We start from the raw sequence: 144,179 nt of genomic DNA, 5'->3' as shown, positions 1-144,179 counted from the left end.
ATGAAAGAAAACAAACAATATTAACATATCCCTAGTTACAAACATAGGTTCATAGTTAAGTACTAGGCTAACTGCCCTTACGGGCCATTTTAAGCTTAGCCAGTTTCCCTTTTGCACTCAAAATAACCTAACACATTTGATTGTAGACTGACCTTGCCCATCCCATGGTCAATAATTATATAGTACCCCTAATAAGAATAACTGGGATCATGCCATACATAATTTGAGGGAACCCATTCATAGGACAAAGCATTTAGGATCTGACTCTGTCCATTAGTATGCAGGGAAGAGTCATAGGGTAAATTTTCTGTTTCCCATCAGTAGATCTAAGTTGCATTTGAAAATGGACAGGAATGACCTTTGTTTTATGTGGAAGAGGAGTCTGTTCCACAGCAGCTGTATCCCCTGTGAAAGATACCTGTTCCTCCAAACCACTCTTTTGATGTGGCAGAACTGGGTTAGACCCTAGGCTGTGTATTTCTGATGTCATTTAACTGTCTAATGTGCAATAAATCCATCATCAAAGGCTGGAGGATTCCTTGTATGCCAGGCACAAGTCACCTCTTAGCAGTCTGTAGGATACTGAATATAGTGACAAGGTTCTGAATCGGTCCATGCTGGACATGGCGTTTAGGCCTTGTATCCTTTTAGTAAGGTGTCTCTGTGGGCATTCCAGTTGTTGCATGTGTCTGGGCAAATACATGCCAAAGGGGACATTATATTCAATGATCAGCATAATGAGGTAATGAGGACTGAGTAAAGGGGGACAATGACTTCTTTAGATATAGACACAACCCCTTTGTTTATAAGCTGTGAAATATAGGACTTTTTTACAACAATAGACAATCATTGCTAAAGGTAGATTACTGTCCACTAAGTTTCCAAACATTATATATCACATATTTTTTGTATAACTATCATAAGTCCAATTTTACATAAAGTGTTTAATTCTTACCTTCCCTTAAGCCTCACTCATCCTCCAAAACATTGTTCTGCATGCATTGTTCCCAAAAGTTCCATTTTTTTCTATGTGATTTGCTCCTACCCTTTTGTAAAGATCTTACTTCCAGTTCTTTCATATCTGTTATAATACTCCATACTTCAAATACAGTCAGTTTAGTCTGTGATTTCCATTTTCTACTAGTTGCTTTTTTTGGCAGCCACCAGAATTAAACTTAACAATGCTTTACTATATCTAGGCAATTCAGATCTCGTATCACAGCTCAAAAAAAAAATAATTTCCTTAGACCCATTTGCTCACCCAAGATTTTTGACAGAGTACTCTATAAAGAATTTTTGAAGTCTACCAACTCATTGCAGTCCCAAAACATATGTGTCCAGTTACCTCTTTCTTCACCATCACACCTCCAGCATTTACCATCTACCTGAGGAAGAATTCATTTAAGTCTGCTTGAGTTATAAAAATACCTATACAAACACTTCCAAGCAAAAATTCTAAATTTTCTAGATGTTGTTACATATTTGGGAGCCATACATAGGTACTCCCATTGTTTCCTGGTGAATTGCTTATCTGATCACTCTCTGCAATCTTTTCTAACCTCCCCTGATTGATTCTTATAGTTAATGTGCACTATTTTATATGCCCCACTAATTATCTTGTTTTTGTAATAGCAGCTTCTTGTCTAACTTCAACTAAAAACTTTACCAGAGCAGGTCTTTCACTTAGGACTCCCCTATTCCTTTATCTTTGTCTATACTCTGATATCAATTCCTGTTAGGAAAGGCAGTCTCTAGACTGCAATCCCAATGCATTCTTGGCCTCTTCTCATTCTATTACCTATCCCCCTGTAGTTATTTGCTCTCAATACCATGTTTTTTGCCAGTTTTCTCAATAAATTACACACCCTCTTGCCTATTCTCTGCATTCCTAATTACAGTCTTCCATATTCACAAAATCTCATTTCTCCTTTCTTGTGTTGACTTAATTCTTAAAATGCATTCTGCTACTTTATGAATATAATATTATGGCTGGCTGTTATTATTCCCCTTAAGGATCTGCATCCAAAATCCCCATCTCTCCTTATATTTGTGTATTTCCCCCCCTTTTCATCATCATCACTTTCCACTTTGAATTATAGCTTTCAGTTTGTTTTATGTATATGGGCCTTCACTGTGCAGCTCTAAAGTATTCCTTCAAATTAGGTAATCCTAAACCACCTTCTTCTGTTGGAAGGATCAACTTTTCCCACTTGACCCTTACCATATACCCCATCCCAAATAAGATCCTTCAACTTTTTATTAATTATTGCCCACATCTTCTCCTCTGGTTGATGAAAATATACCTGACATATATATAAAACTTAAAGGACTAAAAACATTTTCACTGCTTGCATCTTACTGTCCATATCCATAAACAAGAGCCTCCAGTTTTCAGTTTCTGTATTATCTTTTATTTAGTCTCTTTCCACACGTCCTTAGCTGCCATAACAGAATCCCTTTTAATCCATACTCCTAAATAACTCATCTTATCGTATCCTAATAAATATGGGTGCTAGTAGTTTACAGCTATAGCCTTTGATTTATCTTCATTAATTTTATATCTCAAAAAGATGTGAAACTGTCTTAATATGTTCCACAACACTGGTTTTACAGGTACAAATAATATCATCTGCAAATAAAGCCAACTTTTCTGGATTTCCATACCAATTATATCCTTGATTTGAGTCCCTTATTTTCTTTGCCCATGGCTCTAAATATAAAGCAAATAACAAAGAGGAAAGAGGACACCCCTGCATGGTTCCTTTGTTCAGACACAATTTGTCAGAGAGGAACACTTCTACTTTAATTTTTGCTTCTGATCCCTCATATATTCTCCTAATTATTGTATCAAGGAATGCAAATGCATTGAGCGCTCTACACATAAAATCATAGCTTACTCTGCCAAATGCTTTCTCTGCATCAAGACCCACCAACAACAGTGGTATTTTCTTACACACTGCTTTCCTCTGGATCATCATTGTTTTGTTAATATTGTCAAATGTTTGCCTCTCCTGTACAAAACAGCACTGATTCATATCTATCAATTTTGGCAACATCTTTGCCATTGCTTTAGCTATTATATACATAAACACTTTATAATCATGGTCTAAAATTGAAATGGGCTTTTATGAAGCTGTGTCTGATGGGTCTTTACCGTCTTTGGTTAGTGCAACCACCACAGCTTTCTTCCAGGATTTTGGTGCTTCCCCTACTTTTTAAATGGTGATAAAACCTTCCAGATATTTATCACTTTCTTTCCTCTTAGCTTCTGAACTTCCACTGGAATACCACCTATTCCTGGAGACTTTCCTGCAGATTGATTACATATCACCATTTTTATTTAATCTCCTCCTATTTTAACTAATTGTTGAGTCTCATCTACCTCTAACCTTGGCATACTTAAATCTTATATAAATATTTCCATTTGTGATCTTTCTTCATTTCTACTTTCCTCTGCTTTACATAAATTTTCATAAAATTTCCAGAATATTTGTAATAGATATGCAGGATCTCTGGTTATTTTTTCTCATTATATATAAGTTTGGCAAAGCTCTTTCTACTTTCTGTTTCCTAAGTCATTCTGCTAAACATTTTTGCACTCTGGAGTTATTATCAAGAAAATGTTTGCTTAAAAGCAATCTTTCTAAACTCATGCATATTATCTAGATACTCCTTAATTTTCTCTTTAGCACTTTGCATTTGTGCCTCTTCTTGTTTTGTGAGAACAGCCTTATTCTGCAATACTTTAATTTTTGTCAGTCTTGTTACTTCTTAAACATATAAATCCAATGAACAACAAACTCCAGAAAACTAAATAACTGAAAAGCATCTGGCAAGTTAAAAGGCAGAAGAAATCAGACACCAAATTAGCGCTTTTGTTCCTTTTTTAATAAAACAGAACTTCATCAGAAATAATCACAACACATTACCATACATTTAAATTAAAAAAATGAAAAAATCATATGACATCAATCATCCAATAAGCTTCACAAACCAATTAAATGTTTAAAAAAAAACTTTTGGTGCTTAAAGCTATCCAAAATATGTCTAAATCAGTATAAATCCTCAGTGTACATATAAATGAATATAAATACAAAATTAAATTAAGCCCATAAATCACTTTATGTAAAATGTTCTATGCAATTGTAATAAGCATTTTATATTAATGGTCTCATTAAGACCAGGTGCTTGATCAGCCACCAACATAATCTGCCACAAACTTTCTTGACAGTCTAATAAAGTTTTATAATCTCCACAGAACATATCAGAATTCACCTTTTATAGGACAAAAAATGAAAATGTTTTAAAATGATTACACTCCATAGCGCATCGAGCTAAAGCATTAAAATAATCCCTTTTCTTAATGGCCAAAGCATGTTTGTAAATCCTTTTACTTAAGGTTCTAATCAACTTCCCTACATAAAAAATTGCCACAGGAGTTGCAAAATGCACATTAAACAACATTAACAGTATTACAAGTACAACGATCTCTAACCCAAACAGTTTTGTTAATGTGTTTGAACTCTACAAAAAAAGAATTAAGTTTTAAACCCTTTTTGAGTTATTCCAGCTACAAGTTAACTGTTTTTCTCTGAAAAAAAAAGAGTTCTAAGTTTGTTCATAGGTTCATAGGTTCATACTAGGCTATCTGCCCTAGGGCATTTATAAGCCTAGCCAGAGTGTGTTTGGCTTTCACCACCCATTTTAAATTAATTTTGCTATGCCTTTTTTTGAGGTTAGTATACTGTGCCTCTGTCTAACAGTGACACAGAAGTGATAGCCGGGGTAAACCTACGATTTCCCATCCACTCATCAAGATTCCTCTTGAAGAGAGTCAGTGTGGGACTCTGCCTAACCTGGACTGGGATTTTATTCCAGAGTGAAGGGAGCCTCTGGGTTATGAATCTGTCCCTCCAGCATGTCCTATTTATTTCAGTGCTGAGGTTCAAGTCTCTCGAGCGCGTAGCTCAATGGGATTTGGATTTTCTGAGGTGCAGCATGTCCATTAATTCCGGGTTGGACATGGCTTTATACGTCAGGCACAGATCGCCTCTGAGCAGGCGGTATGCCACTGAGTAGAGCTGGAGTTTCTTTCACCGGGCAGCATATGGCATCTGTTTGAGCCCTTTGATCCTCTTGGTGAGGTACTTCTGGGGTCTTTCCAGTTGCTGCAGGTGTCTGGCAAGGTACATCCCAAAAGGGGCATTGTACTCAATTATGGGCCTGATGAGGGATGAGTAAAGAGGCATGATGACCTCCCCTGATCTAGATGTGAATCCCTTCATGATTAGGTGGGCTATATAAAATGTTTTTCTAACCACTTTGGCCACGTGGTTGTCAAATGAGAGATTGCTATCAACTTGGGTCCCCAGGTCCCTAATGACTTATTCTGTACTTAATGGATTACCACCTATGTGGTAATTTGTGGGCACTTTGTTTTTGCCAAAGGGGATGACTATACACTTTTTGGCGTTTAGCTTGAGGCCATGGCTCTGGCACCAGTTGTCTGTTTGTATGAGGCCCTTTTGAAGGATGCTTGTGTGGGCTGGAGAGTTGATTATGGCGCCCAGTTTGCAGTCATCTGCGAACTTGGTCAGCCACAGTCCTTCCGTGTTGGCCTGTACCACCGAGAAATATGTACCGAACAAGAGAGGTCCCAGGACTGAGCCTTGTGGGACGCCACTTGTAACTGGTTTGGAGTCTGACATGGCTCCAGCAATTCTAACCATATGGGTTCTGTCCTTGAGCCAGTTTGCAACCCATCTAGTGACATAGGGGTTTATATTTAAGCTGGTGAGCTTATCTATAATGCCCGAGTGGGGTATTGTATCGAAGGCTTTTGCGAGGTTCAGGTAGGCTGTGTGGACCACCTTCCCCTCGTCAATGGCCTTGGTCACTGTTTCAAAGAAATCGACCAGGTTTAAGAGGCAGGATCTGCCCTTAACAAAGCCAAACTGGGTCGGATCCAGTGTCTGTAGGTCCCCAATATCTTTATTTATGAGGTCCATGATGATCCTTTCCATAGCTTTGCAGACCAAGCTAGTCAGGCTTATAGGGTGATAGTTTCCAGGATCCGTTGAGGCACCACCTTTGTGGAGAGGGACCACTGTTGCTGTATGCCACTCTTTGGGTACATATCCTGTAGTAAGGCTAAGATTGAACAGTAGTTTTATGTTTGGGTTTAGCAGTTCTTGGAGTTCATGTAGGACGCAGCCCGGGACACCATCTGGTCCCATTGATGCTGTGTTTTTTGCTTTGGAGAGGGCGGCTCTTACCTGAGCATCTGAGATGTCAGTGGGGCAGCACTCTGTTGGGATAGATATTTGCCCTTTTGGTGGGGAGGGGGGGGAGTTTGCACTGAAACTGTCAGCTAGGATGTTGGCAATGTCTGTGGGCTCACTGTATTTTTTGTCATTTTGGACTAATTCTGAGCATATCTGGGAATTCCCACCCAGGTTCCTAACATAACTAAAGAAAGCCTTGTGATTATCCTTAGTGTCCTGTGCAATTTTTCTCTCGAAGCTGGCCTTAGACGATTTTATGAGTGCCCGTAGTTGTTTGCTAATACTGATCAGAGATGCCTTCCCTTTTTGGGATTTTGCTCTATCATGTAGTAGCTTCCTCCTTCTATGGTATAGTTTGTTTATGGCTGGGGTCCACCAGACAGGACGTCTGCCTTTGGAGGATTGGGTCTTGGTTTTATTTGGGATTGCATGATCCATGCATTCCTGAAGGTGTTCATAGAATGCATTTATAAAGGATTCTGCGGTCTGGGCCGTATTTTTCACAGGCCCGGGGGCTTTGAAGGATTTCGCCTCGGTTTTGAGGCGTGTGAAATTTGCTTTAGAGATGTTTTTCACTGTGGTTTTCTGGGCAGGGGGTGGGGTCAGGATGTGAATATCCAGTGAGATTAGTTTATGGTCTGATCTTACCAGTGAGGGATACACTTCTGGTCTGGAGCATAGTGTCCCCATGTTGGTGATGATCAGGTCCAGTATGTTTTCCCCTCTTTGGGGAGTGGTAACAAGTTGTTCCATAGCATTTGAGTTTATAAATTCTAGGAACCTTTGGGCTAGGGTATTGGAGCTAGAGTAATGCTCCCAGTCTATGTTTGGGTAGTTGAAGTCGCCCAATATAATGGTCTTTGGAGAGACCTTCATATTTTCCAGTATTCTCAGGAAGGCCGAGTGGGGTTCCTGTGTTTGGGAGGGTGGTCTGTAGCAGGCTATAAACTGGAAGGCAGTTTTACCCACAGTTAGTTGCACATGGATAGTCTTTGATGCTTCGTGCTGTGCCACCAACCTGGAGGTGTGGGTATCTTTGACGAATATTGATACTCCCCCTCTTTTTGTGGTTCGGTCCAAGTTTTGGGGCCGAAAAGCATGGTATGAGGTATAACCTGGTAGTGCAGGGGTGCTCTCGGGAGCCTTGAACCAGGTTTCTGTTACTGCACAGATATCGATGTTCTCCATGCTAAGGAGAGTTTCGAGTGCATGCATCTTGAGGTTTAGACTTCTGGCGTTGAGTAGCATTACTCTTAGTTCCTTATCCCTTGTGATACCTATGGAGGTAGGTTTGTCTTTTGAGCCTTGCCTAAAAAAGGCACTATGGGGGTAGCAGGAGCCTTTGCCAATATCCGAAAGCCCAGAGGTGACAGGTGCAAGCCATCCCTAGCGAAGCATCATGGCTTGTCGAGCATGTCATCCCAGGCTAACAGGCATTGGATCCCCTTTGAATGACACCAACACTTAAGCCAATTGTTGAAATTGATCATCTTGTCTTCATATTGTGGCATCATTCTTGGTGAGGGTAAGATGCTACTCAAGGTCAGGGTCATACCGGCCTGGGTTACATGCTCAGAGAGCTCTTCTATGTCTCTTTTCATGTAGTCCAGGGAGGTACGTCTCAGGTTATTCACACCAGCATGGACAATGACTGAGTCATATTTGTACTTGCCTTGGAGTGACCTGAGTGCTTGTGTTATGTGGCGGATCCTAGCGCCCGACAGGCAGCTCACCGTGACCTTCTCCTTGTTCAGCCTGGTGAGCGGGACGTCAGTGTGCCTGACGATAGAGTCACCTATTACAAGTGTATCAGGTGTGTTGTTTAGCCTTAAGGGCTGTGACTGTTCGGCACACTGGCACACTGTTTTCCACCTTTCCTGTTACTAGAGTAGTCCAGATACAGATTTGCTGTATACAGGACTGTTTTGTAAGTTTCTGAGTTCCCCAGACCTTTCTTTGTTAGAAGGAAGACTTCCAGCTTATCAGTGGGAGTGGTAAGCACTAGACAGCCTATCTACCACAAGAGGAGTAGTTTCTGGCTCTGAAATTGTAGTTTATTGGCCGTTTGGGCAGTTTTTCTATCACATTCAACTTTCTGGTTTAAAAGCCCATGTTTGCATGGGTTTGTGCTTGTTTAAGCTCCGTGGATCCTGTGTTGGCATCCTGCAGACTACAAGAGCAGCAGAAAGGAGAAAGAGAGACTATAATTACCTCCATTTTGACTTTTTTCTGTTTATACTGCTTTCTGCACTTGATTTAAGTCATTTTTTTTTATTTAACTGCATTTATTTTAACTGTGTTTGCTTTAATATTGTTACACAGTTGAGTGTGCTAGCTTGCACTGCATTTAAAGTATATTACCGGTGCCAGAAAGTCTGCTCTTCAATTTTTTCCCTTAAGACCTTGCTAGATCTCTTCTCTCTTGCACTCTAATTAGCTTGTTTACCTAGCACTTCATCAGGCTTTTTGTAGCAATTATTGTAGCACCCATAAGGGCTATCAGCACTAGATGTCCTATAAAGAAACAGCTCCAGTACTTAGTAATAATGACCATCCCTCCTGGCATGTCTAAAGGTCAATTTCCTGTGCTTTCTCCTATTCACCTTGTGAACTTGGGCATTCTGAGGCGATGTAACAACTGACTCATGTAAACAGACAACCCTCTCCTATTACCTCCAAACACTCAGACTTGTGAGAGATGCACTTATATATCCAAACTGGAAGCCATGCACTTTCCAGCCAAGACCAGAATAGCTGGTCAAGAGGAGAAAGTCAATACTTGCACCACACCACATGTAACACATAGCCCTCCAGAACACCCACCATCACAGCCCTCACATAAAAAACACAAACTACCTTCACCGAGGCTGTCAATAGAAATCTACCCAAACAGCAGAGACCTCTAAGGCAGAAATGCACTCAACCACCACAACCAAGACACATAGCTCACCTACACAGTGTGCCCCTCAACCTAAGCCCCTAAGGCAAAACAGCCTGCCCAGTACAATAATCATAGATGACTCAATAGTGAGGCACACTGCTGTCCCACAGTCAGCTGTCTATCAAATGCCAGAATCCAACACATAACACATGCACTCAGGTCACTCCACAGCAAGAACAACTATGATTCTATAATTGTCCATGTGGGTGTGAATGACCTCAGATGCACCTCTCTAGACTACATGAAAAGAGACATGGTGGAGCTCTTGGATTATGTGGCCCAGGCAGGTATGGCCCTAGACCTGAGGAGCATCCTACCATTGCCCAGAATGATACCACAGTACAAACAGAAAATGACTGACTTCAACAATTGGCTAAGTTTTCTGTGCCATTCTAAGGAGATCTCTCTGCTTGGGATGACATGATTGACAGGCCTTGATGCTTTGCCAGAGTTGGCCTGCATCTGTCACCCATGGGATTCCAGGTACTGGCTAAGGCTCTTGCAACCCCTATAGTGCCTTTTTTAAGCAGTATTCCAAAGACCAAACTACCACCATAACAGCTATAAATAAATGCAATCTGAGGCTCATTCTGCTCAATACCAGAAGTCTAAATCTCAAGATGCACTTGCTTGAAGCACTCCTCAAAATGGAGAACATCGACATTTCTGCTGTAACTGAGACCTGATTTAAAGCAGCAGAAATCACCCCTGTGCTACCAGGCTATAACTCATTCCACACCTTTCAGGCAAAGAACATGGACCGAAACTCCAAAGTCGGTGGTGTTTCCATATTCATAAAGGATATGCACACCTCCAGAGTAGTAGCATAATGCATCTGAGATATGAAAGGTACAACTAACATTGGGTAAGATGGCGATTCAGGTCGTAGCCTGCTATAGGTCCCCAACCATGTCCCAAACGTCTCACTCCACATTCCTAAGCACCCTGGAGAATATTAAGATCCAACCCAACACTCTCATACTAGGTGACTTCAACTGCCCCTCCATCAACTGGGAAAATTATTTTTATTTATTTATTTATTTATTTATTTATTTATTTTATGTATTATTTATTTATTCATTTATTGACATTTGTTAACGGGGTTGGTCCAGCTGGGCTAGAGGCCTGTTTTCAGTGGAGACCCGAGGAGAAAAGCTCCAGCTACATAAAAAATTAAAGATTACATAGCTAACATAATAGCAAGTAGCAATACCAAGTGACACTCCCAAAACATGTTAGTACAAATTTGAACATAATCAAACATATTTAGATTACCCTAAGAAAAAAATCACAATGAAAATAAATAGATGAACTTTTTGACATATGTACAAGCAAGTTATATACAAGCAGTTTTTTTGACTAGACTTTCTAGGTAAGGTATATTTGCTTACAGGAACTCAGAGTGAAGCAGCATCAGTAGATAAAGGGGAATTAGGTAGGTTCTAAGCAGGGAAAAGATTTAGTATTGAGAAGGCAAAGTTTGAGTTCCTTTTTAAAGTGTGCAGGGTGTATGATGGAGCGTATGTGTAGAGGAAGTTTGTTCCAAGCTTGGGCTACTGAACAATTGTATAGTAGATTGCCTATGTTCTTCTTTGGATGATCTACATTCAGAAGTTCCTGGTTAGAGGTGCGGAGGGTTCTAGAAGGGGAGTAGGTAGATAAAAAAGCAGCAACAGCTGGACAGGAAGAAGGTCTGTATAGAATGGAGTGTATAACTTGAAACTGAGAAAGTAGCAGTAGCTGAGGGAATTCGAGCCATTGTAATGAGTTTCAGGCCAAGGCAGTGATGGGAGTTGTAGAGGGAGTTAGTAATGAATCTTGCAATTTTGTGGTAATAAGTTTGTTGCAGTTTGTTCAGGGTAGTAACTTGTATATTGGTTAGTATTGGGGCTGCACAGAGAAGTGTGGGAAGGAGGAAGGACTGTGCTAGGGAGAATGTAGCATTCAGAGTAAGAAATTGTTTGTTGCGATAAAGCAGGTCAAGTTTCTGGTGTGTTTTTTTATTCCTTGCAGTAAGTGTAAGTTGAATTTGAGTTCATCATCAATAATGATGCCTAACAGTTTTGTGTGGGGTTCAGGTTTTATGATAGTGTTGCTGGAGGATGTTTTAGTAAATGTGGATTTATGGTTTGAAAGTGCGTGGGGGAGAAAGAGGAAGAGTTTTGTTTTCTTGGAGTTAAGAATAAGAAGATTGTCAGATAACCATTTTTCAGTGGATAGAAAGGATTTTTGAGTAAGGGTGTGAAGGTCTGTAATACTACTGGAGATGGAGATTAGTGCAGAGTCATCTGCATATTGTATAAGAGAAGATTGTCTGCAAGAAGTGAAGAGTTCATTTGTAAAGATGTTAAATAGAAGGGGACCCAAGACTGAGCCTTGTGGAACACAAGCTGGAACAGATATATAGGGAGAGCAGGAGGAGAGCTGTTTGACAGATTGCTGCCTACTAAAGAGATAGCTGGAGAACCAGGCAAGGGAGGTAGTAGATATGTTGAGGTTAGATAGCTTAGTTAGGAGGATAGAGTGAGAGACTGTATCAAATGCTTTGGAAAGGTCAAGGAAGAGACAGGATATCAGTTGATTGTTATCTTGGGCTTTGGCTATGGTATTAGTGAAAGATAGGAGGGCAGTGGATGTGCTGAGGTAGGGATGGAACCCATGCTGTGTGTGAGTGAGAAGGTTGTGTTGGAGGAGGTGGTTGAGAAGTTGTGAGTGAATGCATTTCTCAAGTATCTTAGAGTGGGGAAAAATAAAAGCAATGGGACGATAGTTAGATGGATCAGTAGAGTTGCCACCCTTATGCAGTGGGATAGTAAAGAAGGATTTCCAGATAGCAGGAACTGTAGGTTCTTGTCTAGATCAGTTAATGAGAATGGGTATGGGATAGTCTATAGATTCAGCAACAAGTTTGAGAAATATTGGAGGTAGGTTATCGGTAGAGGGAGAACATGGTTTAAGTTTTAGAAGAAGATATTTAATGTAAGAAGGTGACACAGGTGTTAATGAAAAGAGATTCTGGTTGTGGGGGTTGATGAGGGTAGTGGTAGTTGAACTGTTAGTGTTAGAGGGAGTGAGGTTTTGGATAGTATCAATAAAGTGTTTGTTGAGTAGGGTAGCAAGTGTTTGTTGAGTAGGGTAGCAATTTCCAGAGGAGATTTGTTGGGGTAAGGTGAGGGGTCTGAAGGGCTGCTAGGGTAGAGAATTTTGTTAAGAGTAGTCCAAAATTTGTGAGTGTTGGATCTGTTGTCTAGTTTAGAAGAGTTGTAGTAAGATTTGTTGTCTTTAGTGATTAATTTCTTGACTAGGTTATGTAGTTGTCTGTCTTTATGTATAAGGGTTTTTTGCCAGGATAGTCCAATTGGGCCACAAGGAGCCCATTTTCAATGGAGTCCTGGGGAGAAAATCTCCAGAAAAATACAAATCCATAGTTCATATTGCACATTTACATTACAGATTATCTCATAGGAATACAAAGTAAATATAATAAGAAAAGGTTAACAATGATAGAATGCATCAGTATAGTTTGTAAAACAACTATAAAAAATACTTTTTTTACACAAAAGTAGCAGCATAGGGTAACTGTTAAGTAGTTGGTCAAATAGTTCAAGAGAGCTGTGGAATTATACTCATGCACCAATGCACTGGCCCTATCGCTTCCTGGAATTCATAATTTCCAGTGCCCTGGACCAGCTCATTCTTACTCCCACTAGAGGAAGCAACATCCTTGACCTGGTTATTACTAACATGAACAACCATTGGTCTACACCAATAGTCAATTCCTTCTAGGTTAGATCTGACCACAAACTAATCACCATGGAATTCCACATTTCACCCATACCCCCCGCAAAGGTATCCACCATGAAAAACTTTTCCAAAGCTGACTTTGGACTCCTAAAAACAGAGGTGCATAACTTCATGGCACCAATGCAATGGAAAATAGATGCATGACTGCCAAATCATACACCAATGCACTGTACGAACATGTATATAAATGCATGGAACTAGCCATACATAACAGAACCAAGATGCTCTCCTCCAAAGAAAGGAAGCCAATCTGGTGGTTCTCTGCCGTTAATAAACTCTACAACAGAAGCAAGAAACTGTTGCAGAAAAAGGTGAAGTACCAATAATGTAAAAATTCCCTTATTAGCCTCAACAAAAAGTTGAGATCCCTCATCAAAACCTCCAAAGCCAGCTATGAAGGCAGAATTGAGGCAGACACTAAAAACAACAACAAAGTCTTCTATAGTTATATCAAGAATCTCCACTGCAATACCCAGATTTGCTCTAAGTTACTGCACAATGATACCACCTATAATGAGCCAACAGATATTGCCAACATACTGGCTGACAGATTCAGTGACATATTTACCCCTCTCTCTCCCCCCTAAAGGACCAATCTCAATACCGGAAGAATGCCAGGCACCCAGCATTACTACAGCACAGATTAAAGCTGCATTGTCCAAGGCCAATAATGCAGCTTCTGTGGAACCCGACAATATCCTTGGCAGTGTTCTACATGAATTACAAAGTGAATTGGCACCACATCTGTGTGCCTTATTCACTCACAGCCTCACATCAGGCTTTGTCCCTACCAAATGGCACACTGTTACAGTCATCCCTCTCCATAAAGGAGGCGCGACTACAGACCCAAGAAATTATTGCCCCATTAGCCTGATGAGTCTGATATGTAAGGCTATGGAGCACATCATCATGGACCTAATTAACAAGGATATAGGGAATCTCCATACCCTAGATCCCACGCAGTTTGGTTTTGTGAAAGGTAGATCATGCATGCTCAACCTGGTTGACTTCTTTGACTCAGTCACCAGAGCTGTGGATGAAGGTAAGGTAGTTTATACAGCCTACCTCGATCTGGCCAAGGCCTTTGATACCATTCCTCACTCAGGAATTATTGAAAAACTCACCAAACTAGGCATCAACCACTATATCATTAGGTGGATTGCAGATTGGTTCACATATAGAACCCACAGTGTGAAAGTAGCAGACTCCAAGTCAGACTGTCAGCCAGTCATGAGTGGAGCCCCACAGGGATCAGTCCTGGGTCCTCTACTGTTTGGCATCTACTTCTCACAAGTCCAAGCCAACACAGAGGGACTCTGGCTGACCAAGTTTGCAGACGACTGCAAGCTGGGAGCCATTATTAACTCCCCAAGTGATGTTGACATCCTACAGAAAGGCCTCACTGAGACCAATGACTGGTGTTGAAACCATGGCCTTAAGCCTAATGCCAAAAAATGCGTTGTCATCCCCTTTGGGAAAATCTCACTTCCCACTAATTACCACATTGATGGGAGCCCACTGAACACTGAAGGTGTTATAAGAGATCTGGGGTACAAGGTTGACAGCAACCTCTCCTTTGACCACCACATTGCCACTGTGCTCAGAAAGTCCTTCTATGTGGCACATCTCATTACCAAGGGTTTTGCATTCAAGAATAAAGAGGTCATCATTTCTCTCTACTCTTCCCTCATTAGACCAATCATAGAGTTTAATGCCCCATTTGGCATGTACCTCACTAGACACCAGCAACAGCTGGAGAGGCCACAAAAGTACCTCACGAAGAGGATCCTAGGCCTTGAACACATATCTTACATGGACAGACTTAAAAACTCCAGCTATTCTCTGTCTCATATTGTCTACTAAGAGGCGATCTTTGCTTGACTTTACAAAGTCATGTCTGACCCAGCTCTGTTAGAAATGCTTCATCTAAAGAAATCCAAATCCCTCTGCACCATATGCTCCAGAGACCTCAACTTCATTACCACAATCAACAGAACATGCTGGAGGGACAGGATTATAACCCTGAGACTGCCCATGCTGTGGAATAAACTTCCCATACATATCTAGCAGAGCACCTCACTGGCCCTCTTCAAGAGAAATTTTGATGAGTGGATGGGAAATAGAAAGTTCACCCCGAAGATCACTCCAGTGGCTCTACTTGATATAGGAACTGGGAATTAATGTTGGGTGGCACAATGCCAGGGCACTTCTATGTGCTAGGCTTGTAAAGGCTCCAGGGCCATTAGCATAGTACACACCTATGAACCTATGAATTAATAACATATCTATACTGTCTGCAGTGCCCACATAAAAAAAATACCTAAGTGAATAGTCTAGTCTGCAAAACAGCTAATTTTTCACTTTCTAGAATTGTTTTAATATTAACAGTTCTTTTGCCAATTTAGGTATGGCAATGTGGGAGCCTAAACATCTTACTGGACATCCCTTTGCAGTGAATATAATGTTTTACAGGCATTATATAGATGACCTGTTTTTTCTCTGGAAGGGGGATTATGCCACTTTCCTTTCATTTGTGAGTTATTTGAATAATACCTCCAATTTCCTTAGATTTACAATTGGAAATTTTGGGAATTGTATTGATTTTCTTGGATGTACACTTGACTTTTGATTATTCTAAGTCGTATTTTTAGAAAATCTACTTTTTTAAACCAGTATTTACACAAAGACAGTATGCATCCAAGTCATATGAGAAGAGGGGTGCTTAAAGGCCAGTTTATATGCCTTAGCCGTCTGACTAGTAATCAATCAGCTTTTATGACAGAAACTGATAAGCTTAACACTTTTTTGTTCAGAGGGAGTATGATTCTACATGGTTAAAAAGAATTGCTAATGAAGTTATAAGTCTGAGAAATAGTTCAGCAAGCCCCATTTTGTTGATTCAAGGTTCAAATGAAGAGTTTTTCAGGACATTTTCCAGTTAGAAATAACTCTGGATTTAAAAGTTATAGTTTGGCATTTCCCATTCCTATAACTAATGAAATGGGGTTGGTTAGAGCTATAATTTCTGATAACTGGAAAGTTTTGTTGGGGAATCTTGACTTGGTTAAGGTTATAGGTGAAAGACCTTTGTACACATACAAAAAAGAACTGTTAATATTTAAACAATTCTAGATAGCAAAAAACAAACTGTTTTGCAGACTAGACCACAAACTTTAGGTACTTTTTCATGTGGGCATTGTAGACAGTGTAGATATGTTATTAAATCTTCCAATGTAGAGTTCAAGCACATTAACAAAACTGTTTGAGCTAGAGATCATTGTACTTGTAATACTGTTAATGTTATTTGTTGTGAATTTTGCAACTCGTGATAATTTTTATGTAGGGAAGATGATTAGAACCTTAAGTAAAAGGATTTACAAACATGCTTTGGCCATTAAGAAAAGGGATTTTTCTAATGCTTTAGCTCGACACGCTATGGGGGTGTAATAATTAAATTTTTTTTTTTTTGTCCTATAAAAAGTGAATTCTGATATGTTCTATGGAGATTATAAAACTTTATTAGAATGCTGAGAAAGTTTGTGGCAGATTATGTTGGTGGCTGATCAAGCACCTGGTCTTAATTGCATAGATTATAGTTAGTTTTATACTAAGCATTTTGCATTAAGTAATTTATGGGCTTAATTTAATTTTGTATTTATATTCATTTGTATGTACAATGTGGATTTTAAAAATATTTTAGATAACTTTTAGCACCAAATGTTTTTTTTTAAAACATTTAATTGGTTTGTGAAGCTTATTGGATGATTGATGCCATATGCTTTTTTCATTTTTTATTTAAATGTGTGGTAGTTTTATGATTATTTCTGATGAAGTTCTGTTTTATTAAAAAAGGAATGAAAGCACTAATTTGGTGTCAGAATTCTTCTGCCTTTTGCCTTGCCATCCGTTTTTCAGTTATTTAACTTCTTAAACATATCTCTTTTTCTTTTATTGCTACCCTATTTTTAAACTCCACTTTCATTTTATCCCACCGACTAGCTATAACTTATGATGAAATTTCTTTCTTCCCTAATAACTCTTGAATAATTTTCACAACTCATTCCTTAAATTCCTCTCATTTTAACAAGTAGGTGGGGAGATGGGTCTATATTATGTCACCGAAATGGCATAAGAATGAATGCTGTTTCAGCAACACATAAACCACGAAATACAAAAACAGCGAAAGCCCAGGTCACCAATTTTTTTCCTAGGGAAAAATATTGGCAGAGCAACAAGACATGACACACAATTTAAATATTTCAAAGTGGGGGCTTTGCCCCAGCACTCCCCCAATGTGGGGCTTTGCCCCCTACACCCCCTAACTAAATATATCAATTCTGAGATTGCACTACAGTGAGGTAAAGGGCAATGTCACTGCAATGGCCAAGCAATTGTTTTTCCTAGGAAAAAAAATCGCTGACCTGGGCTTTTGCTGTATTTGTATTTCGCAATTTATGTGTTGCTGAAACGGCATTTGTTCTTATTCTATTTCAGCAACATAATATAGTCCCAGAGAGATGCTTGTGTCTCATTTTTACTTCATTACCATGCATTTTTTATCTTAGTTGATATTGGCGCATGATCTGAACTAGTTATTGGATGTGTGTCCAAGTTTTCAATTAAATGCACATGTTCCTGTGAAATAACATGTAAATTCTCTCTCTGAGGTACTATCAGTGAATTCACATCTTCCATACCAAATATTTTCATAAATGTCTTCAGAAATTGATCATCTTTTGTTATATTTTCCCTTCTAAGTTCACAAGATACAACCTCATGGTTGCAAATAAAAATTCTGTCCTCACCTATAAGTGATATCCCCTGCTGAAAGCTGATTAATTTCTCCCAAAAATTTCTTAATCTCCATAATTTTAGTTTTAGGTGGAATATAAATACATGCCAGCCTAATCATCCTCCCTTACCAGTAGTCCCTTTCTACCACAAATCTACAATTATCTTTTCCCCTCTTCTATCACAATTGGAACTCTCCTAGTAATTAGTGTAAATACTCCTGTTTGCCTTTGCCCTGATACTCTGCTCAGTATCCCTCCTGAAATCCTTTCTTTATCAGATTCACATGCTCTTTTCTTTCCAGATATGTCTGCTGTACCATTGTTGTTTGCCTCTACATTTCTTAACATAATTCTATACTCTTTCCATTTTGTCTGTACTTATGAGGCTACTCATATTCCAAAATAATATGGATAGTGTTGCCATTACGATAGGAAGTTATTATTCACTCTTATTATACATGGCAGCTTTTTCAAAAGTCTATTTCCAGTTTTTGTTTTACATACACCCACTAATGTTTGGCAGCTTGATATGATATGAACCTATGTCACATTTCACTGTTTTTTGTTTTAATGAAAATCCTAAAAAAAAAAAAATCATACCCCCAAAACACCATCAGAACCTATTAACTTAAACAAACACACATATCTATACATATTCAAATAATGAAGCTTAACCCTCCTGATAGTACCAATTGTCCGAAATCAACAACTGCTTTCAAAGGCATTGCCTAACCTAAAATTAAAGTTATCCATGCGAAGATGTGCTTGTCTTATCATCCATTCTTCCCTTCCCAGATTTGAAACAACAGCTTGTATGCTTTAAGAAAACATTAACTTTTAGCATTAAAAATTATCTGGCTTTTATGCCTACTCCTATAGTCAGCTTGCCTCCATGGAAACATAAGAACAAAATGTACAGCTGTCTTCAGCTGTAGACCTCACAACTCACATTGAACATTTATTTGCTAAAGGAAAACTTTTCATTATATTCAGCATTTTCTTATTTACTTGCCTATACAAAAAATGTTATTAACTCTACATACATTATAATCTCTGCACTTTTACAGCCCATCACCTTCCTCAACAACCCAAGATTCCAGCATATTAACTTAGACATGTTTTTGTCAAGAATGTATTCTCTTTTTACATTGTAATGTCTGCATTTCCTAAAACTAAAAAAGAAGAAAAAAGACAGCTGTTTAATTTAGTATCTATACAACATATACCAGTAACTGAAAATGCTTTACTGTATAGCATGATATTTATATCAAAAGCTATTTTATACAAATACTGTTAAGAACAACATTTGTTTTACTTGCAGTCACTTTTTTTCTTTCCTTTTAGTGTTCTTGCAATATTAATGATATGACGTAGGGTATATGCTTTTCAGTCCCCCACAAGTTTAACAAAGTCAAGAAAGGTCCAGTCTTTCTACTTTACAATCTCACATTTATTCACTAATTCCAGTATTGCAGGTCTTCTTCCTCTACTTTTCTATCTCCCAACCTCAAACTCTGACTCAAGTCCAATGTAGTCCTGATTCTTCTGGCCAGCTCCTGTGTTTTTTTCTGTGTCACAAGCATTGTCCTTTGAAACATTGGAAAATGTTTCACTGGCAAAGTCTCTCTGTGAGTTTTATTATCAGAAGAATGAGAAGCAGAGTCCCCTTCTGTTTGATGGCTTACTTTGTGTTGGTCAAACTTCTGTATTTCCTCCTTAGCCTGTTCTACATCAAAATGACTTTGATCCTCCTGTTTACTTGGAAAGTCCAACTGGGTTGACAATTTTCTCTTTTTCAGGGGAGACATGGGGAGAATAGCTCCAGTAACAAAAAAGCATTGTAAAAGCAATAGAATACAGTGAAGAGAATGTAACATATTTATATTTATGCACTATGTACATGGTCACAACAGTAGGACAGAACAGTAGGAACAAACAATGCTGACAGCTATATACTATATACTATATACATGAATATAACAAGTGGTATGGAGAGATGATATTTGTCTTGTAAAAAATAAGCTAGCTTCTGTGAAATTAAAAGAAACAAAGATAAGACAGAGAATGGAAAATAAGAATAAGAGAGAGTTGATGTCTACATGGAGTGAATTGCAGTGACAAATCCATGTTTTGGACAGAAAATAAACTTTGGTTTAAAGGCATCCAAATAGTTAATTTGTCTTATGTTGGGGAAGTTTTGTTCTAAGTTCAGTTATGTAGTTGAAATAGAGTATGTCTCCATGCAAACTGATAGATTTGAGAGAGTGGGCTTGATATTTATGATAGGATTATATGGCTCTTGTAGGAGAATATCACTTGAGAAGAGGTTTAAGAGTGGGCACTTATCAGGATGATGTAGGATTTTGTGTGCAGTTTTTAATTGAAAGTTGCTTAGATGATTGGATAACTCTGATTACTATACTCAACTGATACCTGAACAGTGATGTGATCTGTTCGGTATATTGGCATCAGCTTTAGAAATTTTGATGAGATGTTGGTCTATTTTTTTTAATAGACTGGATTGCTGGGTGGTGAAAATAGGGACAGCATAGATAAGGTTACATAGCAGGTGAACAGATGCTGTAATCTCTCAGGCAGCATCAGTTAGCCATGGCCAATTTCTACAAGAGGCATAGCTTTTGGTGTTTTTAATAGCCTGCTAAAAAAAGAGGCTGAATGGTATTCATGTATGCTAACTCTAAGAGCTTAGCTTAAGACACTATTCCAATTAATCTATTTTCTGATGTATTTAGTTTTAAGTTATTTTAAATATTGGATAGTGTTTTCTGCTGTAGTCCATTTATGTAAATAACAGCATAACATTGTCTTCTGAATCTGTCTCTAGTTCTATGATTTTCATTTTAACTTATTGTAAGTTACCGGCAGAAGCATGTATTCAAAGCATGAGGCAGTTCAGCACAGAGGATTAAAGCTAAGAGCCACTAACTAACTATATCTTACAATCTTGCTCGATTCTCTCACTCTACATGTGCTTACTGTGTAGCTGAGAAATCATTTAATCAAGCAGTACACCAAGCCCTTCAATAAAAATGGGCCTCAAACCAATTAATAGAGTTTATAAATTAATTTGTTTTTATAGTTGTGTTTGTTTTTTCATTTACTACATGTTAGCCCTACCTGACCAAAGTCTTGTTAGCAGGCTAAACTGCATTAGAACAATTCAAAGGAGGGAGGCAGAAATGAAATATGTTAATCATTATAGCATATAAGTACAGAGATAGCAAAAATTTTAATGGCACATTATTTAACATGCAATGGTCAAACAGAAGCAAAAATAATATCATCTGATGTAAGCACTCATCTGGAAGCAAACCACATTATATTGTCAGACAGGAAAAAATGCACAAAGGCATGTACCAGATATGCAATCACTGTGTACATTACAACAGAAGTAAAACAATTTTAGTTGGAAAAATAACTCATTGTTTGCATTTGAGGAAGTAACTTTGTTCATAGGTTCATAGGTGTTTACTTGGCTAATGACCACAACAGCCATTTTAAGGTTAGCCATGCATCCCGAATCTCTGACAAGTTCTGGTACCCTTGATAAGTGTAAGTATGAGGTTGGGAGGTGAAACATTTACAAGCATGGACCCAGGAGATGAACCATTTAAAAGCTGCCCATGTCCATTAGAGACATAGGTGCCAAACCAGGGATGAATTTCCTGTTCCCATCCAATTGTCCAAGTTACACTTTAATTGGGTTAGGGAGGAACTCTGCTTCACATAGACGGGGAGCCTGTTCCAGGGAAGGGGTAGTTTCTGGGATATATACTTGTCTCTCCAGGAGGTCCTTTTTATATCACAGGCAAGGCTTAAGTCTTTAGAACGTGTAATTCTGGTGCTGTTTGTTTTGCAGATATGCAGGGAGTCCATCACAGTGTGGTCTGACAATGCATTGTATAGCAGGCATAGATCTCCCCTCAACAGCCTGTAGGAGACAGAATACAGGGACAGGGCCTTGAAGCTGCCTGCATAGGACATGTTCCTTATTCACTGTATTCTTTTAGTGAGAAACCTTTGTGGACATTCCAATTGTTGGATTTGCCTGTTAGCTACATACTAAAGAGGGCAATGTACTCAGTGATAGGTCTGATGAATGCCAAATACAATGACTTTCTTGGACCTACATGCCATACCCTTGTTTAAACATTGCACAACATAGAATGATTTCCTCACTACTGTACACATGTGATGGTCAAAGACTAGATTATTACCTATGTGTGTCCCTGAGTCCCTGGCTTCTGGGTCAGCTCTTAGGGGTGTGTTGGCAATACGATAGTTACCAGAGGTAAATGACTTCCTGAAGGATACTGTTGTGATTTTGTTGGCATTTAGTTTTAGTCCATAGCTCTGGCACCAGTTGTTTGTCTGTGTCAGTCCTTCCTGGATAACATTTGTGTTCAGTGGGTGATTCAGTCACAGATCCTAATTTGTAATCATCTGCAAATTTAGTCAGCCAGAGGCCATTGACATTTGCCTTGACTTTAGAGAAGTAAATGCCAAAAAGGAGTGGTCCAGAACCGATCCTTAAGGGTCTCCACTTGTGACTGCTCTCTTTGTAGAGGTTGACTCCCAAGTTCGAAATTCCTGGGTTCTGTCTGTGAGCCAGCCACCTTTGAAATACTGCTCTAATAATGTTATAAAGTTAATGGAATAATTGTAGTAGCATGGAATGTCTGATGGGTATGAAGTCTGAAACTGCAATGTCAGCTGTCAATAATATCTGACTTCAGCCCTGAGTGACTTGCAAAACACTTTTCTTTGAAAACCACACTTGTTTGGGTAACCAACAAGATATATGAGTCATGGATGTGGACATTCCATGATACTCTGTACAGTCGACAGGCAGGGCTAGGAGTCTAAACATGGGAATGCACTCATTGCAGGCAGTCCTAACCCGGGAAGATGGTGACATGTCTGCACCCACAGAACCCTGGCCCACAGCCATGGGGAATAACACACCCTTCCCTGATCACTCATTCTATGCAACATCCTGACCCCAAAATGTGGCATCCAAGCAAAATGAGGTGGGCCATACATATATGTGAGACAAACACACACCTCCAGGCTGGTCAGAGAGTGTGACACACACAAGACCCTCCAAGTGCAGTCAACAATTATGAAGACACCTATGCAAAGTACTGGTAGCTATAGGTAAACATATCTGACCCAGGACACCCCCCCACAAATCTTATCCCTTACAAATCTATCTGGAGTCTGCCTGCCACCCTGATCCTGTCTAACTTATATTACCCAACTGTGGACTTGAAATCAGACCAGGCCAGAACATAAATCCACAGAGATTCCACCATTGTAATATATCACGAAGGTGCTGGATCATCTCCACAGCACCAGCAGTCAATTGCTTGTAGGCACACCTCTCAACAGGCTGGATTGTGCAAAAATACATACCATTTGGCCCATAATCCTGGTGTGTACATCATCCATCCTGTATTCCACTGGTAAATCACTGTAATGATCTGAGGAGGTATGTGATGAGGTATTGAAATGATACATGACAGTGTCAAAAAGCATTTATGTCAGATGTCTGCTAAAACAAGCCCTGTAACCCTATCAACCCATACATTACTGAGAGAAATAGTCACAATCACCATATGGCCCATTGTCTCCTCATTTTGATAGACTATCTCCAGATATCCTGCACCAAAAGGTTGAGAGGTATGGCTGTAGCACAAAACAAACCAGACTGTAGTACAACAAACCCTGGAATGGAGTCCGACATGTACTATAGAAGGTCACACTGGGCATGGTCATACACTTAGAGAAATGTCAGTAGCATCCAGGAATAAACAGGCCTTCCCCAACCAGTGCACTTCCCATTGCCCTACTTTAGCAGTCCTGAAGATGTCTGTCACCATAGAAGTCACTTTTATCAGCTCTCAGCCCTATAAGCTCTGTGACACATGTGATAATTGTGTAACACTATAGTACAAATAACTAGTTAGGTAGGAATTCTAATCTCAGTCCTGGAAAATGTAAAAGTGTGTGTGTGTGTGTGTGTGTGTGTGTGTGTGTGTGTGTGTGTGTGTGTGTGTGTGTGTGTGTGTGTGTGTGTGTGTGTGTGTATGTGTGTGTGTGTGTGTGTGTGTGTGTGTTTATAATGTGAAGCATTTGGGTCCAGTCAAACCCAGTACACTTCCCCTTCCCCTACTTTAGCAGTCCTGCAGACATCAGTTACTTTAGAAGTGCCTTTCATCAGGCCTTAGCCCCATATGCTCTGTGGCATGTGTGATGTAACACTATAGTACAAATAACTAGTTTGGTAGGAGTTCTAATCTTAGTCCTGGCAAATGTAAAAGTGTGTGTGTGTGTGTGTGTGTGTGTGTGTGTGTGTGTGTGTGTGTGTGTGTGTGTGTGTGTGTGTGTGTTTACAAGTAAAAGCTTTTGGGTCCATTCAAACCCAGTACACTTCACCTTTTTCTACGTTAGCAGTCCTGCAGATATCAGTCACCTTAGAAATGCCTTTTGTCAGGCCTTTTCCCCATAAGCTCTGTGGTGTGTGTGACAAGTGTGTAATACTATAGTACAAATAACTAGTTATGTAGGAGTTCTAATCCCAGTTCTGGCAAATGTGTGTGTGTGCAAGTGTAGTTTAAGTATTTTGTGGCCTCTCTCACCCAGTACATCACCCATTGCCATACTTTACAAGGGCTGATGATGTTCCTCACCTTAGAAGTTTCTTTGGACAACCTTCATCCTATAAGTTCTGTGGTGCATGTGATAAATGCATAACACTGTAGTAGCAATAAATAGATAGGTAGGGGTTCTAATCTCAGTGCAGGCAATCCGTGGCGCATGCGATAAATGTGTAACACTGTAGTAGCAATAAATAGATAGGTAGGGGTTCTAATCTCAGTGTGGGTAAGTCTGTGTGTGTGTATGTTTGTGTGTGTGTGTGTGTGTGTGTGTGTGTGTGTGTGTGTGTGTGTGTGTGTGTGTGTGTGTGTGTGTGTGTGTGTTTGAATAGTATTCTGTCTGTGGGGGGGGTTGTGTTTATGTGAGAACCATACCACTGGGAAATGAATTTTGCTACTTTTTGCTGTTGCCCACCCAGTACATGTCCGGGTGTCTACATTACAAGGCCCACAGTTGTCATCCACTGTAGAGGGACATGTGGACACTCTGCAGCCCTATAAGTATTGTGCCATGTGCAATAACTATGTGACAGTATGGAATAGATAACAAGATAGGCTGCCCATCTAATCCTTGAATATCACTCCCCATTCAGGAATCATATACAAACATAGTGAGGTAGGCAGCCACACCTACATCAGCAGGTGGCCTACAAACTGTCTCACAGATAGAATCCACAGTGTGTAAGCAGTGGACTCCATGTCAGACTGCTGAACAGTCACGCGTGGAGTCCCATAGGTTGTGGACCTGGGTTCCCTCATGTTTGGGATCCACATCTCTGAGGACAAAGACATCCTGTCTGACAATGTTTGCAGATGACAACAAGGTGGGTGATATTATTACCCCCCCATGTGAGGTTGACATCCATCACAAAGGCCTCTCTGAGACCTATTACTGTTGTGAGAACCCTACTCATAAGCTCAATGCCAGATGATGTGCCTCCATCCGCTTTGGGTATGACATTGGTCCCATAAAGTAATACATTGATGATAGTCCACTGAACACTGATGTCAGTATAATGGAACTGGGAACACAGGTTGACAGTGAGCTGTATGGTGACCACCACAGTGCCACTGTCTTCTGAATGACCTTCCATGTGTCACTTCTCCTGACTCAGGGTGTTGAATCCGGGAAGTAAAAGGACAGTGTTTCCCTGTACACACCCCTCAGTAGGCCAATCAATGTGTACTATGGCCCATTTGCCATGTACCACACTGGACACCAGCAACAACAGAAGAGGTTGCAAATGTACCTCACAACACACTTGCCCCATATGGATAGACTCCAACAACTACAAGGAATCTCTGTCTCATATTAGCTACTTAGGTGTGTTCTCTGCCTGACATACACAGCCATGTCTGACCCAACCGTGTCAGGAATGCTACATCCAAGGACACCAAGCTGTCCACAGAACATGCCCTAGATACCTCGACCCCATCCTCACAACCAACAGGACATTTTGGAGGGACAGGTTCACAACCCAGAGACTGACAATGCCATGGAATAGATGCCACATACATGTCAAGCTAAGCACATCACTGACCCTCTTCAAGAGAAGTCAGGAGGAGTGGATGGAGAATAGAATATCCATCCTGGGGATCACTCCAGTGGCTATACTCAGTAGACACACTGGGCAGTATTGTCAGGTGGCATGATGCCAGTGTTTGTGAGTGTGTAAACATGTGGGTGAAAGTAGTTGGTGGCCTGTCTCACCCGGTACAACTACCATTGCCATGCCATACAAGTGCCGTAGATGTTATTCACTGTATAGGTACCTTGGGACACTCCACAACCTATAAGCTCTGTGGTGTGTGTGGCAACTGCATAACACTATAATACCAATAACCACATAACTAGGGGTTCTAATATGAGTCCTGGCAAGTGTGTGTGTGTGTGTGTGTGTGTGTGTGTGTGTGTGTGTGTGTGTGTGTGTGTGTGTGTGTGTGTGTGTGTGTGTGTGTGTATTATTGTGTGTAAGTGTGTGTATGTCTAGGTTACAGTATTTTGTGGCCTCTCTCAACCAGTACATTCCCCATTGTCATAATTTGCAAGGCCTGGTGATGTCCTTTGCCTTAGAAGTACCTTTGGAGAAGCAGCACCCATAACCTTTGTGGTGCATGCGATAAATGTGTAACAATGTAGTAATAAAAAATAGATAGGTAGGGGTTCTACTCCCAGTCCTGGTAAATGTGTGTGAGAGAAGAGTATTTTGTGTGTTTGTGTGCAAATGATGAGCATGGATTCATATTTTATGCCATGGTACACGCAGTACACATTCCTAAGTCTACTGTATGAGGTCCCCTGTTCACATCAACTGTAGTGGTATCTGTAGACACTCTTCAGTCCTATAAGCCCTGTGCAACAGTATGGAATAGTATGGTAGGAATAACAAGATAGGTTAGCCTGCTAATGTCAGTACTGGCAAGTGTGTGTATGTGTGTGTGTGTGTGTGTGTGTGTGTGTGTGTGTGTGTGTGTGTGTGTGTGTGTGTGTGTGTGTGTGTGCATGTGTGTGTGTGCATTGGTGTGTATAGCAGTGGCTGTAAGTGTGTAAACTTGTATGCGACACTATTATGAGTACTCCCAGTACAGCCACTATTGCCATACCCCACAAGGCCACGTGATGTTATTCACCTTACAGGTACCTTGTAACACTCATCACACTAGTAGTCCTGTGCCATCTGCAATAACCACATAATAGTATGGTACCACAACTTGATGGGTAGGGGTTCCAAACCCAACACTGGCAACTGTGATCCTGTGCATGCATATGTGTGTGTGTGTGTGTGTGTGTGTGTGTGTGTGTGTGTGTGTGTGTGTGTGTGTGTGTGTGTGTGTGTGTGTTTGTGTGTGTGTGTGAACAGTAGTCACTGTGTGTTTGGTTGACACAATATCCTCCGGGGTTGAGGGAGTTAGCAATCTGAGGTGTGTTCCACCCACAAAACTTACCCTTGTCCACTATACTAGAGCTGATGTTAGCCACCATAGACTGAGATACAACCCCTCAGCCCTATAATCTGTGAGGCACATGCAAGAACTGTTACACAGACTTGGGAAATGTGTGCAGATACAGCTGTACCCAGACAATGACATGTTCAATGTGTTACTACACTGCCATACCTCTTGGTGATGTCTGCAGGGCCACATCCTGCTGACACAGAGACACCACCTGGAATACAAACAGAACAGAGCATGTGAGAACACATTTGCTTAGTGTTACTAACACCAATTATGCATCATGGCTAAAAAGGTACACACGCACTCTGATGTGTAACCATTACAAATGCCAGATGACAATACCTTACACAGCATTAAATAGCTACACTGTACTAAAGTTACCCTGTGCATCAGATCCATATAAGCATGTCCCTGCATTGATGGTATGGATGGCATGGATGTGGCAGAGGTATCATCATATGCACAGGGTGTTGTGTGGATTTGCCAGAAGCCTAGGCTGGGTCACATGGTTGACATCATGTATGTGTGTTTGGGGAATGTTCATTAAATGGGCAGTGCAGGGGTGGTGTGTCTGTCTGTGTGTGTGTGTGTGTGTGTGTGTGTGTGTGTGTGTGTGTGTGTGTGTGTGTGTGTGTGTGCGTGTGCGTGTGTGTGTGCGTGTGTGTGTGTGTGTGTGTGTGTGTGTGTTTGTATGCATACAGTCATGCCATGTGGGTGCCCTACACAGGGGTATTTTGGACAGCTGTGGGCCGTACATGGCAGGGTGTACAGTTCACCATCTCTGACCATGGACTCAGGAACTGGGTCTGCCGAGGGTATCACTAGCATGACCAGGGCCGAGTCTAGATGCAGTGCTACTCCCTGCTGGTGATTGCTGCCTGCTGGATCCGCATCCCTTTTGAGACTGGGCAGGATCACGTGCCCATGGCCTGCTGCTTCATGGCATGGACAGCACACCACCTTCAGTAGTGCTGGTTGTACTGCCAGTATGTGAATGTGATGGTGCATGGCCACATAGATTCTCAGCTGATTGTGGTACTTCCCTACAGCCAAATGGCTGCTGGCCAGTGTCTGACAAATGCTCAGGCACAGATATTCCATGGTCAAGGAGTGCCAAGGTCTTCCCCACCATCTATCCATGACCCCAGTCCATAGCGCATCCAGCTAAAGCATTAAAATAATCCCTTTTCTTAATGGCCAAAGCATGTTTGTAAATCCTTTTACTTAAGGTTCTAATCAACTTCCCTACATAAAAAATTGCCACAGGAGTTGCAAAATGCACATTAAACAACATTAACAGTATTACAAGTACAACGATCTCTAACCCAAACAGTTTTGTTAATGTGTTTGAACTCTACAAAAAAATAATTATGTTTTAAACCCTTTTTGAGTTATTCCAGCTACAAGTTAACTGTTTTTCTCTGAAAAAAAAGAGTTCTAAGTTTGTTCATAGGTTCATAGGTTCATACTAGGCTATCTGCCCTAGGGCATTTATAAGCCTAGCCAGAGTGTGTTTGGCTTTCGCCACCCATTTTAAATTAATTTTGCTATGCCTTTTTTTGAGGTTAGTATACTGTGCCTCTGTCTAACAGTGACACAGAAGTGATAGCCGGGGTAAACCTACGATTTCCCATCCACTCATCAAGATTCCTCTTGAAGAGAGTCAATGTGGGACTCTGCCTAACCTGGACTGGGATTTTATTCCAGAGTGAAGGGAGCCTCTGGGTTATGAATCTGTCCCTCCAGCATGTCCTATTTATTTCAGTGCTGAGGTTCAAGTCTCTCGAGCGCGTAGCTTGATGGGATTTGGATTTTCTGAGGTGCAGCATGTCCATTAATTCCGGGTTGGACATGGCTTTATACGTCAGGCACAGATCGCCTCTGAGCAGGCGGTATGCCACTGAGTAGAGCTGGAGTTTCTTTAACCGGGCAGCATATGGCATCTGTTTGAGCCCTTTGATCTTCTTGGTGAGGTACTTCTGGGGTCTTTCCAGTTGCTGCAGGTGTCTGGCAAGGTACATCCCAAAAGGGGCATTGTACTCAATTATGGGCCTGATGAGGGATGAGTAAAGAGGCATGATGACCTCCCCTGATCTAGATGTGAATCCCTTCATGATTAGGTGGGCTATATAAAATGTTTTTCTAACCACTTTGGCCACGTGGTTGTCAAATGAAAGATTGCTATCAACTTGGGTCCCCAGGTCCCTAATGACTTATTCTGTACTTAATGGATTACCACCTATGTGGTAATTTGTGGGCACTTTGTTTTTGCCAAAAGGGATGACTATACACTTTTTGGCATTTAGCTTGAGGCCATGGCTCTGGCACCAGTTGTCTGTTTCTATGAGGCCCTTTTGGAGGATGCTTGTGTCGGCTGGAGAGTTGATTATGGTGCCCAGTTTGCAGTCATCTGCGAACTTGGTCAGCCACAGTCCTTCCGTGTTGGCCTGTACCGAGAAATATATACCGAACAAGAGAGGTCCCAGGACTGAGCCTTGTGGGATGCCACTTGTAACTGGTTTGGAGTCTGACATGGCTCCAGCAATTCTAACCATATGGGTTCTGTCCTTGAGCCAGTTTGCAACCCATCTAGTGACATAGGGGTTTATATTTAAGCTGGTGAGCTTATCTATAATGCCCGAGTGGGGTATTGTATCGAAGGCTTTTGCGAGGTTCAGGTAGGCTGTGTGGACCACCTTCCCCTCGTCAATGGCCTTGGTGACTGTTTCAAAGAAATCGACCAGGTTTAAGAGGCAGGATCTGCCCTTAACAAAGCCAAACTGGGTCGGATCCAGTGTCTGTAGGTCCCCAATATCTTTATTTATGAGGTCCATGATGATCCTTTCCATAGCTTTGCAGACCAAGCTAGTCAGGCTTATAGGGTGATAGTTTCCAGGATCCGTTGAGGCACCACCTTTGTGGAGAGGAACCACTGTTGCTGTACGCCACTCTTTGGGTACATATCCTGTAGTAAGGCTAAGATTGAACAGTAGTTTTATGTTTGGGTTTAGCAGTTCTTGGAGTTCATGTAGGACACAGCCCGGGACACCATCTGGTCCCATTGATGCTGTGTTTTTTGCTTTGGAGAGGGCTGCTCTTACCTGAGCATCTGAGATGTCAGTGGGGCAGCACTCTGTTGGGATAGATATTTGCCCTTTTGGTCGGGAGGGGGGGTAGTTTGCACTGAAACTGTCAGCTAGGATGTTGGCAATGTCTGTGGGCTCACTGTATTTTTTGTCATTTTGGACTAATTCTGAGCATATCTGGGAATTCCCACCCAGGTTCCTAACATAACTAAAGAAAGCCTTGTGATTATCCTTAGTGTCCTGTGCAATTTTTCTCTCGAAGCTGGCCTTAGACGATTTTATGAGTGCCCATAGTTGTTTGCTAATACTGATCAGAAATGCCTTCCCTTTTTGGGATTTTGCTCTATCATGTAGTAGCTTCCTCCTTCTATTGTATAGTTTGTTTATGGCTGGGGTCCACCAGACAGGACGTCTGCCTTTGCAGGACTGGGTCTTGGTTTTATTTGGGATTACATGATCCATGCATTCCTGAAGGTGTTCATAGAATACATTTATAAAGGATTCTGCGGTCTGGGCCATATTTTCCACAGGCCTGGGGGCTTTGAAGGATTTCGCCTCGGTTTTGAGGTGTGTGAAATTTGCTTTAGAGAAGTTTTTCACTGTGGTTTTCTGGGCAGGGGGTGGGGTCAGGATGTGAATATCCAGTGAGATTAGTTTATGGTCTGATCTTACCAGTGAGGGATACACTTCTGGTCTGGAGCATAGTGTCCCCATGCTGGTGATGATCAGGTCCAGTATGTTTTCCCCTCTTGTGGGAGTGGTAACAGGTTGTTCCATAGCATTTGAGTTTATAAATTCTAGGAACCTTTGGGCTAGGGTATTGGAGCTAGAGTAATGCTCCCAGTCTATGTTTGGGTAGTTGAAGTCGCCCAATATAATGGTCTTTGGAGAGACCTTCATATTTTCCAGTATTCCCAGGAAGGCCGAGTGGGGTTCCTGTGTTTGGGAGGGTGGTCTGTAGCAGGCTATAAACTGGAAGGCAGTTTTACCCACAGTTAGTTGCACATGGATAGTCTTTGATGCTTCATGCTGTGCCACCAACCTGGAGGTGTGGGTATCTTTGACGAATATTGATACTCCCCCTCCTTTTGTGGTTTGGTCCAAGTTTTGGGGCCGAAAAGCATGGTATGAGGTATAACCTGGTAGTGCAGGGGTGCTCTCGGGAGCCTTGAACCAGGTTTCTGTTACTGCACAGATATCAATGTTCTCCATGCTAAGGAGAGTTTCGAGTGCATGCATCTTGAGGTTTAGACTTCTGGCGTTGAGTAGCATTACTCTTAGTTTCTTATCCCTTGTGATACCTATGGAGGTAGTTTTGTCTTTTGAGCCTTGCCTAAAAAAGGCACTATGGGGGTAGCAAGAGCCTTTGCCAATATTCGAAAGCCCAGGGGTGACAGGTGCAAGCCATCCCTAGCGAAGCATCGTGGCTTGTCGAGCATGTCATCCCAGGCTAACAGGCATTGGATCCCCTTTGAATGACACCAACACTTAAGCCAATTGTTGAAATTGATCATCTTGTCTTCATATTGTGGCATCATTCTTGGTGAGGGTAAGATGCTACTCAAGGTCAGGGTCATACCGGCCTGGGTTACATGCTCAGAGAGCTCCTCTATGTCTCTTTTCATGTAGTCCAGGGAGGTACGTCTCAGGTCATTCACACCAGCATGGACAATGACTGAGTCATATTTGTACTTGCCTTGGAGTGACCTGAGTGCTTGTGTTATGTGGCGGATCCTAGCGCCCGACAGGCAGCTCACCGTGACCTTCTCCTTGTTCAGCCTGGTGAGCGGGACATCAGTGTGCCTGACGATAGAGTCACCTATTACAAGTGTATCAGGTGTGTTGTTTAGCCTTAAGGGCTGTGACTGTTCGGCACACTGGCACACTGTTTTCCACCTTTCCTGTTACTAGAGTAGTCCAGATACAGATTTGCTGTATACAGGACTGTTTTGTAAGTTTCTGAGTTCCCCAGACCTTTCTTTGTTAGAAGGAAGACTTCCAGCTTATCAGTGGGAGTGGTAAGCACTAGACAGCCTATCTACCACAAGAGGATTAGTTTCTGGCTCTGAAATTGTAGTTTATTGGCCGTTTGGGCAGTTTTTCTATCACATTCAACTTTCTGGTTTAAAAGCCCATGTTTGCATGGGTTTGTGCTTGTTTAAGCTCCGTGGATCCTGTTTTGGCATCCTGCAGACTACAAGAGCAGCAGAAAGGAGAAAGAGAGACTATAATTACCTCCATTTTGACTTTTTTCTGATTATACTGCTTTCTGCACTTGATTTAAGTCATTTTTTTATTTAACTGCATTTATTTTAACTGTGTTTGCTTTAATATTGTTACACAGTTGAGTGTGCTAGCTTGCACTGCATTTAAAGTATATTACCGGTGCCAGAAAGTCTGCTCTTCAATTTTTTCCCTTAAGACCTTGCTAGATCTCTTCTCTCTTGCACTCTAATTAGCTTGTTTACCTAGCACGTCATCAGGCTTTTTGTAGCAATTATTGTAGCACCCATAAGGGCTATCAGCACTAGATGTCCTATAAAGAAACAGCTCCAGTACTTAGTAATAATGACCATCCCTCCTGGCATGTCTAAAGGTCAATTTCCTGTGCTTTCTCCTATTCACCTTGTGAACTTGGGCATTCTGAGGCGATGTAACAACTGACTCATGTAAACAGACAACCCTCTCCTATTACCTCCAAACACTCAGACTTGTGAGAGATGCACTTATATATCCAAACTGGAAGCCATGCACTTTCCAGCCAAGACCAGAATAGCTGGTCAAGAGGAGAAAGTCAATACTTGCACCACACCACATGTAACACATAGCCCTCCAGAACACCCACCATCACAGCCCTCACATAAAAAACACAAACTACCTTCACCGAGGCTGTCAATAGAAATCTACCCAAACAGCAGAGACCTCTAAGGCAGAAATGCACTCAACCACCACAACCAAGACACATAGCTCACCTACACAGTGTGCCCCTCAACCTAAGCCCCTAAGGCAAAACAGCCTGCCCAGTACAATAATCATAGATGACTCAATAGTGAGGCACACTGCTGTCCCACAGTCAGCTGTCTATCAAGTGCCAGAATCCAACACATAACACATGCACTCAGGTCACTCCACAGCAAGAACAACTATGATTCTATAATTGTCCATGTGGGTGTGAATGACCTGAGATGCACCTCTCTAGACTACATGAAAAGAGACATGGTGGAGCTCTTGGATTATGTGGCCCAGGCAGCGGGTGTCTGGTTACACTATGTGTAGCATGTTTAGGTGTACTGCGTATAACAAATGTGTTATGCTGTGTACATGTGTCAACTATGCCTATCCGATGTGCAATACAGTGTTGCCACATTTGTGTCTGATGCTCTGTGCATTGCATGTGATTGAGGCAGCTACTGACATTACTGAGATATTTCACGTCTCACAACAAACATGCATAGCATGCATTATGCGTAGGTGTGTTATGTGTACATGGCCTACACCTCACCTATGACATGCACAGTTCAATACCAAGTTTAAAGTGTTAACACACTCACCAGCATGTAACGTCTGCCCTGCTGTCACACCAGAGGGTCCTGCAAGAATATGACACAGTTTGTCAGTGGCCACAACTGTGGCATTGCTACTGTGAGTGTGCTAAACTACAGTAAAACAACAGGCATAGGTGTACAGATACTATTAAAATTATCAGTATTGCACACAATAGGCAGCACAACTGCTAAACACAGTACACATCTCACACATGCATAATCTAACAATACAGGTAACAGTAGTCTACAGCTAGGGCATGTTACCTGCATGCTCCATGTGACCATGCTGGGTGGCGCCGGCCTCCATGACGACACATGTGTGATGTTGTTGTTTCTGTAGGCCAGGAGCCACCACACTTAGCAGCAGTTCCTCCACTCTGGTGAGGAGGGGATGTATGGCCACCCCACCACCTGTGGCAAGCTGTTGTCTGTGGATATCAGACGCATGCCGCTGGACATGTCTAATTAAATCACTGCAGTGATGGCGTACCTGCTCATATGTCCAGTTATGCATGCCTATGTCATTTACCCAACAAACAAGTTCTAGCCACAGTGCAGTATGCTCCTGCTGGTGCTGGCTGGCCCATGAAAACAGCAGGGTATAGTGCTGAACCAGGCTGTGGTGGATTTCCTGTTCCTCTGCAGCTGTGTAGCAGGGGTTCCTGTGATGAGCCATAAGCCTGGAAGACAAGTAAATGATATGTGTGAGCAAGTCATGTGGCACACTTAACATTATACAGTACAGATATCAGTTAACTGCCATATATAGCATCTGTTCATCTGTCAGAGGATACACACATTCAATACCACATAGTGCTCAGCCCACAACTGGCTGACAGTGCCTGCTGAACTCCATATGACACACCAGTATACACCAGTACTCGGCTCACTGTTTGGGATCCAATGCGCAGCCTTGCCAGGGGGGTACATATCAAGCTAATGCATGCAGAAATATGTCATCCATTGCAATGAATGTGAAGTACAGTTACAGTATAACCAGTAACCCACCCTAGTTGTTGATGCCATACCCCTACCTAACATATGTGCACAGTTGTTAATATAGCTGGCATACTGCTGTAACAGAGTATACATGTTGCTAGGTACACACGCAAACCCTGCATCACACATGTGATTGCGGACATGGTACAGGCATCATTACACACACATCAGACATTCATACAACACACAAATGTATGCTAACACAGATGAGCATTTGCTATGTACCTTACAGTACTGTGTGCCCCTACTTACAGATACCTATGCCTGAGGAATGTAATCTGTGCAGACTACAGGAAACACACAAGACGGTGTTACCAGGGAATGTGAACATACACCATACTGTGCTGTTTAGGCCTACAGCTTCAGTTGGTACAACAGTTCAAATGTCGGCTGGATTCACTAGCAGTACCACTTACTGAGCATAGATGTATTGCTTCAGCCTATGATGGGACACCACAGTCGTAAACAAGGAACTATGTCACAACATATACCATCCTACTATGTCTGCTTCCCAATAACTGACACATCTTTCTCTGGCCTCACACTTAGGACACAAACGACCATGACAGAAACAACCTCACACTTAGCTATCACACCGTCACAGTCCTTGCACACATTCACTGTCACACTCATTCCACCTCACATAGCAGGTATTGCACTGTGTACATGTCTGTGTGCATTGTGTCATAAGTAGGTAATGCGCTATTGTCCCTGGGGCCTATAGCAGCCTAGCCATATGCTACCCTGGCCTGTGACACACATGTAATTAGATTTCATTTCCTCCTGTCAACTGGATACACAGAGGTGATTCCCAGGGCGTGTTACCTATCCCCTAGACAATCATCAGGGGTATGTCTGACATCTGCTACTGAGGAGCCTTGTTTGTTCATGCTGGGTGGTTTACACCAGAGTATGGCATATTTGCCAATAGGAGCCTATCCCTCCAGCATGTGCTGTTTAGTGAGGTTCCGGGGACCAGGGACCTAGGCCGTGTAGCCCGGTGGGATTGTGAGGTGTTGACATGGTGGTTGTCTGACTGCTATTGGTGTGGCATACCTCTGTATGTTTGGCAGAGGTAACCTCTGGGTGGCTGGTATACAATGCACTGTAGCTGTGGTTATGTGAGTCAGTCTGCATAGGGTATGTGTTTCAGGGCAGTATTACCCTTTGTGAGGTATGTCTGTGGCCTTTCCACTTGCTGTAGTTGTCATGTGAGGTACATACCACATGGGGCATTGTGATGAGTACAGGGGAACACTGACCTATATTTCCGTACATGACACATCGTTTGTGATTACACGTACCATGTAGACAGATTACAAGACTAGTGTGGCACTGTGAATATCAAAGGGGAGGCTACTGTCCACCTGTGTCCTATGTTCCTTCTGACACCTTCAGTGTTAGTCAGGCAACCACCTATCTGGTAGTTAGTGGGTAAAGTGTTTTGGAATGGGGTATGGCACTGCAGTAGCAACACTGGTGTTCAGTCCATGCCTTGGTCACCAGGCACCTGTTGCTATACGCGCGACCCCGTGTCTCCTCTCTCACTATATATACATATATATATATATATATATATATATATATATATATATATATATATATTTATACATATATATTTATATATCACTCTATATATACATATCTATATATATCTATACATATATATATATATATATATATATATATATATATATATATATATATATATATACATATCTATATATATCCATAGATATCCATCTATATCTGTATATATCTATATATATATATCTATATATGTATATATCTAGATATCTACATATCTATATATATGTATATATGTATATATATATATATATATATATATATATATATATATATATATATATATATATATATATATATATATATATATATATATATATATATATATATATATATATATATATATATATATATATATATATATATATATATATATATATATATATATATATATATATATATTTATATATATGTGTGTATATACATATATATATATATATATATATATATATATATATATATATATATATATATATATATATATATATATATACACATACTTGTAAACAGCCACTGCTGTACATATACATGCACATATATGCACATATACTGCCCACCTTTCTTGGTGGGGATATCAATTATGGAACAGTTGTGAGACATACAATTATGTAATAATATTGCACAGTGTTGTGCAGAATGCATTTCGCTGTCCTCAGGCCATATAGCCATAGCAGACCTCACTGGCTGTAACTCAGTCCCACAGCATTTAACCACCACATGACATATACCTGCACTGCTTGCTGTTTTCAATGCCACACACTGCAACCTACATAGATATGTGCACATAGCAACCTTCAAATACATATATATGTCCAGCCTTCACTAACAGTTGCAGTATGTCCCTTTCCCTATGCACATCTGCATATACATATAGATACGGACTGCTACCACATAAGGAGTGTTCACAGAATGTAGAGTACTCTTCAGACACATCATTCGGATGCCAGCAAATACATGTGTTACGTACCTTACCTTTGTATTTCTCACCTCAGTCTGTTGTACCTGTTGATGTTTTTTATTTTTTATTTGTTTAGGTTGGTGTCTTCCACTGCCTATGTTTTTTTTTTTTTTTTTTTTTTTTGGTCGGTTGATGTCTCCAACTGCCTGTGTTTGTTGTTTTTCTTTTGTTTTGGTTGGTGTCTCCAACCGCCTCTGTTTTTTTTTTTTTTGGGGTTGGTGTACCCAACTGCCTCTGTTTGTTGCTATTTATTGGGTTGGTCTCCAACTGCCTCTGTATGTTTGTTTGTTTGTTTGTCTGTCTGTCTGTCTCTCGCTCACTCTCTCTCTCTCCAGTTGCTGCAGTGATATTATTGCATGTGTGGACAGCAAGTACAGGCTGCTTTTGTAGGTATCTGCACATGTGCATGTGAAGGCCTCTGCACCAATTGGTGCCCACCATTTAGTGATTGCATGCAGCCTGCTGTGTGGTAATTGCAGTTCTCACTGTGATTTCAGGACACTGCTATAAAATGATAGGTTAGGTAGGCATAGGCCTTTCAGTTTTGCAAGGTGGGGACCATGGTTGTTTGCTGTGGACACTGATGTGTCAGTCAGAAGGTTGGTATATGTCTCATATCTGAAGCTGGGTTGTAGCCAGTGAAATGCATGTTGTACTGAAACCTGACTGTTGCTTCTTCCAGTACACTCTTCTCAGTGTGTAAGTTTACTCACACCTCCTAATGCTATCACTGCATACATGGGAGTATGTACTTTCTTTTGGAATTAGGGAATTAACTGGCATACAACAGTAGTTATTGCAATGTATTCCTATGGCTTTCCTTTTTTCCCTTTACATTCACTCCTTGTAATACATGTCATATTTCTTTATTGCAATGTATTCCTATGGCTTTCCTATTTTCCCTTTACATTCACTCCTAGTAATGCATGTTATATTTCTTTATTGCAATGTATTCCTATGGCTTTCCTATTTTCCCTTTACATTAACTCCTTGTAATGCATGTCATATTTCTTTATTGCAATGTATTCCTATGGCTTTCCTATTTTCCCTTTACATTTACTCCTTGTAATGCATGTTATATTTCTTTATTGCAATGTATTCCTATGGCTTTCCTATTTTCCCTTTACATTCACTCCTTGTAATGCATGTTATATTTCTTTATTGCAATGTATTCCTATGGATTTCCTATTTTCCCTTTACATTCACTCCTTGTAATGCATGTTATATTTCTTTCACACCAAGTTACTGTATATCTGCTGTGGCTTAATGGTACATCATGCAGACTGGTGAGTCCAAGGTGTGGGGTTTGAGACTGACAAGGGTATTTTATTTTGCTGCTGAGCAATACAAGGGCCTTATCATACAGAGTGACAAAGGCACTTTTAAGCAGTTGTAAGCGAGTTGGCGCGGGTTTGCGCAATGCTTAGCGATGCTAAGCGACGCTTAGATTAGCTTATTGTATTTTAGCAATACAAAGCTAAGCTGAGCTTAGCTCATTTTATGTTAGCAATAGTAACCTAAGCTTGGCGTAGCTTATCATATCTTAGCAATGCTAAGCTAGGCGCACACATGCGCACACTGCTGCAAACACGCTTACTACTGTTTACAAGTGCTCACTCCCGCTAACCCCCGTGCTCATGTCTTTGACAGAAAAGTAAATGGGGAGATAGTAATGTGGTGATAAAGGGTGCTCAAAGAGGGGAAGACAGTAGGGAAACTAGCTTGGGATGTACACGATGGGTGTGGAGAAGGTCCATAGCTGCCCATTTCTTTACCAGCAACAGCTGTGCATATGCAATACATTAGGTGGGATATTTGAAACATTCCACCCCTGAGAGAGTGGTGAGGACATCTAAATATGTTGTACTACCAATTATGAATATCAGGCATATGCACTGTTTGTGAACTGCTATACTGTCATTAGTACGTTACTCACATCTGAACAGTTTGTGGTTTGTGTTGGCATTAGCACAGTCCGCTCAGGACAACTGGACATATTTCTGTACTGTGTATGCCTACCTACACCCTTGGTTGTGCCTGACTACACAGGTATATAGTACCTTTGGGTAGGGGTGCAGAACTGCAGTGTGCATTATTTATTATCGTGTGATGTTTATCTTGTGCTGTGTACCTGTAAGTCTATAAAGGCTTGTAGTCTGTCTGAGTAGCTCCCACCTGTGGACATATCTAAATGGTAGACAGAGGTCAGCCTAGTATTCTTTGACTGTGCACCACAGCAGTCTTTTCAGCACCTGAACAATGGCATTGTCACAGGTGGTTGCTAGCAGTACATGGCTACATTTTTTGCTATTTTTGTGTTGTACTTCTACATAAGGGCATGATTGTGGGATTCATTCTACAGCTATTTGCAGAGTGTGTAACAGCAGACAAGCTGATTTGCCTGTGTGTTTCTGACTCTTCCAGGCCTCAGATACTCTCACGTGTATATTTGAACAGCCTCAGGGAAAAGTACATATAACTGGGATACACCTGTGATATAGTTCTGACATTTTTCAGTTCAGACTTTGGGTGATTCAGACCATTTCTATTACTACACCTTTTCTGACGTGCAAGCGGTGTCTACTCTCACTTATTGACATTTGTTATTAAGTGAGATTCAACACCTTTCTGCCTACTGTTAGTACATTTCACAGGAAGTCAGAGGGGTACAGCTAACTTTTGTTTACTAATCAGGCCATCACTGTAGAGCAGTCACTGTTGGGAGGTCTGGCCTGTGACCTATGCTAATATGCCAGTGTGTATCCTGCTCTGATACTGTGTGGGGTTTGTAAGCTGCTACTGTAACCTTATTCCCTACTAGCATGGCTGATTCTCTTTTCATAGTCATGTTATGCAATTCAACAACACCTGCTGGTTAAGGCCCACAGAACAAGATTTGTGTTATGCCATTCCTATTTTCCCTTTACATTCACTCATGGTAATGCATGATAAATTGCTTTCCGCACTAAGTTATTGTATATCTGCTGTGGTGTAGTGGTACTTCATGCAGACTGGTGTGTCCAAGGTCCCGGGTTCGAGACTGACAAGGGTATATTTATTTTGCTGCTGAGCAATACAAGGGCTTTGTCATACAGAGTGACTAAGGCACTTTTAAGCAGTTGTAAGCTGGTTTGCGCAGGTTTGTGCGATGCTTAGCGATGCTTAGCTAAGCGCACACAAGCTCACACTCGCGCACCGCCGCTAACTACTGCTTAAAAGTGCTTACTCCCACTAACCCCCATGCTAATTTCTTTTAAAGAAAAGAAAATGGGGAGATAGGAAAGTGGTGAAAAAAGGGAGCACAGAGAGGGACAGACAGTAAGAAAACAAGCTCGGGATGTGCAGGAAGGGTGTAGGGAACACCCATAGCTGCCCATTTCTTTAACAGCAACAGCTGTGCATATGTTGTAAATTTGTAGTGAGTTTTGAGACCTTCCACCCCTGAAAGAGGGGTGAGGACAACATAGTTTGTTGCACTTTTGTGTGCAAAATGGGAAGCTATGTATGGGGCGTAATTTTTTTTCGGGTACAGATTGCCCTTTTTTTTTTTTTTCAGTTGAGAGTGGTAAGTGAGGTAGGGGAAATAGGTATATTTGGGAAGGTAGGTTGGGGAGGTAAACAGACAAGACAAACAAGATGCATACAGGGGCGGAATTTGACACATGGGGTGGGTGAACACAATTGACGGGGAAGGTTGTTTGGAAATCGCAAGCCCATGAGCCCACAGATGGTAACATTGGAACTGAGATCCCCACCCATGGGCAGTCACCACTGCACCTTCACAGCCCCGGGGCTGGCTGTGCTGGGGGCTGAGTAGGAAGGGCAGGCTCACCCATGAGACGCGCCACTCTCACCTCAAGCTGGCATAGGGGATCAGCAACTGAACGCTGGATCTCCCTACGCACCACAGTCCGGACCCTTCGAAGGGTGACAGGTGGCCCTTCTCCACCCACGCTTGCACGGGGGGGGTGAGCCCCATCCCCTGCAGCACTTCCACCTGAAGGTGGCACAGGACCAATGGAGGAGGGGAGTCCGGGCTGGGCACCAGAGCCACTGGTGCCAGGTGCACTCGCCAACTGAGGAGGAACAGGTGGGTCCGCTGGAACCGGCCTTCCCATATGTTCTGTGATTCGGTGTGTTTCATTACAACATAAACAACAGCATTCCAGATTAGTTGTAACAGCATGCAGTAATATTCCCATTAACCCAACACACCACAGTTCCAACAGTTGAACAGCAAACATAACACATGCATATATTGAACAACAGTGGTTATTCCAACCACATGCAGGGATGATTGGTAGCAACAGGCCACCATGAACGTGGTGTTTGAACAGGGCACATGCATCAACATGAGTGCAAATATTTATGGAACAATAGGACATATATCCCGACAAATATTAAGATTACACATACCCATTGAGGTGCGGAATTGCATGGTTAATGCACAAACAGTAGGGTGTAGAAAAAAACTCCATTAACATCTTATAAACACTTTTACTCTACACTACATTCCTAGTGACTGCAGGTGTATATTCCCTACATGTATTATTACATTGCCACCATGCATTAGGTTGTGTAATGGGTTTGGCTAGTTCAATCTATACTTGACCCATATCTCACATATTAACTGTCCAGGATGCAGATGTTACTGCTACATATTTCATGGTTGCATTTATATTTCTTTATCTACATATCTGGATGTTTTCACATGACATTTTCACTTCTAATTGTACATAACCCTGCATTTATTGAAGCACACTTACATTTCTGGGGAACATATTTGCATGCTACTCGTGTGCCAGATTTACTTATGCATGCCAGCCAGTAACTGACTGTTGAGGACTGTATATTTACTTCACAGCTACTAGCACTTCCATCACCCACTTTAGATGGGACTGCAGAACTCTGGTTTGCCAGCACTTTCTAACACATTACTATTTGTATAATGCAAGGGTACAACATTTCATAGTAAGTGAAACAGACACACTCTGGGTTTTAGACCTTTATTAATGACATTACACACTTTTCCACAGGCTCACTCTTTATTTGTTTTAACGGTATATATGGCAGACATGTTCACGACATATTATACCTTTATTAATAGGTTAGCACACTCTTTTTTCAGGCTCACTCACATATTATTTTATATGACAGTGCCTGCAGAGATATTATTCCAGACATTTGTTACCTTTCTTAATGGGTTACTACACTCTTTTTCTGCCTCTATAATGTTTTTATTTGACAGTACATGCAAAGGACTTATTCAGTCAATTTTATGGCTGTATTATTGGACTACACTTTCTTTCATGCTCTCTCCCATATTTTATATAACAATACATGCAGAATAATCACTAACCTGCCTGGCGGCGCAGCCTATCTTCATAGGCTTGCTGATTCATAACACGGTCCCCTGCAGCTGTAAAGTAAATGAAGGGATATTGAGACATTCCTATCCATTATACATACTCCATTTTAAATCCTTACATACTGCATTCCATGGCTATATACTCAGTTGTGGGGCATCCCGCATCCCATGGGCCTCCTGTATCCACTGGTTCAGGTGGTCCTCCTTTCATCTCTTCAGGTCCGCATGGTGGTGACGGGCCTGCTCACAGGTCCGGGGAACGCCTGTGACACTGGTGAGGTCACGAGCTAACCAGTTCCAAGCCTCTGCCTTGTACTCCGTCCCTTGGAACTGGCCCTGCAGGAGTCTTGCCTCGTGATGGTGGACTAGGAGCCAAACCATGTATTTGGACTCCTCGGTGCCCCATCTCTGTGCTCAGAAGCGCACTCCCTCTCCAACACCAGACATTCTGACCGCAGATGTGAGCTACAATCAGTTATGGCGTGTATTCCCGCCTGTGGGGCTTAAATATGCCGCATTTCCCGCACGTTTTTGTGATTGGCCATTTTGTAAAATTCTCGGCTGACTGCAGACCTGCTTAGTAATGGTAAAACTACCATTTCTAAGTTTATGTATGTTAATAGTGGCTGTTTCCCCTATGTTGTCATGGCTTAGTGGTTCTGTACTTTGATTATGATGCAAAGGGTCCTGGGTTCAAACCTTGTCATTCTTTTATTTTAATACTATCTAGACAGGCTAGGGGGTGTGGCTACGTTTAAGCAACTTAGCTCTATGTTGCTCCCCTGTGCCCTACGGTGCCCTGGTTGGCACGGCGCACACATCTGCGCAAACACATTGCGCTGGGTAAAGCGTTTTTAAATGTTGGGCAACTCTATTGTGCTGGGTAAAGCGCTATTACACTATGGGCAACTCTGTTTAGCTGGGTAAAGCGCTATTACACTATGGGCAACTCTGTTTAGATGGATATAGTGCTATTAAACTATGGGCACCTCTGTTTAGCTGTGTAAAACGTTGCTTAACAGCAGGCTATTATATATCTGGGTCTTTTAAAAATATATATTTTGTTCGCTGATACATTGGCCGTCACTGCTTTTAATAAAATTTTAATCATATTTGTCTGGTATTATTTCAAATACTGATTTAAAACATAAATAAGAAGGGAAGTGCTGGGACTCGAACCGTGAATGCCTTCTCTTTGTGCATATGCTCTACCATTACGCTATTGCTATTTGGATTAATTTGCATAAGTAGTTCTTATATGCTCTTCAATGTCACAATTGCTAACTGTGGTTAAGCAATGGGCACACCCACGCAAACAAGCGCAAATACGAGCAGCTATATCGTGGATTTAAAAAAAATAATAATTTTTTTCCGTTTTATAACTCTGATGGGGGTTTACAGTGTCAGGGAGTGTGGTGTTGGGTGCATGTTCATTTGAGCGGACTCACTCTTGTCTGTTGACATTATGCTTTTTAAAACCTTGCAGGGGCGTGGACTTTTAGACTGCTCGGCAGTCGGACACACCCCCTGCTTGCCTACTCAGTCCATGTAAGAGTTATGGATGAGTCAGCGTGCCCTCATAAATATTCATGGCATGCTGATGTCATACCATTCAACTGCAGCCTCCGAGTAAGACATATTAAGTCTTACACGGAGGTTTTGTGAATCTGGCCCTCTGTGTCTTTCCCATGTCCACATTTCTTCTTCAGATATGTCCTGCTCCTTCTGTTTCTCCTTTCTTTGGGTACTTGTTGTTCCATCATGCTGTGATATATCCTGTGTTAGACTTTCTACACTAAATCCTTCACTTCACAAGTATTGCATAACTTCGACTTCTATTTTTCAACTTCTACTTGACTAATCTTCTGTCCTACATTCTGTCTTTGTGATCTTATTTTTTTATTGTGAATTTCTTTTTCTTTTTGGTTCAGTACAGATGGCTCCATTTACAATGAGATCTGATCACAATTGTGTATTGCCTTTGAGATTGCAAACGTAGCTAAAGAATGCCTTCTGGTTGTTCTTGGCCTGGGAGGCCAAATTTACCTCAAATTTGGTTTTGGTCTTGGAATATGTGCCCCATGCTGGTAAGACCCTAACAATGGGCAACATTTTACCTTCTCCAAGGATAATGCCACAATATGAACAAAAGATGACTGACTTTAATAATTGGCTTAGTTTCTGATTTCATTCAAGTAATGTCCTCTGAGTTGTTTGCTTAGTTTGATGAGAGTGTTTTTATCCTGCTGGGTGCTGCGCCTCCTAATTTTTGCCATAATTTTCTTCCTTCTGTTATACAGCCTATTGATGTTGTGATTCCATCAGGGTGACTTGCTTTTTACTTAGTTTTATACTTCTTCCTGGTGGGTATAGCTGCCTCTATGCAGTTATTAACATGCTTGTATAGGGTTTCTGTGAACAGTTCTGTATAGGTAGCAGTGTTCCCAGGGGCTGGTTTATGTGGGCCCTAAATTTTGCCAAGTTATCACTTAATAGTAGGAAGTTAGCCTTAGAGTAATTCCGGAATATTCCAGGATTAGCTGGGGTTCCAGTTTTTATTTGTACTGCAAAGGAGACTATTTTGGGGTCTGACCTTGCCAGAGAAGACATTACACTAGGGGGTGTGCAATACTCTCGCATATTTGTGAGGACCAGATCCAGTATGGTTGTACCCCTTGTTGGTGTACTGACAATCTGGTCCAGGGAGTTTGTGTATACAAAATCCAGGAATCTCTGTGCCTGTACATTTGGTGTCATATATGATTCCCAGTTAATTGTGGGGTAAGTAAAGTCCCCCATAAATATGGTATTGCATTGGATGATGAGTGTTTCCAGTAAGTTTAAATACATGGTATGGGTTTCATGGGTTATAGAGGAGGACCTATAGCTTGCAAGGAAGTGGTAATGGAATTTGCCTGTGGTGATCTGAACATGGAGAATCTCAACTGCTTGGTCCTGTTTTACCAGCCTTGAGGTATATTTATTTTTTATGTAAATTGAGACACCTCTATCTTTAGTCTCTGTCTGTGTAATAACTGGTCTAAATCTGTGGAAGGCATTATAACCTTGCACTGTTGGTGTGCTCTCCATGGCTTTAAACCATGTTTCATTGACCGCACAGCATCAACATTCTCTAAGTTGAAGAGAGCTTCTAGGAAGTGGATTTTTATGTTTAGACTACTAACATTGAGCAATAACACCTTTTGATTTTCTTGGTTTTGAGTTGCTATGCCAGAAGTACTTTCAGTTTGGCAGTGCCTAAAAAAGGCACTATGGGGGAGGACAATATTTTAGCTAATATTCAAAAGAATAGAGTGGAGAGGTGCAGACCATCCCTGGCAATGCAGCATGGTCTATTGTCCATCTCCTTCCATGCTGACAGATATTGCACCCCCTCAGAATGAAATCAGAAAGTAAGCCAATTATTAAAGTCAGTCATCTTTTGTTCATATTGTGGCATTATCCTTAGAGAAGGTAAAATGTTGCTCATTGCTAGGGTCATACCAGCATGGGAAACATATTCCAAGAGCTTCAAGATGTCTCTCTTCATATAGTCTAGGGAGGTACATCTCAGCTCATTTACACCCACTGAATCATACTGGTACTTGTGGTCCAGTGACTTGAGTATGTGCATAATGTGGCAGATCCTGGCCCCTGATAAGCATCTGACCGTGACTTTCCCTAACTCAGCCTGGTGAAATGGACTTCAGTGTGTCTCACAATGGAGTCTCCAATGACTAGAGTTTTAAACTATGTGGTGGCTTGCCTTATGGGCTTAGAAATAGAGGGTCCATGATATGTGGCTGTATGTCTTGATCCAGGTGTTGTTTTGAAACAGTGTATTTGGGGTTGCTGACAGTGTTTGTTGTGCGTACTTCATCTAGACCTTTGTGGTTTATGAAGGTTACATTTAACTGCCTCAGCATATGTAAGTCTATGTGTCTGCTTTGAATTGAGTGTGATGGGTGCAGCATGTGTACTACTGACAACCTTACTGACATTATGAGTGCTCTTATGTGAGAGCTTTTCTCCAGTGACATTGTGTAAATACATTATTCACATACCATATCAGATGGTTTGAAAATTAATTGGTTGTCAGGAAATATGAGGTAATTTCAAAATTGCTTCAGGATGCCCATATTCACCAAGGTGGTAATGGAGAGAGTGTAAAAATTCATATCCATGGCAACAGACCCTTTTTTATTAATTAGACAGTTGGAGTGAGAATATAATGTATTGTCAGGAGTATCCAGTTTGCAAGTCTGGGGACAGTGCTTGTCACTGCAAATTAGTTGTCCTGTGTGCAACTAGGTATTGGTGAAATTTCAATGGCGCTTTTACAGGAAAATTGTCAAACCAAGGTGTCTGTGCTATACAGGGCATTACCAAACACTTGAGGGGAAACTAATAAGTAGAGTTTGATGATTTATGGGTAATGTATTTAGGCAGATATTCTGAAGTTAGAAGCAAATCAAGCAGAACTTACCGAAAAGAAAAAATTCTATGTCAAGAATGATGAAAACAGGGGAGTTGCATAAATTGCTACTGTTTGGCTACTACTAGTGCTGGTCTCACCACAGCTTCACTCTGCTGGGATACAACACTCCTTTGCATCTTCTCTCACCAGAAGCAAAAAGGTAGCACCAATCCCAAGATAAGAAGCAGGCCACAGCCTGTTTGGTGACCCACAGTCTTGCCCCAGATGATGCAAGGGTCTGTAAGCTTGTTGTAGACTTTTTCTGGTAGATGCTTTGAATAGCAACAAGACCAATCAGGAAGGTCAAGCACAGACACTCACTGTCCAATCAGAGACAGTCAGTAATCTATGCACTTTACTTCTTCTGTCACCAGGAGGAAAATGTAAGCACAAATTTCAAACTGGCACCTATCTAGTAATTATTAGGGTTTCCGGTGCCCAGCAGTCCAGAGGGAATGATGTTCTTATGTTCCTCCTCTCACCAGTAGTAGAACAGTAGCACTAATCCTATGATGACTACTGAGAGGCAGAATGTGGGCTTTCCAGTAACTGGTGTTGCAGATTTTAAAGGTAACATGGAAAAATGGGTTAATATCCTAAGAGCTGCAGTGTTTGCTAAGCAGTTAGATATGAAAGAGGAGGTAACTTAAGCTTTAGCTATGCAGAGAGCCACTAATTTTAAAAGTGCAAGATAAATTGGAGGGGTGGCCACTTTATTTGTTGGTTCTATGGAATACAGTGGGGTGGCCAATAAATTTCAATAGTTGAAGGGGAGTGATTTCACAAAATGATCATTTTGTGCTTACTCACAATAGCCAATGAAAGAAAGGAGGGAAGGAGATATGTAGTCAAATTAACACAAGGGGCAGGCAACTAGAAAGATAGTTGAGCTTAAAAACAGAACAGCACCAGTGTGGAGAAAATTTAATTTCTGTGTGACTCACAAGAGACACAGCTGTGATCTCTTTCCTAGTTGAAGTATGCAATTCAAAACAATACAAGTAAAACACAGTGTAAAGAAAATGAATCACAATATACAAAACAACAGAAGGCAATAAAGAGATACAAAATACAAGAAAGCAAAAGCAAACTAAGCTTTCCCTCACAGCAAGTTGTGGCAGAGTCAGGGTGAGCTTTCCTCGTAAAGCCAAGAGCTTTTTTCCTGAGCATGAGGACTTCATCAGTCCAACAACAGCACAATTTTTCAGGGTTTAAATTAAAAAAAATACTCACATCAAAAAGCTTGTACTGCGGTGGTGGTGCTGTGGTAGCATTGTCGCCTCACAGTAAGACGCTGTTCGGTTCGATTCTCAGCTAGAACGTCTTCTGTGTGGAGACATGCATGAATGGGTGTACCTTCGTTGAAGGTTGTACATCAGAGCTGGCAACTCGGTACGTAAAAATATACTGCCAATTATTAGCAGACCGGAGTTCCACTGTGGTGACCCCTAACCGGGAAAAGCCGAACGACACAAACTCAAATCAAAAAGCTTCTGGTTTCAAATTATCATCTGAAGATTAGCCCAGACTAATGGTTATGAGCATTAACATATGAACAGAATATGTCTGTTAAAAATGAAGGTCAAAAAAACAGTGGAACCAGATGTGCACAGCTCCAGCTAACTAAAGTATGTTGTCTCTTACTGTTAGTTTCTAAGAAAAACATAAAAGTGAAAAAAAAGCCCATTTCTGTGATTGTATAGTCCTCCTCCTCTTATCACCAAATTAGAGTCAAAGGTAACCAGAGGCAAAGGTCCCAAATCAGTAATTTTTAATTAATGTTTTAAAGTTAATAAAGTAAAGGGATTTAATTAATGGACATTTTTTAATTAAAACAAGTCTGTGATTATAATTGTCATTATTTGTTGATAGTAAATAGGCACCATTCTGAAAAAAAAATAATTTTAGGATGGGCTGATCAAAATTCTGAGCTAAAATTGGAAACATCTCTGAAAATCACAGACAGTTGAGAGGCATGAAAAGAGCAATGTAATAGAAGGCGGTTATACCTAAACCTGAAAAAAAAATGCATGTTTCCTAAAAGTGAAGTGAGTAGTGACAAGGGCAGGATATGCATATGTGTTTAAGAAGCAGCAAGCAGCTCATCAGTAAATTGTATATAGTAAAACTCAACGGAAGAGTGTCAAAAGTTATAGGTCTTCTCTGAACAAAAGCTCTCAACATTAATTATGTTTGAAAAATGAGTAGTAGTAAATGAATAATATTCGTTTCCTGCAGTTTATAGGTTCATAGGTTCATAGGCTGGTACTAGGCTATCGGCCCTAGGGCCTATGCAAGCATAGCCATAATAATTCCCTGGATATTTCTTCCCACAATATTTACTTCTCTGGACCCCTGTCTAGCAGGGCGACTGACATGATCCCCAGGGTGAATTTCCTATCTCCCATCCAATCATCAAGGTTCCTTTTGAAGAGGGCCAATGAGGTGTTCTGCTTGACATGTATGGGCAGTCTATTCCAGAGTATGGGGAGTCTCTGGGTCAGAAACATATCCCTCCAACATGTTTTGTTCATTGTGATGACAAGGTTTAGATCCCTGGAGAGTGTGGCTCTGAGGGATTGGGATTTCTTTAAGTGGAGCATGTCCAACAGCTCAGGGTTTGACATGGCCTTGTATGTTAAGCAGAGATCGCCTCTGAGTAGACGATATGCCACAGAGTATAGCTGGAGTTTTTTTAGATGGTCCGCATATGGCATCTGCTTTAGGCCTGTGATTCTTTGGTGAGGTATTTCTGTGGCCTTTCCAGCTGTTGCAGATGTCGTGTGAGGTACATACCAAATGGGGCATTATACTCTATAATGGGTCTAATGAGGGATGAGTACAGTGAGACAATGACCTCCTTTTTTCTGGTTGAAAAGCCCTTAGTGATGAGGTGTGCCACATAGAAGGATTTCCTGACTGTTGTGGCGATGTGGTTATCGAAAGTGAGACCACTGTCCACCTGTGTCCCTAAGTCTCTCATTACACTTTTGATGTTTAGTGTCCTGCCACCTATGTGGTAATTCATGGGTACATGTTTTTTTCCAAATGGGATAACTATACATTTCTTGGCATTAAGCTTGAGCCCATGGCTCTGGCACCAGGCATCTGTTTCTGTAAGGCCCTTTTGTAGAATATCCACATCATTTGGGGATTCAGTAATGGCTCCCAGTTTGCAGTCATCTGCAAACTTTGTCAACCAGAGTCCCTTAGTGTTGGCCTGTACTTCAGAGAAGTAGATGCCAAACAAGAGTGGCCCCAGGACTGAACCATGAGGCACTCTACTTGTCACTTGTCTGGAGCTGCATTTGGAGTTGGCTACTTTTACAGTCTGGGTTCTGTCAGTAAGCCAGTTGGCAACCCATCAAGTGATGTAGGGATTTATGCCCAGCTTAGTAAGTTTATCTATGATTCCAGAGTGGGGGATGGTGTCGAAGGCCTTGGCGAGGTCCAGATAGGCTGTGTGGACCACCTTACCCTCGTCGACAGCTCTGGAGACTGATTCAAAGAAGTCAATCAGATTTAGGAGACAAGATCGGCCCTTCACAAACCCAAACTGGGTGGGGTCCAGTGTTTGAAGGTTGCCAATGTCTTTGTTTATAAGTTCCATGATAATGCGTTCCATGCCCTTGCAGATAAGGCTTGTCAGACTGATGGGACAGTAGTTCCCGGGGGTTCATGGCGGATCCTCCCTTGTGGAGTGGGATAACTGTAGCTGTTCGCCACTCAGTAGGCACGAAGCCTGAGGTGAGGCTATGATTAAACATGACACTTAGGTGAGGTGCCAGTTCAATTTGTAGTTCATGTAGTACACAGCCTAGGATGTCATCTGGTCCCATGGATGCTGTATTCTTAGCTTTGGAGAGTGCGGTTTCTACCTGTGTGGCCGTGATTATCGGAATTTGGCAATCTTTTGGTATTGAGATGGGCCCTTTAGGTGATGAGAGGGGGGTGAAGTTGGCACTAAATTGATCTGCCAGGATATTGGCAATATCCTTGGGATCAGTATATTTAATGCCATTCTGTTGTAGCTCAGAGCAGATCTGAGCATTGCCATTTAGATTCTTGACATAACTATAGAATGCCTTGTGGCTGTCTTTGGAATCTTTGGCAATTTTATTTTCGTAACTAGCTTTTGAGGATTTTGTGAGGGATCTCACCTTCTTACTAAGGCTGGTGAGGGAGTTTTTTGCATCCTGGGATTTTCCTCTTTTCTGCAACAGTTTCTTCCTTCTGTTGTATAGTTTGTTTATAGCAGGGGACCACCAGATTGGCTTCCTTTTTCTGGAGAAGAGCATCTTGGTTCTATTTGGGATGGCACGATTCATGCATGAGTGGATGTGCTCATACAGTGCCTTAGTGTAAGATTCTGCAGTCGAACTTCCAGATCTTGTCTGCATGGGTGTTGTGAAGTTTGTCCCTTCTGACTTCAGTAGCATGAAGTTGGCTTTGGAGAAGTTTTTTAAGAAGGTTTCCTTAATGGGGGGTGGGGGTGGGATGTGGATGTCAAAGGTGATTTGCTTATGGTCAGACCTGACCAATGAGGGGGTGACCACTGGCGTGGAGCATCTATCTCCCATGTTGGTAATGACCAGGTCTAGGATATTGGACCCCCTGGTGGGACAATGGATTAGTTGATCCAGGACATTGGAATTTATGACTTCCAAGAACCGTTGGGAAAAGGAGTTGGTACCCGAGTAGTTTTCCCAATTAATGGCAGGGTAGTTGAAATCACCCAGTATTAGGGTGTTTGGTTGTATCTTAATATTTTCCAGTATGTTTAGAAAGGTGTAGTGAGAATCTTGGGGCATGGTGGGGGATCTGTAGCAAGCTACAATTTGGATTGCAGTCTTACCTAGTGTTAGTTGCACCTGGAGAATTTCAGATGCATTGTGTTGGGCAACTAGCCTGGAGGTGTGAATATCCTTGGTGAATATGGACACTCTTCCACCTTTAGTGCTTCGGTCTTGGTTTTGTGGCCAAAAAGTGTGGTAAGAATTGTAGCCTGGTATTGCAGGGATGCTCTCTGGAGCCTTGAACCAGGTCTCAGGTACTGCACAGATATCAATGTTCTCCATTTTTAGGAGTGCCTCGAGAGAGTGCATTTTGAGGTTTAGACTTCTAGCATTGAGTAGCATTACCTTCAGGTTTTGCATGCTTGTATCTGTTACGGTGGTGGTTTTATCCTTTGAACCTTGCCTAAAAAAGGCACTATAGGGGTGGCAAGAGCTTTAGCCAGTAACCTGAATCCCAGGGGTGACAGGTGCAGAACATCTCTGGCAAAGCATCGTGGTTTGTCGATCATGTCTTCCCAGGCAGACAAATACTGGATCCCCTTTGAATGATACCAGAAGCTTGGCCAATTGTTGAAGTCAGTCATTTTGTCCTTATACTGTGGTATCTTTCTGGGCGAAGGAAGGATGCTACTCAGGGCTAGGGTCATACCTGCCTGGTTCACATGATCCAAGAGCTCTTCCATGTCTCTTTTCATGTAGCTCAGGGAGGTACATCTCAAGTCATTCACTCCAGCATGGACAATGACAGAGTCGTATTTGTACTTGTTGTGGAGTGACTTGAGTGCATGCGTTATGTGGCAGATCCTGGCACCCGACAGGCAGCTGATTGTAATTTTCCCCTTGTTCAGCTTGGTGAGTGGGACATCAGTGTGCCTGACTATAGAGTCACCTATGACTAAAGTGTTGGGTACATTGTCTTGCCTTAGGGGCTGTTGTTGGATGGCACACTGGTGTTGTGAGCTATGTGTCACTTTGGTTGTGACTGGTGTTTGTTTGCGTTTCGGCTTTGGAGGTCCTTGTTGCTTGGGCAGGTTAATGTTAAGGGCCTCTGCATATGTGGGTTTAGTGTTACAATGTGTGGATGTTGATGGTGTGGGTTTTGAAGGGCTATGAATTGCTTGTAATGCAGGTGTTAACCTTCTCCTCTTGACTGTCTAGCACAATCTTGGCCGGAAAGAGCTTTGCTTCCAGTTTGGCTATGTAAGTGCATCTCTCGCAGGTTGTAGTGTTGGGTGGTAGGAGGAGAGGATTGTCAGTGTACATGAGGCAGTTGCCGCGCTGCCCCAGTATGCCCAGATTCACCAGGTGGACAGGAGAAATTACTGGAAGCTGACCCTTGGACATGCCTGTTTAGTTACTTTTTTGTAACGTTTAAGAGCTGTTTTCCCTTACCTTTGCAAGGTACTTTGCAATTATAGGCTGTTTAGTGCCTATGATTAATTTCTCCTTATTGTTTGATTTTCATCTGCATATTGTAAAAGTATGGTGTCCTTTAATACTGCATCAGCCAGCAGAGAAATAAAGGCCATCTGGGTTAATGCTAAAACTTTGCTCAGTACTAAAATGTACCATTAATTGTAGCATGGAAACCAGCTGCACCAAACAACTGCTTTTTAAATGACCAAAGAGGAGAGGAGTTCTGCAGCCATTAGTAAGCATCTACTTATCACTGTTGGCCAATCACAAGGTATGTGTATTGAGCAAATAACAGTTTCTGCCACTCAGCTCCAGCCAGTGAAGTAAAAGCACCATAAGCCACTCAGAACACTAAACCTCTGGATCCAGAAGGGGTAAAGAGAGAACTAGAAATATATTAAAAGGAGCTTGATTTGTTTTATGAATATACCATGAGAACAATGAAAAAATCTATTAAAATGCAGGAATGTGGTGCCCCAAATTAGAACAGATAAAAACAAAAATGACAAGAGTGTGCAGTAAAAGAAAAGTACAGTTGTGTAAGTCTATTTAGCAGGAAAAATAGATGTTTGTAGAATATACTGCCTTACTGGCATATGGGTAGTAGTAGTGCCCTGCTAACCTATCTCTGGCAGTATAACAAAACTCAGAGCCCCCACTATAGCTCTCAGCTGTCCAGATTTTCACAGCATGTCCAGATTTTTTACTTATGTTTTTTGTGTGTTCCTCATCACATTTTGGTTTTGTGACAAATCGCTGGCTAATTATCGAGGACTGAATTCAGAAAATCATGATAGATATTTGAGTTTCAGGCTTCATACCCATCAGAAAATTCAAGATGATGCAAAACCTTCCTTTCTATCAACTTTCATGTTTGTAAGAGCACCATTTAAAAATTGTACCTATTTTTACTCCTTTGACACCCTCCCCCTATTTTTATGGCTTTGTCCAGATTTCTGTCTCAAAGAGGTTGAGGGGTATGCCCCCACCCACTTTTCCATTGGTGTGATAGACCAATCACCCAAGAATACAGAGATTGTCTTTCAGACCCACAGACAGGACTTTTTCAATTTTCTAGGGTCCAAAAGGAAGAGAAGATGAAAATGCAAGTTTGTGAACATCTGCTGTTCCAAACCAAAAAGCAACAAAAAGGCCACTGAGCATAACTCAGTGGCACCACCAACATCAAACTGTACACATCCAAAAGAGGGATGGTGGGTGGATACTGCCAGCAAGGCAATGTATTCCGTGAACATTTACTGTGACAGGTAAGTAGGACTTACACAACTGTACTATATTCAATAAATACACTGCCTTACTGGCATATGGGTAGATTGATAAAGCTTACCCAACATGGGAGGAGGAAAATAAGGGTCTAGGAGCCCCTGTAGTACAGTTCTAGGGGAAAGCCTGCTCTGGATTCTGAAAAGGCTTACACCTTGTAGTGCTTCATAAAGGTATGGACAGAGGAGCAAAATGCTGCATCTACAATACTTCTGGAGTCCGTTCCTTTCCAATAAGCCACTGAAGAGGAAAAGTCACAGCCCAGGTGAAAAAATTCACAAAAATAAAATAAAATAAAACACAGCAAATTCACAAACAGAATAATCACAGAAGGTAGATAACCCCATAGATAATGATACAATATGCAAATATTATTAACAAAGTGGAAAAACAAATGTGAATTAATTTTAGTAGCAAATATGAGAGGTAAGCAGCAGGTAAGAACAGGAGGTCAAAATACGAGTGATGCAGATGAGAAGGGAGTTAGGTTGTGTGTCCAGTAGAAAAGCTCTTGCAGTCAGATGTTTTTGATGGAGCTGTATTTTGAGTTGACCTCTGAATGTGAGTTAACAGGAGACTTCATTTAGGTGAGGGGAGATAGAGTACCAGAGTTTGGGTGCAAGAATGGAGAAGTACAGGTCAGTACAGTGCAGTTTGGTTTGGGGTGTCTGTAGGGATGGAATTAATTGGGACAGGTTGCAGAGGCTGTAGGGAGTAGTTTTGATTTAGAGTTTGGCTGCAAGAGGTGTGAAAGCATATGGCTGAAGTAGTTTGAAAAGAAGAGATCCTAGGAGTAGCTCTACTCTCTAGGAGACTGGTAGCCATGTGGCTTTGGTGAGGGTGATGGAGTGGTGTTCCTAAGGGGCAGAACTGGAAATGAATTGGCAGATTTTGTTTTCAATGGACTGTAGAGTGGATGAGTTTTTTAAGAGGCTGTTACTATGATGGGAGCCTGTATTCACATTGAGTAAGTAGAATTCCTTTGCCTATTGCAAGCACTAGCTGGTCTGGAGAGAAAGGGAGACATTTGTCAGGACCAGAATAAAAGAGAACTGATCTTTTTCCTGGTGTTTTCAATGTAGCTTTGGAAGTTACATTACTGACCTAGCCATAAACCTTAGTATTTAAAGGACATAGCTGTTTCTATATGGGAACCACTGAGATCTGCAATGCTGAGATTTATAGGAGTTTGTTTCAGCTTTTTTGAGGTTCCAAATATCGTACTTTTTCTTTTGAGGGGTTAAGGAGTAGCTTATGGTCATTTAGCCAAGAAAGAAGGTAGTGGAGGTCAGACTGAAGCTGAGTTTGAATAGTTGAATATGAGGGACTGGATCAAAGGATAACCATGTCATGTGCATAAAGAGTGATAGGAAGTTTAGGGAAGTCAGCGGGTAGTTTGTTGAAAAAGGCTGAAAACAATAGTGAGGTAGTATGGATGCCTGGGGCACTCCTTTAGTAGAGGGTGCAAGAGATGTTAGTAATGAGACAGTTTTGACTCTGAAATACCTATTTGTTAAGAAATGTTGGAACCAGGTGTCCATGTTGGGGCTAACCCCAACTTTTTTGGTGAGATTGAAGGAGCAAGAAGTGGTCAGTAAGATGAAAAGCTTTGGTATAATCAATGAAGAGACCCTGTAAAAGGATTCCTTTATCCATGTTGAGAAGGATCTCATCTGTAAGTAATGGTAAAGCTGTAACTGTACTCCTGCAAGTCCAGAATCCATGCTGTTTAAAAGGTGGGTGGTGGTAAGAGATAAGAAGTTGTCTTCAAGTTGACAGAGAGTATGTGTAAGAGCTGTTGCAGCTGAGTTGGAGGTTCTGAGTTAGTAATGGGGAAACCAGTTAAAAGTTGCTAGGTGTTTTTTGAGATTGTCTGTATTGATGGTGGCAGTAGCTAGAGGGGCAACTGGCAATCAGCCAGTCTTAATCTCTAATGCAATACTGGCTTTTAAAAGCTGTTCTTGCATTTGCAATCAAACCTGAGTGCTGTAGGACTCCATGTGTGGTCTAAAATATAGCAACTGCTTGCTATATCATAAAAATAAAATCTTTTTTTAACTAAAACCTGAGTGCTCCATGCAGACAGGGTAAGAACAGTCACAAGTGTTTGCTACATTTGTAGCAAGCAGTTTGTTAAAGTTTATAAGAAGAATTTTTTAACTAAAAAATGAGTGTCATAGTGCTTTGTGCAGGCAGGGTATAAACTGCTACAGTTCATACCCTGCCTGCACAAAGAGCTACAACACTCAGCTTTTAGTTATTTTTTTTTACTTTTTTACCTTTAAAATGAGCAAACAGTTGTTACAGTTTAGACCCCACACAGAATACTACAGCGCACATGTTTGACTACAAGTGCAACAGAGGATGGTCGGCGGTAGGGCACAGAAATGGAGGTGGGGTGTTGGTTCATCATACTGACAGAGCGCTTCTTGAGCCAGCTGTGCTTCTGGATGGTGGATCTGGGTCTGAAGGTAACAAGTTTGGGGTCAATTTTGGTAACTGGTGGATAACTGGGAAGGTTAATGGGGAGTGGTTACTTAATGAGGGCGGAAGAACAGATATAGTGGAGATGACAAGGGTTGTTTGTGATTAACAGATCCAGGAAGGAGTGGTTGTTGGTTCAGAGATTTGAGATTTGAATGAATAGTGTTATAACTGCATAATGTAGATACCGGCTAGGAATTTGGCAATGTCACTTCTCACAGGACCTAGGTAGTTTAGGTTAAAATCACCTGGAATGACAATATTTTTGTAGCTGTGGGCAACCAAAGTAATAGTAAGAATAAGGGATATAACTTTGTTAAGGGAGGATGGAGGAAGAAGGTAGGTGACTGCTATTAACAGGTGACTGTTCTTCCTGGCGGGAAGTTTTAGAAGGATCCAATTGGGCTCAGTGTCTGAGGAGATATTTACTTGATTAATGGTAATTGGTTTAAGAGTACTTTTATAAAGAATGAGTGTGCCCCCACCTTATCTACTGCCAGGTCTTGTGACTCTGAGGTATTTGTAAGAGGGAAACAGATGCTGAAAATTGGGATTGCTTCATTTGAGCCATGTTTCAGTGACAGCTGTGATGTCAAGTGAGTGGGTTGTAAGGAAGGTGTTTATCTGGTCAAGTGTATTAGAGATGCTTTTGGTGTTAATTAATGCATTGGAGAGGCTAGTGGTATTGGGTAAATTTATGGATGTTGTGTGATGGCAGTGACCTGGATTGGATTCAATGTTGGATCAGAGGAGGAGTATGGGCAGGATAGAGGTGAATTTATAGAGGTGTTTAGGAAGTTTGTGGTGGGGTTGTTGGGTTTGGTAGGTTTGGAGGAAATGAGGTAAAGGGAGTGTGAATCTGGACTTGTGTATGAGTGGTAGGTAGAGAACGGAGTGTGTAAACCACTGGGGTGGATCTTGGGTTTTGACTGAGTGATTGTGAGGCTTTGTGGTAGTCTAGTAAAGGGTAGGTTGAGAAATGGGAGAAAATATGGGGTTAGTGATGATACAGTGCAGCTGGATAAGGGAAGGAAGAGTAAGATGGTGATGTGGAGAAGCAATGTAGAGGGTATGGTAGAAAAGGAGTTCTGAAAGTCAGTGGCAGGAGTCTGTGATGATGGCATAGGACCAGGTAATGTATAGGGAATGTTAAGGGATTGAAAATGCTGTGGTTTTTATGTGTGAATTTATTTGTGTAGATGGCGATGAAACAGTATGAAAGTTTAAGGTAGGAATATATCATATTAAGGTGGTTGAGAAAGTTAGATGTATGTTTACTGAAGTTGTATGTACCTTTAATGGGTAGGAGTGGGACGGAGAAAGTGATGTATAAACCAGAGAGCCTGTGATGTGACTGGAGAATTAGTGGTGAGAGGGGAGTGAAGTAGGACGCACACACTCCCAGCTGGAATCCATCTATGATGGTGTGCAAGTTGGATGCAGGGGATATAGAGGCAATGCTGCTCAAGCACAGTTGTTGTTGTTTGTCTTTTCGGCTTTTCCCAGTTAGAGGTCACCACAGCAGAACTCCGGTCCGCTAATGATTGGCAGTAGATTTGTTATGCTGCCGAGTTTCCAGCCCGACACCCAACCTTCAGTGAAGGCACACCCATTAACGCATGTCTTTCGGAGGCCACTCGACCGTGGGGAGGACAAGCAGACTCCACACAGAAGGCACTCCAGCCATGAATCGAACAGGAGAACTTCTTGCTGTGAGGCAACAACGCTACCGCTGTACCACCGGAAGCACAGTAGTGGTAAAAAACAACAACAAAAATTTTACTTTTAATATCAGTCAAAATAAAAAGGGGGTGAAAGATCAACTTAAACTAAGCCCCCTTAATTGTTTAAGCTATGGGAGTTTTTCTTCCCTATCAGAAAACAAGTGAGCAAGGTGAGCTTCAGATTATAGAAGAAAAGGAGACTGAGCATACCTTTCAACTGTACAGATTTTTGCAGAATGTCCAGATTTTTGACTCATATTTTTGGTTTGTTTCTCATAAAATTGTGGTTTTCTGGCAAATCATTGACAAATCATTGAGGGTTGAAGTCAGAAAATAATGACAGACATTTGAGTTTCAGACTTCACACCTTTCAAAAAATTCATGCTAGTGCAAAATGTGTTATTCTATCAATTTTCTAAGTATGTAAAAGCAATATTTACAAAATGTCCCTATTTTTGGGCCTTTGTCTCCCCATTATTTATGGCTTTGTCCAGATTTCTTGCTCTAAGAGGTTGAGAGGTATGAGACTGAGTACCTCAGCAGGCACTTGAGTAAATACAGCCTGTTTCCCCTGGGTAAGGAGGATCAGCTATTAATTTGCAGTCTGCCAAGATGAGGGGTAAGGGAGCTGAGTATTTACATCCTTATTTTCATACATGGAACAGTGTTCACTGATACATCTGAACAGGAGAATACATAGCTTGACAGATTAGCTCAGCAGCCAGAAGTTGCCTTTATTTTCTTTCAATTTAAGGTTGAGTTGCTGGTAAAGTAAAAGGGGGGGGGGGGTCAGGACCAATCAGGGATTCCCTCTGTGTATTCACAGATGACACTAGAGTAAGTGTCTGTAACAAAGTCAGGTATGTGAATTAGTTAGAGAAAGCACTATGAAATAACTTTATGTATGTATTAGTTTAGGAAGGGAGAGACACTTAGAAGATAGAGGGAAGCAATCCTTTTTGGCATTTACTTCTCAGAAGTCAAGGCCAATGTCAGTGGTGTCTGGCTGACTAAATTTGCAGGTGATTGCAAATTAGAATCTGTCATTGAATCTCACACTGACACAAATGTTCTACAGGAGGGGCTGACACAGGCAAACAACTGGTGTCAGACCCATGAACTAAAACTAAATGCCAAGAAATTCATAATAGTATGTTTTGGGAAATCATCCATCCCTGGTAACTATCATATTGACAACACACCCCTTAGAGCTGACCCAGTAGTCAGGGACTTAGGGACACACATAGATAGTAATCTAGCCTTTGACTATCATGTGTCTACAGTGGTAAGGAAATCATTCTATGCTGTGCAAACTGTAAACAAAGGTATGGCATCTAAGTCCAAGGAAGTCATTGTTCCACTGTATTCGGCATTCATCAGACCTATCATTGAGTACAATGCTCCCTTTGGTATGTACCTAACTAGGCATATCCAACAATTGGAATGTCCACAGAGGTTCCTCACTAAAAGAAAAGTAAGTAAAAGGTCCTATGCATATTGCCTCAAGGCCCCATCCCTGTATCCTGTCTCCTACAGGTGTTTGAGGGGAGATTCATGCCTGGCATACATGGTATTGTCAGACCCCACTCTGGTGGCCCTCCTGCATATCCACAAAACAAACAGCACCAGAATTACCCACTCTAAAAACTTAAACCTTGCCTGTGATATAAATAGGACCTGCTGGAGATATAGGTATGTACCCCAGAGACTACCCTGTCTATGGAACAGGCTCCCCATCCATGTGAAGCAGAGTTCCTCCCTAACCCAATTCAAGTGCAACTTGGACAATTGGATGGGAAACCGGAAATTCATCCCTGGTTTGGCACCTATGTCTCTAATGGACACAGCAACCTGCAAATGGTTAATCTCCCAGGCCTATGCTTACACTTATCAAGGGTATTGGAACTCATCAAAGATGTGGGATTCATGGCTAGGCTTAAAAAGGCCCTTGTGGTCATTAGCCTAGTAAATACCTATGAACCTAATCCAAACATATTATAGAAGATACAAAGGTCAGTACATTCATCTCAGAAACAGTAGCACTTTATATTACAGAAAGCTTAACAGTACGTGCAGTATTTGAAATATTTGTCATTTTAAATGGTAACAAGAAGTACTCCATGCATCCTATTAAATAAATGGCAAACACTAACAAAGATGATGTAGCCTTTAGAAAATATGTCACTATCATTACTTAATTAAACACAAAAGTAGCCAGTTAAAAGCAATGCATTAGAGAAAAACAACATGGATGGTAGAACTTATTGCAGTACTCAGCACATGCTCACATAGCTTGAGTGGATATTGTTATGTCCTAAAACAGGAAATCAATATTTCCAATTAAGGAAACTAGAAATAAATAAATAAATAAATAATAAAAGGTGATTGCCGTGGAAGGAAGTGGAACCAGCACATAATGGTTAAAAATCCATTTGTGGAAGTTCACATAGAGAGAATTGCAAGCAAACTAAGAATAAAGATACAGTATCAAAATGGAAAGCATAAAAAACACATAATAACAAGCTTTTTAACACACACACACACGCACACACACACACACACGCACGCACGCACGCACACACACACACACACACACACACACACACACACACACACACACACACACACACACACACACACACACACACACACACACACACACACACACACACAGTAACTATCTGAGGATTAACCTTATTTCTATATTACTGTCATTTTAGTTTCAGATTTTGGAACACAGTAAACAAAAACTGAAACCACAGTACAATATATGACCAAATGTCAAACTCTGACAGAAAAAATGTCCCTTAACCCACAAAGTTAAACTAGGTACCCAGCCTAAGCAATCTAGGAACATGTACATTGTGAATGTGTTCAACATTTGAGTGACTCATCACTGCTGAAATGTCATAGATAAATGCATTCAGTGAGCATTTTAATACACCACAATATAGGTCAGCAAATATTATCCACATATCCTGACAGATTCAGAAACAAGCACATTCCGATTCAATTATTCTAGATATAATTTTGCACTAGTAGCACAAAGATGATAAGGAAACATAAGGGGAGGGGGCAGGTTAACCAGAGAAATCAGGTACAATGAAGTTGTAATTAGGTATAGTGCATAGAAGGGTCACATGGCACCACTGCAGGAGTTAGGAAAACATGCACTAAGGAAATATTTGCATTTAAATTAATCAAAGTTGTCCCTAGAGGATGATCCCATTCTTTTACATATTAGAAAGCACTACTCAGCAGTTTCTCCCACATTGTGGTACATCTGTCCTAGTGAATTTCCTCAGTATACACCATGCTCATTGGTTCATAGATTAGTACTAGGCTAACTGCCCTTGCGAGCCATTTTAAGCCTAGCCAATTATCGCTTGTGAGACTCAAACCTTGTACCTTGTGTTTGTAAGGCAAACACCTTAACCATTAGGCCACCCTCCCAACCCTCAAATTAACATACCACTATACCATGCTAGGGCTGAATGAGATTTCATGATACTTTTTAATAGGAATTTATGTCCCTTTGTAATGCATCACTATGCATATCACATCTGAAAATATGAAAACAAACACAGCAATGTACCTGTAGCTCTTCTTTGTTATTTCACTTTCACTAAGGTCATAAAATGTTTCAGGGTCAAAACTTTTTATGCTGTTATATAAAGCTACAGTTTCTCTTTCTTGGGGCCATAAGTCAGTTAAATTGCCTATAGTCTGAAGGTGAATAAATCTGATAACCATGGAGAGCAACTTTGTAATTAGCTAAAAAATATAATGCTCTGGCCGGCTCAGAGAAGGAAGATAGGACTTTAAACTCAGAAAATATCACTTGTTAAAAAGGCCATGTTATCTCAGGTATTTCTTTATCATTTTTCAATGACTGTTCACAGATGGTGTAACACTTGGGTAGGAAACACATATAAGAGAGACTTAAAAAAACACACACAGGCATTTTCACTGATGATTATCACAATTGCCAGTATTTCTCACTACATCTATTCTAAGTGAATGGATTGTGACCTGACAACATTTACTATGGCATTGTAGTCTTATCTGCTGTACCCTCACAGTGCATTATGTGTAAAAAGTAGTTTTTGAAAAAAAAAAATGTCAGCATGTCTGCTGCCACGAGGGCATTCCGGGTTAAGTAAAAAAATAAAAGTAGTGATAAGCAGTTATTGTGATGCTAGTAGGTTTGAATTGTATAGAACTTCTTGATAAGATAAATAATATAGATTGTTTTTTTTTTTTTTTTAGATTTTGTCCATGGTCCTCCCTGTGGTCGCGTGGGTTTCCTCCGGGTGCTGTGGTTTCCTCCCACATCCCAAAGACATGTTGTAGGTGGATTGGACACTCTAAATTGGCCCTAGGTGTGAGTGCATGTGTGTGCCTTCTGTGGAAGGTTGGGTGCCGGGCTGGCAACTCGACACCGTAAAAACTCCACTACTAATCATGAGCGGACAGGTGATCCGCTGTGGCGACCCCTAACCGGGAAAAGCCGAAAGAAGAAGAAGAAGAAGTGGTCCATTAAATTTTACTGAAAAATGAGTTTCATAAAACTGTCAATGCAGCTCAAAATATTTATTACAAAAAGTTTTACCATATTCTAACATTTAAAAAGAGCAAATGAGGATGTTTAAGCAGTTATAAGACTGGATAAATGTTGTATTGCTCCCTAAGTAAAGGACAATTAAATATCAGAGTTTAAGCTTTAGTAGCATTTGCTAATCAGGTTGCATCTATATATGTAATGCCTGGATAATTTGCAGTTAACCTCTCAAGATACATCAGTTAAAGGATATAATTTACCTGAAGGGTGGAGCATTCATCCACATGGACCTTTTTCAGACACTGTCTAGGAGTACATACTCATCAAAAATATTGTAACATAGAAACACAATACAGGTCACAAGAACAGTAAACAGCATAATACATTTGCAATACAGTACTAGAGCAGCAGATAATACCAGCAATGCTTCAAATGTTGTATGCACCTGTTATATGCAGGTGTGAAACAGCATTACGTCCAGTAAAGTGATACAAGCTGCTTGTTATGGCTTCACTGACTGCATATTTAATGCAACAGCTGCAGTTAAGTTCTGGTCCAGCACAAATCCCTGATATTTTTATTAGGGTGCAGCTTTAGTCTATCTGCATTTTCATGCAGAGTATGACAGCTTTGTCCTTAGGTAAGTTTTTTTTTCTTCTTTTTTGTGAAGAATGATAACATCAGCATACAAGGCTATAATAGTATGACTGTCATTGGTTATGTCATTAATAAACAGTGAAAATAATAGGGGATCCAAGATGGAGACCTAAGCAACTCTTGCCAAGAAGGTACCCATGTCTGTACCTAAAAACCCGGCTGAACTAGAAAGGTACATAAGGAACCCGAATGAACTAGAAAGGTTCTATCTGATAGTTTTTGAACCAGGTGAGAGTGTTTGATCTAAATCCAAGCCTGTTTTATTTATTTATTTATTTTTTATTTATTTAAATTTGTTGACCGGGAGTGTCCGACTGGACGTAGGTCCATTTTCAGCGGAGGCCCGGGGAGAAAAGCTCCATAGTAAAATAAACAGACAGTAGTTACATTGGATTACATAGCAATTAACAATTTAACATAGCAGTTACTTACAACATATTTACAGATTAAGAACAAAGTACATCAGTAGACAACTAGAATCTTTATCTGTGAAGTACATAACAGACATTAACAAATGTTACAATGAGAAGTTCCTGCTGTATAATAAGTAATAGGCTTATGAGCATCTGAGCTTGCTATAATCAAGGTAGTTAGTGGAGTGGAAAGAAAGGTAGTAGTTGGATGGGGTGGATGATATTAGAGTGGGAGTTGCAAGGGCATAGCGAGCATGTTTTTAGGTGCGCTTTTAATAAAGTTTTGAAGTGGGTGCATGATGGTACAGAGGTAATTGTGGGTGGGAGTGAGTTCCATAATTTGGCTATGGCGCAGGAGAATAGTGCTTCACCAGCAGAATTATTGGCTTTAGTGATCTGCAAGGGATTTTTGTTGCTGGATCTTAGTGGTCTGGTGGTGCGATAGGGTTGGAGTAGATTCTGGAGGGATGGGACATTTAGTGGATGGTTTACTAGTTTGTGGGTGAGTGAGAGCTGATACCACTGAAGGAGGTGAGGGAGTTCAAGCCAGCCCAGTTCAGCAAGTGAGAGACAGTGGTGACTACGGTAGGATGCCCCTGTGGCGAATTTGGCGATTTTGTTGTAGCAGGTCTCTAGCTTGTTTAGATCACATTGCCTTAGGTTGGTGTATATTGGAGAGGCATAAAGTAGGGTGGAGATAAGGTGGGAATTTGCTATTGAAATCTTTGCTGCTTTGGTGAGAAATTGCTTATTTCTGTATAACGCTCCTAGTTTTTTGTGGAATTTTTATGGTCACGGATATGTGAATGTCAAATTTTAGTTTATTGTCTATTTCCACTCCTAGCAATTTGATGTGTTCAGTTGGGTATATAGTGGTGTTGTCTTTTGCTGTGATGTTAAAGTGAGAGTTGTTTTGAGTATGTTTGGTAGGTTGGAAGATGAGTAGTTTAGTTTTGTTTGGGTTGAGTATTAATTGGGCATTGGATAACCATGTTTCAACAGAGGAAAAGGCTTCCTGTGTGACTTTTTGCAGCTTGGGTAGGGACTGGGCTGAGCAGATGATGGTCGAGTCATCTGCGTATTGTATGAGTGTGCCATGTTTGGTGGCAGAGGCTAGATTATTGGTGAAAACAGAGAAGAGTAGGGGTCCAAGGATGGATCCTTGGGGAACCCCTATGGAAACAGGTAGTTGGGGAGATATGTCATACTGCCATACAATGGATTGTTGGCGGTCAGACAGGCAACTCTGAAACCAGTTGGTGACTGATTGTGAGAAGGATAGGTTATTGAGGGCAGAGATAAGTTGTTTGTGTGGGACCATGTCAAATGCTTTAGATAGGTCTAGGAAAGTAGCAGAGGAGAGATAGCCATTGTTTTTATGCTGAAGGATAGTGTTAGTAAAGGAGAGTAAGGCAGTGGTGGTGCTATGGTTTGGTCGGAAACCATGCTGAGTACTGGAAAGGAGGTTGTTAGTAAGGAGGTAGTCTGAGACCTGAGAGTGTATGCATCTCTCTAGTATTTTGGAGAGTGGAGTGAGAATAGCTATGGGGCAGTAATTGGTTAGTTCTGCGGAGGGTCCGCCTTTGTGGAGAGGAATTATATGTGATACTTTCCACAGTGTGGGAACGTAACTTTCTGACAGAGATTGGTTAATCAAGATGGATACTGGGTAGGCCAGAGCATCAGCTGCGATTTGTAGGTATTCACTTGGGAGGCTGTCTGCTTCTAATTTGGTGGGTTTAAGTTTAGTTAAGAGTTTTTTTATGTTGGAGGTAGGTACAGGAGAAAAAGAGAAGGCAGTGGGGAGATTACTAGTTGAAGGTGTGGGTTGGAAGGGAGGGGGGTTGTGTTGTTTAGCTAGTGATAGTATGGTTTGGGTGAAGTGTGTGTTGAATGAGGTAGCAATATTTTCTGAGGAGTGAGGGATGTTAGGAGGAGGGGTACTGACTTTACCTGGGTGGAGGATGGAGTTTATGGAGGACCAGAATTGTTTGGGGCTGTGTTGTGAGGAGTCTAGGGCAGACTGGTAGTATTGGAATTTGTCCGGTTTTATTAGCTTTTTGACTCTATTGCGTAGTTCTAGGAATTTCTGTCTAGCTGAGGGAGTTTTGGTTTTGCGCCACTGCTCCCAGGCTTTATCCCTGTTTTTCATTTCTGACTTAGTGGTTTTCTGTAGCCATGGGGAGGGTTGTGCTTTGGTTCTGGAAAATCTTATGGGGGCATGGTAATTAAGGATGTTCAGGAAGGTAGTATTAAAAAATTCAACTGTGTCATCTAGACTGAGGTACTTTAGAGGATGCCAGTTACATTCTTTGAGGGATGAGATGAATGTGAGTGGGTTAAAGTTTTACGTATTTGACGGTAGATGACAGGTTTAGCTTGGTATAGGTATTTTTTTAGTAGGAATGTTGGGGAGTGATCACTGAGGCTATCTGATAAGCAGCCTGTTATATATGACTGGGGGCTCTTACTGACTAGTATCCAGTCCAGGGTAGTCTGCTTGCTGGAGTTTTTATTTATCCTGGTTGGTGACTGGACTAGTTGGGTGAAGCCATGAAGGTGTACATGATGGGTTGGATTGTTGCCAGAACAGGATTGCCAGTCAATATTGAAATCACCTAAGATGATAGTTTGTTGGGGGAGATGGTGGGTAGACCAGCTGAGGAGGTTTTCTAGTGGAGGGATGTTTTGGCCAGGTGGGAAGTAGCATCCAATTATGTTGATGGTTTTGTTTTGGTTAATTTTGAGGTTGGCATATATTATTTCTTCATTGCCTATTTGTGGAGCTGATGATTTTAAGATTTGGATGTTTAGATGCTGTTTAAATATTATAGCTACACCACCTCCTTTTTTGTTTAGCCGGTCTACTCTTAGTATGCCGTAACCTGTAGGGAGTATTTGCTCACTGGTATTGTGAGGTTTTAGCCAGGTTTCTGTCAGGATGACTATATCTAGGGAGTGCAAGTCTATGGTGGCATGGAGTTCATGGACTTTGTTGGATATACTTCTAATATTTAGGCTTAGTAGAAGGAAGTCACTTGGCTTTCTATTGGCTGTAATATGGGAGAAGTTGTGGTTTCTAGTCTGATTATGAGGATTGGGGTTGGAGATGGTAGGGCCAGGGTTGGGGTGGATGTCTCCACTTAGGGCTAGTTTTGATATGCATGAGATTATTAGTTTTCTCAGTTTTTGAATGTGTTTGTTTATAAGGAAACTTTATGATTGTGCTCTGTGGGTAATAGGTATGGTGGGAGGGTTACTATGTTAAGTTGTAGGGATGCTTTATGTTTGAGTAATATAGTTGGTAGAATATGTGGGGGGTGCATAGGGATGGTTCTTGAGCTGGTGGGAGGGGAGCTGAGTGTGGGTGAGACATGAGTGGTGGTGTGAGTAGTAGTACAGTGGTAGTGGCTGAGTGGGGGAATGATGGAGCTTTGGTAGGATGTAAGATATGCAAGGAGAGTGCATGCAGTGAGCATAGGAAAGGTGTGCTTGCACATGTTAGTTGAGGAGGTGTGATAGTAGTGGGAAGATGGAGGAGGTAGTGTTGCGTTAGCGCTGTGGTTGGCTATTGGAAAGATGGGAGGGGTTTGAGTGCAATAAAGGTGGGACCACTGGGGGCGGGAGGGAATAGGGAGCAGGGTGGGGAGCGAAGCGGGTAGAGACCCTGTTAGTTGCTCGTATGAAGGGGGAATAGGGGGCAGGGTGGGGAGCGAAGCTGGTAGAGACCCTGTTAGTTGCTCGTATGAGGGGGCTGGAAACAATCACAAAGCAAAGACAAGTATGTGTTAAGAAACAATCACAATTGACCAAGGACTGCTCTGAAAGTCATTTCTTAATTTCTCAGGTGGAAAAACAGGATAACCTTGTATCAGTAGGCTACTGTGGTCATAGTTTAAATTAACAAACACACAGTATTGATCAGTTATGGATACTATTTGCTAACAGAAGGGAATAAGAGAAAGTGGAAGATGTGTGTGTGTGTGTGTGTGTGTGTGTGTGTGTGTGTGTGTGTGGTGGGGGGGCTGCTTACAAGCCAAAGCAGAGTGCTCTCCAAGGGAAAATGAATAGTAGCTCAAACAGGTAGACACATACTCAAAGTTAACTGCAGCTGTTTGCAGACAGTTCAGACCCGGACTGCGCTTTTCTTACAAGAATGTTAAAGGTGATACCGCAGTTGAATACTTAAGAGTGGCGTTAGGTCTAGAAAAGAAGAGTACAGAGAGGAGTAAGCACTTCTGAGATGGTAAATATATATTATAAAGATTATAAAAAACACACTGAGCAAATAGCTACCGCATGCAGGACAATGTCTTGAACCAACTACTTAGTATATGCAGATACTGAGCCAATTGGAAGAACATTAGAAAAAAAAACCCAGACAGTTATGCAGTCACAGATAAAAATATAGCGAGCAGCAATCTGTCGTGGTTCTCTAATGTGATTCTATCCATCAGAGTTTAGCTTAGAAAGTAGAAGGGTATGACCTACACTTTCAAAGACTCTACAGAAGTCTATCAAAGCTGACATACTTACTCAACCATTTTCTATGGAAGAGAACACTTTTTTTGGTCACAGTATAGACAGGTTATTGTGATCAGTTCTAAATCCATGTTGTCAGACTATTAGCGACCCATATTTGGTTAGGTGTTCAAAGAGCTGATCATAAATCAATTTATTGAATGTCTTTGTGAGTAGACAGATGTCAGTATTGGACAAAAGTTCTTTGAGGACGTAAGTAATACAGTCTTAAGTATAGGCATAATGAGGAAGCATTTAAAGTATGAAGCAGATGGTGGTAAGCTGTTTGGATATCTTTTTAATCTAATGCCTTTTTTCTTTAATTTCTTTGCTGATATTTCCGTGAAATAAAATGGGGAAGGCCAGTCAGCAGACAGAGAGGAGTGTGAAAGTTTGGAAATTTGAAAGTAGCTAGGTAAGCTTGTCTAATAGTAAAGGGAACACTAGTACAACTCAGAGAAATACGTATCCTATACACTGGGAAGAATATTATTGCCTTTGATAATAAAACTGATGTCTTGCCTGTAGCCAGGATTCAGGACCATAAAAACTGCTTGCGTTCAATGTTGATTTTTTTTTTTCCATTCAAGACATCAGAACACAATAGGACTGCAGAGTTCATGTACTGTGCTACATGAGATGGGTCACACTGTTTCTTCTATGTTATGTAAGCAAAAACAGGCCTAACAAAAGAAGTTGCTTCTGTCATACCCTCAGTTCAGTGATGATCTGTACAGTGGTTTACTGGTGAGACCCTAGTTGACTCAATTATTCAGTTTGGGACTGATGGATCCATAGTTAAAAAAAAAGTCAGATCTTTTCTTGAGGAAGATCTGACAACTGGACAGGATTTCACTCTCCTTCCTCCATGCATTGTCTCATCAGTTTCCAGATTTGTTTTAAAGAAGACACTCAAAATGATCCTTTTACAATTTTAATGTTTCTTTCAAAATGGCAGATGATGGGGGTCTGCCTTGGTAATGTGATCTTGTTTTCTTGCTTTCATTCCTTCTTCCCAGAATACATTTCAAGTCTTCTTTATGAGTCATGCTAGACATAAGTAAGTGGTGTTGTTTTCTCATGCCATTAAGATAGAATGGCAGGACTGTGAAGCACGGTCATCCAAACCCACCTTCTGTAACAGAGCTACTCTGTGTTTCCATGATTGAGCATAATTTATGTGTCTCTCAGAGCTTGTCCTATGCTATAAGCATTGGTTAGCTACTTCCAGAAAAAGAAAGTAGGTAAATAGCAGGCTTTTGTAAAGGTATTTTTTTGTAGTTCTAAAAGAATTGACAGGCCTTCCCCCACACTCTCATGCTGAGGTGTGAAAACTCTCACTGCGGTAAATGATCCTTGCTGTGCATTTACAAGTGACAAGTAGAAGGACTCCAAACTAAGTTTGTCTGCTACTTCCCAATGTCATCAGTGGGAAGGTTTTTTTTTGTCTCTCATGAATGATGCAAAATTAAAATGTGCTTTACTAGTTCCTTAATTATTTCTGTCATGTTCACCCTCTTTTTTTTCTATTTCATATTTATTTGTACTTTGGTAACCAGGAAAGTGAACGGATCCCAGGACCCTTTTCAGCCATGACTTGAGCTACATTTTCAAAGATAATAACAAGTATTAAATGCACTTAGCAATACAAAGAAAAAGAAAAATACTGACATAAAGACATTGACTAAGACTGCATGTGCAACACGTAGCCAATGTGTGACAGTGACCAAGTAAAACATTAAGCAACATTTACTAGAATAAATATATTAATAATGCTTAACTCTACTATGTTGTTATAAATAACAAACTCTATGTACCTATATGTGTGTGTGTGTGTATATATATATATATATATATATATATATATATTTTTTTTTTTTTGTATACTTCTGTGTATATGTGTATGTGTATAACATACATGTGTACAAAAACATAGGAGTGTGTGTGTGTGTGTGTGTGTGTGTGTGTGTGTGTGTGTGTGTGGCCATAAGGGAAAACTAGATTATATGCCTGTGTGTGCGTACTTCATGTCCTTTCAACAAAAACAAATCAAAATGGAAATTTTGTGTACCTGTATACGTGTGTCTATACATAAATACAGACAGATATATATATATATATATATATATATATATATATATATATATATATATATATATATATATATATATATATATATATATATATATATATATATATATATATATATATATATATATATATATATTAATATGGTTCCCCTTCATAATATCGAATTACTGAATGCTCAAAATTCAGTAACTGGAAATTATAAAGTCAAACCAACAAAAATCCCAAAACCTACAAGCACAAAACAAAAAGCCCTGAACATACAGAACACATACACCACACAACACTCACACCATACAACCCACGTAACATAAGCTACAAGCCCTACACTACATGTACGCAGGGGAGGGCATGCACCCCTGCACCCCCCACACCCCCTACTTATATATTCTAACTCCAAGATTGCACTAATACACACAAAAAAACCACATACAGACATTTTAAACTGCCTCTCACACACAAACAAAGACATCACACATACATAGACACATCCAACACTCACACTCATACTCCTACCTCCCTACCCTAACCCACACGCACAACTTACAAGACACACACATACACTCACTTACCTTCACTTCCATAAAACATCCCAACTCACACACTTCCCATCCCGTAGCTGACTTTGAAGCAGTCAGCAAAGCTGTAGACAAGGGTAAGGTGGCTCACACAGCCTATCTAGATCTTGCCAAGGCTTTCAACACCATTCCCCCACTCTGGAATTATAGATAAACTCACCAAACTAGGTATAAATCCCTATGTCACAAGATGGGTTGCCAACTGGCTCACTGACAGAACCCACACTGTGAAAGTAGCAGACTCCAAATCCGACTTCAGACCAGTGACAAGTGGAGTACTACAGGGATCAGTCCTGGGTCCTCTCCTGTTTGGCATCTACTTCTCTGAAGTACAGGCTAACACAGAAGGTCTTTATTAACAAAGTTCAGATGACTGCAAACTAGGAGCCATAATCGAAACTCCTAACGATGTGGACATCCTACAAAAGGGCCTCACTGAGACAGATGCCTGGTATCAAAGCCCCCTGTGGGAGTGGTTACCGACTTGAAACTGTAGTTTTATTGGCCATTTTGGGTCAATTCCAAACTCCTTCATCTTCCTCTGTTAAAACCCTCTTTTGCGTGGTTTTGCGCATTTTTGTGCATAGCGCAACAGCGGGCAGCGCCGCCTAATTGGGTTTAAACTATTCCTGGCTCCACAAAGTCTGCTCTTCACTTTTTCCCTTAGAACTGCTCTATCTCTCAATTTAAACACCATATTCTCATTCTAAGGCCCTTCACTGGTCCAATTAAGTAATCCTACAAGTTAGCACTATTAAACCATAAGCACTACTTACTCTTATACTCTCTACGATTACCCTGTCCTCTATTGGTCCATCTTAAATTCAGTTTCCCTATATTACTCTACCATGTCCAAAGGTCAAGTCAATGGTCTCCTCTCCAGTCCAGCTGGTGAATCTGGGAATTTTGAGGCAATGTTACAACTGTCTCATGTACACGGACAACACTCTCCTCCTCCAAACAGGTTCAAATATATGTGAGAGATGCAACTATTTAGCCAAACTGGAGGCTGAGCTCTCTCATCTCAAAACTGGTGTAACCAGTCAGGAGGAGAAGGTAACCTCACACAACACAATTCCAGTATCACATAGTCCCACCACATCAGCGAACCAAACACATAAATACACAAAAACATACTTGGAGGCTCTAAATAAAAATCTACCTAAGCAACAGAGACCTCCAAAGCAGACATCCAAGCAAACGCTGCCTCAAAACAAAACACGCACAACACATAGCCCACAAAGTCAGTGTGCCAAGCAGCCACAACCCTTAAGGCTGAATAACACACCTGATACTCTTGTAATAGGTGACTCTATTGTCAGACACACTGACGTCTCGCTCACCAGGCTGAATAAAGAGAAGGTCATGGTGAGCTGCCTGTCAGGTGCTAGGATCCACCACATAACGCAAGCACTCAGGTCACTCCAAAGCAAATACAAATATGACTCAGTCATTGTACATGCTGGTGTGAATGACCTGAGACGTACCTCCCTGGACTACATGAAAAGAGACATAGAGGAGCTCTCTGATCATGTAGCCCAGGCTGGTATGACCCTGACCTTGAGCAGCATCTTACCCTCACCTAGAATGATGCCACAGTACAAAGACAAAATGATCGATTTTAACAATTGGCTAAAATTTTGGTGTCATTCAAAGGGGATCCAGTGTCTGTCAGCCTGGGATGACATGCTCGACAAGCCACGTTGCTTCGCTAGGGACAGCTTGCACCTGTCACCACTGGGCTTTTGAATATTGGCAAAGGCTCTTGCCACCCCCATAGTGCCTTTTTTTAGACAAGGCTCAAAAGTCAAACCCACCCCCATAGACAGCACAAGGAACAAGAAACTAAGGGTAATGCTGCTTAACGCCAGAAGTCTTAACCTCAAGATGCACGCATTCGAAGCTCTCCTCAGTATGGAGAACATCAATATCTGTGTAGTGACAGAAACCTGGTTCAAGGCTCCAGACAGCACCCCAGCACTACCAGGCTATACCTCATATCATGCTTTTCGGCCCCAAAACCCGGACCGAACCACAAAAGGAGGGGGAGTTTCCATATTTATCAAGGATATCCACACCTCCAGGTTAGTGGCATTGCACGAAGTATCGGAGACCATCCATGTGCAACTAACAGTGGGCAAGACTGCTTATCAGTTTATAGCATCCTACAGACCACCCACTCAAAGTCAGGAATCCCACTTGGCTTTCCTGAAAACATTAGAGAACATGAAGATCTCTCCGAACACCATTATATTGGGCGACTTCAACTACCCAAACATTGACTGGGAGCACTACTCAAGCCCCAGCACCTTAGCCCAAAGGTTCCTGGAAATTATAAACTCAAATGCTATGGAACAACTAGTCACCACTCCCACAAGAGGGGACAACATACTAGACATGATCATTACCAACATGGGGACTCTATGCTCCTCACCAGAAGTATATCCCTCATTGGTAAGATCAGACCATAAATTAATTTCACTGGATGTCCACATCCCGACCCCACCCCCAGCCAAGAAAACCACAGTGAAAAACTTCTCAAAAGCAAACTTCTCACTTCTCAAAACTGAAGTGGAACCCTTCAAGGCCCTAGGGCCAGTGGAAACTACGGCCCAAACTGCAGAATCCTATATAAATGCATTCTACGGACATCTCCAGGAATGCATGGATCATGCTATCCCAGGTTCAGGTATATACTTTTCCGAGGTACAGGCAAACGTGGGAGGACTATGGCTCACCAAGTTTGCAGACGACTGCAAACTGGGCGCCATAATCGACTCGCCAGCTGACACAAATATCCTTCAAAAAGGTCTCACAGAGACAGATAACTGGTGCCAGCACCATGGTTTAAAGCTAAATGCCAAAAAATGTATAGTCATAGCCTTTGGCAAAAACAATGTTCCCACAAATTACCACATAGGCGGAAACCCATTAAGTACAGAGAAAGTTATTAGGGACCTGGGGACCCAAGTTGATAGCAATCTCTCCTTTGAAAACCACATTGACAAAGTGGTTAGAAAGACCTTCTACATAGCCCACCTCATCACGAAGGGTTTCACATCTAGATCAAGAGAGGTAATCGTGCCCCTTTATTCTTCCCTCATCAGACCCATCATAGAATACAATGCCCCTTTTGGGATGTACCTTACCCGACACCTGCAGCAATTAGAAAGACCGCAAAAGTATCTCACCAAGAGGATCAACGGTCTCAAACAGATGCCATATGCTGCTCGGTTAAAAAAACTCCAGCTCTACTCAGTTGCATACCGCCTACTTCGATGCGATCTATGCCTGACATACAAAGCTATGTCAAATCCAGAATTAATGGACATGCTCCACCTCAGTAAATCTCAATCCCTTCGAGGCACACGCTCGAGGGACTTGAACCTCAGCACAGAAATAAATAGAACTTGCTGGAGGGACAGGTTCATAACCCAGAGGCTCCCTTCACTCTGGAATAGAATTCCAGTTCATGTGAGGCAGAGCACCTCACTGAATCTCTTCAAGAAGAATTTTGATAGGTGGATGGGGGATTGTAGGTTTGTCCCAGGGATTACTCCCGTGTCACTATTAGACAGAGGCACAGTAAACTAAACCTTAAAAAGGGCACAGTATACTCAAATCAAGGGGTGGCGTAAGCCATACAGAATCGGGCTAGGCTTATAATTGCCCCGGGGCAGATAGCCTAGTATGAACCTATGAACCTATAAAGCCATGGCCTCATGCTCAATGCCAAAAAGTGCATTGTCATCCCCTTTGGTAAAAACTCTGTACCCATGAACTACAACATAGGCGGTAGTATACTTAACACCGAAAGTGTGATAAGAGACCTTGGGACACAGGTGGACCTTAGTATCTCCATTGAAAATCACATTGCCACAGTAGTCAGGAAATCTTTCTATGTGGCACACCTCATCACAAAAGGTTTCTCATCCAGAAAAAAAGAGGTCATTGTTACCCTCTACTTATCACTCATTAAACCCATTATAGAGTACAATGCCCCTTTTGGTATGTACCTCACAAGACATCTACAACAACTGGAAAGGCCGCAGAAATATCTCACAAAGAGGATTACCGGCCTCAAACAGATGCCCTACACAGACTGTCTCAAAAAACTCCAGCTTTACTCCATCGCATATCGCCTACTCAGAGGTGATCTCTGCCTAACATACAAAGCTATGTCAAACTCAGAGCTGTTGGACATGCTCCACTTAAAGAAATCCCAATCCCTCCAAGCTACACGCTCTAGGGACCTAAACCTTGTCACCACAATAAACAGAACATGCCGAAGGGATAGATTCCTGTCCCAGAAACTTCCCATACTCTGAAATAAACTACCTATCTATATCAAACAAAGCTCCTCATTAGCACTCTTCACAGAAAAATCTTGATGATTGGATGGAAAATAGGAAATTCACCCCGGGGATCACCTCTGTAGCTCTGCTTGACAGTGGCACAGGAAAATAATTTTCTTGGGTGGCAAGAGCTAGGGTACCTTTTTGGCTGGGCTTGTATAGGCCCCACGGCTGATAGCCTAGTACCTACCTATAAACCTATGAACCTATGAACATGCATAAGTGCGAATGCGAGATATTTGAATTCGCGCTTATGCAGATTCGCACTTCTGCATTTTCAACTTTACAGTCTCGAGTTACTGAAATTCGAGCATTCAGTAATTCAGAATTGTGAAGGGGAACTATATATATATATATATGTGTGTGTGTGTGTGTGTGTGTGTGTGTGTGTGTGTGTGTGTGTGTGTGTGTGTGTGTGTGTGTGTGTGTGTGTGTGTGTATAAAAATGTATGTAGCATGTAGAATACTATATGTGAGTTGCAGCACTGTTTAAATGCACGTGTGTGTGTGCGTTTGTATTTAAACACAGTTAAAGTATGTCTGATTTCCTTTACTTAATGTTTTAATGCAAAAGCACATATTAAATGCATGTTAAAGTAAACTCAGCTGTATGTTATGGTTGCCATAAATGGTCACATTTGTTTTGTGGACTGTAAAATGCTCATGTGCTCTAACAATATAAGGACTGACTCAGCCAGTTGAAATCTCTTACCATGGATCTGCATGTACCAAATATGCATCCCCTCAAGATGTCACAAAAAAGCATAACAACCTTTTTATGGACAGTATCCATGCACCTAGTTGATAAGGTTGCAACCTGTCTCTCTTTCTGCAGTTCTGTCCTGTGTGTGTGTGTGTGTGTGTGTGTGTGTGTGTGTGTGTGTGTGTGTGTGTGTGTGTGTGTGTGTGTGTGTGTGTTGGGGGGGGCTTGAAAATGGTAAATGTGTTGGTACTTTACAAAAAAAAATATTTGCTGACATTTCTCTAAATGTCACAGAAATCTTTGATACTAAATTTAAGTTATCTTAACATATAAACTATTAGAAATAACCAACATTTAGAGCTTAGCATTTCAATACTGTGTTGCTACTAATATAAATTTGTCAGAAGAATTGACAGCTGCCTTTAAACTCCTGACTGACCTAATTGCTTTGTTTTGCTATAAAAGGGGAGTGTTAAGTTCTCCTCCTCTCTGCAATAAAAACAATGTAAAACAGTTCCACATCTTTCTGTCTTTTTTATACCAGCTGCCATGCCTCTGACATTAGCAGGATTAATTGCCCATGTAAGATTGACAGCAGTACTTGACAGGGTAAACTACAGATTTAACTGTGTCTATGATATGTCATGCAGGTAGAGATGAATTGCTCTGTAAAGTATGTGAGAAGCTGATCTTAAAAAAAGTAAGCGGCCTTTCCTTTCCTTTGGCTCCAATGCAAGATAATAAAAGTTTGAAAAAGTACAAGCAGGTTTCTGGTACCTACACAATGCTGGAACCATACTGTAGGGAAAAAAAACCCCTAAGGACAGAGTTAAACTGTAGGATAGGGTGGAGTTTTACTTTAAAGACTGAACAGCAGTAAATGCATAAACATGCATTAAAGACAACATCTGGCTAACTATTGCTTTAATAAGTATAGTACAATATATAATTTATTGTTAATAACTATTAAGCAATATGAAATGTTTGCACTTTGTGCATAATCAGAAGCTGAAAGCATACAGTGTGCAGCTGGAGCATGTTATCATATGATCCCATTCATTAGTCAATCGAGTAAAAGAGTTTGAAGAATGCACACCATGTCTTATACCTCTTCTCTGCATTCCTCTCAAGTGTACCTCATTATGAGGAACGTATCTCATTTGGGGTCTTAAAAAGTTCATATTCCTCGAAGTTCCTCGAAGTTCCTCAAAGTTCTACATTGAAAGAGTCTGTCACACATTCAGTGTTAGGAATTTTTTTTAAGTGAAATCCATGGTAGAAAAAAACTTGCATAGTTTAACCATCCTATGACCTTCCTAGTTGTAATTGTTAGTAAGCCATTAGTATGTGTTCCACATTTTGCCTATTTGTTCCACATTATGAAGGCGAGTGTTCCTCATTTTGGAGATGGAAGGTTGAGAGCTATGCTTCTCTGTTTTACATTAAATGTCCCTGGGATTCAAAAAAGCTTACAGTGATGCAGAAGCCATTAGCTCATCAGGTTTTGGCATGGGAGTAAGCCCCTGATAGCATGCCCCTACTATTTCTTATGGGAGAATCTCTTCGAATCCTGCCCTATGTGTATATTTTTTTGTGAACACAAGTGATGTGATGAGAAAAAATAAACTTTACTTTGTTAACCTGTATTTTAGCTTTTTGCACTAAGTTTGTTAAAGCAGTTTCTGAACCTTTTTCTGTTTTCTTCTTATCTGACTTAGTAAAATGTCTCAGCAGTGTGCACTAGTAAGTCAACCTTCTTTGGACTTATATGTAGAAAGCTCTGCTAAGGAATCCATGGAGCACCAGCAGAGTTTTAGGTAAAGGGAAAAAGCAGGAGAGTTTAGGTTTAAGTTTAGGGAACAACTGAGGAAATTAAGTTTAGATGAGGGGGTTGGAATTTTAGGTTTAGATAGTGATCATAGATTTCAGGGTTAGAGAGTGTAGATTTAGAATTATGGATTGAGCACTTGGGGTAGGAACTGGTTGGGATTTTTGGGTTTAGTTTTACAGCTCTGGAAGTGCTATACAGTTTCATGGGGTTGGATACTGGGAGGGCTAAGTAGTAAAATTGGTCTCGTGGGAGTTTGAAGACATGCCTTTTGAAGCAAGTGGCAGCAAGCAAGTATGTTGTTAGCTTCAAGCATGAGAACACTTACCAGAATAACATACATGAGTTACAGTTAAGAATCATTAAATGCAAAGAAAAATACAGAGATATTCTTTATGGGTGTAGAATACCTGAGTGGGTTGAACAAAGGATGCAATGTTGTAATGCCTGCAACACATTCAGAAAAAAAGGGGAGGGATTATACCGCATGATATTCCAAATCTTCTTTGTATGAATGCAGGAACCAATTTGCTCCAGTACAAAGATGTACATTATTTCCTTTGTATAGACTATCTTCTCAAAATATCCAAATAGTTCTTCAATATGGTCTACAAAAATGTATACTTGGTGCAGCTGTAATGATCTCAACTTTAACATCATAAATGTAGCATTATATTTAATGAAAAAGTGCAGAAAATTATAATTACAAAATAATAGTGAGATCGTAAAAAATACATTGTTGTTCATGATCAGAGGACAGTTATAGACTGTAAGTTAAACTTCCACCATTGTGCATTTAACTAAAGTCAGAAAAGCATTTTCTATAGCCTATTGAAGTCTAACTGGCATGTCTGGTCACTCCAACAAGATAATTTTCCCACTTCACATTTCAGTGCTCTGATTCTATTAAATAAAATATTGTGTTTTGCAATCTTCTTACAAGCCATTTGAAAAAAACTTATAAATGTTCAATGATTTCATAATTGGAACAATCATTTGGATTGAAAACTAGATATATTCAAAAAGGTTTCATGAGCTGTCATTCTATGCTGTTTCTTATAGGTTACTTAGAGGTGATCTCTGCGTGGTCTATAAGATAATCCTGGGGATTCATTAAGAAACACGTACACTTTGCACTAAGCCTACATACTCGGCCATTCTTGTGCCAAGAACAGCGGTTCTCACCAACACACTAAGAAAGAATCTATTCTAGACTGGTTACTAACCAATAAGCCCAACTTGCCCACCATGCCAGGTGCCTCCCTGATTCTCTCAGTGATCACTCCCCTCTACTAAGGAAACACATTCACTCCCCTGTAATGTCATTTTCAAACAAATATGCAACAAAAGAAACTTTTCCCCTACCATCTTAAATCCCCTACTTCAACACGGCAAATGGTCACCTGTAGAAACTCTCCACCTAGACCAAGATGTACAATATTTTACTGATAATTTCCTCAACATCCTTAATAACCTTGCTCCAACAAGAAAAACATTCTTCAAAGCCAAAAACTTACCTTGGATAATCAAAGATACTGTATCTCTCATTAAACAAAGGGATAGGGCCTGGACTGCTTATCCAACCTCCAAACCTCAGAAAACCTCACCTGTTACAAACAACTAAGAAACCTAACTAAGAAGCAAATATTATCTGACAAAAAAATCTTATTTTTTAGTCTGTCAGCAAAAACACATAAATAACCCACAAATATTTTGGCAAAATATCAACTAATTTCTCAACCCTGGCAAAACCTCTATGCCTGCACCATCTACAGCAAATAGCACCGAATGCTTAGCATTCCAATTTAACTCTCATTTCATCACAACTATCACCTTAGTTTTAAACAGCAACAAATCTAACCAAACACTTGCAGTGCTTACCTCCACTAACTCTAAACCCAACTATTTCTCTTTTAAACCCATACAAACCTCTTATCAAAAAACTCCTATCAAAACTAAAACCTACCTGTCTAACAGTTGATAACTCCTTAGTAATTTCTTAACAACTGCTGCCAGCTCCATCACCTATCCTGTATCTATCCTAGTCAGTCGATCCATCTTCTCCTTGTCTTACTTATACCAAATGAAAATACTACAATGGTTTATTTTAGTTATGTATCTAACGAGTTTCATATTACTGTCTGTAGTAAGGCTGAGAAAATGTAATGTTTTCATTTTACATTCTCTTTTTGGAAATTGTGATTGTAGGCAACTGTTAAACTTTTTGTATATTCTTTGTAAATCTTTGTAAAATGTTTGCAATGTTTTTTGTACAATTGTTATGGAGCTTTTCTCCCCGAGTCCCTGCTCAAAATGGGCTATTTGCCTAGCCGGACACTACCCGGTTAACAAATGTAAAATAAAGTTGTGTGTTTCTTTCGGCTTTTCCCGGTTAGGGGTCACCACAGCAGAACTCCAGTCCGCTAATGATTGGTAGTTGATTTTTATGTGCCGAGTTACCAGCCCTGATGCACAACCTTCAACGAAGGTAAGCCCATTCATGCATGTCTCCACGCAGAAGACGCTCTAGCTGAGAATCGAAATAAAATAAAATAAATAAATAAATATGCAAGACTTTAAGCAACCCTCCACATCAAGCAGCATCTGTTCATTGTCAAAACATCTGCTAGTGACCACAATGAGGCGCAGATAGATTCGAGCACACACTATAAGCAATGGGTTGTAAATAAGATTAACCCCCAATAAGTGGGCACATGTGTACAGCACATAAGGCAAGGGCAACGTGAAGTACATAATTAAGGGGAAGGGGAAGCTTAATGTGGAAAGTATCATTATATATAAATAGATTACTGTACAGCACTGCTAATTATAATTACTGATAACTATAGAAGAAATCATGGTCACTTGGGGACACATTAACATGATTAAAAAATGTGAAGTTGACAAAAAAAGATGAGGGGGACACAATTACAGTGTAACAAAGTGAGTTAAGTTCATAAATAGGTAAAACTGAGAGGTGAGATAGCAGTTGCCAAGGCAAACAGATACAGTAAGGGGCATTGTATATACTGCAGGTAGTGCATAATTATGGAACTTCACTGGCACTCTCATGTATATTGTAAATGCAAAATTAGGCAATAATGTACATAGAAATTAATTGATACTTGAACACACAAACAGGTTAATGAATTTTAACCATATCTTTGCCTTACATGTATTAAGGAAATAATATGAAGTTGTAATGGCAGTGTAGACACATGTAAAAATTGGGAAATATTGAAAATATTCATGCACACTTGCAAAACTATTTCAATAATAATAGTAATTGTGAAAACAACCAGTTGGAGAAGCAGCCTGCATGGTGTGAATGGTAGAAAATATGACTGTTCATACATGCCATGTATTTACATAATACAATCAAGACGGAACTGACGCATATACAGAACTGTCATTTTTATCAGCATATCAACAGAAGAGTATGCTGCTACCCATACTTACAGAAGTCAAGCTATAGCAGATGTGAGATGTATGCAGTTGCAAAATGATAGACATGTTCATGTGACATATAGTAACATGCACATTAATCAAGGCAAAACTCGTGAGTCACTCCCTTGACAACTGGGTTGTGTGTGTAGGAATGTCAGTATATGTGTATGCATATGATGTACGTATGTCACACATAGATAGTCCTTGGAAGACTTAGCCTAAACAATTTACCTGCTAGCAATATTGTATAATGACATCAGATACATGGGAAATGTTTCACCTGCCATATCAAAAATATTTGACTATAACACTTTTTAGGAGTGTAATCATCATATTACATGTGTCCTCCCTGCTACAGCTGCCACACAATGCACACTGTATTACAAGCATCTGTCACACTACACATCTGAGTGCAGTATACCATCATACTGTACATCACATTTTTTTCTTAAAGTAAGCCCTGAGGAACACTTTAGTAATACCTCTATGACAGTAGACAACCATAACTCACAAGCAGGTGCAACAGTAACATAAATTAATAAGTGAACTGTTGAAAATTTACATTTCACATGGAACACTGGTCTGCAACAATAGTTGCTATCTTCAGTGCATATGTCACTAACTCCATTGAGGGGAAATTGGCAGAACCAAGCCACCAGAGGCTAATCTTATTAAGTTTTGACAAACTGAAACAAATGACAATAACTATCTTGTAGCACTGACTATGCAATGTGCTTTGTGCTAACCTGCGTGCACCTAATACCTCATACTACTGGGTATTCTTATAAGTATGTGCAGCAATGAATGCATTGACTGCAATTTCCCAACACAAAACCACAAGAAAGTATCATAACACAGGTCCAATCACATTTTGTGACAGTTTTGCTGCATGGCACCCACATCAAGAACTGATGAATAAGCATTTCTTGCATTTAAACCCCTATATCATGAACAGAATAATAAAATGCATACGTAAATGTTTCCACTATATCATATAATAAATAACATTCCCTTTGGGGAAGCAAATTATGCATGTAAGTTGTCTGACTTGTTTAGTAATTACACCTTGCCAGACTCAAAGACCTGCCTGAGGTCATTCCTCATAGAGCGACCATTGACACAATACAAATAATCATATCTGATATGTCACAAATAACATGCTTGAAGGGATTACATCAGTATTGTGGTGGAATTGTTATGGGTCCCCTAACATGAATTCTAAGGCCTCAAAAAAGTGTGGCCCTGTTTGTGTGCCATATTGACATTGTTTGGGGTAAGCCTATCCTCCTTGTCACTATTGTCTGATAGACATACATTACCAGATTCAAACCTATGCCTATCAAGTTTCATATTCTACAGAGATGAGTATTATCCACATTTGCCACAGGAGAGTTTAATGTACAGCTGTCACAAAGGATATACTTCAAGGTCTGAACTAAGCAATGTTTTGGATGGTCATATATCCACTAAATTCATTTTCAGAGATCAAAAAGCTAAAGCCAAGGTATTGTTGACACATCTGTGAGTTAACCATGTATTTGCTTTGTGGGATAAGCCACTTTTGTCCATCAGTATCACTTTGCACATATACAGTACCAGATTTGAACACCTGCCTATCTAACGCCACATGCTAATGCCACATGCTGTAGAAGTAAACAATAACTACATGTGCTACAGAAAACATCTTAACACAAGGGTCTCAGAACACCTATATAAATGGGGTGAAATCATCAATGTGTTGAAAGGTCTATGTTATGCTTAAAAGAGATGGAAAGAGTTTGTGGTAATGTTGGAAATGACGCCGTTTCATGTCACTACACTCTAGGGTTGCCACCTTTTCAAATGGCCATAGTGGGACATTTTTGGGACACACATCAGATTTTACAGGCCGACACAAACCCACGGTCAGTACAAAGGATAGAACTTTACTTTTTTGCCTAAATAAAAGCTTATTCTTGTAGCAGTTTAGTTGCTTATCCTGTTTCTTGTAACATGTAGGTATTTTAGATACAGAAATAACTATTTTATGCAACTATTACATAAAATATGGGACATAATTTTGTCCTACAATCTCAGGACATTTGCCATTTTTAATATTTTTGGTCAGGACACAACCGCCCAAAGAGGGACTGTCCCTCACAAAGTGGGACAGGTGGTAACCCTACTATACTCACATTATGTTACTATTTGTTGGATTTGAACAGCTACCTATGTAAGTCCACAATCTAGAGCACTGTGCATTAACCCCACACATGTGAAGTCTTGCTATGAGTGTGAGACAGACTGTATATGAAGGCATGACATCATCATTGTGTTACAACATATATGTGTGGCTTAACACTGAATGAACAAGTAGTGTGAGTTCTCTCCCCATGTCAGTATCTTGCATGAGTGGAGATGTGTACACCCACAGGAGCTGGAAAATTCAGTCATCCCTGTGACTGTATTAACACATACACTCACAATATTTAAGAATGTCAGATTCCAACACATGCCTAACTAAGTTCACAAGCTAGAGAGCATTGTATCCATCTCTGATGTGACAAGAAAATCTTACTAAAAATATGAGATAAAGCACATTTCAGTGGATAATCTCATCATTGTTTAGCAAAGCAGTTGTTTGGATTAATAGTGCTTAGAAAGCCCCCTCCTGGTGTACATTTCCACATCAGATCTGTGAAGGAAGCCATTCCTACCTAGAGCTAGATTAACACAAACACCCTATGATAGAAATGTGTCAAAGAGCTAGTTGCTGCATTTGAACACCTACCTGTCTAAGAACGCAGTCTATCAACCACAAGTGCCACAGGAAAAGTCTGAATACAAATGTGAGTGAGATAGGGCACATTTGAAAGGATTACATCAGCACTGTTTTGCAAAGTAGATGTGTGTGCTAAAAAAGACTGAAAGTGGTGAGAGAGCCCTCTGCTAGTTTAAATGTGCACATCACATCAGTGTTTGAAGCCACCCCTACCTAGATCTAGATTTATATACACACACACACACACACTGATACAAATGAGTCAAGGGAGTAATTGCTGGATTTGGTCACCTACCTAAGCTCACAATCAAGCAGTATCAACTGCAAGGACTAGAAGAGAAGTCAGTCTGCATGTGTGACATAGATAACATTTGAAAGAATTACATTATAATTGTTTTGCTAAGGAGATGTGTGTGTTAAAAGGGATTGAACATAGTGGGAGAGTCGTCTCCTTCTGTAAATGTACGCATCAGACCTGTAGGTGAACCCATTCCTACCTAGAGCCAGTTTTGCATAAACACAAATACAAGCGATTAATCATGGAATTTGAGCACCTACCTAAGTACACAGTCTATAGTATATTGCATCAATCACAAGTGTTGCAGAAGAAGTCTGATTGCAATTGTGAGATGGAGTATATTTGAAAAGATTACATCATCAGTGTGTTAAAGGGTAGCTATTTCGACTGAAAGGGGAAGAAATTGATAGGAGATCCCTTTTACAGTGTAAATGTTTCTCCTGAATGGAAGTGTACACATCAAATCTGTGGTAGAGGCTATTCTTACCTAGCACTAGGAACACACACACACACACACACACACACACACACACACACACACACACACACACACACACACACACACACACACTCATACTAGTCAGTCAATGCTAGATTTGAACCACCTACCTACCACCACAGGAGATGTCTGACAACAAGTGTGAGATAGAAAACATCATCAGTGTGTGGCCAAAAATTCAACACAACCCCTTCTCCAGATAACTCACCACTTGAAACTGCAATACAGTTCAACTCTTATTTTATAGATAGTATAGCATTGCTAACAAAGGATTCCTCAACATCTAATTCCAATCTTGCCTTAGAGCCACATATCACCACATATAATTTCACTTTCAAACCTGTGCTCACATCCTATATAAAACTTCTCTTAAATCATGCTCTTCTCCAGCTGATGACCTTCCAAGTGAATACTTAAAAATAGCAGCCAATAGCATTGCTTATCCTGTCTCAATCCTTATAAGTAGGTCAGTCTGGGAATCCCACATTCCCTCTCTCTGGAAAAAGTCACACATTATCCCTCTGCATAAAGGAGGAAATTCAAAAGACATTAATAATTTTAGACCTATAGCAATCTTATCTCCCCTCACCAAAATTTTGAAAATGTATTCAAAAACAATTGCTCAACTATCTCCTTCAGGAAGAGATCCTAACCCCTACACAATATGGCTTCCATCCTTCCTATAGTTCTAGCACTGCCCTTCTAACATATATAGATGATGTCAATAAAGCTAGAGATAGTGGCAAGTTAGTCTCTTCCTTATTTCAAAACAGTGTAAGAAACTTCTCTGTGTGGAAGATTTTCAGTCCATATATCTCTAGTTAATCACTGTATATTAATCAGATCAGACAAAAGTAGTAGAAGTAACAAACTTAAACTCGTCTTAAATAAAAAAAAAATAATTAAAAATATATAATTGTACAGAATTACTAAGTATTTGAAAGTAATCCAAGCAAGGCAGGCAGTCTGTTTCCAGTCAAAAATCCTTTATTAAGTACACAGACAAGCTATTGTCTGATCTGATTAATATACAGTGATTAACTAGAGATATATGGACTGAAAATCTTCCACACAGAGAAGTTTCTTACACTGTTTTGTTTTTGGACCCACTACACTTGTTTAGTGGGTTGTTTTGAGACTTCGGGGATACCACTGAGATTAGTTGTCTCGTCCTTATTTCTAGACTTGTCTAAAGCCTTCAACACAGTTTGTCACAGCAAACTTCTTCAAATGTCCTCACAATGTCTCTCACAGCCCACCCTTCTGTGGTTCAAAAGCTATCTGTCCAATTGGTATCAGTCAGTAAAATGGAACTCCATAGTCTCTCCTTACCTCCCAGTCACCACCGGTATACCACAAGGCTATAGCCTTGGTCCCCTCCTCTTTAATATTTTCACCAACAACCTCTATATTTCCACACAACAGGCCACCCTAATACAATACACAGATGATTCTACTCTCATTCGCACATGTGACAACATGATACACCTCAAAAAATTACTCAGGAAGCTTTAACAGCCACTGAAGCATGACTTTGTAACTCACAACTTATGCTCAACCCGAAAAAGACCAAACTACTACTTTTTTCCCCAAATCCTTCTCTCATGAAAAAAACAAAATTTAAAAATCCTCTCCTCATGGCAAAGTATTAGGGGTGATAGTGGATGATAACCTTACATTTGACCTGCATATACAAAATTGCATAAGAAAAATTCATAAAAAACTAGGGATGCCTTACAGAGCCAAAAACTTTCTCACCAATTGAACTAAAACTACAATCAGCACTACTTATCTCCACACTGTCTTCTGTATGGTGTTCCATCCTTACTGACCTCCAGGCTTCACAAAAATTAAAACTTGATCAATGCTATAACAAAGTTGCTAAATTTGCAGCACGTACCCCTTTCAGAATCCACCACTGTATAGCACCGAAAAGCCTTAATTGGTTAGAACTGCTACATCAAATAACATATATGCAACTTCTTATCATCCATAAAATTAGCCAGCATCCATCTGCCTGTCTAGCACTAAAAAAAATTTTAGACAACTATGTTCCCAGTTGGTCATTGTGATCCAGTGACCGAAATCTGCTGTCTGACCCTATAGAGCTAACAAATCTGCTAGGCATTGTTTGTACTCGTACAGGGCTGCTAAGGCATGGAACTCCTTACCTACATCCATTAGGTCTATGCCTTCCTTCAAATCTTTCAAAACCACACTGAAAGACTTTCTAGCTAAAATCTGTCTCTGTTCTTGATCAAAACCAGGATAAGCTATACAGTATCCCTAAATGTGAATAAGTACCTTTTCATTCCTTATACCTCCTTACTCTCCCTTCTGCATGTACTTCCTTACTGCTATCTAATTCTCCTCCCTGGCCTTCTCTCTAAATATACCATAAGCCTGTTTTTCTCTCACTTCATATTGCAATGTGTATTTGTATTAGACTAACTTGCAATTTGTATTTGTATTAGACTAACTTACTTTAATTTCTCTACAAACTGTGTAAAATTTCTTTAAATATTAAGTGATTGTCATATACCTTGCATCAATTCTTAACCAATGTTTTATGTTGTGTCTAATTTATTATAATTATTTAAATTGCAGATGCTTTTGTTTTATTTTTGAAGATTGTAAAATTACTGTCCTTAAAATGTTTTGTAATAATTTGTAGCTTTTCTCCCAGGACCTCCGCTGAAAATGGGCTTCTACGCAGACGGACTTGCCCGCTAATCAAATGTCAATAAATAAATAAATAAATATTGATAGTTCAGGGCCACACTTACATTGCCATCATATATGCTGATAGTCCACATGTTCAAAGAGTTGTAGCATTACTTATGCAACTGTATTTGTTTCTATATTATCAAAGAGTAATAAAGTCACAACATGATAACATACATCAATGTGTCAGACTTCATATACTTGAGGAAATGCAAGGTATTGCTAAAGATTTAATCCTACCAAGAAGTGTATAGGAGCAATTGTTTTAGATTGTGCCTCCCATAGTCCTTGCTTTGGCCAAATGTCTTGTACTTCTTGCTAGGAAGGTATGAGCAGGGTATGTACGATTGTGAACCACATAACAGGACCAAGCAGGGTACTGCCAATGGAATAACATACATATCCATCACTTAACACATCCAAATTTAATGAGAGATGATAATGCTCATAATTTTACACCTGATGCTGGATTTGAATACTTACCACTGTGCATCAATATACTATAGATGTGATCATAAGCTGATCACACCACAAAGAAAGCTAAATAATATGTGCTAAATACACACATTTGAGGAGACAATGGGCACAGTATGAGGCAAGAGAGAATGTGTGCAGCCTGCTACATAACAGTAATGACAAATGAAATATCCCATATGGTCTATAGTCAACCCTAATGCCTGTTCAGTATAATAACTGTCTCCTCATAGTGCTATCAGCCTGTCTTTTCATAGCACAGCAAGATTAATCAGAGTAGTGCGAGGGGCAGTGGACTAATGTGGCTAAAGGCAAAAACTGAAATGTTTTTGCCATAAGACGTGAACTGTACTTTACTATCAGTTACAATTGCTGCTTGATGCCAGGCATTATGCAAATACTGAGGACAAAGAGTGATGAGACAAATGAGAGGAAGAAAGACAGAGACACAAAGAGAGAGGGAGACAGACATAAAATATTTTAGTTTATGGACCATTTCTGGTACCCTTTATGATGTGTTACTCTTAGTTTTCTCATCATAATGATTCTGATATGCTCTGTACAGTAACGTGTTCACAAGTAGAGAGCAAGTGGGGGCAGGATGGTGGGAAAATGCTTAAGATACATGAAGGATAACACTGGGTTAATAACATGTGTAACCGTGGTGAGACAATGCTTAAGACATAAGCAGGATACCAGACGGTTAATAATGTATGTAGCTATGGTGGAACAATGCTTACGACATAAGCAGGATAACAGTGGATTGATAACATGTGTAGTTATGGTGGGATAATGCATAAGACATAAGCAGGATACCAGAGGGTTAATAATGTATGTAGCTATGGTGGAACAATGCTAAGACATAAGCAGGATAACAGTGGGTTGATAACATGTGTAGCCATGGTGGGACAATGCTTAAGACATAAGTAGGATAACAGTAAGTTATAAAATATGTGGCCAACAGTTCCACACATAATATTAATGTGAAAAACATTAAATAATATTTAACATAGTTCTGAATTTCAACTATTGACAGTATGCAAACAAAAACAACAACAAAAAAGCAGTCTACATACCTGAACAGACCACACAGGAACGGATTCTTCACAGAGTTTACACAACACCTTTGAAGGGACAGTAATAAAAAGACTGAAGCAAGGGAGAATGTAGGCATCCAGCTTAATCACAGTAATGACAACTGTAACATTCCATAAGGTATACATTATATCCTGCAGGCTAAATAAACACGTAAGAGCAACTGCCACACCCTGTACTGCTATCAGTCTGTTTTGTATAGCATAACAACGCTTGGTACATTTGTGTGAAGATAACCATGCTATGCAGTCAAAGGTAAAAATCTTCATTTTTGCCAGTGGATGGGAAATGGCACTTAACCATATTTATCCCTGTTGCATGATGTCGCATCTTCTGCGTGGAGACATGCGTGAAAGGGCATACCTTTGTTGAAGGTTGTGCATCAGACCTGGTAAGCCGGTACATAAAAATCAACTGCCAATCATTAGCGGACTGGAGTTCCGCTGTGGCGACCCCTAACCGGGAAAAGCCGAAAGACACAAACAAACAAACAAACATGATGTCAAACATCAGGCAAATGCTGAGGACAAAAACTGAAGGTTTGTTATATGTGTCATCTCTGGCCATGTGTATTGTGTGTGATTATATATTTTGACCAGATTAAACATGTAAAAAGTCATTGACAGGACAGTGGTGAAAATGGGTGGAAAACAGAGGGTAATATAATGGAGAAAGGATAGAGGAATTTGCAAGATGGTGGTGGGAGAACACCATAGTGTAGAATATGAATGGTCAAAGCATGTGTTCAAGGAGATTGAGTATGTGAAAACCTGTATGCATTGAGATGAACTTCGTACTACGAACTCTGAGTAAACTGTGAATAGTGGAAAAGTACTCAAAAGCAAGAGCCTGTTTGAAAGCAGGAATATGCCTTATATGGAAGTATATCCGATTTTCTTTCTCTGCCTGGAGATGTAGTAATGTGAACTGCTTTAAGCCTACGAGTAAACCACTGATTGGTTAATTGTCTTTTGTACTATTTTAATTGGTCTAGTTTATATTTTTGTACTGTCAGCAATATCACCAGCATATAAGCTTATGCATTCCTTTGTTCGGGTAGTCTCCCTGTACTTTCCATTAGGCTCCCACACATGTGTAATAAATACCACTGAAAGAGAGGAAGAAGTGTCTTGTCTTCATTTAAGGTAAAATGTTAAATGCAACAATTGAAGCTGTTTACTCAGATCTGATTGATAATGGCTGCGGTAGTTGGGGATTGAACGAAGTACTGCTAGTAAAAGGGCCCATGACAGAATTTTCTGTTCTGGCAGTGTTTCTTTCATTTTCTGTACTTGCCTGCTTTAAAAATTTGGTATTGATAATTTCATAGAAATGTAATAATTCCCCTCATTCAGTTGTTTTGAGGTAAGTGGCATGCATTTTTTTTTCTCCTGCTATTGATTGTGCAGTATGAGAGTGGATTAAAATGAAAAACTGGCGACATAAGAGTGAAAGGAGATACGAGAGTGGGGAAAACTATGTTTACAAAACATCACAGCTACATCTGTAAAATACAGAATAGCTTATTGTGTGAAAATGGGAGCGAGTGTGGGAACCACAAAAGAGCCAGAAAGAGGTACACCAGCTGGTTATATGTATTTTTGTGTGTCCCGGGACAGTTGTATGTTTATAAGTCAGTGGGTCGCCCTCACCGAAGGTGATGGTAAACTCGCCTTTCCAGAAAATGGTAGCTTTAATAAAAATATTTTGCTTAATCTCCAAAGGAAATTAAAGAGAAAAGGGAGAAGAATACCAGGGTTGTGCTGGGCAGCATTTAATGATTGGATGACAGAGGCAAAAGAAAGAGAAAAGGATTCGGTTATTAGTAGTTTAAAAGATAATCAGCAGAAATTAAAAGAGTAACTGAGGGAATTACAACAAACTGCTAGTAATTTAGATGTAGTAAACGGCAAATGCTTGAAGGACCCACCCTTTAAGGGGCTTTATCCTGTGAAGGAATTAGCTAAATTACAGATAACTGAATCGTCAGAAGATGATAATGCTTGGCTCCCCCCACCACCAAATACACCACCGATTGCACTCCCGCAGTATCAGCCCCCCTCGCTCAACAAGGAGCGGAAGCACAGCAGCCAGATTCCACCACTAAAGATTCCATCCCGGGAGAAAGAGAACAAGCTGTGGACAGCCACTCTAAGAGAACAAGCTGTGGACAGCCACTCTACTGAATCTGATCCAGATACAAGCGATAGAAAAAAGGGACCAAAACCTCGTAGTAAGACTCATAAAGAAGCAAAAGCTGTAATGTATTTTAAAGCTAAACCCTATTATAAAGGTAAAGGGAAGCGACATTTCCACCGACTAAGGCATTTTGGCCACTTCCCCACTATAATTGACAGTGGGGATGGGTATTTTGGACCAGATAAATTTAATCCAGATTCAGGATCTGAGTCGTCAGACGACGACAGATTGTTACCTTTGAGGGAGGTACCTAACCCAGCTCATGCTAGAAGTGCACAGGAACCACCGACCATTGTAGTACCTAGGGCGTGGTCAGCGGTTGAGTTTCAAGCTATTACTAAATCGTTGCCGCCTGTTTGTACTAATCCAGCTAAGTTCCAGCGTGTGCTGGCAGGACATATTTGTTTACAAAAATCCTACGATAGAAGAAGTTAGGGCAGTTCTTCAGTATGCCATACCTGCTGATCTGATGAAATGGATTTGGGACCATGCCAGTGTCCCTACTCCAATTCCAAAACATGATGCACATGGAGATAATGGGTTCAAAGCGGTCAGACAGCATATAGTAGATGCCATTCCACCTACACCCAACTGGTCCAAAATTAAGTCGGTTCTTCAAAAAGAAGATGAACCTGTGGACGAGTACTTAAATTGTCTCACTGAAGCCTTTTAGGCTTATTCTGGTTACCCCAAACCCACCAAGGGGCCAGCACAGAGCGGATTGTCAGCTGCTTTTGTAGATGGCTTACGCCCACAAGTACGGGATAAGCTAAAGGAAGTATGTTTAAACTGGCCTAGTCTTGGATAGCATGAATTAGTTACATAAGTGCAATACCTCTCCGACCACTTAGCACAGGAAAAAAAGGACTTACAAGAGAAATTGGTTAAAGTGCAGATTCAGATGTGCACTGCCTTCGGGCAGCATAGACGAGGAGGACAAGGATGGGGAAGAGGGAGAGGCAGACGCCAAGGGGATGGAAACCAAAACAGACAAACCTGGCAGGAAAATCGATCAGCCACATCCCAAAGCTATAATAATCAGATGGAGTGTTTCAATTGTGGCCAAGTAGGCCACTGGAGAAATGAATGTCCGTATCTGGCTGAGCAACCTGCTCCACCCACTAATACGTCACCTCAGTGGAATTCTAATTGGACTCCATCCAATCGGCAGTCATCACAATGAAGGTTCCCTGAACAAAGACAACAGCAGTTGTGTCCTTTCATACCTGTGGATCAAGATGGACCACATGCTATGTTACTTGTCAAAAATAAACCGTACCCCTTTTTGATTGATACTAGAGCATCCAAATCTATGTTAGCTGGAGAAGCAGCAATAAATATCCCCCTCTCCAATTACGTAACTAGAGGGGTAGGTGTCTCTGGTATTCCCTTTGAATATTCTGAAACCATCCCAGTCCCAGTAACTTTGGGACCTTTACAAGACAATCATGCTTTTTTTTTTTTTTTTTTTTGCTTTAATCCAGGAGGAGTGCTGTACGTTTATTCCTGACAATCAGCACGAAATTGAAAGTTATCTCAAACTCATTCAGAGAGTCTACGAACTCTCTAAGGCCAAGGAGGCCAATAATTCAATGTGGGCATGGCTAACCAACCTGTTCTCAGATTGGGGAGGTGGACTTTTAATTTTATTAATCGCAGTATTAGTTCTTATTGCTTTTCTTGTTGTGTTTTTAATCAAAGCATTGATTTTGAAATTAATGTCTTTTAAGACTACTAAAAAGGTGCCAAAGTTCTATATGCCTGCAGTTATGAATATGGATGATGAAATAAAAATATGTGACAATGTGGAAGGAACTAGCCACATGGTTATGTTAAACTTAGGGCAAATGTATGATAGACTAAATGGTGATGCTTACACAGCATCAAATGGGGGATTGTAGAATATGAATGGTCAAAGCAAGTGTTCAAGGAGATTGAGTATATGAAAACCTGTATGCATTGAGATGAACTTCGTACTACGAACTCTGAGTAAACTGCGAATAGTGGAAAAGTACTCAAAAACAAGAGCCTTTTTGAAAGCAGGAAATATGCCTTATATGGAAGTATATCCAATTTTCTTTTTCTGCCTAGAGATGTAGTAATGTGAACTGCTTTAAGCCTATGGGTAAACCATTGATTGGTTAATTGTCTTTTGTACTATTTTAATTGGTCTAGTTTATATTTTTGTACTGTCAGCAATATCACCAGCATATAAGCTTATGCATTCCTTGGTTCGGGGAGTCTCCCTGTACTTTCCATGAGGCTCCCACACGTGTGTAATAAATACCACTGAAAGAGAGGAAGAAGTGTCTTGTCTTCATTTAAGGTAAAATGTTAAATGCAACAATAGCTATTCACTTCTTTACAAAATAAATGTACACTCATACAAATAATTTGATGAATTTGGATAGTCATCACATCAGGGGTGGATGATGACAACAATTAAGTAATGCTGGATGACCAATTGGACTAAGTGAAGTACATCAGACACACACATTTAGCCAAAGTGGAGAACTATGTATGGGGTAAATATTTATTTATTGTATTTTATTTTATTTTTTTGTGGGACAGCTGTCCATTTTATTTTTTTATTGGAGAGAAGGGAATGTTGCAAAAGGTGATTAGGAATAAAAAGGTTAGGTAGGTAGAGCAGGTTAGGTAAAAGGTACAGACATACATGATATACATAAGACAAACAGGGATGGTGATGGACACAAAAGGATGAAGGATATCATGACTAGGAATGGATAGGGCACATTGCAGGTGCATCTGCATCCTGCATGAGTGCAGTGAGAATCTAGTCCTTACCCTCAGAATTGTCATCACTGTCTGCTGTCATGGACACCTGGGACAGTGCTGGATGGGGCATTAATTTGGCAAGTCAATGCAAGATCTTCGTAACTCTGTTCATTCTGGCACCATAGCCCCTCTCCATAATGTCCTCCAGCAGCCCTGTAAGCCCCTTACAGGTGACAAAATCACCACTTCCACTATTACTACTCCTAGTGAGTACCAGTGCATCAGCCCACAGAGCAAAGCTACCTAATGCAGGTGATGCAGGTAGGGCAATAGTTGTGGAGGCAATGCTGGCAGGTGTGGACTCAGATGTGCTAGATGCTTCTGATGCCTGTGGTGGTGCCATCGGACCCACCTGTGGAGGTAGGACCAGCTGATCCCCAGTGGTCAGTCTAGCTCCCTGTGCTGATGTCATCCATGTTCCACCAGGAATTATGTTGGAGGAAAAAAGAGAGATACAGGTTCAGGTTCGCAGGACAGAAAACATAAAATATCATCAATTCTATGTCAAAAATATATCCAAATTGACACATAGATATGTAACCTTTGGCACACCCAGATGTGAATGTGAAATCATAAATATATCATAAGACAGATCAACATCATTGTTATTATCGACATTAGGCAAACAATTTGATGACTACTGCATATGTAATACACGCATTCCAATTAAAGAAATTCATTTACAAAAAGTTGACATTTTAATGATACTTAATGATTGCAGAAATTAGATGTTATATATTATTCTGTATTAAAAGCTTACTGCTGCTGCTGCTTGGATTTGAACCCACACTCAGCTATGCTGATTTTCACATTTCGTATGTATGTTTTATATATATATATATATATATATATATATATATATATATATATATATGTATATATATATATATATATATATATATATATATATATATATATATATATATATATATATATATAAGGCTTACTATGGTAGGGTCGAAGTGGGTTCAGTCGAACCTAGTTCTGTCGAACTCCAGTGGCCGAATGGTGACAATGTTGAACCCAACATTGTCGAAGTACGAATCTCGGCCATATCTCGATCCATGTTAAAGCCTATTTTGAGGTCGAAGATGAGTCGTATTTCAATAATGTCAGAATTCGACATTGTCTTTTTCAGAGACGTGGGTCGACAATCCCATCGATGGGGTCTGGTTTGACCATACCATAGTAAACATATATATATATATATATATATATATAAATATATATATATATATATATATATATATATATATATATATATACACACACACACACGTGTGTGTGTATGTGTGTGTGTGTGTGTGTGTGTGTGTGTGTGTGTGTGTGTGTGTGTGTGTGTGTAGGTGTTTGTGTATTTCTAATGTATGTACACTTAGTTGTGTGTGTGTCTCAAGCTCATATGGACTAATGTCCTAAAATTTGGCAAAGTTTATTACATTTCTGATCTATTATGGTTTTGCTAGCGTTCATAACTGACCCATACTTACCCCATGCCTCACTGAGGTATACCAAACATTCCTGATACACCTCCCAGTTCCTGTCAATTTCTTCAGAGACAACTAAACAGAAAAAAAAAAACATAATGAAAAAATGTATGTCTTGGTAGTCCATTGTATTGTACTGTCTGGTGATTGGTCACTGTTCTTACACAACTCAGAGATGTAAGCAGTTCTAAATTCTGCCTCTCCTTGGCTCAGGAGGTCCTGCTTGTGCCATTTATTTCACTATTATGGTGATGACATTGTTCACCAGTGTATGGAATGCCAATTCTACTGGTGACACCCTTGGATGTGTTATTCCAAGCCTCAGCCAAGTATTGAGACCCAGTATAATCATCCTGCAGAAGTCTACAGCTGCTACAAAGATTATGAACTCCTTCTAACACCACCTTCGGGTTCTAAACTGAGCAACATCCTCACCATCACCTGCTTTGTCTTCTCAAGGATATCAGGAAAAATGGCAAAGAATTGGTATCCAGTTCAGATCTTGCAATTACCAGCCTATACACAATGAATGACAAACTTATCAAGTAAACTCACACAGTAGAAAGCACACAAATGGCCTGGCAAAATATTTGGGTATGATTACTTCAAAGTACACTGCAGGTGTGAAACATGGTAGTAAGACTTGGCCATGTGCGATGTTCAGTGTATTTACACGTTTCACTGTGAATTCATCAAATGTTTTTGCTGATGATATCTGATTTACATTTGAAGTTATATATCAGCACCTCTGGCTATGCTTTCTGGTATGTTGGAAGGAAATCAGACATCTACTCTTGTGACAGACAAATATGACATGACATTTTCAATTATGTTGGTAATAAGCAGTGTTGTTAATAGATATAGTATATAAATTGGGATATAATGGGTTAGTGGGGAATACATTTTACAAACTGTGAGTGATAACACCTTGTAATTGAACCCATGACAAAAAAGAAAGTTGAACTTCTATATTATGTTAATTATCTGTTAATACCACATGACAGCTAACATTTTTAATTTGTAAGTTGAGGTGCAGCAATTTGCACATGATTTTGGATCTAATTCTGACAAGTTTGCATGTGTTGGACTTTTGAGTTGTTATGTAATTGGACTTATATTTTGAGGCAATTATGTATCCCTGTAAAACATTTTCTTTGGCATTTATTTGAGTGATATCAGTAACATACAATCAGGAAGGGGCATTCTTACTAATATAACATACTGTCCTACACACCTAATGCTGCTAATTGTAATGACTCATACTTTATCTCAATAAACACTGGTAATATTATACATATGCAAATGTACTTTAAATTAGCTGTGATCATTGCTTTGTTTAACACACTTCACACAGAGTATACTTAATGTATTTAGTATTCATTACACAGAGTTGTGTAGGAAGTTTCATTTGGCAGATGGACAGTTGTAGCTCATATTCAACTGCTAATTAAAAGTCGCTGACAGTACTTTATTATGACCTAAATAAAACAGTCTATGATCTGGATTTGAAACCTGCATTAGTTCTACTGTTACTCGGGCTTTATTGCATTAGCACTTTGAGCCACAGAGAAAGCTAAACAACAGGTATCTTTTTTGTGCTCAGAGTGCTGACTGAAGTGTACTACCCCCAGTCTTATTTCTGCTTCTAATGATTAAGTCTTTGCACCTGCCAAATAAAATGTTGAGTTTTTGCCTTGAATAATTAACTGCTGTTCATTACTAGTCACTCTCAACAGTCAATTGTATTCAATGCCAAGCACTGTGCAAAGGCAGAAGATAAAATATATATATATATATATATATATATATATATATATATATATATATATATATATATATAAACTGAAAAAAACAGAAAACAGTGGCTGATTTATCCAAGTGGTGGCCTAAAAAATCTGAAATGTTGACAATAAGGGCTGCTAATTTCACTGGCAAGTCAAAATATCTAGATTTTAAACCAGCACTTATGACTTTACCATGAAACACTGAGTATTTTAACTGGGTTTGTCACATGATTCTGTTACACCTCACCATCCCTTAATGTCATGGGACTTATTGAGTAAGGGGCCAATCAGGAGTTTACATGAGTTCATGTTGCATACAGCATATACAAGTAATATGTACACCTGTGTTAAGGAAGCATCTTATAGTCATGAATAATTGTTTAGACATATTTACAAAGATTTTAATTAAGAATCCATCTTTCACATTTCATTCTGTTGCTGATTTTACTTCCTCAGACTTTAGTCCTTGGCATATTTGTTACATCATGCACATAAAAATGTGCTATTACTTTAGTCAATAGTAAGAAGATTGCAGGAAATGCATATCAAAGTTATCTCATTTATGAACCATTATGCACACTTCGGTTGTTACAGCCCAAACACTGGAAATTGCAAGTGTTCTTCAGGTTCAAGTACACAAACATTTCTTTAACTCTGAATATTAATTTAAAATATCCAAAGTGGAGTTCAAACCCTCAATTATTTTATTTATTATTTTATTTATTTTACATTTGTTTACCGGGTAAGTCCGACTGGCCATGGATCCCATTTTCAGCAGAGGCCTGGGGAGAAAAGCTCCACAAAGATTAGTACAGGAAATACAACAAATACAATAGACATGTTAATAAAGTACAGTACAGAGTCAAGAAGTTAATCAGCTACAGTTTCAAGGCCAAGAACAGAGAAAAATGTAAATATACTATAAGGAACACAGTTGTTGTGTCTTTTGGCTTTTCCCAGTTCGGGGTCGCCACAGCGGAACTCCGGTCCGCTAATGATTGGCAGTAAATTTTTACATGCCGAGTTGCCGGCCCTGATGCACAACCTTCAACGAAGGGATGCCCATTCATGAATGTCTCCACACAAAAGATGCTCTAGCTGAGAATCAAACAGGACAACGTCTTACTGTGAGGCGACAATGCTACCGCAGCACCACCACTGCAATTTAAGGAACACAGTGTGTTACAATAAACAATACAGTTGAAAGGATCTTTTGTTCAGTTATTTGGTTATGTTCATTAGTGGTTAGTACAGTAAACACACACTGATTGAGTAACAGTATAGAAAGGAGTTGTTGCAAGCCTACATAGAAGGTTAAAATATGATATGTTCTAATTAAGTGAAGCTATCCAGGGTCAGAACAATTACATAACCAAGAACTATGTAAATGGGACTGGAGGAGATTTTTTTGAAATTATTTTTGTTTACAGTGGTCATAATATCTGCGGGGATGGTATTTCATACTTTTGCAACAGAAATGCAAAACAAATGAAATTCAGTATTTTGAATTTTCAGTCATGTGAAGTAGACCCATATATATATATATATATATATATATATATATATATATATATATATATATATGTGTGTGTGTGTGTGTGTGTGTGTGTGTGTGTGCACATGGGTGCGTGTATAACACATATTATATATATTTCTTTATTTGATTTTACATTTGTTTACAGGGAAACTCCAACTTAGAATGAGCCAATTTTCAGCAGAAGCCCAGGAGAAATGCTCCACATGCATGTCTTTGTAATGTGGGAGGAAACCTGAGCACCCAGAGAAAACCCACACGAATGCAGGGAGGACATGCAGACTCCGCACAGAAGGCACCCCAGCCAAGACTCCAACCAGAGAACCTCTTGTTATGACGTGACAATGCAAACTACCGCACCACTGTACCGTCCTGTGTTTTTATATATATATATATATATATATATATATATATATATATATATAGATGAAACCAAGGCATGATAGAATATGGCTTAACTCTGCACAAAACAGATTTGTTGTGGTGGGAATAACAAAAGGTAATAGTGCAATATATCCATTTGGAAATAGTTTGCTTTGACACAGGTTGTCCTTTCTCCTTACCTTAACAAGAAGTGAACAACTGAGTGGAAATTCTGAAGCATTTTTGAATGTCAAGATAGTACCTGAACTGTCTATAGACATTCAAGGTATGCAAACTAGGAGCCATAATCAAAACTCCTAACGATGTGGACATCCCCTACAAAAGGGCCTCACTGAGACAGATGCCTGGTGTCAAAGCCATGGCCTCAAGCTCAATGCCAAAAAGTGCATTGTCATCCCCTTTGGTAAAAATTCTGTACCCATGAACTACAACATAGGCGGTAGTATACTTAACACTGAAAGTGTGATAAGAGACCTTGGGACACAGATGAACAGTAGTCTCTCCTTTGATAATCACATTGCCACAGTAGTCAGGAAATCCTTCTACATAGCACACCTCATCACAAAAGGTTTCTCATCCAGAAAAAAAGAGGTCATTGTTCCCCTGTACTCATCACTCATTAGACCCATTATAGAGTACAGTACCCCTTTTGGTATGTACCTCACTAGACATCTACAACAACTAGAAAGGCCACAGAAATACCTCACAAAGAAGATTACCGGCCTCACACAGATGCCCTACGCAGACCGTCTCAAAAAACCCCAGCTTTACTCTGTCGCATATCACTACTCAGGGGTGATCTCTGCCTAACATACAAAGCTATGTCAATCCCAGAGCTGTTGGATATGCTCCACTTAAAGAAATCCCAATCCCTCCGAGCTACATGCTCTAGGGACCTAAATCTTGTCACCACATTAAACAGAACATGCCAGAGGGATAGATTCCTGTCCCAGAGACTTCTCATACTCTGGAAAAAACTACCTATCTATATCAAACAAAGCTCCTCATTAGCACTCTTCAAGAAAAATCTTGATGATTGGATGGGAAATAGGAAATTCACCCTGGGGATCACCTCTGTGGCTCTGCTCAACAGTGGCACAGGAAAATAATTTTCTTGGGTGGCAAAAGCCAGGGTACCTTTTTGGCTGGGCTTGTATAGGCCCCAGGCTTAGGGGGGCTGTTGGGGCTCAGGGAATAACACATGGATATGGATAGTTTGGCTTTAAGCAAATTTGGATGGCACTTTAAGCATAAAAAAGGATTACTTCTCATGCATTACTTCTCAAACCCTGTCCTGTTGAAAATGAAATAAGGCTGGACTACCACAAGAACTTGTAACTCAGATAATCTTCTTGCACAGGTCACATCAGAGCAAGGAATAAAATTATTTTCCATCTTAAGAACCTCGAGTCAGCCAGATGAGCTGGTTCAGATGGAGCAAGTGTTAGCTCCTGTAACACAAAATTATTGTTTCAAGGAGGAGCCACAGGTTTTCTTAGAGGCCTGTTATGTAAAACTCCCTTTAAAAATATATTGACATGGGAATGCTGAGAAAAAGGGGGATCCATGGACAGACATGCTGAAATGGCAAACAAATTAACCTTGATAGAGGAGTAAAATATTGTAAAACAAGTGAAACACTCCTTTGAATGGGTTCAGGTTATGTTTCTGACACCAACTAGAAAATATTTTCTATTTGCTAATATATGATTTTCTAGAAGAGGGTTTTCTTGCCTCTGTTAGTACCTCCTGCACATCCTTCGTAAGCAAGTGCCTAAAAGGTACTAAGACCCTAAGATCCGAGCAGTCAAAGTTCTTTGGGGGTGGGATGTATAAAATAGCCCTGTTCTTCTTTTTTTTTTTTTTAAACAAGAAACATCTTTATTAAATTATCCCTTATGCCACAGGCAATCATACATTTATATTAATGAAAACAAACCATATTGACATATTTTCAGTTACAAACATTCTACATCATTTATAATCTGTCCAGTCATTATCAGTCAAATTACAAAGTTCATTCAATTTCTGCCTTCCTTTAAAAGTTATTCCTGATCCAAAACATTATTCTGCATGTATTGTTCCCACCATTCCTATTTTTTCCATGGAATTGGTTTCTACCCTTTTCTAAAGCTCCCACTTCCATTTATTTTATCGCTGCTACTATATTTACTACTTCTAGTACAGTTTGTTTAGACTTTAATTTCCATTTTCTTGTAACTGTTTTTTCAGCAACCACCAGAATTAAACCCAGCAAGGCCTTACTATGTCTAAGCAATTCCAATTGTGTATCATAGATCAAAAAATCATTTCCTTAGTTATACCAATTTTCTCACCCAGTATTTCTGATAGAGTAGTCTGCAGGAAATTTTTAATGTCTGCCAGCTCATTGCAATCCAAAAAATATGTTCCCAATTACCTCTTTTGTCTCTTTTCTTGTGTCACTAGATCCAGTCTGTGTGGAAACTTGTGGTAATTGCCCTATATGATGCCCCACCACTGGACCAGTAATCAAGGAGACTCAGTCCTCACCACTAGCACCAGTGGGGGACGTACATTGGGACAACTACAAGTACACACACAGTATTTCCAGATACAGCTCACTGCATCAAGTGCAATTTCTCTTAAAAGCACACAGACACCACAGTCAGTCTGGGGCTGGTTTCTTCCTCTTTCTCCAGATCCCCAATAAGACTCCCCACTGGCACAGCTATACAGTTGAGATCTCAGCTGAGTGGCCAAGTCAAAACCTCCAGCACCCTCTCTGTCCAACTAGTGCTTCATGTCCCTACCCAAGTAGTTGACACACACACACACTCAAGGAGATCTGTTTTACACAAACACACACAAACACACACATACACACACACACACATACACACACACACACACACACACACACACACACACACACACACACACACACACACACACACATACACACACACACACACACACACATCTGGGAAAGGCTGGCACAGCTTTACTAGCTATGCCCCCTTCTGCCCAGACTATAAGGTAGTTATTACTGCCACCAGGCACCTCTTTATCAGCTACTTTAAGGCCCTTAGCAAAGGGTGTCTGATCTTACTGTGTAATGTTACTATCAATGCAAGTGGCAGTTTGACCAAGATCAAGGCTATTAGGAGTGGCCTGTACAGTATCATCAAATAAATATGCAAGTACTCTCAGAACCTAAATATTTCTAGACAGATCGGCCACAATAAAAGGTTTAAATATATTTAATAATAAATAATAAAAGAACAAGAAAATACTCAGTATATAATCACAGTAACATCAAAGCTCAAAATCACAAGAAATATTTAAAACAACATTGCAGGACAAATCAAATAAATAAAGAAAAACATCTAAATTAAGCGTTGCTATTTTTCTGACTATATCTAAGAGAATTACTATACCCTTGTGCACTTAATTAGAGCAGCAAGGCATCCCTATGCAATTTGCCTATCATCCTCCTGGACTGTTTCTATAATCATCCAATGTTTAATTTGTATGTAAATCAATTTATCTTTTGTAATTGTGTGATTATTATGTCATGTAACATTGTATTATGGAGCTTTTTTCCCCGGGCCTCCACTGAAAATGGGCTTTTAGCCCAGTGGACCTCCCTGGTCACCAAACTGGAATAAATAAATAAATAAAATAATGTAGTGAATAGATCCTCTAGCTGATGTTGTCAGGTTAAAGATAGAATACAGAATGCAGAGTCTTTCTCAGAGAGTTCTTAAATTAATACCTCAAATATTACTGGTGGGATAGATTTCAGAATTACATTTCTTGTCATCTGACTCTATCCCAGGTTAAAAACCCCACTGCTGAAAGCTAACAGTATTTAGCATCTACCTGTGAAAATACATACTCAAATGCTTTCCTCAGATCTTGGTAGATCCTGGAAGTCATAAAACAATAAAACACTTCCAAGACAATACAGAAAACTTCTCAGCAGAGATATTGTGTCTGTTGCTGCACTGAAACTGAAAGATAACGTATTTTTATGGTCCAGCCATAAAGTAATTTAATTTCAGCTATTTTCTGAAGTTTTGCAAGTTAACTTTCTATATTCCAGTTTCCCCTGTTAAAATGTATACATTTAAACAGTTACAATAATGTATGTACATTTCTTTTCTATTCCAGTAGAGTATACCATGGATACTTTTCAAACAGCACTTTGTAAAATACCTCTTCAGCACACGTCTGTACAAACCATCTTATATGACATACAGCTCCAAAACATTTGTAACACAAACATCTTATATGAATCATGTTGATATTGACCAATGATATATAATTATTTACACAATCCAAGATATCTGGGCTGGCCGTATCGCCTTTTGTTGCACTTCTATATAAATCATGTTAATATTCAAAAATGACATATAATTATTTACAGAATTCTAGCTAGCTGTGCTGGCAGTAGCTCCTTTGTCACACCTCTGGCAAATTCCAAAAGAAGGGATAAATGCTGTTGCCTGGGCCAGAAGGGAGTCATCACAATGATCTTAGGAGATTCCTTCTGAATCTTCAGAATTGCCTTGAATATCAGAAAGGGTTGAAAAGTAGACAGGAATATTTCTGTCCAAGGAAAGGAAAAAGTATCTGTTTTCCAGGCCTTCTTGCATGAAGTCTTGGAGCAGAATTCTGCCAGCTGATTGTTCATTGGGAAGGCAAAAAGACCTACTTCAGGAACTCCCTGATGGATCAGATCTCTGAAGAGCTCCGGTCTAGTTTCCATTTATGAAGGTCTGCCTTTGTCCTGCCCAGCTTGTCTGCCACACAATTTTGCTCTGAGAGAATGTAGGATGTAGAGAGAAATTCTGCTGTAAAGCTATATCCCATTATAACATGTCTAGTCTGCAAAGGAGGTAAGACCTGGTTCTCCCTCCTTTTTTTATGTTTCACATCACTGTGGTATTATCTGTAATAACCTGAAGTGGTCCTGGAGACCAAAGGTAATTTAAAGAGTTGAGTGCCTTGATAAGGGCAAACTTCTCCTTTACATTTATGTGCTTGTGTCTGTCCTTGTCCTTCTTTACATTTATGTGTTTGTGTTTGTGTCTGTGCTTGTTGTCCCCAGATACCTTGCACTTTTATCTCCCTATCAAAATGCAAAGTAACTGTAGTGACTGACTGGAGCAGGAAGGGAGAGGGAAAGACCAATATTCAGGAAACTTGATGTCTCCACCAAGTGATTTATCTTCTCACATATCCCAGAATTGGAATCTGAAAAGATAACAGGTGTTGGTGCTAGGACCAAAGAGACTTCAGATATCATTGCATATTTCTCATGTGGAGTCTTGCCAGAGATATAATGAAAATCATAGAGGCCATGAGACTCAGAATCCTGATGTACTCCCTCTTTTGCCTATTAGGGGGATCCCAACAGTCACAGAAGACATTGCTAACTGCTAGTCCATAGTGGCCATAAGTGTAACACCAGAGGGATCAGAGAAAAACTCTGGAATAGATCTAAATGTAGATATATTTTTTCCTGTGGAGTAAAAGCTCTTTGTACTGAGGTTCTCTTGGAATCCCAGCCTGCATATTAGAACTCTCACCAAAGTGAGGGACTCCTGACACTTTGAAAAAGAGTCTGCATAGATTAGCAAGACATCTAAATATAGAGCATGCAGCCTGCAATGTGCTATATATGGAGCTAGACACTTTGTGAACACTCTTGGGGCAATGGATAGCCCAAAGGGTAAGGCAGAGAATGGATAATGTGATCCAGATACATAAAACCTTAAGAAACATCTGAAGCATTAATGAATAGGCATGTGACAATAAGCATCTTTTAAATCTAAGGTTACCAAAAATCTCAAATGTGTTTGAAGGGGTAAGAACTTATGATGTGAAAGGATCTCGAAATTGGGCACCATCACAAACTGGTTTAAGATAAAGGTCCATAACTGATCTCCAGGCATTTTATTTTTTGGCATCAGAAATATTCTTGAATGAAAATTTCTTCCCACTGGGAAAAAGGAATTATTTCTATTGCCCCCTCCTGATAAAGCATGTTCTGTAGGACAGGAGAAAACAGAGGGGTTTGGTCTGAGGATGTGGAATAATTCCCTGCAAAGGAGGGATCTCTTCTCACTATGTCAGTCTCAGAATCTGTTTGCCTGAAACAACCTGTTCCTAAAGAGAGAGAAATGGAAAATCTGAATTTCTGGAAGGGATAAAAGACTGCCAGGGTGGGAAGTGGGGCAAGGGCCCTTTCATATTCATTCTGACATTTTGACTGCTTTTTGTTCTAAGGGGGTTCCTGTTTTCTTTTAGGGAACCTCCCCACCATTGTTTTTGTAATGTCAACTTACCAACATATTGTTGAAGCTGTTTGTTTTGTTTTGTTTCTTGCTGCAGTTGGACAAGGGAGCAAAATAACCTTTGGAAAAATTAAAGAGGGAGGGATAAAACATCTGAGAAATTCCCCATATATCAGCTTAACCGTCACATCACATTTTTGATAACCTTTGCAGCAGTGGGATCAAAATCTGTATTCAAAGGTGAATTTAAAAGCTCATTTTTTACATCCTGTAGAAGGTTATGAGAATAAAGCCAGGCAAACCTCCTCAGCACTGTACCAGTGGCAACCCAACCTCACCGGAAGTAGTATCTACAATTATAAACACATTTTAAATGACTAGTGACCTGAAAAATAAAAGAAACCAAACCATACAAAGCAGATTTTTCCTCACAAGTAGGAAATGCATTTAAAACATTCTTCATATTTTCACCATTAGTCACAATAAACTTTAACAAATGAGCCTGACAACTCAAAATTATAAAAATTAAAGTTGCTGAAGCAAACACATTTCCCCAGACTTAAAAACGGTTTTACCCTCCTTGTCAAAAGTGGAAGGATTAGAGTTAAAGTGCTTGGCAGCAGCTATATTAATTAAAATTATAGCTGCTGGGTTATGTTTGGGAAGAGTGCATAAAAATTTAAAAGACTGAGGAATTTTATACATTCTATTTTCCTTTTTTAGTGGCAGCAGGCTGAGTGTCAGGAAAATTGCACACAGTGACACACACGTCTTCCAGAGATGACAGAACTTGGGAAATGGGTAAAGGTTCTGGAAATTCATTTTGTAACAGCTGATAGCATTTTATGGGGAAGTGAGAAACCTCAGTGTTCTTCCACTGAATATACTTGCACATTCTGGAAATAGTCTCGGAGAAAGAGAATCATTGATATGGAGATTCAGATACCATGCTCTCCACTAAGTCTAAATCAGAATTCTGAGGGAAAAATGTATCTGTGGCATCACATTCCTCTCTGGATTTAATTTCTTGAATCCCTTCAGGAAAAGAGGAATCATTTTTTTTTTTTTTACCAAGAGCAACCCGATAAGAAAGGTCAATAGCTTGTACAAGACCCTGAGCTGGACTTAATAAACTACTCCTGTCCAGTGAAAATGAAGCAGGAGAAGCTATAAGTTTAGTTTTCTGTTTCTTTCTGTAAGGAAAATAAGGCTAACACATTTTTAATGGCAGCAATAGCTTCCTCATAGATGGGCACAACATTTTGTTAAGCAGGGCTACTTTCCCTGCCCCTTCTTGCAACACTAATAACTGCAGAGGACATCACTAACCCCCAGTGCATAGTGGCTGTATTTGCCACACAGAAAGATCTAGGGGAAAAGGATAGTGGTCTGTGGAACCAGCTTGACCACAGCATAGTCTCTCACCTGCATGTGAGGCAAATTACCAGCCTGTTGTGGTAGCAAACAACTTTATTGAATTATCACTTAAGATATAGGGAAAGATACATTTATATAAAAGAAAACAAACCATGTGAGCAACGTCTACTAGCAAGAATTATGAGTAATGACCTTTGAGATGCAACAAAATATTTATTGACAATTACTCAAATAAAAGTGTGTCGCCTGAGCAGCACTAAACACTCCAAAATATTATTTCTTTATGATCAAAACCACCATACATCCCATGCGCTGGTATATTATAATCATTTGAAGTTGCTGCTTGAGAATAAAAAAAAGAGCTGGTTTTATGATAGGATAAATTTGTACAGAAATGCCTCCTGCTACAATAAAATAGTTAAACTTGTCACTGATCTCTCTCATAGGAAAAATGCCCTGCACTACAAAACTTATTACTGCCCTACTGTCCAGCAAGGGCTATCCGTTCTAGTAAAAAATTCTTAATACTTACAAATACGTCAAATAATGTTGCAAGAGACTTACTCTACTTCTAATATGTCGCTAAACTCTGGAATAGTATCTTCACACAAATAAACTCTCCAACAAACTCAAAAGTTTGAAACCACTTGAACAACGTCTTAACCAGTCCTTGTCCTGCACATGCTCATCACAAGGTTAAGATTTTGTGTTTACCACATGATGCTGATACTCTCCAAATCCAAAATACTCTCAACCTCTCCCTGAAATGACAAAATTATTTATACATAACTTCTACCTGTACAATCCATTAAGTTGCACATGGGCTTTCTCTTTAGTACCGTCCACCTCTGTAAAAATCTTAGAATATATAATGTAACTACTCCTTGTGTATAAATGTAAAAATAAATGTAACTGCTCTATGTTTAACTGGAACTTAGCATAATGCAATGTAAACAAATGGAGGTTTTCTCCCCAGGCTTCCGCTGAAAATGGGTATTACCCAGTCTGCATTCCCAGTAAACAAAGACAAAATAAATAAATATATTTGTGGAGTTATATTTGCTGTATTCTACATTGCCAGCTTTTCTATTAAATGAAATAAGGGATATTGCAATAAAATGAATAATTATCTTCCCTGAATAGCTATGAATACCTCTCAACCTCTTAAGGCAAGAAATCTAGTTAAAGCCTAAAGTAATGGTGGGACAAAGGGACAAAACTAGGGACAGATTTTAAGTATTGCTCTTATAAACTTAAAAGGTTAATAGAATAACAGTATTTGTGTTAGCGTGCATTTTCCAAAGGAAATGAAGTCTGAAACTTAAATGCACGGCATCATTTAGGGATTTCAATCTTCAATGACTTACCAGAAAACCACAAATTTTATCAGAACACAACAAAAAATATGAGGGAAAAATCTGGAGATTCTGCAAAAATCTGTAAGTTGAGAGGTACATGTTTTAAAATTAAAAAAAAAAAACAATAATGTTCTCTGAAGCAGCTTCCTTATGCAGGAGTCTGATTCTGAACTCTCTGCACACTCATTCATACCCACATGTGCTCACACATACTGGCACTCATTCACACTCACATATACACATGCAGTCACACACAGTCGTATAGATGTAATCACACACTCGCATACTCGCACTCATGCAGTCTCGTATATACAAATATACTCGCGTACAGTCATATACACGTACTGCTACACTCACATACACACACACTCGCACACTTGCATACATGCACACACTCACATATACACATGCACTGACGCATTGCACACCCACATATACGCATGCATTTGAGTATAGTCGCATACATGCACTTGCTAACAGTGGCATACATGCATTCACAGGCACTCACAGACAAACAGCGATGCACACATACACACACACACACACACACACACACACACACACACACACACACACACACACACATGCAAATGCACACACTTTCTCCTTTTCTGATGTCCCTTTTGTCTGGCACATTTTTCTTTAATTAAAAAAAAATCTGAGCCAGGAGCCGTGGGCAGAGTTCATGACTTGGTTCCGGCATCCTTGAGTGAGACTTCCCTTCTCCATCAGTGTCTCCAAACTTTGGAAATTTGTATCTCCGTTGCTTTAGTTTACCTTGTTTTGCAAACTAATCATGGCTTGTCGGTGGAACTTCCAGGAAAAGGCCAGGCTATTTTTTCTTTCTCTCTCTCTCGATAAACTGATAAACTCCCATCAGCTTCTCTCTCAACAGCAAGTCTAAAAATATACTGCCAGTGTATCACTTTGTTGGTCTCGGTACATTTTTCCAATTTCAAAATTTGCTAAGTTTTTTTTCTTCAATTTTTAATTTTGTGCCATGCTTTTACTGCCCATAAGTCAAGACAGCAAAAGGGGGAGGTGTGTGCCCCTGAGGCAAAGCCTAAATCCACCATTGCAATGCTAAGACTAAGCACTTCTACTGAAAAAAACTGCTGTTTGTCTCATTTTCACATTTCAGCATATTTTTCAAAGAAATTAATTTTTTTCATATTTTAAAGTCTTAAATCTTATTCTTACCAAATGCGTTTCATTTTCATGCTCTGCTAAGTTACCAGTGTATTTAACATGCAATTCTGCACGTTTTGGCTTGAGATATGCATATTATAACACATAGCACCTGGATTAAAAACTTGAAAAATTCTTAAAGGTTTCAGGAACTGTAATTATCTTCTGCTTCATATAGGTTACTTAGAGGTGACCTCTGCTTGGTCTATAACATAAAGTCTGATTCAGTTGTATTAGAAAGGATATGCCTGAAATGCACCTGGAATCCTCCTTATTTAAAAAAACTGTGGATTCATGGTGGCATCTATAGATTAACTGCAACTCCTGACAGAGGTAATTCTGAGCAAGGCTGTCCTGATTTGTAATCCCATCAATGCTTAGTAACACAGCTGTGCTGTACTGAGTAACAAGGTATTTCTGAACCACATGTACATGCAGTATCATGCTGGCATGGTGTACAGAAATTAGTCCCTTCTGCTTCTTAGTACACTAATCCACAAGGATTCCTTCACAGAACAGGGATTCCTAGACACTTGTAGTAAACAATATCCAAACATGTCATGTGGAGCAGTGCTAGAACTCTATAAATGCACATGGCTATTATCTGTGTTGCAGTTACTGCTTTCAATGAGAAAATCAATCAACCCAGATGCTAAGATTGCCTGTCTAGGTGCGTACGCTCATGCAGTTTAAATGTATGGGTGTGTGTGCATATGTGTCTGTACCTGCAAATTTTTATTAATCTATATACATGCATGCATAGTTCATTCCAAGCCCACTGATTTCAGCTATACAAAAATTGTCTGAGCACCAGTCAGAATCTGAGTGTCAGTCAGAATCCCACTTAAAGTAACAAAACCTATCTGAAAATGATATCTCCATTGAAAGAGACACACAGTGCAGGAAGAGTGTTATGCTGCTCTCCTGTCCAATGGATTTCACTTTGGAACATTAATGTTCCAGTCATATGTTAGCTACTATAACAGCTGTCAGACTAGCTGTCATATGCTGCAGTATGACAGCTGTCAAAATATCTGTCAAACTGTAGTTAGTGCATCATGTTACATGTAGATCAGCCAAGTGTGTGTGTGTGTGTGTGTGTGTGTGTGTGTGTGTGTGCGTGCGTGCGTGCGTGTGTGTGTGTGTGTGTGTGTGTGTGTGTGTGTGTGTGTGTGTTAGCACTAGTCTAGTCTGTGCCTCCCAACCTGAAGTCATGGGTGCTTTTCTGGTAACACTGGCTGGCAGGCATACACACTCATTGTTTCAATTATGATTCATAAATATGTAAATATATTTTTTTAATTAGAGTCAGTGCCATTGAGCATTAAGTTACTGTTTTGCTTGAGAGTGCAAGTTGACCTATTGGAGCAGAATAAATTATACTCCTGTGTGGTTATATGCTAGTTATTTTGCACTATATCTCACTGCATGAGGAGTTTTTCAAATGCAAAATAACTGTGTACAATGTTCAATTGTATTGCAGGTGATGAAGCCATTGGGATATTTAACAAATTTTCAACAGCTCATTTAATGTTTGATTACAATGTCACATTAAGATATGATAATTGCAGGCTTGCTCTATATGCTAAATCTCCTTTAAAACATAATGCATGTTAAAACTTCTCCCCAGCTGTTAACAGTATGCTGCTTAGTTTAATAAATCAGTTCAAATAAGCTCCCATGCATGTTTTTGCTAATATTTTTTTTCACTATTACTATTCTGGTTAAATGGTTAAATAGTACCGTGGTGCCCTACTAGGAGGAAACAACTGAACTATGTCTTTCCCATATACTCCACCCCCTGTTGCAATTTAGAACTCCAGCATTCCTTAGTTTAATTTTTTAACTTCTTTCAGTAATACACTGCCCACTACCTTCTTGATTTGCTTAATAGTTCTCTGTGTTAATGATGATTTTTATTGCCTTAACATTGCAAGTAACAATGCTAAAGTTATAAACAGAAAGAGGCATGTATTAATGTCAGGGGCTACTGTTTCACTTGGATATTCTAAGAGCAGCCTTCATCTACACTGCACAATGAATAGCATCAGTCATTTCCTACACCTTTACTACGTCTATAGTTTAATCAGTTGGTTAAATGTCTTTTAAGAATGTTCGTACCGAAATGTTTTCTTTTGAATAAATTTAAAAACTTAGCAACATCAATGCACTGCCATACTCAGCTTTAAAAATCCAAACACTTTTAGTAAGCCACTTGTTAAGAAACAGAATATTATTTACAGCAATAAACAGCCATCTGCCACAGATCTCATTCCCTTTTGGGATCTGCATCCCCCAGGAGAAGGTTGTTAATTAAAGAAAGAACTGTCTGTAAGTTAAGTGATCTATTGGGACCTCCTGGTTGTCAAGAACTAGTTATAATCTACTATCAAATAATACAGAATTTATTCCCTTCCACCTGCTTGGCAGCAAATAAGCAGTTAGCCTTAACAGGCTGTTTCAACATTGTAATGGTTTACCTTACCCCATGTCTAAATTTGCTTAAACAGAAAAAGCTCCTTCAGAAGAATGCATCAACATCTTTATAGTTGTTTTATGTTAATAAAGCATCAAAAGTCTTGTATCTGAAACTTCACCATTCAAGGTGCTTACTTGCAGACATTTCTTATTTATCATAATGCTGAACTACCTTTTGAAAATCTTACTTCAGCTAACTCCTGGCGCAGCTGAGTGCAATAATCTCATAAGACTACTTAAGCTCAAACACCTTGCCAAGTATAAGATCAGACTTTGGTGAGGTATTGACCATTCAGTGAGTTTTAACTCCATGATGGCTGTCTACTTGGTCACAACTCTCTGAAATCACAGCTTCTAGAATGTTTTGTATATTGAATTTTCTGTGAGATTGCAGTTGTGTGGAGATTTTTTTTACCTTTATTTGGAGTTGCACAAATGAGGATTTAGTATATACAAAAAAGCAGGTTTCCCCCTACAGAAATGCTTTAAAGGAGATGTGATTCATTTTCAACAAGTATTTGTTTCAATGACTTTGAATTGTCCAGTTTATATTCAGATGGTTATGATTCCAGGACTCATAATGGATCTCATTCCCTCCAGTTCAGCTCGTCCTGAGTGTGTACTTGTAACTCACAGCAGGTATGGCTTGAACCTTTAAAACATGAAGTTATCACCTTACACTTCAAACAAATATTCATATCTCTGGAACTGTAAGTGTTACCAGAAAACTGTAAATGGCAAAATAGTCAGGATAAATTAATCTTTACATTAATGACATTCATTCAGTTTGATGCTTTAAAATGGATTTTTATAAGTCAAAATAAAGTCAGTGAATATTAGTTTTGTAATGCTGTATAAACAGCTTATGGTATCTCAGTAACCATTCAAGCAAGACACATACTGTCAGCTGGATTTTCTTCATATAGCTGTGAGATTTCATATGAGACTATGCAGTTATGTCTGTGTTACTTGAATGTTGAGATATTTAGAGAAATATGAAAATTATTACAATACAAATAAACGATATACAAATAATGTTCAATATATCTTTACCTTCATTACACCGTTATGTTTGCCATCATGTATGCTTTAAAATGAAATGTTATGATACCTTGTATGTAGCATGGTTTGGGAATTATTAATGCAAATACAAACAAGCAATATCTGACGCCTAGAGGCATTAAGTAAGAGATAAATGCAGAAACATCTGGAGGTGCACTCAGCTGTAATGAGTTATTAAACAGGCTTTTACAATATAAGGACCCAGACCTATTTTTTCAAGCCTGTTTTCCCCCTTGTTAGCATGTAAAATAATTGTATAGCAAATATATCCAGCTAGCACAATGTTGTCTGTCAGTGCAGCAGATCACACCACTCACCAGAAATATTAGAAAGAGGAAGAATAATATAGGGATCTTTAAAGATTTTTGCTTACTATTGCTCTCTGGTTTCCATACTGCGGTGGTGGTGCTGCGGTAGCATTGTCGCCTCACAGTAAGACGTTGTCCTGTTCGATTCTCAGCTAGAGCATCTTCTGTGTGGAGACATGCATGAATGGGCGTACCTTCGTTGAAGGTTGTGCATCAGGGCTGGCAACTCAGCACATAAAAATCTACTGCCAATCATTAGCGGACCGGAGTTCTGCTGTGGCAACCCCTAACCAGGAAAAGGCAAAAGACGCAACATTGCTGTCTGGTTTCCCATTTGAAAAAGCTCAGAAGCAAAAACAGTGATGGCAGAGCCATTTCTGAAGCCCAGTGCTACAGACAGTTATTTGATTAGGGAAAAGCAAGTATGATGTTGCCTTCTACATTATCCTCTCGTCTATTAATTAAAAAATAAACTAGCATTGCCTTCTGCATTCCTTTTTCCATGTCCCATGAGTTTGATTGGTGACTTATTATAAGATACTAGCAAAGGTACTTATTCAAAGTACGAGGCAGTTCAGAATCGAATATTAAGGCTATGAACTGCTAGCAAACTGCATTTACAAAAGTGGATTGATTCCTTCACTTCACATTTGCTTACTCTGTGACTAACCAAATAATTTAACCAAACAGCGGTATTTTGCCTCCACTGAAAATGGACCTCAACCCAGCATACTTCTCAAGCGTTCCTCATTATGAGGAACATTCCTGATTTGATTTTAATACTTAAAAACTCATGTTTCCCACAGCAGTTCCACATTGAGAGGGTCTGACATACATTCAATATTAAGATTTTTTAACTTATATCCATGTTAAATAATTCTAAATCATATTAATTTATCAAAATTACTTTTTATAAGTATAGAGTATCAAATTTTAACCATACTGTGAGCTTCTTAGTTGGAGCTGTTTGTTAGTAAGTGTTCCACATTTTTCCCATTTGTTCCACATTATGAGAAGCAGTGTTTCATATATTTTGGAGGTAGAAGGTTGAGAGCTATGCAACCCAATTAATACAATTTACAAATAAACTCACTGTTAATATCTGTGTTTGTTTGCTTATTACATGTTAGTTCCAGTAGACCAAAGGATTGTTAACAGGACAAACTGAGTTAAGGCAGTTAAAAGGAGGCTGACAAAAGATGACTTGGGTTAGTCATTATCTGATGCATTTACAGACAGAACAGGAATAGTAGTAGTACTTTAAGAAACATATAGATATCAAAGAATCATTAAAATGACATCAGTTGTTGTAAACACTCTCTCGAAAGCAAACCGTAGTTCATATTCAGATAACAAAAAACATAAAAATCCACATACCAGGTACAAACTGGTTCTGCAGAATAACACAGATATTTAAATGAAAAATACATGTAAGATTTGCATTTTAGGGAGTAAATTTGGTGAGTACTTTTGTCCTGAGCACACGGATTGAACCAGTCCAATTCCATTTTACTTTTCCAGAACTTAAATTATAAAAATATCTCACAAAGCAACCATCTTCTGGTTTTAAATTAGCATTTAGAGGATTAACCAAGTAATGAGGAACAGAGTGTAATGTTACAAAATGTATCAAATAAGCAGAATACTGCTAGTTCCCAGTAGAATAAAAAAAAAAATGATGTGGGTAGCTCCAACTAGTTAAAGTAGGCATTTTCTTAGTGTTAGTCTCTAAGGGAACCACATGAGTGAGAAAAAGCCCATTTTCTGTGATGGCATAGCTCTCAACCTCTTATCTCCAAATAAAGAGCAGAGCCAAAAATAATGAGATACAGAGGTCCCAAATCAGAGACATTTTTAATTTTAGAACTACTAATTTTAAAAGTTAATAAGAACAAGACGTCTTTAATTAAGAAGCATCTGCAGTGGCACTTGTGTTAACTACTGTGTTATCTAGATTGTGTAACTACATAGGTACGAGGTTCTAATCTCAGAAAAATCAGGGTGTGTGTGGGGGTTGTGTATACTGTCGGGTAAATATGACCTTACATACTGCTGGCATCAATGAACTAGTAGTCTAGAGAAACTGATTTAGCTGTAGTGCTGCGTGACCTGCTGATTTCTGCTTTGCTACTGCTAATCTCTGTCTGCACTTGACTTGCTGAACTCTGTCTGCATTTGACTATTGCTGATCTCTGTCTGCATTTGATTTTGGATTGGAGTTATTCATTTAAGGTTAGGTTACTTCCATTTTTTTATCTTTACTCGTATATTGCCTTTCATTTTGTTTTAGATTTTTTGTTCTTTTTGGAGTTTTTAGAGGTCTTGACTAGCGTTAGTTAAAAAACAATTGTTTTGCATACACAAGATAAAATCCAGCTAATTAGTAGGAGGAGCTGAGAAATGGCATTCCTCATTTAACTATGAGTATTTAGAAGCATATTTATTTAGCTGTAGTGCTGTGTGACTTGCTCTTCTCTGCCTGATTATTGCTGATCTCTGTTTGTTTAATTTTTCCACCCACCAGCCCTAGTCTTGTTGTGCATTTAAACTTAGTGGCTTTTGAGTTGCCCACCCTTATTATAAATCTGACTTTGAACACTCCTCCTAGTCTCATCTTATCAGCTCATTCTATTCTAGCATCAAGAGATCGACAGGGAAGTTCCCCGTCCCCCTTTAGTCTCTTAAAGTTGAATTATCTTCTGTTTCCTACCTTCCCACTTACTTATAAAATTCATGTTATTCAGTTACTTTTACTGTATTTTTGCTTGTTATTCTAAGCCTCTTAGTTCTGCTTTAAGGACTTGAGTTACAAACTAGTTACCTTACATTAGGAAGGTTTATGATCTACAACACTCTTGTGGCAGGAGAGGTAGCTTACACTCTTCTGAGTTAGGAATTGATGGTTAAAGGCTTATTGTTCCTGTTATTCTAAAAGTCTTTGTTCTTGTTTAAGCACTTGGGCTCCAAGCCAGTTATTTTACAGTAAGAAGGTTTGTAGTCTACTTTTTTGTGGCAAGAGAGGATAGCCTACACCCTTTTGAGCTGGGAATTGCTGGTGTAAGTCTTATTCTGCCTTTATTTGATTGGCTATGGGGCTAGCTTATTTAAAAATTGAATCTATGTGCCTGAGACATTTGGCAACGTTTGGCGACCACACTACTTGAGAAGACAAGTGTTGCTGGTTTCTGATAACTCTACAAAAGCTACGACTTACATTACAATTGCCATTGTTTCCACCCTTGTTTTTTACTGCATTAATTGAATGTATCTGTGATGAGCTTCTCCAACTTTTGACTTTTTTAGTCTTTAGTTAAAACTACCTTGGTTCCACTTTAGTGAGAGTGAGAGGACCTGGGGTATTTTCTGGACCAGGACTGAGTAAAGGAAAGAAAAGTGTGCTGTTGTTGACTGGCCACAGGTTCTTGTTTGTGTTTTTTTTAATTGAATTGAATCTCCACTGCTATTTAAGTGTTGCAGTTGCACAAAGCTTGGCTCATAACCTACGAGCTCCAATGTATTTGGCAACTTTTGGCAACCACGCTACTTGAGAAGAGCATTACTAATTTCTGGTAATCTCTGCAAAAGCTAAGATTTACATCACCATATCCACTGTTTCTCACTTTTTTTGCATTGTTTTTTTGTCACAGCTGCATTAATTGTGCCTGTGTTGAATATTTGAATTTTTTGACCATTTTTAGGGTCTTTAATTAGAACTGCCCTGGTTCCACTTTAGTGAGAGTAGAGGGGACCCAAGTTGTTTTCTGGCCCAGGATTGTGTAAAGGAAAGAAGACTGTGCTGTTTTTGATTGGCCACAGGGTTATGTTTGTGTTCATTTTCAATAAAATTTCCTCTGCTATTTAAGAGGTCACAGTTGCATAATGCTGTTGGCTAATAATCTACAAGCAAGCTAAGACGTACATTACCATATCCACTGTTTTGACACTTGTTTTTTACATTGTTTTTGTGCAGCTGCATTAATTGTTTTTGTGTTGAATATATGCATCTTTTGACTGTTTTTACAGTCCTTAGTTGGAACTGCTGCTCTCTGCACAGCAGCATCTGTATAGATGCCGCTATCTCACAGTGTCATTTCCCGTTGTAATCTGTGTAGACGCCTATCTGTTGCAATGAAGTTTCCCCTTAAAATACCCTTACTATTTAGACAGATTTGTTAACTACTAGAGCATCTAGTTTGCAGTGCTCATTAAGTTTCTTGTGTTAGTGACCTATTCAATATTTAAATCTCCCTCACTCCTCCCTAGTAGATCAGTAGCCGTGTTTATGCACTTCCCAACTCTCTATCTGGCCAATCTGGTTGAGATGAATATTTTTAGGCATTGTTGCAATTGCTTCATGTCTGCTGACAATCCAGTTATTCTTAAAAAAACAGACAAAGTATAAGAGAGCTGTAAATACACTTTAACACTGAAGGCAAAACTCTCTCACACAAGCAAAACTAATCCTATACAGGCTGTCAGTGACACTTGCACCACAACTACTGCACAGGGTAAAGACCCTACACATAAAACTACTTATGCTTATGCTGAGGCACTCACAGGTAACCTTCCTGAAACATTAAGATCTGCACAGCACAATCAAAAAAAGGGTCTTCGGCCATCACATAACATTCCCTTAAAACACCACCCACAGCTATACATAGCAACACTGTATTCAATGCCTCTACTGCTAAGCCCTTAAGGGCAAACCAGTACACAGACAAATTTTATGATCCTTGGTGATCCCATAGTGAGACACATTGATGTCCCCCTTACCAGACTGAGTAAGGAGAGAGACATGGTTAGCTGTCCTCCTGGGGTTACAATCTGTCAGGTCACACAGATACTCAGGTCATTGAGCCACAGGTACAGGTATGACTCTGTCATAGTCCATGTGGGTGATAGTGACCTGAGACATACCTCCCTTGACTATCTGTACTGAGACATGATCAAGCTCACTGATTATGTGTCTCAGGCAGGTAAGAGCCTAGCACTGAGCAGCATACTGCCTTCTCCAAGGATGACACCACATTACCAACAGAACATAGATTTTAACAAGTGGCATACCTTCTGGTGTTAATCGAAGGGAGTACCAATGGCCTGGGAGGGCGTGGTTAACAGACCATGCTATTTCGAAGGGAGTACTGATGGCCTGGGAGGGCGTGGTTAACAAACCACGCTACTTTGCTAGAGATGGTCTACATGTATCCCCTCTAGGCTTTTGGATACTGGCAAACACTTTCTTCACCCCCAGATTGCCTTTTTATGCAATGTCAAAATGACAAACCTCCTGACTTAACTGAACCTATAAAGGAGTATCTGAAGGTGGTGCTGCTCATTGCTAGAAGTCTTGACAAGAAACTGTACTCCCTGCAAGCCGTCCTCTTCCTGTAGAGTGTAGACATCTGTGTAGTTACAGAGACAAGGTCTAAAGTCATGGACAGTACCCCAGCAGTGCAAGGTGATAATGCCTTTCACACCTTTAAACCAGTGACTGCACAGGAGAGAACTAAAGGTGGAGGAGTCTCAGTCTATATAAAAACAACCTCACATCCAGACTAGTTAAAGTGTATGACCCACTGGAACTCATACATGTGAAAATCACCATAAACAGGGTCTTATACCAAACCCTTGCAACCTATAGGTTCCCCTCTATGTCCCATGAAACCCATATTACCTATCTCAATGTACTACAGTCCCTTACTGTTCAAGCGAATATGGTCTTCATTGGGGATCTCATCTACCCCTCTATAGATTAAGAATCCTCCACCACTTTTAATACACAACTCCAGTGATTCCTTAACTTCATTAATACCAACATCCTGGAACAGTTGGTCCATTCTTCTACCAGGACTACAAACATCCTTGACTTTGTGCTCATGAACATGTGTGAGTGATGTAACTCACCCAATGTAATGTCTTTACTTGTCAGATCTGACCATAAGGCAGTATTGCTTGAAATTAAAATAAAATCTGAAGACCCGGCACAATTAAAAACCTTTAGGAACTATTCCAAAGCTAATCTTTCTACTAAGTGATACCTTAGCCAAATTCCAAGTAAACCAAACCCAGTAAACCCCATTGCATATGCTGAGCTATTTGCAAAAATCCTCTATTTTGTGTATTGATAGCTATATAGAGTGAGCTGTGCCCACTTTTATTAAGAATAAGACAAACTCAGAAGAGAAGCCACCCTGGTGGAATCACAGTAACAATTGGTTATGCAACAAAACAAAAAAAATCTTGGCCAAGCATAGGAGGAACAAAGCCCAACACACTAAAAGCCCCAGACCAATCTAAACAGGCAGCTAAGAGGGTTAATTAATACTTCAGTGGCTAGATTTAAAGAAAACATAGCTTCTTGGGCAAAGGACAACCAAAATGCGTTCTACAAGTATGTCTGTAACCTCAAGGCAAATGCACAACAATGCACAGAACTTACTGTAAATGGCATTACCCACACTGAATGGGAGACCATTGGCAAACTTTTGGCTGACAGATGCAGCTCAAATTTCTCTCCTCACCTACTCAGTAGTCTAAAGGAAATACTGCAGACCACAATCCCCTAACCATTACTAGGAAACATGTCATCAATACACTTTCCAAGGCCAAAAACACTGCATCAATGACCCCAATAACATCATGGGATGCTTACTAAATAGCATGAAATACAGTCATTCCCCTCCACAAAAGAGGTCCAACCATCAATCCAGGTAACTACAGGCCCGTTAGTCTGACCAGCCTCATATGTAAGACCATGGAAAGAATCATCATGGAGCATGTTAAATCTGGACATAGATAGCCTGCAAATGCTGAATCCATCAGAGTTCGATTTTGCTAAATGAAAGTCATGCCTATTAAATCTGGTAGACTTTTTTGAGAGAGTCACCAAAACAATGAATGATGGCAAGACTGTGCATACAGCTTACCTTAGCCTGGCCAAGGCTTTTGACACAATACCCCACTCAGGCATTATAGATAAGCTCACTGAATTAGTATAAACCCTTTTATCTCCCACTGGATAGCCAACTGGCTCACTAATATTTCCCAGGAGGTTAAAATAGATGAGGCCACCTCCACCAACAGGCCAGTCACTAACAGAGTCCCCCAGGGCTCTGTACTGAGCCCCTCTTCTTTTTATCATCTGTTTGTCTAAAGTGGAAGCAAACACTGAAGGTTTATGTCTGAATATGTTTGCAGATAATTGCAAGCTGGAGGCTATCATTGACTCCCCTGCAGATGCTAGCATTTTTAAAGGCCTATCTCTGAATAAAAAATGGTGCCAAAGCCATGGTCTTAAACTCAGTGCTAAAAAATGCATAATTGTCCCCTTTGGGAAGTCAACCATCCCAGATAATTACAATGTTAATAATATGCCCCTAAGAGTCAACCCAGTGGTCAGGCATCTAGGTACACATGTAGACAGAAGCCTTACCTTTAACCACCACGTGGCCAAAGTAGTGAGAAAATCTTTTTATGTTGCACAACTTATAAAATAAGAAAGGCTATGGCATCTAGGTCCAAGGAGGTCATTATACCACTGTAGTCTGCCTTTATCAGACCAGTCATAGAGTACAATGATCTCTTTGGCAGGTACCTGACCAGGCATTTGCCACAACTAGAGTGACCTCAGAGGTTCCTTACAAAAAGAATACAAGACATAACTAACCTGCCTTATGCATGTAGAGTCCCTTAAAGTTATTTCTCTCTACTCAGTCTCCTATAGATTGCTGAGGGGTGATCTACCGCTGGCTTACAAGGCATCCACAAACCCAAAATTATGAATCTCCTGCATATTTGTAAGTCAAACAGTACCAGAAATACAAGATCTACGACCTGAATTTTGTCTTTGACTTAAACAGAATATGCTGGAGAGACAAATATGTGTCAAAAGAATGCCGCTCCTATGGAACAGGCTTCTTCATCGATTGCCCAATTTAAGTGCAACCTAGACCACTGGATAGGGAATAGGAAATTTACACTGGGCCTAGCACCCATGTCCCTTATGGACAGGGGTAGCTTATTAGTGCATGGCCCTCATTGTCCTGTTTAGATACAGGATGTCATTATTGTTTTGGGAAAACTTGGCAAAGCTTAAAAAGCTGCGCCCCCCCCCCCCCAAGGTCATTAGCCTAGTAACAATCTATGAATCTGTGAATCTTCTGAAGTAAAGCAATACCATCCTTATAATGTCTGCCATTATTTGTTAACTGCTGACTGTAAACTAACACCTTTTCTCAAAAACAAAACAAAACAAAAAAAATCATAATTTTAGGAGGAGCAGATCAAAACTCTGAGCTCAGGTTAGGAACACCTCTGAAAACCAGAGAAAGTTGAGAAATGTGTGTTACTAAAAAATGTGTTAAGAGATGGTGGTATCTGCATCTGGAAAACTGCACCTTTTCTATAAGTGGAGGGATAGTGACAAGATGAAGGTATGCATGTGTGATAAAAAAGCTACAAGAAGCTTATTAGTGATTTAGTTTAAACAAGTCAGTGGGAGATTATCAGAAGCAGTATGTCTTGTAGGAAAAAAGCTTTCAGCATTAGATCTCTGTTGGGTGTGATCCAGAAACACTAATCCCCTGGATCCCATGGGGGGTGATAAGAGAGCAGGATTTAGTGCTAACAAGAGCATGGTCTGTTTTACGAATAATCCATGAGGACAATGAAAAATAGCTACTAAAAAAAATTATGTGTCAGTGGTGTAGCTAGAGGGGGGCAAGAGGATCGGTCCACCCTGGGTGGTACTTTTTTACTTCACTTGTGAGCATCACGTCTCAGAGACGTCCTTTCCTCGCGCAAATTTAAACAGATCCTTTCTTTAATGTTCATGGAATGCTTTACTTACTTGTGTCATGGAACTGCTTTGTTTTGTGAACTGACAATCCTTTCTTTTAACTGCTTTACTTATAGAAAGTGGTGTGTGTTTTAACGTCATTCACTTCACGGAACTGGAACTGCTTTAATAAAGGTATGTGTTTTACCATCGTAAACTACAGGGAACTGCTTTACTTATAGACTATAGTAAGTGCTGTGTGTGTACTGCTGATCCCTTCCTTTAAGGTTCACAAATGTGTGTGATCCCGTCTTTGCTTTACTTACTTGTGTCATGGATCTGCTTTGCTTTGTGAACTGATGATCCTGTCTTTTAATGTTCACAGAACTGCTTTACTTCACGGAACTGGAACTGCTTTACATAGTGTGTGTTTTACCATCATGGAACTGGAACTGCTTTATGTACCGCGTGTTTTACCATTGTAAACTACTTTACATGTATGTGTTTTACCATCGTAAACTACTTTACGTGTGTGTGTGTGTGTGTGTGTGTGTGTGTGTGTGTGTGTGTGTGTGTGTGTGTGTGTGTGTGTGTGTGCGCGTGTGTAACATGCCTCAGTTAGGGATACCTGGTGAAAAGGGTTAACCAGGCTCAAACCCTGTACCTTAGGTACAAGATGCTGAATTCTGTAACCCTACCACCACTTGTGATTCAAGAAGTTGAGTCCATAGCTCTCAACTGTCTAGATTTTCACAGTACGTCTGGAATTTTTGGCTCATACCTTTGGTCTGTTCCTCTTAAAATTTGTGCATTTCTGCCAAATCAGTGAGGACTGAATTCACTAAATAATGACAGATATTTAAGTTTCAGTCATCTTGTCTTTCAGGAACTGCATAGTAACACAAAACATTTTATTGTAACAACTTTCTAAGATTATAAAGCAATGTTTAAAATGTGTCCCTGGTTTTGGGCCTTTGTCCCCCCACTCCATAAGTTTTGTCTTTTTCCAGATTTCTTGTGCTGCAAAGTTAAGGCATATGGTTGAGTGTTAAGTGCATTTTACAAGGAGCTGAGAGCTTCACGGGAAGAGAAGTTTAGTGCTAATTATGCAAAGTCTGTTTTCAAGGTGCAACTGTTGTTTAGAAAATGATACAGTGTTTAAAAACATTGTTAGTAGCACAACAGGTCGTATGCTTCCTTTTGATGCACAAGGCTGTGTGGTTTACTCCCATAGTCGGTAGATGAATTGCTGATACTGTACTGTGTTGTACTTTAATGGGAGTGGATGTTGCAGTCCTGAGAATGTCCTCCTTTGGAGGAGATACCTAGTAACTATGAACCTGTTACCAGTTTGCATCCATTTCCTATTGTATTATTACCAACTTAGCATTTTTTCAATGTAACATAGGCAATTTATTCTTCAAGGGCAACAGGCACTTTAACTATAAATGAATTATAAAGTTGTTCGCTAGCAGCAACCTCTTCATTAGGTTCATAGGTTCATATGTAGGTACTAGGCTAACTGCCCGAAGGCATTTATAAGTCTAGCCAGAATGTGTTGGCTTTTGCCACCCCCTTAGATTAGTTCCCTGTGCCTCTGTCCAGCAGAGCCATTGAAGTGATTCCTGGGGTAAACTTTCTGTTTCCCATCCACTCGTCAAGGTTTCTTTTGAAGAGGGTTAGCGAGGAGCTCTGCCTAATGTGGATTGGAATCTTGTTCCAGAGCATGGGAAGTCTCTGGGACAGGAATCTATTCCTCCAGCATGTCCTATGTATTGTTGTGGTGAGGTTTCGATCCCTGGAGCATGTGGCTCGAGGGGATATGGTTTTCTTTAGGTGGAGCATGTCCATCAATTCTGGGTTGGACATGGCCTTGTATGTCAGGCAGAGATCACCTATGAATAGGCGATATGCAACTGAGTACAGCTGGAGTTTCTTCAGTTGAGCTGCATAGGGCATCTGCTTGAGGCCAGTGATCCTCTTGGTGAGGTACTTCTGTGGTCTTTCCAGTTGTTGCAGGTGTCTTGTAAGGTACATCCCAAATGGGGCATTGTACTCTATGATGGGTCTGATGAGTCATGCATAGAGGGGCCCAATGACCTCTTTCAATCTGGATGCAAACCCTTTTGTGATTAGGTGAGCCACATAGAAGGATTTTTTAACCACTTTGGCAATGTGATTGTCAAAGGAGAGGTTACTATCTACTTGGGTCCCCAGATCCCTTATTACGTCTTCCGTATTTAGGGGGCTACCACCTATATGATAGTTTGTGGGTACTTTGTTTTTTTCCAAAGGGGATGACTATGCACTTTTTGGCATTTAGTTTGAGGCCATGGTTTTGACACCAGGTATCTGTCTCAGTGAAACCCTTTTGAAGGATGTCTGTGTCAGCCAGAGAGTCAATTATAGCCCCTAGTTTGCAGTCATCTGCGAACTTGGTTAGACATAGTCCTCCTGTGCTTGCCTATACCTCTGAGAAGTATATGCCGAACAGGAGGGGTCCTAGGACTGAGCCCTGGGGAACACCACTTGTAACTGGTTTAGAGTCAGACCTAGCTCCCGCAACTCGTACCATGTGGGTTCTGTCCGTGAGCCAGTTGGCAACCCATCTTGTGACATAGGGGTTTATGTTCAGGCTGGTGAGCTTGTCTATAATACCTGAGTGGGGAATGGTGTTGAAGGCCTTTGCGAGGTGTAGGTAGGCTGTGTGGACCACCTTTTCATCATCTATAACCTTGGCAACTGTCTCAAAGAAGTCCACCATGTTTAGGAGGCATGATCTGCCCGTAACAAAGCTGAACTGGGTAGGGTCTAGTGTTTAGAGGTTCCCAATGTCTCTGTTAATGAGATCCATGATAATGCACTCCATAGCTTTGCAGACCAAGCTAGTCAGGCTTATAGGGAGATAGTTCCAGGGGGTCCGTTGTGGCTCTACCTTTGTGGAGCAGAATAACCGTTGCTGTGCGCCACTCTGTGGGCACATAGCCTGTGAAGAGGCTGAGTTTAAACAGTGTGTTTAGGTGAGGGGTTAGTTCATATTTGAGCTCATGTAGGATGCAGGCTGGGACACCGTCTAGTCCCATTGATGCTGTGTTTTTGTCTTTGGAGAGAGCTGTTTTAACCTGAGTGTCTGTGATTTCAGGGGCACTACATTCATCTGGTATAGTTACGGGCCCTTTTGGGGGTGAGAGGGGGGTGAAGTTTGTACTAAACCTGTCTGCCAGGATGTTGGCTATATTGGTCAGTTCAGTGTATTTTGTGCCATTCTGCACTAACTCCGAGCAGATCTGAGAATTGCAACTTAAATGCTTGACATAGCTAAAGAATGCCTTGTGGTTATATTTGGAGTCCATGGCAATTATTCGTTCGAAGCTAGCCTTGGATGATTTTATGAGGGAATGTAGTTTCTTGCTGATACTGATCAGGGATGTCTTCCCTTCTTGGGATTTTACTCTTTTCTGTACTAGTTTCCTCCTTCTATTGTATAGTTTGTTTATGGCAGGGGTCCACTAGAGTGGTTTCCTTTTCTTGGAGGAGTGAGTCTTAGTTTTGTTTGGGATAGCATGATCCATGCATTCTTGTAGACCCTGTAGAGTGAATTAGTAAAGGATTTTGCAGCTTGGACAGCATTATCCTTTAGCATGGGGGCTTTGAAACTTCCCACCTCTGTCTTAAGTAACGTGTAGTTTGCTTTTGAAAAGTTTTTCACAGTGGTTTCCTTGACTGGGGGTGGTGGCAGAATGTGGATATCCAGAGTGATTAGTTTATGGACAGATCTAACCAATGAGGGGTTGACGTCTGGTGTGGAACACCGGTCGCCCATGTTGATGATGACCAGGTCCAATATGTTGTCACCTCTGATGGGGGTGCTGACCAGTTGATCCAGGGTGTTTGAGTTTATAAATTCTAGGAAATGTTGGGCAAGTGAGTTTGTACTTGAGTAGTTCTCACAGTTTATGTAATCATACAATATCAGGGTGTTTAGTAGGACATTTATGCTTCCCAGTGTTTCCAGGAATGCAGAGTGGGGGTTCTGGGACATGGTGGGTGATCTGTAGCAAGCTATAATCTGAATAGCAGTTTTGCCAGTTGTTAGTTGCACGTGGATGATCTCTGAAGCATCGTGCTGTGCCACTAACCTGGAGGTGTGGGTATCCTTGATGAATATGGATACTCCCCTGCCTTTGATATTTCGGTCCTGGTTTTGTGGCTGAAATGTATGGTATGAGTTGTAGCCTGGCAGTGCTGGGGTGCTCTCCAGACCCTTAAACCAATTTTCTGTTACTGCACATATATCACTTTTCTCCATACTGAGGGGTGCCTCAAGTGCATGCATTTTGAGGTTTGGATTTCTGGCATTGAGTAGCATTATCCTCAGTTTTTTGTTACTTGTGCTATTTACGGCAGTGGGTTTGTCTTTTGAGCCTTGCCTAAAAAGGCACTATGGGGGTGGCAAGAGCCTTTGCCAATATTCGAAAGTCTAAGGGTGACAGGTGCAAGCTGTCTCTAGCAAAGCAGCGTGGTTTGTCGAGCATGTCATCCCAGGCTAAGAGACACTGGATCCCCTTTGAATGACACCAAAAGCTTAGCCAATTGTTGAAACTGATAAGTCTTTATACTGTGGTATCATTCTTGGTGAGGGCAGGATGCTACTCAGGGTCAGGGTCATAACGGCCTGGGCTAAGTGATCAGAGAGCTCCTCCATGTCTCTTTTCATGTAGTCCAGGGATGTTCGGCTCAGGTCATTCACACCAACATGGGCAATGACAGAGTCATATTTGTACTTGTTCCTGAGTGACCTGAGTGCTTGTGTTATGTGGTGGATCCTGGCACTCGACAGGCAGCTAACAGTAACCTTCTCCTTGTTCAGCCTAGTGAGTGGGACGTCAGTGTGCCTGGCTATAGAGTCACCTATTACTAGTGTTATTTTGCCTTAAGGGCTATGATTGCATGGCACACTGGTTTTGTGAAGTATGTGTTTCATGGTTTGTGTTGGGGGGGTGGAGGTTGCTTGGATGTCTGCTTTGGAGGTCTCTGTTGCTTTTGCAGATTTTTATTTAGAGCCTCCGAGTATGTTTTCGTATATTTATGTGTGTTTTTTGCCGGTGCTGGTTTCATAGGTCTATGTGAGACTGGTGGTGTGATGCAAGTAATTCCCTTCTCCTCTTGACTGCCTTAGTTACAGATCTCTTTAATGTGGAGTTATTCAGATGACTTTTACATCTGCAGAGATTGTGCATATTTACTGATATTGGTGGATTTTAATGACAGAAGTTTGAGTAGAGTTTTATGATGGAAATGTTCTGAAATGGGTGAATTGGGCAGTTTTGTCATTATTGGTTCATACAGAATTGGGCAGTTTTGTCATTATTGGTTCATGCATTATTTCATTGCTTAATGCAAAAATGTTCAAAACAATAAATTTAAGCAGACTCTAATAAGCGTACTGTATTATACAAGGAATATAACTTAATACAATCAGGAAAGTGAATCAAAGAACACATGCATGTTTGCATGGTCCTACATATGTGTGCAAGGACCTATGATTTGAAAACATCCCAAAGGTAACCTTTATCTGCCATAGGCCAGATGCATTTTCATGAAATATGGGTTTCAATGCTGTTTCAATGAATGTGAGTTTCAAGGGCAGAGAAGTTTTAATGCTACATCTGTTGTCATTGTGAAATTCTATTGCTTTGTTTAGCAGATGTCTGTCGGTGTTCATGCTATAAAATTTAAAATAAAAGTTTTAAATTAAATCCAAATAATCATTGTAGAAGTAGAGTATAAAACAATATGCACATTACAGTGTTTATGGTAAATGGGGAAAAATAGCCAGGTAATGGGACACTGGAATGGTTGCAGGGGGGAGGACTGAGTATGGGGGGGGCCCATTTGACCATGATTTTGTGAGGGGAGAGGGGGAGCAAATACAAAGACAGCCCCAGGCAGCACAAACTCTAGCTATGCCACTGGTATGTCCCGTATTAGAGCAAACAAAAACAAAAATTACAAATATGTTCAGCCATAAAAAGACCTGTTCAAGAATAGCTGCTTAACTGTGAATAAGAAAACTGAATGTCCTGAAAAATGAGAAAAAATACTTATATATCATAGTTGAATGGGACAGGGCCCCCAGCAAAACTGCCTATTGCCATGAGGTCTAAGCATTTATATGACCTTCCCAGAAAATCCATTGCCATTGGTTCAAATATTTGAAAAGCTGAAATGAGCCAGTTCCTCTCTGATCCTGACTAGGACTAAGACAGTCAGTCAAGAAATTATTTATGGTATGATCTCAGTTATTCTCATTAGGGGTTATATATAATTATTGACCATGGGATGGGTAAGACCAATCTATATCCAAATGGGATAGATTATTTTGCACATAAAAAAGGGAAACTGTCTTTGTTTAAAATGGCATGCAAGGACAGCTAGCCTGGTACTTACTTATGAATCTATAAGAAAAATGCCAAACCAGTCAGCAGCCATATGCTAGTGCCATTGACCAGTTGTGCAAGAGGTAAAAGAACTTATCAACAGACATGCTTACCTGGGGCAACAGCTAACTAGTTGATGTAGAGCCAAAGCCAGATCTGCCTGAAAACTTAGACCACCAAAGGTATGGGAATTCACCATGACTGCTGTATCATATTTGGGGATGGCCCATGTTCTAAAGTCATTCAAATAAAATGGCTAGGTGTTCAATTGTCTTGGGGTACAAATATTAAATAGCAAGTAGGAAGTACTTTCATGTGCACATTAGATCCCATCCATATTTTTTGAAATCTTGTTTACCTCATTAATAAAGCAACACACAAATGCATAAAAAATGAAGAATGTGCCAAAACACATAAAAAATTAAAAAAAAAAAACGATATAAACAAGGATGCAAATAATACACTCATACAATAAACTATATACAGTACACACATAAATAGTATATATTTTGTTAGAATAAATGACAGAATCTTTATCAATACATTTCTTAATGTTTCAATAAAAATATTGTATTACAAAAATATTCAAAGTAATTCAGTCATTACTTATATAATAGCCTTGATTAAGATTCAACGTTACACCAATATTTCCACTTGTCATGACAGAAGCATCTTAAACAAATTATGCAATCTGAATTTACCAAAATATATCTTTTCAATTTTATTTTCCTCTTGCAAGAATTTGAATATTTTTTCAACAAAAGTCTTAAATATTATAAAAGTTTTTTCCTTGAAACAGGCAATATCCTACAAGTTCTTATATAATGATTTGTCACATTATGAAATCCTTTTTTAAAATGCTGCTTTTAAATCCACCCAGTTATAAATTGTTCCTAATTTATACATGTATCCATTTTAACATTTGTTGGAGAAATATGTTAAATTACACATTCCAGTTAATGTCATCATATGTATTCATCTCTTTCATTTTCTATTTTATTTTTGCCCACATTTGTTCCATATGTGTGCAGTCCCAAAATGTGTAAAATATCAGCATTGTCTGAGTTGTAGGTTTAGCAGTTCGCTGATAATTTGGGGAGTGGTATGTATTATGGTATGTATTATGTGAAATTATGAATACGGTATCCATTATGTAAATCAAGAATTGATGTGTAATACAATTTCTTAAAAATACACTTGCAGTGTTAAAGATTGTACTGCATTTTATTTTTCTATTTAATTGTTTCATTGAGTATTGTGGTCTGTGTCTCTCTGTAGTTATTTATTTTTCTATTTAATTGTTTCATAGAATACTGTGGTCTCTCACTCTCTCTGCAGTTAGTTTCCCGCCCTCCCTCCATGTTCCTGTTCTGGTATTAATCTTGGTGACTTTGGAATTGCCCGCCCCTCCTGTAAATTTGTGTTTGAACACTCCTCCTGGGTCTATCTCATTTGCTCCCTCAACCGAGTACAGCGAGACCACATTTTTACATCTATTCATCTCTATCCCAGCTCTATTCCAGTCTAGTGTCACTAATACAGAGAGAACATTTGTGAAGGGCAAGCCACTTAGGTCCTTAATTTTGAATTATTTTCTGTTTCTTCTTTCTCCCTTTCCACTTTCTAAAAAAAAAAAAAAAAAAAAAAAAAAAAAGGACTGTTTGTAAGCTTCTGAGCCCCCAAAGCCGTTCTGTGTTGGAGACAAGCCTTCTAGCTTATCAGTGGGAGTGGTAAGCACTAGGTACCCTATCTACTACAAGAGTGGTTTTTGGCACAGAAATTGTAGTTTATTGGCCATTTAGGCAGTTTTTCCATCTCTTTCAACTTTCTGGTTTAAAAGCCCGCATTTGCGCTTGTTTTCTACCTTTCCTATAACTAGTCTAGTCCAGATAAAGATTTGCTATATCCAGGACTGTTTGTAAGCTTCTGAGCCCCCCCCCCCCCAAGGCTTTCTGTGTTGGAGGAAAGCTTTCTAGCTTATCAGTGGGAGTGGTAAGCACTAGGTAGCTTATCTACCACAAGAGTGGTTTCTGCCCCAGAAATTGTAGTTTATTGGCCATTTAGGTAGTTTTTCCATGTCTTTCAACTTTCTGGTTTAAAAGCCCACATTTGCCCTTCTTTCCCACCTTTCCTGTAACTAGTCTAGTCCAGATACAGATTTGCTGTATCCAGGACTGTTTGTAAGATTCTGAGCCCTGCAAGCCTTTCTGTGTTGGAGGGAAGCATTCTAGCTTATCAGTGGGAGTGGTAAGCACTAGGTAGCCTATCTACCACAAGATCCAGGTACAGATTCTTAGTTTTAGCACTTGAACTTGCTTATTCGTGCTCAGCACTTGTTCAGAACTTGTTGTTAGCACTAAATAAGCTACAAATTACTACAGCACTCAACCTTCCTCTTTACCTAGAGGGAAACAGTTTTTGTAATTACTTTCCTCACTTGCTTAGAGAAAAACAGCTCTTATACTCACTTTCCTCACTTGTCTAGAGGAAAGTAGTTTTTTATTCAGGCATGTCCAAGGGTTAGCTCCCAGTGTTCTCTCCTGTCTATCTGATGAATCTGGGCATCTTGGGGCAATGTAGCAAATGCCTCATGTACACAGACAACCCTCTCCTCCTACCACCCAGCAACACAACCTGTGAGAGATGCACTTATCTAGCCAAACTGGAGGTAAAGCTCTCTCCAACCAAGACTGAACTTGACAGTCAAGAGGAGAAGGTAAACACTTGCAACACACCACACTCATCACATAGTCTCACTAAACCTACACCACCAAAATCCACACATAGAAACGCAAAAACATTCACGGAGGCTCTCAATAATAATCTGCTCAAGCAACAGAGACCTCCAAAGCAGAAACGCAAGCAAACTCCACCCCCCCAACACAACCCAAATGACACATAGCCCACAGACTCAGTGTGCCAATAAACCACAGCCCATAAGGCAAAACAACGTACCCAACACACTAGTCATAGGTGACTCTATAGTCAGGCACACTGATGTCCCATTCAACAGGCTAAACAAGGAGAAGTTTACTGTCAGCTGCCTGTCGGGTGCCAGGATCCACCACATAACCCACACAATCAGGTCACTCCACAACAAGTACAAATATGACTCTGTCATTGTCCATGTTGGTGTGAATGACTTGAGACGTACCTCCCTGGACTACATGAAAAGAGACATGGAAGAGTTCTCCGATCTTGTAGCCCAGGCAGGTATGACCCTAACTATGAGTAGCAGCCTGCCATCACCCAGAATGATACCACAGTACAAGGATAAAATGATTGACTTCAACAATTGGCTAAACTTCTGGTGTCATTCTAAGTGGATCCAGTATCTGTCTACCTGGGATGGCATGGTCGACAGACCACGATGCTTTGCCAGAGATGGCCTGCTCCTGTCGCCCCTGGGATTCTGGATAATGGCTAAGGGTCTTGCCACCCCTATAGTGCCTTTTTTAGGCAAGGTTCAAATGACAAATTCACCACCGTAACAGGAACAGGCAAGCAAAAACTGAGGGTAATGCTACTCAATGCTAGAAGTCTAAATCTCAAAATGCACTCACTCGAGGCACTCCTTAAAATGGAGAATATCAATATCTGTGCCGTGACTGAGACCTGGTTCAAGGCTCCAGAGAACACCCCGGCATTACCAGGCTATAACTCATACCACACTTTTTGTCCATCTAACCTGGACCAGAACAACAAAGGCGGAGGTGTGTCCATATTCATTAAGGATAGCCACACCTCCAGGCTATTTGCACAACATAATGCATCCGAGGTTATCCAAGTGCAACTAACTCTGGGCAGAACTGCAATCCAAATTGTAGCTTGCTACAGATCCCCCACCATGCCCCAGGATTCCCACTCCTCTTTTCTTGATGTACTGGAAAATATTAGGGTTCAATCAAATACCCTAATTATGGGCAATTTCAACTACACCACCATTAAATTGGAAAACTACTCATGTACCAACTCCTTTGCACAACGCATTTTGGAATTCATAAATTCCAATGCCCTGGATCAACTTATCCATAACCTCGCCAGGGGCAACAATATCCTAGACCTAGTCATTTCCAACATGAGTGACTGGTGTTCCCCACCTGAAGTCAACTCCTCGTTGGTCAGATCCAACCATAAGCTAATCACCCTAGATATCCACATCCCACCCCCACCCACTATTAAGAAAACCACAGTAAAAAATGTCTCCAAAGCCAACTTCATGTTTAAGATAGAAGTGGCGAACTTCATGACACCCATGCAGATGGACAATACAGTTACGACTGCTGAATCCTACACAAATGCACTCTATAAGCACTTACATGAGTGCATGGATTGTGCTATCCCAAACAGAACCAAGATGCTAGCCTCCAAAAAAAAAGGAAGCCAATCTGGTGGTCCCCTGCCATAAACAAACTCTCCAACAGAAGGAAGAAACTATTGCAAAACAGAGTAAAATCCCATGAGTGGAGGAGCTCCCTGATCAGCCTCAGTAGGAAGCTGAGATCCCTTATAAGATCCTCTAAAGCTAGCTATGAAAACAAAATTACCACTGCTTCTAAGGGCAACCACAAAGCATTCTATAGCTATGTCAAGAATCTCAATGGCAATACCCAGATCTGCTCTGAGTTACAGCACAATGGCATAAAAATTACAGAACCAACTGATATTGCCAACATCCTGGCAGATAGGTTCAGTGCTAACTTTAACCCCTCTCATCCCCTAAAGGGTCCATATCTATACAGGAAGAATGCAGAGTCCCTGTAATCACATCTATGCAGGCAAAAGCTGCACTCTCTAAAACCAAAAACACAGCATCCATGGGACCAGACAACATCCCAGGCTGCGTTTTATACAAACGTCAGAATGAACTAGCTCCCCACCTAAGCACCATGTTCAGTCATAGTCTCACATCAGGCTTTCTGCCCACTGAATGGTGCACAGCAACAGTTATCCCACTCCACAAAGGGGGAGCCACCACTGATCCTGGGAACTATCACCCTATTAGCCTGATTAGCCTGGTCTACAAGGCCATGGAACATATCATCATGGAACTCATAAACAAAGACATTGGTAACCTCCAAACTCTGGACCCCACCCAGTTCGGGTTTGTGAAAGGCAGATTATGCCTTCTGAACCTGATCGACTTCTTTGGGGCAGTCACCAAAGCCGTAGACGTGGGTAAGGTGGTTCACACAGCCTATCTTGACCTCGTCAAGGCATTTGACACCATCCCCCATTCTGGAATTATAGCTAAACTCACTAAACTAGGTATAAATCCCTATGTCACAAGATGGGTTGCCAACTGGCTCACTGACAGAACCCACACTGTAAAAGTTGCTGACTCCAAATCTCATTTCAAACCAGTGACAAGTGGAGTACCACAGGGTTCAGTCCTGGGACCTCTCCTGTTTGGTATCTACTTCCCTGAAGTACAGGCTAACACAGAAGGCCTCTGGCTAATGAAGTTCACAGATGGCTGCAAACTAGGAGCCATAGTTGAGTCCCCAAATGATATGGACATCCTACAGAAGGGCCTCACTGAGACAGATGCCTGGTGTCAGAGGCATGGTCAAAAGCTCAGTACCAAAAAGTGCATTGTCATCCCCTTTGATAAAAATCTCTGTACCCATGAACTACTACATAAACGGCAGTCTACTTAATGCCGAATGTGTGATAAGAGACCTTGGGACCCAGGTGAACAGTAGTCTCTCCTTTGATAATCACATCGCCGCAGTAGACAGGAAATCCTTCTATGTGGCATACCTCATCTCAAAAGGGTTCTCATCCAGGAAAAAAGAGGTCATTGTTCCCCTCTACTCGGCACTCATTAGACCCATTATAGAGTACAATGCCCCTTTTGGAATATACCTCACAAGACGTCTGCAGCAGTTGGAAAGGCCACAGTAGTACCTCACAAAGAGGATTACTGGCCTCAATCAGATGCCCTACACTGACCATATCAAAAAACTCCAGCTTTACTCTGTACCATATTGCCTACTCCGAGGAGATCTCTGCCTAACATATAAAGCTATGTCAAACCCAGAGCTGTTGGACATGCTACACCTAAAGAAATTCCAGTCCCTCTGAGCTACACGCTCTAGGGACCTAAACCTCGTCACCACAATAAACAAGACATGCTGGAGGGATAGATTCCTGTCCCAGAGACTTCCTATACTCTGGAACAAGCTACCCATCTATGTCAAGCAAAGTTCCTCATTAGCACTCTTCAAGAAAAATCTTGATGAATGGGTGGAAAATAGGAAATACACCCCAGGGATCACTTCTGTAGCTCTGCTCAACAGGGGCACAGGAGATTAACTTTCTTGGGTGGTGTAAGCCAGGGAACCTTGTTGGCTTGGCTTACTTAGGTCCTTGGGCCGATAGCCTAGTACCTACCTATGAACCTATGAATCTATAATTTAATTGCAAATATATTTTGATAAAAGTATACCTATATTTATACTAGAATTACGTGTTGATCAAACTGAAAATTAGTGGTATGTATCTTTATATCTATGCTGGGTTATTAAACTGTAGAAATTTGATGTAGCTTTTTAGAGATTAGTATCAGTTGCAATTGTTGAAGCACCATCATCTTATTTATTTATTTATTATTTTACATTTGTTGACCGGGCTAGTCCAACTGGATTTATGTCCATTTTCAGTGGAGGCCCGGGGAGAAAAGCTCCACACATTAGAACAGAAAAAAACAAAATACAAATTCATAGGTACATTACCATGATTTGGCAAGTACAAATAGTATATTACATTACATCAAAGCCTATTAGTAAGGGATAAAAGACAATAAGAACAATGTCAAGTACATATTAGTAAATTACATTTTTAGCTTCTGAGTAATTAAGAAGCACAATCTTACTTGCAAATTGGGTATAGATATACTGACAATAATATATGAGGTATGTGAAATAGGTCAATATTACACTAAAAGAGTTAACACACTATATTGTTAGTAAAAGATCATTGAGTTAAAGTGGATGAGGAGATTAGTGTCTAGTGACAAGGGAGTTAGTTAGTCTGGGTTAACACAGGGACACAGCCATTGTGATTTAAGGTATGGCTTGAGTTTGGTTTTAAATAAGGTAGTTGAGGGTGGGGAGGTTAGGTAATTTGGGAGGGAGTTCCAGATATGGCCCACTGTGTTAGAGAACAGAGAGTCTCCAGCTAGATTATTGGTTTTACTTGTGTTTACCAGTATTTTATTAGATGAGCACAAGGTCTTCAGGTTAAAGTAGGGGGAGATTAAGTTAGTAAGTATAGGAGTATTTGTAGGATGATGCAGTATCTTATGGGCAATAGTTAGTTGGTTAAACAGAATAAGATTTGACAATTCTAACCATCCTAGTTGATTCAGATTATTGCAATGATGGGTTCTATAGGTGGAACTAGTTGCAAATCTAGCAATGTTATTGTATGAACTGGCTAGCATTGTCAGATTGCTTTTGCATAGTCTTGTGTAGATATGGCAAGCATATAGTAGGGTTGAGATTAAGTGGGTACGGGCAATGGTGGTCCTGGCTAATGGAGTTAGAAATGGTTTGATCCTGTAGAGGGAACCTAGTTTCTTGTTTACTGTTTTTATAGTGTTGTTAATGTGGGGTTCAAAGGTGAGGTTGTTATCAATTAGTACTCCAAGTAGTTTTGTGGTGGAATCAGGAGTAATTATAGTACCATTGCTAGATGTAACAGTGAAATGCAGTGGAGTGGCTCTGCGTGTGGGAGTAAATAGTAGCATTTTTGTTTTGTTTGGGTTGAGGATGAGACAGCAGTGAAGAAGCCAGTTTTCAACTGTGCTAAACACATCTTGGGTTAGGGATTGAAGTTGTGATAGAGAAGAGGCTGAACATATGAGTGTTGAATCATCTGCATATTGGATACAGGTAGCTTGAGGTAATACAGAGTATAGGTTATTATTAAAAATAGAAAAGAGGAGAGGACCCAGTATGGAGCCTTGAGGAACGCCAAGGGTAACTGGGAGATGGGAAGATAGGTTATTCTCCCATAATACAGCCTGTTGCCTGTTATTTAAATAAGACTGGAACCATTGTATGGCAAGTGGATCCAGTGAGAAGTTTCTTAATGTGTTTATGAGTAGTTGGTGATTAACCATGTCAAAGGCTTTAGAAAGATCAATGAAGAGGGCTGAGGATAGAGTATTATTATTACGATATTTATTAATGCAGTCAGTGAAGGATAAGAGAGCAGAAGAGGTGCTATGAAATGGTCTGAAACCATGTTGGCAGGTAGCCAGTAGGTTGTTTTCTATTAGGTGGTTTAATAGTTGTTTGTGAATGCACTTCTCCATGATTTTTGCTAGTGGGGATAGAATTGCTATAGGCCTGTAGTGAGAAAGCTCTTTGGAATTCCCACCTTTGTGCAGGGGGATGGTATGTGAGATTTTCCAGATTGATGGAATAGTACCTTCTGAAATAGTTCTGTTAATGAGAATGGATATGGGGTAGGCTATGGCTTTGCAGGTTTTTTGTAGGTATTCTGCAGGTAGTAGATCTGCAGCAAGGGTTGTGGGTTTGAGTTTCTGAATGAGGGTGCAGAAAAGGGATGTTGGAACAGGTTTGAATTGAAATAATGGGGGGTTGTTAGGGATGGAGTTAGCAGCAGATGTAGTGTCAGGAGATAACTGTTTGGCTAAAGATTGAATGGTATCTGTGAAGAAAGTGTTAAAGGAATTGGCAATTTGGATAGGGCTGTTGAGATTGGTACCTGAGGGGGTGGGAGTAATAGTGTGACCTGGGTGCAATAGTTTATTTATGCCGGAGCAGAATTTTTGAGGTTTATTTTGGTGGGTTTGTTGGAGCTGGAAGTAAAAGTTTCTTTTATCTGACAATATTGCTTTTTTAGTTTCATTTCTTAGTTGTCGGAACTTAATTTGATCTGTTGGGTTTTTGGTTGTACACCAGGCAGCCCAGAGTTTGTTTCTCTGGAGGATTTTTTGTTTGGTAGTTTTGGAGAGCCAGGGGGCTGGTTTGGCCCTAGTTCGTATTGTTTGTGTTGGGGCATGACAATCCAGTATGGTTAAAAATTTGGTGTTGAAGTATTGAATGGCATCATCTAATGGCAGGTTTTTCAAGGGTGACCAGTCACAAGCTTTGAGTTCTTTTTGAAGGTTGTCGGGGTTGAAATGTTTGGTGGACCTTATTTTCTTATAAATGGCTGGGTTTGGAATGTCAGTCTTATATCTGATTAAATAGGTGAGAGAGTGATCACTTATATCTTCAGGGAGTGTCCCTACTTCATAAGATTGGTTATGACTATTTGTAAGAATCCAATCTAGGGTGCTGTCATTGCTATTATGTTTGTTGGTTCTAGTGGTGGATGTAATGGTTTGCTTGAAACCATGTAGGTTGATATGGGTAGTAGGCTGATCAGATGTGCAACTCCACCAGTTTATGTTAAAGCCCCCAAGAATTATGGTTTCTTGTGGGTAGGTGGAGGATATCCAACTTAAGATAGCCTCTAAGGTGTTAATATTGTTGCCTGGGGGAAGGTAGATACCGATGATGTAAATGGATTTACATTTGTTGAATTGAATTTTGGAGATGATAATTTCAGCATTACTAGTCAGAGAAGGTTTAGAGTTTATGGCAGTAACTTGTAATTCAGATTTATATAAAATAGCTACTCCTCCTCCTTTCTTGTAGTTACAGTCCTGTCTGAGGATACTATAACCTGGGGGATGACAGTTGTGTCTTGTAGTGTTGGCTTTAGCCATGTTTCAGAGAGACAGAGGATGTCAAATGAATGTACATCCATGAGGGCACGTAGGTGGGCAACTTTATTATTAATGCTTCGAATATTGAGGTGAGCTATTAGGAGAGAGTTAGGAGGTTTAGTGATCAGATGTGCATTAGTAGAGGTTGGTGTGGTAGGCTGTGTGGTAGTTGTATGGTTTGGGCCAGGGTTTGGGTGTATGTCCCCATCAATTAGGGAGTGGACTTGTATTGATAGATTAAAAAGTAAAGCTTTACATATAAGCTTCAGAGGCTTTTTAGCTTTGGTGCTGTGGTATGTGATATGAGTGAGTCTATGAAATTTGGCTGATAAATAGTTTGGAGGAAGGGATGTTTGATTATGGCTATAAGAGATGATAAGTGCTGGTGTCAAGGTTTGTTTTGTGGGGATATGAAATTGATGGTGGTTAAGGTGTTCATAAAAAGTGAGAAGATAGGGTACAGCTAAAAGAGGAAGCACTGATAGTAGAAGTAAGAGATTAAAGTGTGTGAGGATAATAATAGGTGGCATAGTAGAAGAAATACGTAGGTTAGTATACAGGGATGGATGCAGTTGGATAATGAGTAGTAGAAAGTGGGCTGTAGCACTTTAAGAGGTTGGTTGATCTAATTGATTGTAAGGATAGAGGGTGTGGTTAGTGTGTATAAATGTAGATGCACTGGGGGCAGGGTAGGGGAGTGGAGTGAGCCCGTAGGGCGAACGGAGCGGGTAGAGCTACAGAAGGAGTGAGTGCTTGTAGTGAGTGCTAGGAGAACAATCAGTGGAGAGCTGAGGTTAAGGTAAGTGAAGGTGGAAAAGGCTCGAAGGTGTTAGTCTTGATAGTAGGGATAGGGGGAGGGTAGCTGAGTTGGTACAGAGTAAGGTGATAGAGGAATGAAGTGGGACAATGACTTTACAAGCAAGGAGTGCTATATTCGTGTATGATGTATATGTAGACAGAATGCTAGATCTAGGATAGGGTGCCACTTAGTGGCCAAAGGCTGTATAGCTACAATAGATTCCTTTAGGATGTAGCTGGTCTTGGAAATAGAGGAGGACCTAAGGGATACTAGGTATTTATAGTGGTGTAGGAGGGAAGGTGGTCTAAGAAGAGAAATCGGAAGATTATGGCTGTTGGTCTCCCTAGCAGGAAGGTGTACTTTAAAACCTACAAAAGTTTATACAGTGCAGCTTTTATTGACAGAAGTTATAAAACACAAACTATCTTCCTTTTTATTTTTATCTTAGATTCTTTCTTACTGTCATAACAACATCAATAAGTTTATATGTTCTAAGGAAAATGTTTGGGTCAAAGACCAACAAGGAACACTGATTCCACCAAATCAGGACAATATACTGATTATTTAGTCATGTATCAATATTTGGTTTAAAGGCATTCAAACTATGTATCTTTATATCTATGCTGGGTTATTAAACTGTAGAAATTTGATGTAGCTTTTTAGAGATTAGTATCAGTTGCAATTGTTGAAGCACCATCATCTTAGATTCTTTCTTACTTTCATAACAACATCTATAAGTTCTAGGGAGAATGTTTGGGTCAAAGACCAACAAGGAACACTGATTCCACCATATCAGGATAATATACTGATTATTTAGTCATGTATCAAGATTTAGTTTAAAGGCATTCAAACAGTTATTTAATCTAATACATATTTATAATTTGTTCCATAACTCTGGAATTTGTAGAGTTATGAAATTGCCTCAATCTATTTCTGAATGTATTTACATGCAGCATCATATCACCATTCCAAATAAATGTTTTGCCACAACACAAATCTATGTTAAACTTTGCTTGTAAGGTTTCATTGTGCCAAAAGAGGTTTTCCTCTTGTATATCAAAAGTATAGTGTATATAAATGTAAGTACCTGCACCTGTCAGAATAATATAAGTTATAGCACTGATAAAGTCTCTTGGTGAATCTTCTTTGCACAGACTCAATACTTTTTAGTTGCCCCTTGGTATAGAGATAGACAGTTCTGTTATAATCTAAAATTAGTCTAGTGTAATTTGTACAAGGCTGCAGGACAATTACTATCCATTGTCATAATGTTCCTTAGCATAATTTCAAGTTGTTTTATAATGTGACATCTAATAATTTATACACATTTGCCAAGTAAGAAGTTGCAACTAATGGACATACTTAAGTCCCTGACATCACTCACATTAGGAAAAATAGTTGCCTTCAGATAAATTGAATATCTAAATTTAAGTTTGCCAAAATACATCACTTGATATTTGTCCCTGCTGAATTTGAGATTAGTGTAATCAGCCAAGAGCAGACTTTTAGCATGTAGGAGTTAATCATTCTAACATTGTTATCGTTAGAGATAATAAAGTTGATCTTTAAGTCATCTGCATAGTTGCTTATCTGGCAATATTTATTTTTAGAAATATTAGTGAATACTATGTTAAATATGATGTAACCTAAAACTGATCCATGAGGAGCATCCACTTTCTCTGGCAAATACTCAGAATTGCTTCAATGTTCTGCTTAATATTATGATCTACCTGTTAATCATTCCATATTCCATCTTATGATATATGAGTTTATACTTGCAGCAATCACAGCATTTAGGATAGCTGTGTGAGATAAGGATAAAATACCTTAACCGTATCCAGAAATATTACCACCAAATTGTAGGTCAATATCGGAAGCGTATACTTATTCCCAAAATTCTGTTGGATTTGATAATGTTGATTTTCCTTTGCAAAACCATGTTGAGAGAAATCTAGGCATTCCAAATTATTACCTTTGTTGATACTAGACAATACGTCATTCAAACAAAATTGCCCATGATTGATAACCTCATCATTATTGCTATTCTTATAAATAGGAATACCATATGATATTTTCCAAAATCTTTGTAACATTCCTGTGAATAATAACCCATTAAAATAGATTAGGAAGTCATGGAAAAAAATTCCCTGGTATTGTATAATAAGATTGAAGGCATACTGTCAGAACCCACTGATGTTGCCTTGTTAATACAGTGTAAAGCCTTATTCAGTGACATAGTGCTACTGTAATATTACGGGGTTTCAATAAGAATATTGTACCATGGAACATCATTTAAATTAATACAAGTACAAGTACTGTTACCTTCCCTAGCAAAATAATTATTGAATACATTAACAACTGACACAGGATCCCAATGAAGACTCTTGTTATCTTTCAAGATATCTATTGTGTATTGATGTCTTAATTTTATTTTTATATATTTATAGTGTATTTTCTTATTACTTTTTTCTTTCAATTATGTATTTTCATATTCTGATTGAATTTCTATTATCCTCAATTGTTAGGTATTAAATTTGTTGACCTTCTTTTTATTGTGTTTGTTAGGGTGTTTTGTATGTGTCAAAAACATGTATCTTTTAATTATAATTTTTTTTTTAAGTTTCAATACTATCGGTGAGGAAAGTTAGATTTAGCACTTACTACTCTCTAAGATATAGTACCTTCAACATTCTTTTTTAGAATATTTCAAAAAACTGAATAACTGTAATAGGTATCCTCTTTTGCTAATTACTCAGACAACCAATAATATTAAAATTGTATAGTGTGCAGCTTTTGCAAATTAATTGTGTCATGGTAGTATCTTTTAGCTGTTTTTTTTTAGTTTTTTTTCAAATTGTATGTACTTATACTCAGAGGCACATAATAAAGATATAACTTGGATATTATAAACAATGCTTCACACATCAGTGGAGATTATGTCCAGTAAATTATTTCCCATTGCATTTTTCTTGTACAAGTTGCTGTAATCCATGAAACAATATCAAACAAGTAAATTGTTTAGGGAAAAGGATGTTATCCAGCAGATTATTCCAGTATATATCAGGTTAATTAAGATTACCTAAGAGTAGTATATTTCTTGGCAGATTTTTCCAATGTATATCAGGTTAATTAAGATTACCTAAGAGTAGTATATTTATTTTACCCATTATGTTATCTAGTCTAGTTAAATAGTTCCACTGTGTATTTCCACCAATATTGGGGTTATGATAAAACAGAATAACCCTTTGGCATCTACCTGGGCAGACATAAGTCCAAAATTACACTTTTAAATAAATTATCAACTTCAAATTATTCCAAATTGTGTTTACCATTAGTAGATAACCTTTTGGTAGCCCCATGTGTACTCTTAAATCAGTAGGTAATTTTAAATTTTTTAAGAAAATGTCTCACTCTGTTTTGCTTTTAAGTACTTAAAATTGCAATAACAATCATTTTACTGGCTAATGGAATGTTAGATTTTTAATTAACAGACTGAAGTAAGGTACAGATATCTTTCATATTGATTTGAGTCATTAATTTCTGGTAGCTAAGAACATATTTAAGAATACAATGAATTTTAGTGATTTTTAATTTTCCCTTCCTTAAAAGAGAAATTCCCAGGAGTTACGTCTATATGTTTTTATGTATTTAGACAAAATAACCATCCTTGCAGCTATCTATGTGGCATCAATTTTTCCCCATTAAATAATTTTAATCAATCTATTTCACTTAATAATTAAATAATAGGTGTAAATAATTGATAACTGACATCTCTGTGCTGCTTAGGAGAGATTAATGTCACATAAGACATGCTTATCAGTTTGTAAGACCATGAGCAATTGACCAAATACTACCAAATTAATAGTTTTGAACACGTTAAGTAGTATATAATGATAGGTTGATATAATATGTAAAAATATTTTTAGAAATATATATACATTCTGATTACAGATATTTTTGATGAAAATAAGTATCTAACATGTTTAATCTG

This window comes from Protopterus annectens, chromosome 7.part1, assembly GCF_019279795.1.
Source record: "Protopterus annectens isolate FY-2018-M chromosome 7.part1, PAN1.0, whole genome shotgun sequence".
NCBI classification, from domain to species: domain Eukaryota; kingdom Metazoa; phylum Chordata; order Ceratodontiformes; family Protopteridae; genus Protopterus; species Protopterus annectens.
The sequence above is the reverse complement of the archived record's forward strand: the minus strand, read 5'-3'. Positions refer to the sequence as shown.